This window comes from Lampris incognitus, chromosome 11 (genome assembly GCF_029633865.1).
Source record: "Lampris incognitus isolate fLamInc1 chromosome 11, fLamInc1.hap2, whole genome shotgun sequence".
Classification (NCBI taxonomy): Eukaryota; Metazoa; Chordata; class Actinopteri; order Lampriformes; family Lampridae; genus Lampris; species Lampris incognitus.
The window spans coordinates 10459891-10586444 of NC_079221.1; the positions used below are offsets into that span (position 1 = coordinate 10459891).

Consider the following 126554-nt stretch of genomic DNA (forward strand, 5'->3'; position numbering starts at 1 on the left):
GCATATTTATGAATATGCATTGAAATAGGGTGTCCACCTGTGATGACGGCAGTGTGTTCTCCCCCACACGAGATCTGCACTGGACGGTCATTCTTCAGCCAGAATTTACAAGGCATGTTACCAGCAAAATTGCTTTTCCCGAACGTGAATACGGCTCCTGTTTCTGATGAGAAATTATTTATTCATTTGCGTAGCCTGGAGGATTAATCATCGCCTCTGTTATAAGAGTTGCGGGGCAAAGATACGTCTCAATGTTTTAGAGGGAATAGACACCGACTAAATGTCCTTTCAGCTGCGCCTACTGACTTAATCCCAGTCCAGCCTGGTAGTAGATCACATCTCTACATAGCCATTTAAGTCGCAGCAGCATGCCGGAAATAGCAACGGGTTTAACACACACACACACACACACACACACACACACACACACACACACACACACACACACACACACACACACACACACACACACACACGCACACACACACGCACACACACATGTGCAGAATGATACCCGCGTGTCGTTATGGAGGTAACACCTTTACCAAAACAGAAGTCTGGAGGTTATCTGGTCCGCAGGGGATGGTCTCACCTGGTATGTCAGTCTCGGTCTGGCCTGTCATCCCTCCTCCGGTGTCGCTCCTTCACATTTCACCAGAGAAACTCCGGGGCTGCAGGTGAGGCGACTCAGAACCGACTCAGCCGTAATAACACTGTAATAACGGTGTACTGTATACCTTATAGATGTGCTGAATGGGCTAAAGTGCCCGCTGCTGGCGTAAGGAACTGTCGGCGTTTCGTTGGCATGGTTTATTTACACAACTATAAGATTTTAATTGACGAACAGTTATCAGGATTTATAAGCCACGCCCCCTCCTCTGCACGCACTCGGTTAAAGGATCATTCCGGTATTTCAGCATCACGGTCGGGTTTTTTTCTCCGTACAATGGGCCTCGTTCATGTACCCAAAACAATTGTTCTTACACACCCATGGATGTTTTCTTTAAGCCCTGAAGTTTGTCTCAGAGACCAGTGTAGCATTACCAAATAAAATAAATATAAAAAAGGCAATACCATTTTCAACTGTCACGTTTTTAAAATTCAGAGAGAAATTCATGTAAAATACTGTAATATCTTTTTCAGGGTGATCTGCATTAAAGCAAAATTATAGATTATATTATATAAATATAAATGCTAAATGTAAATGTTAAATATAAATGTTAACCCTAAATGTGAATATTGTAACGTGCATGGATAAGAGGACACGCTGGCCGCTGGCTCGCGGGCTTGACCCGTTAGTTGAGCGGTTAGCGATGCCTCCTGCGGAGCGGGTGACAAGGGTTCGCTTCCCGGCCGAGGCAGTTCTCGTGGTTGCGTTTTCCCCCCGAATTCGCTACAATATTAATGTAAATATTTAACAGCGGTTCCCGGGGTGCCCCTCGAATTCGCTACCCTGTTGTCAGAAGTGGGATGGTGAGACCCTGAGGCCAAGCGCGTGCGCCCAGAGAGCTGATATGTAGCGACTCCGGGGAGCAGCCCGGGAACCGCCGCAGCCAGGACGCGAACCCGGATCTCCCGCACCACCACAACGTTAACCAGTCGACCAAAGGGTCCGACCCGTTAGCCAAGGGCTAGCGAGTCTATTTATCCGTTACACCCCCCCTCCTTCGGGACGCGCGTCCCCGCGCTTCAGCCTATCTCCCACACGCCTCATATCTCCCTCACGCCTCTGGGCGCACGCGATTCCGATGGCCTCACGGTCTCGCCATCCCACTTCTGACACCAGTGGAGCGAATTCAGGTGGCAGCGATCCGGGTTCGCGTCCTGGCTGCGGCACTTCCCTGGCTGCCCCCCCCCCCCCGAATTCGCTACAATATCAATAAAGGTAGGCTGCTGAAGGAAGGAGATGTGCGAGAGGAAGAAGAAGAAGAGAAAGCTATGCCAATTAAGTGGTGTCATATTTGTGAGAAACAAGATGATGTGGAGATACTGGAGCATCTTGAGGTTAGGTGGCTCAGAGTAACTCACTGTTGAACACAAGTTATTATAATTAGAGTTACAGTCTGACCGTGCATTAGCCATTTTTATACTGAGATGATTTTATAAGGAAAAGAAAGGACATTTCTCTCAGGTACATGGGACTAGACTCATAGGACTGAATTGACTATGTATACACTCTACTTTGTTCTACTAAAATAGACAGCTATTCAAAGCTGGTAAAATAGACAGTTATTATAAATAGTTCATTCTAAAGTTGTGTAAGGACAGGATTACATTTTTAAATAATGTTGATTTACTAAAATTATATTTAATCTGTTTAAACAGCAACTTTTCCCTGAGGAGTACGAACACAATGTGTGCTCTCATGAGCCACTGGAGGGGGGGGGGGTGTTCAGGGCCTCCTTGAAACTACAATTAAGCACTAGGGAGGAGGTCCGCAGATGGCTGGATGCCTTTGAACGGTCATCCCAGATTACCTGGAGGGTGGCAAAAACCTATCCTGCTACTGAGGACTCTGCTCGCCACAACGAGTACAGAGTAAGAGGATTCATGATAAATGAATGTTCTTTGTTTTATGATTGTTTAAATAGTCAAAAATGTAATGAAGCATTTCTATCTTCTAAGGTTGACTGAAGATGCCAGCACAACACACGGCATTCGTCATCTCCAGAAAAGAACACATTCAACATAGTAATAACAACATCATAATACCATATCAATCATTTTGAGATTGCATACTGTTTAATCAAGGTAGCATGCTCTTGTTTCAGTTCCATTCGTTGTAGATCTGATGACCGCCACAGTCAACAGGGGTTTTTGTTCCATGTGACCATTAAAAACCAGCATCACCACCGCTTCACTTGTGCTGAGGCCTTGCAGCACCCGGATGTGTCAAAAGATCTTCAGCACTGAACCCTCTCAAATACGACCTTCAGGAGGAGCAGGGTGATTCTTCTGTGTATGCCTCCGCAGATCGCTCCACCTGCCCCGATGTGAAGTTTTGTTACAGGTCAGTTTGATGAATATTGCTCCTAACGTATTGCTCATTCAAATACAGCCCCAAAATTTACCATGTGCTTGAAGTGTATCAGTGGCATTCACATTTCCCCGTTCTTTTCCCCTTTAAAATACCCCTGACACAATTCTGTTTCATTGCCAGCTGTCAATACAACTAGTAGTGATCATCTTATGGACATCAATTATTTACACTAAGCGATCCTAGTGGAGATTAACCCATTTTTTGAAGAAAAAATGAAATCTAAAGAAGCCCAACCTGCAAAATTCAACCCGAAAATTATGTCTTTGTTTTACTTAAAAGGGTGTCAAAAAGAGTCCCAGCATGTGTTCTTATTGTCATTAGAGATTATACTACACCGTTTTTGAGAGGGCTTATGGAGCATCTTCTGGGGGTGGCATGTTGTGCGACCTGCAGGAACGTCTCGATGCCTGCAGCAACACGCACAAGGCGAGACACGTGCTGAGATGCGCACAGACGAGGGTCAACCCGTCACTGCTGTCTGCAGGCGTCATGAAAAGAAAGCACAAACAAGAAAAGATGACGTTCGCTGATTCGTCAGGAAACTACATTAATATATAGAGATAGGACAAGTAGTTGTTTTGATAAATATGTGTAATATACCGATGTAATGGGCGAAGATCGGTTATAACTTGTGCTAGCTGACGTAGCTGACTAGCCAAGCATTGTCAGGGCAACGAAGGAATCACGTGCTTTGACAGGAGCAACGCGAACGTCAGAGCGGCAACGTTTCACCGGCCAATCAGGTAGCGCTTTTTTGTGAATATTAATTAACCTTCCCCTGCCTTCACCGGCCAATCAGGTAGCGCTTTTTTGTGAATATCAATTAAACTTCCCCCACACCCTGCATTTCGGAAATTCGCAGGCGGGGAGTCACCCTGGACACGAATTTCCGAAATGCAGGATGGAAGGGGAAGGTTCATTAATATTCATAAAAGAAGCGCTGCCTGATTGGCCGGTGAGGGGCGCGGGAAGAAGCGCTGCCTGATTGGCCGGTGAGGGGCGCGGGAAGAAGCGCTGCCTGATTGGCCGGGGAAACGTTGCTGCTCGCTCTTGTCAAGACATCCTGAGGAGAGGAGCGTATGGTAAGCAAGCTTTAATACATTAACTTTTGTTAACGTATAGTTATACGAATACGAATTTTGCAAGCGTTAAGACCTTAATGTTTATGATTTGATAACGTTATATGAATATGTTTTTCAGCTGTTCCCAACACAGTCAATTCTAGCTCCTGTCGGCACTGTAGTCACGCCAACATCGATGGACGAGCTATGCTAGCTATGCTAGCCCTCGTGAATGCTCGTCCAGCGATGTTGTTGTGACTGCAGTGCCAATAGGCGCTAAGTCAGTTCATACTTTACCTTCATTCATACGTTGGTATAGAGAGTTTGGACCAACTGATACCATGTCTAACATTTATACTTTCATATCAATAAAGGTAGACTACTGAAGGAGAGGTGAGAGAGGAAGAAGACGAGAGAGAGGAGGAAGCTATGCCATTTAAGTGGTGTCATATTTGCGAGAAACAAGATGATTTGGAGATACTGGAGCATCTTGAGGTTGGATGGCTGAGTAACTCACTGTTAAACACAAGTTATTATAATCATAGTTACAGTCTGACCGTGCATTAGCCGTTTTTGTATTGAGGTATGATTTTATAAGGGAAAAAAAATACATTTCTCTCAGGTACATGGGACTAGACTCATAGGACTGAATTTGCTATGTATACACTCTACTTTGTTCTACTAAAATAGACAGCTATTCAAAGCTAGTAAGATAGACAGTTATTATAAATAGTTCATTGTAAATTTGTGTTAAGACAGTTGGGTTTACATTTTGAAATAATGTTGATTTACTAAAATTATATTTAATCTGTTTAAACAGCAACTTTTCCCTGAGGGGTACGAACACAATGTGTGTTCTCATGAGCCACTGGAGGGCGGGGGAATTTCAGGGCCTCCTTGAAACTACAATTAAGCACTAGGGAGGAGGTACAGAGATGGCTGGAGGCCTTTGAACGGCCATCCCAGATTACCTGGACGGTGGCAAAAACCTATACTGCTACTGAGGATTCTGCTCGCCACAAGTACAGAGTAAGAGCATTCATGATAAATGACTGATAGTGTGTCCCTTGGTGGCAACATAGTAGCAAATAAATTGTATTATATGAAAAAAACACTTCACTTGAGACAACTCCTCCCCAACCCGGAGGGAGCAATCCACCATTTTCCGGTAGAGAACCGTGGCCTCAGACTTGGAGGTGCTGACTCTCATCCCAGCCATTTCACACTCAGCTGCAACTTCTCCAGTGTGCGCTGGAGGTCACGTTCTGATGAAGCCAACAAAACCACATCATCTGCGAAGAGCAGAGATGCAGTTCTGAGGTTCCAAAACGGACACACTCCTCACCTTGGCTGCGCCTTGAGATCCTGTCCATGAATATCACAAACAGAATTGGAGACAAGTTACAACCTTGGCGGAGTCTGACACCCACCGAAAATGTGTTTGACTTTTTGCCAAGAATGAGGACACAGCTCTCACTTTGGTTATACAAGGACTGGATGGCTTGTAGCAACTGCCCCAGTACCCCATACTCCCGCAGTACCCCCCACAGAATGCCCTGGGGTACATGGTCGTAAGCCTTCTCCAAGTCCACAAAACACATGTAGACTGGCTGGTCAAACTCTCATGCCCCACTCAGCACTTCCACAAGGGTAAAGAGTTGTTCCAATGTTCCATGGCCAGGACGGAATCCGCATTGTTCCTCCTGGATCCGAGGTTAGACAGTCGGTCAGAGACTCCTTTCGAGCACCCTAGAGTACACCTTCCCAGCGAGGCTGAGCAATGTGATGCCCCGATAATTGGAGCACACCCTCCGGTCCCCCTTTTTGAATATGGGAACCATCACCCCAGTCTGCCACTCCACAGGTACCCGACCTCCACGCAACACTGAAGAGGCGTGTCAACCAAGACAGCCCAACAATGTCCAGAGCCTTTAGCAACTCAGGGCAAATCTCATCCACACTTGGCACCTTGCCACCTAGGAGCTTTTTAACTACCTCAGAGACCTCTGCCAGGGATATGGGTGGGGCTTCCCCTGTGTCTTATGACTCTACCTCCTCCACTCAGGATGTGTTAGTTGGGTTTAGGAGCTCCTCAAAGTGTTCTTTCCACTGCTCGACAACATTCCCAGTCCGGGTCAACAGTTCTCCTCCCTGGCTGAACACAGCCTGAGTCAAGCCCTGCTTCCCCTTCCTGAGTCGCCGGATGGTTTTCCAGAACTTCCTTGAGGCCAACCAAAAGTCCTCTATAGCCTCACCGAACTCCACCCACAACCGAGTTTTTACTTCTGCAACCGCCGAAGTGGCAGCCCTTCTGGCCTCCCGGTACCTGTCTGCTGCTTCAGGAGACCCCTGGGGCCAACCAAGTCCGAAAGGCCTCCTTCTTCAGCCTGACAACTTCCCTTGACGCTGGTGTCCACCAGCGGGTTCTTAGGTTGCTGCCTCGACGGGCACGATGACCTTATGACCACAGCTCCTGCCTGCCACATCCACAATAGAGGCTTTGAACATGGCCCACTCAGACTCTATTTCCCCAGCCTCCCTCAGGATACACGAGAACTTCTTCCAGAGGTGGGAGTGGAAGACCTCACGGACAGGGGCCTCTGCCAGATGTTCCCAGTTCACCCTCACTACACGTTTGGGTTTGCCAGGTCTGTCCAGCAGCCTTCCTCGCCATCTGATCTAACTCACCACCAGGTGGTGATCAGTTGACAGCTCTGCTCCTCTCTTCACCCTAGTTTCCAAAACATACGGCCGCAGATCTGATGATACGACACAAAATCTATCATCGATCTTCGGCCTAAGGTGTTCTGGTACCAAGTACACTTATGAACTACCTTATGTTTGAACATGGTGTTTGTTATTGCCAGTCCATGACTCACACAGAAGTCCAATAACAAGGCACTGCTTGGGTTCAGATCGAGGAGGCTGTACCTCCCAATCACATCCCTCCAGGTTTCTCCATCATTGCCCACGTGAGCGTTGAAGTCCCCCAGCAGAACTATAGAGTCCTGAAGCGGAGCCCTATCCAGGACACCACCCAGAGACTCTAAGAAGGCTGGATACTCCAAACTGCTATTCGGTGCATAAGCACACACAACAGTCAGAGCCTTTCCCCCAGTCGTATAGAGGTAACCCTCTCATTCCCTGGGTAGAACTCCAACACGGCGGCGCTCAACTGGGGACTTGTGAGTATCCCCACACCTGCCCTGCGCCTGTCACCTTGGCCAACACCAGAAAAGTCATGAGTCCAGCCCCTCTCCAAGTGTTTGGTACCAGAGCCCATGCTATGTGTGGAGGTGAGCCCAACTCTATCTAGTTGATACCGCTCCACTTCCCACACCAGCTCAGGCTCCTTCCCTGCCAGAGAGGTAACATTACACATCCCGAGGACCAATCTGCGATGCCGGAAGTTGGCACACCCCTGTCCCTGCCTTTGCCTGCCATCCGGCTCTCATTGCGCCCTACCCCAATGCTCATCCCCACGTGTGATGGGTCCAGGGGGTGGTGGCTCCATGTTTTTTTTTGGGCTGGGCCCAACCGGGCCCCATGGGCCAAGGCCCGGCCACCAGGCGCTCACCGGAGGGGAGCAGTGCCTCAAGTGAAGGAGTTCAAGTATCTCGGGTACTGACCGAAAGGGTGAGATCGCAGATACAAGCGGCTGAAATGAGTTTCCTCCGTAGGTTGTCTGGGCTCAGCCTTAGAGATAGGGTGAGGAGCTCGAACATCTGGAGGGAGCTTGGAGTAGAGCCGCTGCTCCTTTGCGTCAAAAGGGGCTAGTTGAGGTGGTTCAGGCATCTGATTAGGATGCCTCCTGGGTGCCTTCCTTTGGAGGTTTACCAGGCACGGCCAACTGGGAGGAGATCCCGGGGTAAACTCAGAACTCGCTGGAGGAACTACATGTCCAATCTGGCCTGGGAACTCCTTGGGATCCCCCAGGAGGAGCTGGAGGGTGTTGCTGGGGAGAGGGACATCTGGAGTGCCCTACTTAGCTTGCTGCCATCGCGACCCGACCCTGGAGAAGCGGCTGATGATGAATGAATGAATGTATTTTTTAAAAAAAAGCATGTTTATATAGGCCTAAGTATTCTGATTTAAAGGACAAAAAAATTCTCAAACAAATCAGACTATGCCTTTAAAAAAAAAGTAAATATATACATACAAGTTCTGAAAAATGAATTCACAGGTCATGTAAATATTGTGATTAAAACGTCAAACACACACACACACAAACACACAGGTTTCCCCTGATTAAATTAATATTAATTACATAATTTATGTGTTGGCATATTTCTTTATTATAAACTTGCAGCAACTTTGCTAGAGGTTTGCCACAAGTGTTTGCCAGAAGGCATTTTTGTAAGGGAATGTATTATAATGTTACACATATTTCACACATATTTGTGTTACACATATTTCACAATTATTGTAGGTTGAGCCCCCTTAAGGGTCAGATCCTCAAAATGCGGCTACTTCTCTCCCTCCAGAATTCCTAACGTTACTGAAGCTGATGTATACTCTTTCTCGCCAGTACTAGTCTGGTGTCCATTGGGTGGAAAAGAGTGTCAGGAGTGATTTGCGACAGAAGGGTATCAGCAAGAGTTAAAGGGAAAGTTTACAAGATGGTTGTGAGACCAGCTATGTTATATGGTTTGGAGACAGTGGCACTGACGAAAAGACAGGAGGCGGAGCTGGAGGTGGCAGAGTTGAAGATGCTAAGATTTTCACTGGGAGTAACGAAGAAGGACAGGATTAGGAACGATTATATTAGAGGGACCGCTCAGGTTGGACGGTTTGGAGACAAAGCAAGAGAGGCAAGATTGAGATGGCTTGGACATGTGTGGAGGAGAGATGCTGAGTATATTGGGAGAAGGATGCTGAATATGGAGCTGCCAGGGAAGAGGAGAAGAGGAAGGCCAAAGAGGAGGTTTATGGATGTAGTGAGGGAAGACATGCAGGTGGCTGGTGTGACAGAGGAAGACGCAGAAGACAGGAAGAAATGGAAACGGATGATCCGCTGTGGCGACCCCTAACGGGAGCAGCCGAAAGTAGTAGTAGACTAGTCTGGTGTGCATTACTGCGCCTATGAAAATAATGGAGAAAATAATGAAGACATGTTTTCAGTATATCTGTGGTAGCGATAGGATTACATTAATATACAGAGATAGGACAAGTAGTTGTTTTGATAAATATGTATAATATTGTATTTTTCATAACTTCTACGTTCACCACAATATATTGATGTAATACTAGCTAACATAGCTGACTAGCCATGCATTGTCAGGGCAATGAAGGAATCACGTGCTTTGACAGGAGCAACGCGAACGTCAGAGCGGCAACGTTTCACCGGCCAATCAGGTAGCGCTTTTATGAATATTGATGAGCCTTCCCCTGCCACCCTGCGATTTGGAAATTCGCGGCCGCAAGGCCATCGCATGGCTTACACACACACACACACACACAGTCACACCTAGGGACAATTTAGTACGGCCGATTCACCTGACCTACATGTCTTTGGACTGTGGGAGGAAACCGGAGCACCTGGAGGAAACCCAAACAGACACGGGGAGAACATACAAACTCCACACAGAGGACGACCTTATTTAATTAGCCTTCATTTGGGTTAAATAGTGTGTGCAGGAGAGCTCTTTCGCTGTGAGCAAATGCAACATGCATTGTGTGTGTTTGTGTGTGTATGTGTGTGTGTGTACGTGGTGTCATGTGAGTCTCTCTTGCGTGCATGTGCAGTCGGTTCTCCTCCCAGGTCTCCGTGGTGATGGTGGTCGTCATTTGGATGCTGCCTGCCCTTCCTCTCCTCACATAAGTTTTTTCTTTTTTTACATGATGATGCTGATTGCGTGGCTTGGGTCCTGGACTGTTCCGTTGGCATGTGGACACTGCTTGGCATCCTGTGCATCATGTTCTTCATAAATTTTATGTCCATTATAATTCTGTTGTTCTCTTTCAATGTTGTATTATGTAAATTGCGTGAACACAACATCCATTGCACGCTGTCCGTCTTGGGAGAGAGATCCCTCCTCTGTTGCTCTCCCTGAGGTTTCTTCCTATTTTTTCTCCCTGTTAAAGGGGTTTTTAAGGGAGTTGTTCCTTATCCGATGAGAGGGTCTAAGGACAGGATGTTGTGTTGCTGTTAAGCCCACTGAGGCAAATTTGTAATTTGTGATATTGGGCTATACAAATAAAATTGATTTGATTTGATTTGATTTAGCCCCTATGAGATGGAATAGTGCATTAATGGTTTTCTTTTGTATAACCTGATATTGGTTGGTGTGTTCAAATAATTGGTTAAGTCTGTGTATAAAATAGATTGATAACTAACACGTGTTTATGATCGAATTATCACATTGGAAAAATTAGAGATTTGGTTAGATTTTGATTGGCATATGCTGATTGCATCCTTTTTATGACCAGGACAGGAGAGAGAAGAGCGCAAGAGGGGAGAGCAGAGGCGACGAGGAGTGCAACAGACAGATGAGACACCGAAAGAGCTACTAGAGAAGTGAAGAAGAGGAGAGTATCAGATAGACAGATATTGAGCCCTCATCACACAATAGAAGCAGATGCTATGAGACAAGGGTTGGTCAATTTTGAATATTGAAGAAAGCATTGGCAACATACAATATGACTGCTTCGTTGATGTCAAGGCTATAATTTTATCAGGGTTTAACTCCTGCTGCTGAAAATAGAAATGATATCAAATTGAGTGAGAACTCAGGTTGCACTCATTTTAGTTTGACGAAGGCCCGCCTACGCGCCTGACCGCAACCTTTTGGTAGAGCACGCCGTCCCAGTCTCTGAAATAACTTCAATGTGGTGCAATTATCAAATGAAAATCTAAAGACTTCTGGGGTGGGCTTAAGCCCCCAATGTTTTAAGATCCTAACAACGCCTCTGGATAATAGTAACACTAAATTGCAACGTCGGGAATATTTGGAGCTGCCGTCTTCGTGTTTCAGGAGATGATAGTTCTTGCAAGTCCCGGCACCACACCGCTTCGCCATAGCTACGCACTGACGCTAAAAAAAGCTATATCAGATTTATGAACAAACGATCATGCCGCCCCAACGCCGATAGCCTGTCCGCTTGCGCCTCCAGCACGCTGACAGATTGGGCCCCGCCCCCAAATACCCGTATGTTCGTGTGGTCTTTTAAACGTGACGTCCACGTTGCGGCCGCTCACGCCTCTCGGAGTGAAGGACTTTCTGACGAAATAAGAAGACGACGTTGCAAACAACAGCTGCAAACCCAAAGCTGCGATGTCAAACAAATTGTTGGCTGCAAACAATCCCCTTTTCAGATGTTTGAAAACTCTGCGAGTCTTTCGGGGGATCAGGTAAGAGACTGCAGCCGGCAACCGCTCGCGTAACATGCAGACGGAGGACAGGTCTTCCCTTTTCTTGTCTGTCCAGTCACATGTTGAAGAGGTTATGAGGAGTCAGGAGAAATTGTTAAGTTGTCTTTTGAAATGTATTTTTCAGTACCGGGGCAGCGTGCCTAAATTCAGTGAATTTAAAGGGCCGCAGTTTTCTCACACTGAAAGACTTCAATTCACATGAAATCAAGAGTCTCCTGTGGGCTTCAGCGGATCTGAAACATCGGATCAAGTATGAAAAGCAGGTAGAAAAGTCAGATGTGTTCAATTGGCCTGTTAACACGGGGGGGGGGTATTTAATTGTCTCTGATCTGGGATCAGTTGAGATAACTGTCATTTCTATTTTCAGTACCTTCCTCTTCTTCAAGGGAAGTCGATTGCCATGATATTTGAGAAGAGGAGCACCAGAACCAGAATGTCCACCGAAACAGGTCTGTACACGTTGGCTCTGCATGCATGTAGTCTATCTATCTATCTATCTATCTATCTATCTATCTATCTATCTATCTATCTATCTATCTATCTGTCTATCTGTCTGTCTGTCTGTCTGTCAGTGATGAGGATGTTTGATTAGATGGATAGATAGATAGATAGATTATTGTCCTCAGAAAGGAAATTCTCTTTCACAGTTGGTTCAAGTATTGTATATATAGAAACTGACAGACGCACGACCCGGTAAGTCAGACATGACGCTGTAATACAGTAATACATATGAATTAAGAGAGACATTACACAGTACAGACTGACATTACACCGAAATAAGGTGGTGTTGGTTTGGTATTACTGAGGGGTGGATGTGCTTGTCGAGGTCATGGATAGCAGAGAGGACAAAGCTATATCTTCAGTTTAGATCACTCACTGGTGTCCGGCTGTTATCAAAGTCCTTGTCAGTATTGAATCATTCAAGTCTGCGGAGCATATGAGCTGCACATTGATGCGTTAAGTATTCTGATGTACATGCATAAGTGTAAGTACTTCGGATGAGTGTGCTTTATGTCGTGGAAATGGACAGTGCCTCTGTGTTCACCGGCCAAAAGGTCAGTGTTGAACAGGACACAATTAAAGTGCTGAAAGGCCACTTTTACTGTCTCTCTGAAAAGGACTGCTCTGCCTATGGATATCCCTCTCCTCTCTCCGTTTTCTGCTTAATTTTCCACATCAACACCTACAATAATAATAATAATAATCATTACATTTATATACGTATATAACTGCTGATAATTACCCAGTCATGTAATTATTTTGTTAGCTGTGAAGGTTTTTCACATTTGTCAAGGAAAATGTGGTTATTTGCATGTGTGGCTTTCCTTGCAGGTTTTGCTCTGCTGGGTGGGCACCCATGTTTCCTCACACCCCAGGACATCCACCTAGGTGTTAATGAGAGCTATAAAGACACAGCCAGGTGAGATTACGTTTACTTTTACTTGTCTCTTATACAGTGCCCATTGGGAGTTGGCCTCATGTTGTGTTGTAAAGATCAAGTCAGTAGCTAATGGCTTTTTGGCTGTTTGCTTTTAAATTTATTTTAAATGTTTACGCATGCAGGAAAAGTTGAATGAGGGTTTATGATAATTTTCATAGAGACAGCATGCTTCTCACTCACACTGTTCTCCACATTCACACCTGGAAGCTTCTCCCTAACTACAACCACACTCTTAAGTCCCTATTGACACCTGATAGGATCAAATCAGTGTCAGGATATGATATCTAGATAATCGACAATTCAGTCTTGCCAATTGCATCGTGGTGAGGACTGGGGAAAAAGTGTGTGGATGTGTTTTGGGGGGGTGAGGTACAGGAGGCATTTTTGTAGTCGAGTCACTAAACCTCAAGGTCGAGTCTCGAGTCCCCAGTGTTCGAATCCGAGTCCCCAAAGAAGAGTCCAAGTCGAGTCCGAGTCAAGTCCCCATTACCTGAGTCAATCCGAGTCATCAAGGTTGAGTTTGAGTCGAGTTCCAAGATGGGCTCCAGTGCTCCACTCTGGCACCGTAAAAAAGCTGACATACAAGCGGGTCCGCAGGGGTGTGGCAGTCTAAGCATCGGCTTTGTGTCGATGCAGTTGCCCACTGGGGACCGGGGTTCGTGCCTCGGTCTCATCAGATCCGACTATGGCCGGACTCGATGAAGCAGCGATCATTGGTAACACTGTCTTCGGGAGGGGGGCGGAGTCGGCTTGTGTTCATCACATGAATGCGTCTCTGGGTGTGTCGGAAAAAGCAGCGGTTCGGCCCGGAGTCGCCTTGTCACGAAAGTGGGGAGGCGTCTCCTTCCAGACTGCCGGCTGGAGAGATGCAGTTGGCGAACACATGCAGTACGAGAGTGGGTGTTTGAATTAAAATAGGGAGCGATTGGCCACTAAATTGGGAGAAAAAGGGAAAAATCAGAAATAAATTTAAAGAAAAAAGCTGACATACAAATAAAAAAGGTCTACAATAAACAAACGTGACACAGCTGTCACCATTTCAAAGGGAGTTTATTTACTTTGTGACACAATAACCAAACAAATGCACTCACATGTGTGTGCGCGCGCACACACACACACACACACAAACTAACAAAAACAAAAAAACAGTCTTTATCAATTAACAAGTCCGAGTCCTCATCTCCAACTTCCGAGTCCGAATGCAGTCAGTGCTCGAGTCCAAGTCCGAGTCATCAGTGCTCAAGTCCAAGTCGAGTCACGAGTCCTGAAAATCAGGACTCTAGTCAGACTCGAGTCCGAGTCCTGGACTCGAGTACAACAACACTGGCAGGAGGCAGTGGACCAGTAGATTCTCGGCTACATCACAGCATGCTGGTGGGAGCAGTGGCATGTGGATGAGCAGGGCTTGGTAGATTTCCATCATCCCGCTATGACAAAGCCCAGGGTAAAGACAGGCGCTGACTGGTCCAAGAGGAGGCGAGAGCTGGGATCGAGGAGCTGCATTCAAGTCAGATGGTGGGGATGCGACAGTAAGGCGCATGGATAAGATGTGAACAGGTGACATATTGCAATATCTCTTGGTCCGAGCTGTGGCAGGCTGAGCCTTTCTGTATCAAGTTCCTGATTCATTCAGTTTATGACATCCTACCCAGCCCATCCAGTCTCTTCTGCTGGGGCAAGGTTGACACATCAGCATGTCCCTTGTGCCTCAGAAAAATAACACTTCAGCCCATCTTTAGCTGTTGCCCAAAAGCAGTGGGTGAAGGTTGCTATCGCTCGTGCCATGACCAAGTGCTAAAGGTGATAGCTGAGACCGTCTGTAATGCCATGGACCAGAGCAACTGTCTCCGGTCGGCAAGGCAGGCAGTCACCTATGCCAAAGCTGGAGAGAAGCCCTAGTCAAAGGTGTCTGCAGGATTCTTTGGAACAGCACCCGACTGGCAAATGAAGGCAGACCTGAAGAAACAGCTCCAATTCCCGGAAATCATCATGGAGACCACCTTGAGACCAAACATTGTGCTGTTCTCTGAGACATGAAAACAGGTGGTCATGCTGGAGCTCACAGTTCCCTGGGAGGAGCGCATGGAGGACGCCAATGTGAGGAAGCATGCTAAGTAAAAAAGGAAAGCCGTCAGAACCACTACAGAGGCAGCAGAGAAGGCCTCTAGATGGCTGTGGATAAAAAGGAGCAGTCCGTGGTCACATGCTACTTGGACACAACCCAGGACTTGATCACTTCCAGCTTACATGAGTGAGGGTGTCCCGAAACACCTGATGACCACAGGTTCCATCACTGTCCAAGTCCATCAGTAGATGTACGTTGCAACCATATGCATTCTTATTGTGTGCACTGTATCTGCTTTGTGTTTGCATCTCATTCTTTGTGTGCACTATGCACACTATGGAAAATGCCAACTATGTTTACTGTTCAAAAACAGGTAAAAAAAACGGACCCCATTATACCTGGTGTAAATGGGGTCTTGTAGGCCAATGAGCAGAGATACAGAAGCGGCTGGAGTTACCGCTGCATTGTGGGTGTTTCTCATTGTCGTGGTAATACTATACAAGACTACTCATTTGTCTAAACACAGAGGATTCTGAGATAAAGTTCCTCGCAGTACTATCAAACTTTATTCATGCTTGCAAGCATGGCACACATAAGCATATTAAAAGAGTGTGCATCCTTCCCTGAGAGCGCCCCTACTCTATAGTAAGCAGGTGCACCCCCCCCCCCCGTGAGTGGTGACTCTAAGGCTGTTGTTCTTTCTTTTCCTCCTTATCTAAGTCTCCATCTATACATTCAGTGTGGATGCAGTTGCACAGCTTCCCTTCTCTCTACTTTTGCTCTATTTTGAACTCCTGCTTCCAGCTGTTATCTGCTCGGCAGCCGCTTGCAGCGATTGTCTGTGGTTGTCTGCCCCCCCCCCCCCACTGCTGAGGTGTTGCTATCTGATAAAGCACAGAGAGTCCTTCCTGTTGACCTGGTCACATCATGTCAAGGCAATGTTGTGTTTTTCCAATGATCTTTCCCCCCTTTGAGCTTTTTGTGCTCACTTTCTGTAAGAAAAATACATTAAAAGACATCCAAACATATCAAATCCTGCACAGAAAGGACATTAGTTTCCTGTCATCTGCACATTTGACAATTTGCCAGTGTTTAAGGTGAAGGGCAGTGGATGAGAATGTAATGGGGTTGTTACAGTATTGTCATCTTGTGGAAAATCAAATACCCATAAAATGGGACCAACAATCACAATAGTCATCATTGCAAGCCAACACATCGTTCCCCTGAGACCACACCCCATTCTCCTAAAAGGATGCCAGGGCCTGCTCTCAGACGATGGCCTCATTACTACAATGACTTTAATTTGATTCCTCCTTTTCCATTGTTGCTACTGCCTGCGGACAGCGTTGAGCCTTGCCACTGCCACTACCTGCTGCTGGCATCAATCCTATTCCTGGGATCGTTTACCTCTTGTCCTCTGTGGGTGGAGTGGGTCTTGCACCACTGTCCTCCATCCTTAGACCCTCAGTGTCTTCCTGGAGGCTTGGAGCCCATCTGCAATGGTTGGTGTGGATCAACATGGCCCTCTCAGCGATCTTTACCACTGTTGGAGTTGTTAGGAGCACCTGGTATGGTCTGGTCCTTAACCGAGATCCAGTCCTCCAGTTGCAGATCATGGTGCTGACCCTCCTGAGGTTGTGGTAATTCTGCTGCTGCCCTTGGGTGAACTGAGCGCATCACTTTGTTTAATTGTACCTAGTATGTAATCATGGTGTCATCCAAGAGATCAGCATTCGGCATCTCCTTTGCAGGTGGAGGCCTGTTATCATGGGTCTCCCTGTGAGGATCTCGTACAGAGATAACCCAGATTTTGATCTTACCCTGGTTCTCATAGCCATTAACACTAACGGTAACACCTCCACCCAACCCTCTCTCTGCACAACATTTCAAAAGTTTATTTTTCAGAGACCATCCTCCCTCTGGGTCCTCAGGTGGGCGTAGAGGCCGATCCTGGATCTGCATAGTGGGACGATGCCATGACAGCTTTTTACATGGAGTGGCTGATGTGCCTGCAGCCACCACACGGTCCTTGGCAGGGGGTGGATACCAAGCAGTGTCCAGGTCACAATGTCACATGATGCTATCACTGCCTTCTTTGCTGCTGCTACAGCATGTAGACAAAGTGGTTGACCTTGTGCCACCTCATCTAGCTTTGCTGAGAAATATGCCACCAGCCTCTGCATCTCTCCATGCCCCTGTAGTAACACTGAAGTCAGGTAGCCCAGCTTTTCATCCTCAGTCTACGTGAATGAGCTGGTTACGTCTGGTAGCCCTAATGTCAGAGCAATGGTCAGCTGTTGTTTTAATTCAACGAAGGTTTCTTCAGCCTGTGGTGTCCAGTGAACCTCATCCTGTGGTTTCAAATTATGGCCAAGTGTGATATTCGGCAATGGTCCCTCATAGTAGGCATAGCCTAGTATCCATGGTCTGCTATACCCAGTCGTGCCTAAGAATGACATGTCTGTCTCTTAGTTTGGGTTTTGGAATATCCAATGTTGCTTTCATGCGATTTGTGCTCAGGCGCTTACCATTCTGGGATTTTACATGACTCAAGAATGTCATCTGTTTCTGCACAAACTGTAATTTGGATAGGCTAGCCTTGTGGCCTTGTTCTGCAAGAAATTTTAGCAGTGCCACCATGTCGTTTTTGCATGCGTGCATCCTCATTCGGTGAACAAGTCATCAGATCATCTACATACTGAACCAATTAACCTCATCCTGTGGTTTCAAATTATGGCCATGTTTTATATTCAGTAATGGTACCTTTATAGTAGGCATAGTCTGGTATCCATGTCTGCAATAGCCAGTCATGCCTAAGAATGACATCATCTGTCGCTTAGTTTTGGGTTTTGGAATATCCAATGTTGTTTTCACTTGATTTGTACTCAGGCGCTTACCATTCTGGGATTTTACATGACCCAAGAATGTCATCTCTGTCTGCACAAACTGTAATTTGGATAGGCTAGCCTTGTGGTCTTGTTCTATAAGGAATTTCAGCTGTGGTACCATGTCGTTTTTGCATGCTTCCTCATCTGGTGAACAAATCATCATACTGAACCAATTAACCTCATCCTGGGGTTGCCAATTATGGCCATGTTTGATATTCAGCAGTGGTACCTCATAATAGGCATAGTCTGGTATCCATGTTTTCAATAATACCCAGTCATGCCTAAGAATGACATCATCTGTTGCTTAGTTTTGGGTTTTGGAATATCCAATATCGCTGTCGTGCGATTTTTACTCAGGTGCTTACCATTCTGGGATATTACATGACCCTAGAATGTCATCTCTGTCTGCACAAACTGTAAGTTGGATAGGGTAGCTTCATGGCCTTGTTCTGCGAGGACTTTTAGCAGTGCCACCGTGTCCTTTTTGCATACATCAGGGGTCCCCAATTACTGTTCATAGCGGGCCACTTTTAGGGCCACTTTTAAAACCACGGGCCACTCAACCTCCAGCAGCATGTTGTTCGTTAGTTTGTTTCGGTGTCGATACGTTGCAGGTATTATAATTTAAACAGAGATTTTTCATCTATTTTTCGATATATTACCAGTCTTACTTTTACTAAGAAATTAATATTTTTTTTTGGGGGGGGGGTAGGGAAATAAAAAAATTCTTCTGGCATTTCTCCAAAAATTCTCGGGGACCATAAATCAACCCGTCATGGGCCGGACGTGGCCCCGCGGGCCGCCTATTGGGGACCCCTGGCATACATCCTCATTTGGTGAACAAAATCATCAGATCATCTACATACTGAACCAATGTACTTCCTTCAGGCAAAACTGTCTTTTCCTGCTATCCTGCTGAGTACACTGATGGTGAGTCAACAAACCCCCGAGTCATTATTGTGAATGTGTAAGATTTCCCTTGAAATGAAAATGCAAACCAGAACTGAGAGTCTGGTTGTAAGAGTACACTGAAAAATGCAATAGCAACATCAACCACGGAGAAGGAACCTGAGTCAAAATTGTGTGTGGGTTTGCTACATTTGGAGCCCTAATGCACACCAAATGCTTGCAGGTCCTGTGCAAAATGCCACTCCATGGTCTGTCCCTCTGTCTGACCTTCTTGCTGTGAGGCAGCAGTGCTAACCTGTGAGCCACTGGTATGTGGGGTTCTGAGCCATAAACACATCAGTACCTGGCAGTAACCTCAGATGATAGACGTAATGCCAATGTGCACCTTTCTTTGTCCCAATACATCACCTTACTTGTCACTTTCCTGTGCTCTCTTGAACCATATTTCCTCAAACTCTTCATCTGTCTCTGATGCCACATGCACTGCACAATGTAGATCTGCTGGTGACATGAACGAGCCTGCTAATAGCGCTAGCTGAGCTTCCTTCACTAATTCCCTGGAGATTGAACAGGGACCATGCGCAGATAAGTCAGTCCCATTGATATATGTATAGAGTTGGGTCTGTCCATAATTTGATCATTTGCATTGCTTTGGTGTTTTCCTGCTCTATAGCAACCCCCTTATTAGAACAGGTCAGCTTCAATCCCAATGCACACATCAGATCTCCTCTCCCTAGTAGATTCACTGGACACATGTCTGATAGTGTGAAAGAGTGCTTGAATTTCTGGCCAAATGGTGACATTATTGTCACCCCCGCCCCAAGGGTGCTGATGTATCTGCCACTCATTTTTACTGGCTCAGTGAATTCTTCCTTTCTCAGCATTGAAAGTGTTGCACCTGAATCAACCAGGAAGGAGCAATCTTTTCCCTGTATTGTTAGTTAGCTTTGGGAGGTGCTCTGTTATCTCATTTGATACCTGATTGACTTGTGTGTTCACTAGATCGTCTGTTGCCGTCCACCTCTGCCGCCCAGCATGCCTTATCCCCCGCCCAGTGGTGATAGTCTGCTGCCATTGGTGCGCCACCTCTGTCACGTCCTCCCTGCTTGGCCCCTCTGGAGCTGGGTGCTCCCGGTAGACAGTCTCTGTGCCAACGGTCTGTCGCCCCGCAGTTCCAGCATCCCTCTGTCACTTGTATGCTGACACCACCTCTTGTCATTTGCCCTCTGTCCCTGCCTCTTCCTTGGCTATGTCCTCAGCCAGTGCCTTGAGCCTGGAATACTTGGAGCTGGGCCATCTGGAGTTTTGCAGCTCACTTTTCTTGTTTGGCTCTGTTCTTTTCAACAGAGCTGGTTGCCACCTTTTCTGCATGAACGGCGTAATCTCTTATTTGGTCCAACCTGCTGGTTTCCCAGCCAACACCATGTTTCTTGACATAATGAATGATTTCTTCTTGGAAACCGTCAAGTGCACACACCCTCAGCTTTTGTTCACAATTTGAATCGTCATTTGGATTTTGTGGCCTCGTCATGCCAGAGTTTTCATGGGGCATCTTTTCTAGGTGCACCGGATGGTCTGCAACTGTCTCTCCGTGTTGTTGTTTACGGCTTCTTACCACATTTTTCATGACACTCGTTCACTTTCTGTGCCCAGATTTTTTTATCTTCAGCAAATCAGGGATTTGATCTGGTGTCCAACCCTTTTCCGGCATTTGCAGCCTCTGATAAAGTTTAGACCCCAGATTGCCCCTAAACATTCGAAGTGCATCTCTCTCAGCCTCAGAGCTGGTGAATTAGTCCCTGCTTTTACACTGCGTCTCATTTTATTGGCTTAGTTTTCTTGGTGTTTGAATGACTTTAATTATTTTGCATCGTGTCCATTTGTCATTGTGCATTTTGATTTTTCATTTTATTCAGTTTTTATGCGCCCTACATTGTTTTGCTGTGATGAAGATAGTGCTGTGACATTGAAAAGTGCTCTTTAAATTATTTTTGTTGGTGTTGTTGGTGTTGTTAATGTTGTTGTTGTTGTTATTGTGGTGGTGGTGGTATTGTCATACTACCACAGGGTTCTCTCAGGACTCTGTGACATTGTCTTGGCACGGGTGTATAGCCACTCCACGCAGGAGGAGCTGGATAAAGAGGCCTCCATCCCCATCATTAATGGCTTGTCTGATCTGTACCACCCAATCCAGATCCTGGCTGACTTCCTCACCTTACAGGTGAAGCTATCCCAGACAAAACATTCCCCAGGGCTACAGCTTTGCACCGTGATGCCCTCGAGTTTTTCATCAGTGCTTTTTGTGCATTGAATGAAATGAAGCCGTTTTCTAAATCTCTTTCCTTGCAGGAGCATTATGGATCGCTCAGCGGACTAACGGTGAGCTGGATCGGAGATGGGAACAACGTCCTCCACTCTTTCATGATGACCGCGGCCAAACTGGGGGTACACCTTAAGATCGCCACACCCAAGGTTTAGTTCTGTTTACAATATGCTTCACACTTGCCCGTTTTCATTTGTTTTGTGTCTGTCTGTATATCCACCCCTCACTGTCTCTCCCTTGCTGCCTCTTGCTAATACTTTCCAGAGTTTCCCAGTTTGCTGGTAGAAATGCGAATAGGTAATACTTTAGCGTTTGAGCTCCCTAGTTACCTCTTATGTGACCAGAGTTATTGGGGCAAAACAACTCGTGGTAATCTGTTGTGATGTAAGTCAATGATGATAACCCCATGTTCTCTCTTCATTCTCAGGGTTATGAGCCAAAAGATAGTGTAATTCAGGAGGCACAGAGACTCTCCAAACAGGTGAAATCCTCAACATATAAAGTCATTATGCACCAACTGCTTCTAATCTAATGGGCTCTCTACCAATAGATCAGAGCTTTTTTCTCTTTTTTTAAATTTTTTTTATAAAAACATTCTTGTGTTTTGCTTGGTTTGAAATCTTTGAATTGTTGGTAAGCAACTCTTTACACCCCAGGTGGATTTTTTCGCCCCTGAAAATCCCTCTTGCAACGAATCCTTGCATTTTAATTAATCCTATTTTCCTATGACCACCTTTGCAATGTCACCTAGTCTATTTTGATCTTGAAAAAAATCATGAGTAAAGGGTGTCCGGGTGGCGTGGCGGTCTATTCCGTTGGAAGCATGTGCACCCAGAGGCGTGAGGGAGTTGGTTTGCTGAAGCGCGGAGACATGCTTCCCGAAGGAGGGGAGTACTGTAACGATCACGGATGAATAGACTCGCTGGCCCTTGGCTAATGAGTCGGACCCTTTAGTCAACCGGTTAACGTTGTCGCCTGTGGCTGCGGTGGTTCCCGGGCTGCCCCCCCGAACTTGCTGCATTGGTCTATTCGTAACACGGGGATCGCCGGTTCGAATCCTCATGTTACCTCCTCTGGTCAGTCAAGACGCCTGTTCAGGGGGGGAGGGGGAACTGGGGGGAATAGCGTGATCCTCCCACGTGCTACGTCCCCCTGGCGAAACTCCTCACTGTCAGGTGAAAAGAAGTGGCTGGTGACTCCACATGTATTGGAGGAGATATGTGGTAGTCTGCAGCCCTCTCCAGATCGGCAGAGTGGGTGGAGCAGCGACCGAGACAGCTCGGAAGAGTGGGGTAATTGGCCAGATACAACTGGGGAGAAAAAGGGGAAAGAAAAAAAAAACAACTAAAAAATCACGAGTAGACCAGATTATTCTAATGTGTTGTTACTTCAGACATTGACAGTATTTACCCAACATGTAGTTGCTTTTTTGTTGTATCTGTTGCATCAGCTCCAAGGAAATGCTCATTTATTAAACTGCCTGTTATCGCTAATGTGTTGGTCATATTGCTTTGTCTCAGCATGGGACTCAGTTGCTTCTGACCTCTGACCCAATGGAGGCGGCCCGTGGCAGTGACGTCTTGGTCACAGATACCTGGGTCAGCATGGGCCAGGAGGAAGAGAAGAAGAAAAGGCTGAAGGACTTCCATGGTTACCAGATTACCATGAAGGTAAACACATTGACGACTGTGTTTTTCTACCATGGTCTAAAGAGGGTCTTAGCTAAAGTAAGCGTTGTTTTGATTCAAACATGGAATCCTGATGTTAGTCGGATTATTTAATGGCTAGACATGTAAACACCTTTAATCATATTGTCGCTGTCAATCAGTTTTTGCAACACTCAAACACTTCCTGTCGTCTACTGAGTGACAGCATGACGACAACTGGATGGACGTGCACTCGTCTGGCGTTGGCCAAGTTATTGTTAAGAAGAATGAGCCAAAAGATAGAATTCTCTTTTTTAAGGGGCAAACTGGAAGACTGTTGTCATGCTTTATAGTTTGTCCCCCATCGTGACTTCCTGTGTGTCCACAACAGACAGGAAGTGTGGCCAACCCAGACTGGACCTTCCTGCACTGTCTTCCCCGGAAACAGGAAGAGGTGGATGACGAGGTGTTCTACTCTAACCGTTCCCTCGTCTTCCCCGAGGCCGAGAACAGAAAGTGGACCATTATGGTGAGCCACCTATAGGCGACAAAATCATCATAGATGTACCTTTTGTATGCTAATAAAACTGGTTTCAATTCAATTCAAAATACTACTTGTTCCTCAAGAGGCAATTTGAAGCAAGCAAGTTTACAATCAAGTACACATATACAATTCATTCACACATATTTTAAAAAAAAGTGGTTTCTGATTTCTAACTCAGTCAGTTAATCTTTATTTATATAGCACATTTTGTACATGGAAATGCTATCTATCTATCTATCTATCCATCTATCTATCTATATAAAACTTTGTTAAAAAAACACTCAACGGTAGGGAAAGTGCTCAACAAATGAGCAAAATAATCCAGTGAGTCAAGTAAATTCTTTATGAAACAATTGCCATAAGCAATCATCAGCTGTCAGTGAAGCTACTCAGGTTCTTCCCCGAGTAACTTTATTGACAGCTGATGATTGCTTATGGCATGAAACAGGCTTTTACTGTCTCATAAAGAATTTACTTGACTCACTGGATTATATATATATATATGATGCAATGATAATAGATAAAAATTCAAAATACATAAAGATATATGTAGACTAAAAAAGCTTTCTTGAGTAGCCATATAAAGCATAAAATATATACATAAAAGGGTGACTATGAACTCTGGTTAGGGGAATGAGGGAATGAGGTTAGGGGATTGGAGTTTGGGTTGACCTAGGTTGGATATGAGCCCTGTTTAAGTTAGCGGCTATTTGTGGGGGTGAGGTAAGGGGCCGTGCGAACAACAGAAAAGAAAAACATTTGGAAATGTATATAGAAAAAGTAATAATAAAAGAATATACATTAACAATATACAATATTTACAATAAATTAATTATGGGTGAAAGCAAACCCTAGTTTTTCACAACTCTGCAGTTTTATTCGATGTGTTTATGTGCTACATAAGCACAACTCTTTTTTTGTGTCCGTAGGGTCTGATGGTTTCTCTGCTGACTGACTTCACTCCACAGATTCCAATGCTGAAGTTTTGACTGTGAAATCTTACCCTCGCTTTTAAGTGCCAAGTGCTTTGTGACCTTCTTGAGCAAATGTATAGTGTTTTCTAGGACGAATGATCCTTCTGTGTGGGTGAAATAAATGTTTTGTCCAAAATTGTAAATTTTAAGTGTACTTGCAATCTCATTTTACTCGGCACATCCTGGACTCGATGCTGGATTCGATGATGCTGCTCGGCTGATGCTACCCTTATATCACATGCATTGTTTTCAAGTTTTTTTTGCCAAAACAGATAAAAACCAATCATCTCGTCACAATCCAGAATGACTACTAAATTCTATTTGACCATATAGACAAAATGAGAAATGATCATATGTATAAATATTATATAATAAAATAATTACATATGTCTGCGTGAGTCATTTATGATTACATATATATACATGAATCACAGTGGTCCCGATTTTCTAATCTCCGAAATTAATAGTTTAGTTTTTCTTTGCAATGCTGGGAACGACAGTATTCATTGCTGAGGCGGAAGTGCTGTGGGAAGTGCGCCACCAAGTGGACGGAGACTATCCCCGCCCCCCTTTTCTCTGAATGGCTGTATGGAAGTGACGTCATTGTGCGCGAAGCTTTAATCTCCTTGGGTGGTCCGGAGGCTGCAAGCGACACCGCTTCATTCATAACGCACACCAATCCTAGTCTGGAAATATAAATAAAAAGAAAGTATTAAATATCATAACAAGTGACCGCCACACGTATTACCCGAACCATGACGGCACACTGAGCGTGTATTAGAAACATCACCGGGCTGCTTTTGAATTATTTCAGTGTTTCAATCAAATCTATTGCACGCGTCACGCAATGCAACGCGCTTTACGTTAAGCGAAGGTGGCGAGAGAAGAAACGAGACAGAATGAAAACACCTGGCCGCCCAGTGGGTAACGAGACGTCTCCTCCACCTGGGTTCAGAGATCGTGATTAGATGTGTTATAGTCAGACGTTACAGTGAAAATGCACAGGATACAAACCACAACACAGACCTGCCAGGGAGCTAACTACCTGCCGCGAAGACGGAAAGTAATGCCGAAACTAATCCAGACCACACACGCATACACACGCACGCATACACACGCACGCACACGCACGCACGCACGCACGCACACACACGCATACACACGCAGGGGGAGAGTTAAAGTTGGGGTGGGAGGACGCCATTGCACCCAAAGTCTGGTCCGTCCGCATTTTCTACCCAAGATGGCAAAAAGGGTTAACGGAGTTGTTGGAAGATCGCCGCGTTGTTTTCCGCACTTCACCGAATAAGTAAAATGTAAAAAAAAAAAAAACCCACATTTCGAGGGAAGAATGTGGAGAAACAACGCAGCTGCAGCGCCGGTAAGAATACAGGATTATTTTATTATTATTTTTTTGGTGGGTTTTTTTTTTAAGGACAATGGAGAAAGTTCATGCTAAGCTATGCTAAGCTAACTAGCGAGTTGACCCGACGTACTTTTTTTTTTTTTTTTTACGCTTTCAGGTTCTTATAAGAACGTACAGCGTTTAGCTCCGCCGCTGAACTGACTGGGGGCAAGTGTAGAATATAACTTAGATAACGTGTCTCTTATCCCAGACACACTTTGGTGCTGTTTTCTACTCGCTGCACTTTGCGTCCCCGCGGATGCTGGGCACGTCTCCGCCGCTGCCAGTCAAACTAGCGTCAACTGGGGCGGCGGATGGATGTTCGGACGCGGCGGTCTGTGATGGAAGGCAGTTTTCAAACCCCGCTGCCCTGCACAAGGCAGCGGCAGATCGGCTTCCACCGGGTCCGTGTGAGCTGTGATTTCCATGAAGCAGCCAATAACAAACCCGAGTCATCATGTCATATAGGTGTCTATGAAGCGCACTTAATAAATGTACTGTGTATAGAGTAGTTAATAATAACAGCATTATATAATCCCCAGTGCTTTGAGTGGATTCCCAGTTCCTGTGTTCCTGTGCAGCTGGTGATATTGTCAAAAGCAAATATCACCATATTCTGGATAGGACATCTTATCAGTACTGTAACAATATGTTGAGGTTAAGTAATGGCGCTTTTGTAAGATATTTTTTATGCACAAGGTTGAATTGATCATTCCTGATGTGACTATGATGTTGATACATTGCCCAGCTGTGCTTCAGCATGGCACTGATACTCGCAAACGTTAGTTCGATTCCCTCTGGGGCCAGTCAGACTGTAGTGTCACGCAGGTGTTCCATAGTACAGCACTTTGTGTCCTCAAACTAGAAAAGTGCTGTAAAAATCAGTCATGTAACGTGGGTGTAACACCCCAGTAAAACATTGTTTTTCCAGCTATATGTCCTGTTTCTCTTTCCTCCCCATCAGTCTCCCACAATGCATTCGCCCCACCGGAGACCCCATATCTCACCATGAATAGCAGCCGTAACTGCACGGCCCTGGGCCATGGCGAGGGTCCGGCAGTTTTGGAGTCCGTCTCGATTGTGACCATCACGCTCCTGGCCTGCCTCGGGAACCTCTTGATTGTGGTAACCCTTTATCGGAGGCCTTACCTGCTAACACCCAGCAACAAGTTTGTGTTCAGCCTCACACTGTCCAACCTGCTGCTGTCCGTATTGGTGTTGCCTTTTGTGGCCGTGAGCTCAGCAAAGAGGGAGTGGGTGTTCGGCGTGGTGTGGTGTAACTTCACTGCCTTGCTCTATCTGCTCATCAGCTCTGCAAGCATGCTCACTCTGGGGGCTATTGCCATCGACAGGTCAGTACCACACTGCACAGGTAATAATTATAGTCATATGCATTGGACTTAACCTTTTCAAGGAAGAGGGGATCAGCTAAGTGCACGTTTAATGTCACTAAAGTGGAAATATACACTAAAATTGAATAACATGTTTGATTTAACCCTAAAATTTAATTCTGAAAATGGCCTTTTTTTGTTTTTGTTTTGGTATTCCTGTTATTTTACACAGTTCAACCTTGACATACTCTCTGCAAATTATAAAGACAAGGAAGCCTGCAAGCTGCACCATAAACCAACAACCCATAAAATGACTGTGCTTGCAGTATTTGAGCCTGTGAAGTGTTCTGGTTTTTTTTTTTTTTTCAGAGTAATGCTTGTAACCATGAAATAACAATGTGCTCATATGCCTGTAAAATCACACTGGACACTGTCCAGTTTCTGTGATATATGATATTCATATTGCTAATAGAGTTGATCTAGAATTACTCTCTATCCTTTTATTAGAGCCTAGAGACCCAAAAGATAGACTGTTTGAATCCCTGGACCAATTTAGCTCAAACTCCCTTTCCTTGTGCCTTTTGAGCAATGCATTTATCCCCCAGCTGCCTCTGCAGACCTGCATGCTTGTAACCATGAAATAACAATGTGCTCGTATGCCAGTAAAATCATCCTGGATACAATACATGATATTCATTTTGCTAATAGAGTCGATCTAGAATTACTCTATCTCTCCTTTCATTAGAGCCTAGAGAAACGACGCTTGACCCAAAAGATACTGTTTGAATCCCTGGACCAGTTTAGATCAAACTCCCTTTCCTTGTGCCTTTTCAGCAAGGCATTTATCCCCCAGCTGCCTCTGCAGACCTGCTCTGTAGTCACTAGTATGCTGCTGTACATCGGGCAGTTCACAAGTGTTGAATGTGTGTTACCCCTCCTTCCCACTACAGCTACCTTCCCCCAGCTGCTGCTGTGAATACGTGTTTGTAGTCAACTTTACTGGTTAAAAAGGGGTTGGAGGTTCTTGTTTTGAGCTTAGAGCTGTGCTCACAAATCGCTGCTTAATTGTCTGGATTCTGTTTTTTTTTCAGTTGAATTTCAGGTTGTTTTTTTTTTAAATAATCCACATGCTCCAGTGATTTGGAGATTTACCCAATTCACGGGACAAGCATGATATTGGTTTACTAGCACTGAATGTCAACAAAAATGATTGCACCTTTCATTCAGTCATTACTTTGCTCATGTTGTTTGCAGGAAGTAAAAAAATGCTCACGGTTTGCACATAATCAGCTTATCTGATTATGAGTTGGCCTGTAATTCCCAAGTTTGAAAACTTGGGAATTACAGGCCAACTCCATAGCTTGTGTACTGTGCCATGAAAGAGCAACATTTACAGAGTTTATGGAGGGGTTGTTATAGGGTGGTTGGAAGTAACGTTGAATGCTACTTTTGTTTTAGTTGTTATCCCCTGCGAGAGGGATCACAAGCGGCTATGAAACGTACTCTCTAAGTCCATATGTCACCATGCAGCACACAGTATTTACTGTTCTACCACTAGTGTCATAATTTTTTTATACCTACCTCTGGGGGTACAAGATTACAGAGCTTGCTTTTCCTCTACTCCAACACAGTGCTTTGTTTTCACTCCAACAGGTATTATGCAGTTCTCTACCCTATGATCTACCCAATGAAGATCACAGGAAACCGGGCGGTTGTGGTCATCGCCTATGTTTGGCTGCACTCCCTGGTGGGCTGCCTGCCCCCTCTGTTTGGCTGGTCCTCCTTTGAGTTTGATTGCTTCAAGTGGACCTGTGTTGCGTCCTGGCACCGTGAACCGGGGTATACGGCTTTCTGGGTCACCTGGTGCAGCCTCCCGCCGTTCATCGCCATGCTGGCCTGTTACGGCGTCATTTTCCGCGTGGCTCGCATGAAAGCCCGGAAGGTTCACTGCGGGACGGTGGTGGTGGCTCAGGATGACTCCGGGGCTGCCCAGAGGAACGGACGCAAGAACTCCAGCACCTCCACATCCTCTAACAGCAGCCGACGGAGCCTGGTGTATGCGGGGAGCCAGTGCAAGGCCTTCATCACCATACTGGTGGTGATTGGCACCTTCCTCGTGACCTGGGGGCCATACGTGTGGGTGGTGTGCACCGAGGCATTGCGGGGCCGGGGGGGTGTGTCTCAGGGGGTGGAGACTCTGGTGGCCTGGCTGTCCTTCTGCAGTGCGGTGTGCCATCCGCTCATCTATGGTCTGTGGAATAAGACAGTTAGGAAGGAGCTACTGGGGATATGCTTTGGAGATCGCTACTACAGAGAGTCCTTCGCCACACGCCAAAGGACGTCCCGGCTCTTCAGCATCTCCAACAGAATAACAGGTGAGGCATGTCATTTTGTGTGAGACTCAAGTTTGTATTGGAATGGACGCATTTCTTTTTATCTGTCTCAGTGTTTATAATGGGATTATGAACGAAGGACAGTTTGCTGTAAAATGGTCATCGATGAACCTGTTGTGTCCCTGCAGATTTGGGTATGTCCCCACACCTGACAGCCATGCTGGCTGGTGGAGGGCAGCTGGTGGCCTCTGGGAGCAGTACTGGAGACACTGGCTTCAGTTTCACTCAGGACTCATGTAAGTGTTGCACACAAGGCTTGCTTGGAGAAAAATGGCACCCAACCTTGCAGTTTTAACAGTCTAATCTGTTGTGAAATTATAAATAACATGGGAATAATTGTATTAACAGTTAAATACTTGGTCTTAATTGGAGATAAGCTGATTCACACTGAAACCTGTGAGGGTGTCTTTGCTGGTATTTGGTGTTAAATATTCTCTTGCATCATACCCTTACCGCTTTAGTAGAGTCAACCTCACATTCCAATTATATAGCTTATGTCTTTGTTGCTGGACAGGTATAAGGGCATGTAATAATGCCCTTATGTGTAATACCATCAAATGACTGATAGTGAATGCCACTGGTGTATTCTGTTGATGGACTCAAAAAAAAAAAAAAAAACGAACAACATGGAGATATTTCGTAGCCGTTTTGTTCTGCAAATGTTCTCTATAAACTGCTCCTACCGTTTTATTTTCATTAACTAACCCACCTTTCTGGTTTGTGTTCCTCACAGGTACAGATGTGATGCTGCTGGAGAACTTCTCCACTGACAGCTCCTCCCATCCCCACTGCCATGGCAATGCAGCCGGCAAGAGGCGGAGCTCTGTTACCTTTGAAGACCAGGTGGAGCAAGCCAAAGGTATGTGTTACTTCCTGACAGAGGGTAGCGCTGTCTCTGACCCTGGGTTATCAGCACCTGGTCAGCAGGGTGATAGGTGTGCTGTGAACATTTACAGATGTTATTGATAATTTAGGATAAAAACTATGGAATAGAATTTAAATGAGAGTAATGTTCACTGTTATGTGTTGAACTGTGGTGTTTCTACAACTGATGACACATTTATAGAGCTGAAGCAATCATTGAGCAACACAAAATTAATTATAATTTGGTAATCAATTAATAAATTATCAAGTAAAAATAAAAACCATTTGTAGGTTTCAAGTCATAAATGCTAGTATTGCCTTTCTCCAATCAGTATCCTTATAAAATGAATACTTTTGGGGTGTTTTGGCTTCTGGTCGGACACTTCCTGTCACAATTCGTGTTCCTCCGTACTTACACCTGCTATTTTGAGTGCAGAAGTGCGTTCACACTGACAATCATGGCAACATGCAGTGCACTATGAGTACCCGGATGATGCACTCATAATGGTCAAAAAGTTGAGTGTGAAACGCCGGACACTTCTCACCCTTAATGGTCGCCATCTCAGCTACATAGCGGAAGCGCGGGGGACTGTCCTATTTTCAAACTTGTGAAAATGGCGGCTGAGGAAGCCGCAGCCGTTGCAGTTTTTTTTCCCTCAATTGTTTCCGACCTTTTTTTCCCCGATTTATTTATTGCAAAATAGAACAATGATAAACATCAATAGACATATACGCCAAGGGTTAAGAGTTTTTGAGTCTCTGTGGTTTGTAGAGTGCTGAATAGTTAAGCAGTTATGATTGCTATGGTGAACACCACACTACACAAATATGTTACACTTTTTTATTTTTCACAATTGTAACCGGGCGGAGCATTACCGCCAGTATTTAACCACGATTGTCACCCCCCCGTGTATTTTCCGTGTCGCGTGAAATGGGGCACGCACAAACAAGTAAAAGCACGTTCATTTTTAATAAAATTGATTTGAATAGAAGTCAAGTGAGCAAACAAGCCGGCAGATATTTTGGCAGGTGACAGTTGCGGTAAAATGTTGGTGATAATGTTCTGCCCGATTGCAATTCGCCATTAAAAAGAAAAGAAGAAGCAGTCAAATGCTGCGGTCATCATTTCTGGTAAGTGCACAATGGCCCTGTTGAAATTCACACACTATACAAGTACGTATCAGAATACTTGACTCATCCCTGAGGGGAAATTGGGTAATTGGATATATAGTGTACACATTGTACTACATGGAAGTGTACTAACAGAAGTATCCGAAATGAGACAGTGCAAGTAAACAGTCAAGACCTCACTTTGGGCTCTAATTGCAAAAAATAATAATCAATAGATAAATCAATGATGAAAATAATTAATTGCGGCCCTAATTATTCCTCATGTACTTTTTCCTCCTTGGCAGAAGGCACCTCCCAATCCACTGTCCAAGTGCAAGCAGAGATACATAAGTCTCTGGACTCATTTGCCTCCTGCCTAGCGAAGGCTATAGAGAATGATGCCAAGCTCACCCTCTTTGGGGACGGGATGGCCTTGCCGGGGGGGACGTTTACGACCAGGGCAACTCCAAGACCCAGATACCTGGATGGGCAGAGACTGAGGCTGGAGAGTATCGATGAAGGGATAGTCAAAGACGACAGATATGAAGAGGACCATGTTACAGAGGACGTAAAACCCTGAATGCGGGAGGTTGGTCAAGATATTGGGCATTGTGTAGACGTCCTTACAAACCGCTTTCTAAAAACTCCCATGCCATACACCCGCTAAAACAACACTTTACTACAGTTAACTTCTTCGAGCCACCAGTCTGCCGTGTCTGTGTGGTTTCTCATCAGATCAGTATTCCATACTTGAAAAAGGTCGTTTCTTTGAAATGGCAAAAGGTTCATTTTCATTCTACCAAGTCGGACCAAGCGTACGCCTTAAGAGTGCTTTGCTGGCAGTTGTATGTATTAATGTAATCCAATAGGAAGCCTTAACTACTGTAATTTATACAGTCCAATGTTTAAACAATCGCTGTTTACGCCTATACGTGTATCGTGATTTTTGTCCTCAGAATTAGTGTGAACATGTGCCTCATCTTAACAGAATCTGTTAGCCAATACTTGTAAGCATTAGTCAGGTACTTGCAGTAATTATGTATCAGCTGGATAAGAGCTTTAATCTGTAAATACCTTTTTATATATCAGAAGTATTAGAACAAGGCACTAAAGAGGTTCCTAACGTTTCATGTAATTATATTCAAGTTTTGATCGTGGACGTGTGATTGCACTTGGACATGCAGTATGAACTGAAATAATGGTGTGATCATCCTCGTCAGTCTTGTTGATTTACATTGTAAAGTGAATCTTACAATGTAAATTTTACTTTGTCCTTAACGGAGGAAGTATCTGGGCAGTGTTGTAGTCCAGTTAAGAGTCAGACTAAGTTGGGTAGGACTGTGTCTTCTGGAGTAAGAGATTAAATAGGTGTTTAAAACCCTCTAAATTACCATAATGGCATAAGCCCACGGTTTTTTGTTTTTTTTCTCATTTAAATTATGTACACGCTTGAAATACCAGTTTATCTTTGGGAATGATTTTAGGTGATTGCTGAGGACCAAAGATGAGGACAAGTTGGGTGTATTGTCAAGACTCGGGACAGGTCTTTAACTACAACACTGCCCATTACTTTCCCTGGACCAATTCTGTCCACCACTAAGTCTATAAATACCAGTACCACTGTTATGGAAGAAACACTGAACATACATTTTGCTCTTGTTATGCATTTATATATAGCTGTGTGTGTGTGTGTGTGTGTAGACACACTGATAAGCCAAAACATTATGACCACTTACAGGTGACCAGAATAACGATAATCTCGGAACAATCAGTTCTCGTAGTCAATGTGTTGGATGCAGGAGAAATGGGCAGGAGTAAAGACCTGAGCGACTTTGATAAGGGCCAAATTGTTACGGCTAGACAACTGGGTCAGAGCATCTCTGAGATGGCAAGGCTTGTGGGGTGCTCCCGGTCAGCAGTGGTGAATACCTAGTGGTCCGAGGATGGACAAACCAAAACCTGGCAACAGGGTGTTGGGCGCCCAAGGCTCATCGATGCGCGAAGGCAACAAAGGCTATCCCATCTGGTCCGAACCGACAGAAGGACTACTTTGGCACAAGTCACAGAGAATTTTAATGATGGTTATGGGAGGAAGATGTCACAACACACAGTGCATCGCACCCTGATGGGTATGAGGCTGCATAGCCACAGACCAGTCAGAGTGCCCATGATGACCCCTGCTCACCGTTGGAAGTGCCTACAATGGGCACGCGAGTGTTGGAACTGGACTTTGGAGCAGTGGAAGAAGATCGCCTGGTCCGATGAGTCCCGTTTTCTTTTAGATCATGTGGCTGGCCATGTACATTGTTTACCTGGGGAAGTGATCGCACCAGGATGCACTGTGGGAAGATGACAAGCCAGTGGAGGGAGTGTGATACTCTGGGCAATGCTCTGCTGGTATCACACTGGACCAATTCTGTCCACCACATTATACTTTTCCTAAACTGCTCGTTCCCTGCTTTCTTCTTTCTCCTGGGATGTGAATCACTTGGTGGGAAAGTGGGCAGGTAGTAGTAGTAGGACATTGTGATAGCACCAGGATGCTATCACAAGTGATAGCACCAGGATGCACTGTGGGAAGACGACAAGCCGGTGGAGGGAGTGTGATACCCTGGGTCTGGCCATAAATGTGGACGTCCATTTGACACGTGCCACCTACCTAAACATCGTGCAGACCAGATACACCCCTTCATGGCATTGGCATTCCCTGATGGCAGTGGCCTCTTTCAGCAGGCTCACACTGCACACATTGTTCAGGAATGGTTTGAGGAACATGATGAAGTGTTCAAGGTGTTGCCCTGGCATCCAAATTCTCCACGTCTCAATCTGATTGAGCATCTGTGGGATGTGCTGGACTGACAAGTCCGATCCACAGCGGATCCGCCTCGCAACTTACAGGACTTGAAGGATATGCTGCTAATGTTTTGGTGCCAGATACCACAGGACACCTTCAGGGGTCTTGTAGAGTCCATGGGTCGGAGGGTCAGCGTTGTTTTGACGGCACACCGAGAACCAACAGCATATTAGGCGGGTGGTCATAATGTTTTGGCTCATAAGTGCGTATTTATGTGTGTGTGGGTGTGCGTGTGTCTTATCGACTTTTAGCTGATTATGGTGACTTGGTCTTACCTCATTGTTGAATTTTCATATGATGTGTGTTTTTGTATGGTACTACTTTGTAGGAGGAGCAGTACGCCACCTGAATGGTTTTATACACATTTGATTCCCCTTACAACTTTGAATACAAATGTTTTTATTAAGGATTTTATATTAAAGCTTTATTAGTTTTTTTTTTTACATATCGAATAATATTGGGTGAGAGCTCTTTATTCCTTCCTTCCTCAGCAGACTTCTGAAAACTGGCAGTTTGTTGAAAGTCTGAATTATACTTTTCCTAAACTGCTGGTTTCCTGCTTCTTTCTCCTGGGACGTGAATCACTTGGTGGGAAGGTGGGCAGGGAGTAGTAATTGGACATTGTGTTAAAGAGGACATTGCTGCTTTTTGGGGTTTTCCCTTTCCTTTACGGTCTGTGAATGTTCTCATTCATCCAGGTCATGGTTATCCAAAGGAGTTGAATCAAGTGCAACTGGACTTGGTATATATCCGTGAAGACGTTTCGCCTCTCATCCAAGAGGCTTCCTCAGTTCGTGCCTTTCTGACTAGACCAAGCTAATCTGACTGCCTGGTGATGAGACTCAGAATTGATCCTCTTTGGAGTCGTTGTCAGAGCTATAGATGTCCATGGCTCTTTGTGTTCCGATGTTTACCAACGCCCGTCGCTAACAGAGCCATAGAGATGAGTGGCTCTTTTGTGTATCCTCCAAAGAGGATAAATTCTGAGTCTCAACACCAGCCAGTCAGACTAGCTTGATCTAGTAAGAAAGGCACGAACTGAGGAAGCCTCTTGGATGAGAGGCGAAACGTCTTCACGGATATATACCAAGTCCGGCTGCACTTGATTCAACTCCTTTGGATGGATCCCTTTCCTTTAGTGTGTTATACCGCCAAGAGGTGCATGTAAAACATCTGCAGTATCAGAGGAGGCATGTGGTAGTCTGCAGCCCTCCCAGATCGGCACAAGGGGTGGAGCAGCAACTGGGACGGCTCAGAAGGGTGGGGTAATTGGCCAAGTACAATAGGGGAGAAAAAGGGCAGAAAAAAAATCCAAAAATTACTTTTACCCCTATTCGGCAGCAGTACAATCCCAACCTTTTATTGTGGCCCTTTCATTTTACAGAGGACCGCTTCCTGAATCAGGCACAGTTCGATGCTTGATTTCCAATTTGTTTACATTTCCTAAAGAAGAAAGCACCAGACAACATTGCTTACAGGGCGGCATGGTGGCGCAGTGGTTAGCGCGGTCGCCTCACAGCAAGAAGGTCCTGGGTTCGAGCCCCGGGGTAGTCCAACCTTGGTGGGTCATCCCGGGTCGTCCTCTGTGTGGAGTTTGCATGTTCTCTCCGTGTCTGCGTGGGTTTCCTCTGGGGGCTCCGGTTTCCTCCCACAGTCCAAAGACATGTAGGTCAGGTGAATCGGCCGTACTTGTACAGATTGTCCCTAGGTATGAATGTGTGTGTGTTGGCCCTGTGATGGTCTGGCGGCCTGTCCAGGGTGTCTCCCCGCCTGCCGCCCAATGACTGCTGGGATAGGCTCTAGCATCCCCGCGACCCTGAGAGCAGGACAAGAGGTTCAGCTAACGGATGGATGGATGGATGGATGGAACATTGCGTACAGTTTCTTTTTTTCCGGCCATATGCCAACATGTTTGTTTGTTCACACCACTTCACAGAGGACTCTTTTCCTCAACAGAGCCCAGTATGAAGCCGGATTTTCCGCTAGGCTAGCACTAAAAGACGGGGCTGTTCCACCTGTACAGGGCCGTGTTGAGAAGTCGGAAGCGCGAGCTGTAAGTAACATATCACTGAAGTGTTTGTCTTGAGAATCAGACCAAATGGCTTGTGAACACAGTGTCAGTGCAGACAATGGTCGTATACAGTGAAGTTATTTAGGGCGCTAACTGTGACCGACTGCACCGAGCAGTCAGATTACTTGGCTTTATTCCAAACATAATCGCTCAAAATCACGGCGTTATTTTCATAACCGCTGTGGACGTCACCATCCCCCAAACACTAATTTTTTCCCAAGAAAAATAAAGTTAAAAAAAAGTTCACCCTTCTGAATCCAGAAGGACAAGGGGAGAGATACAGTCAAGAAGTGGAACATCAGGGAAGCAGCAGGGCCAGATGGGATGAGTCCTGCTTTGCTTAGTCACTGTGCAGGTCAACTGGCCCCGGTATTTACCACCATATTGAACACTTCTCTAGGTCAGTGTACAGTACCACAGTGCTTGAACCCCTACCATCACTCCTGTGCCAAAGTCCTCAAAGATCACTTGCTTCAATGACCTAACAGAAAGAGACAGCTAAAACAAGCTGAGACGGCTTTTTTCAGACAGGACGAACTGAGGGGCTGCATGAAGAGCCAGTATGAGATAAATAAGGATTTTTTTTTTTTTAACGGTGGTTCATGCAAAGCTACCCGCTGGAGCTCCAGAATAAAAATATGGAGCTGGAATGTGCATGATATGGCCACTTTAATGGACTAACTGATAGCGATCAAAACAATGACCGTGTGTGTGCGTGCATGTGTGCCTTTGCAGGCTGTGTATTATCTATATAGCGGGAATCAAGATTCAAAGATAACATTCTTATTTATTTTTACGGGGAATTTTTCCATTCAGTGCATTTGTTTGAGTTCCGGCTGATGTAGATACGGGCACACGAGACACACCATTTCATTAAGGACCAATCCACTGACTTGACCCTTAGGAGACAAGAAGCACAGCTTAGTTTATTTCTGTTTCAATAACAAAATTAAAGCATACTCTAAGTATGGTTGACTTAAATCAGAGTTCTCGTTTACATGCATAACTGCCGGCGCAGTACATGAACATCTGAGTTCTTTGCCTTTTGCTACAAATGAGAAAGGTCAAACCCAAACACTGATCAGAGCTCACTTCCTCCAAAATAATATTGCACTTTACACACCAGTCCTCTCATATTACATACATACATACACATATATATATATGTATGTGTGTGTGTGTGTGTGTGTGTGTATATATTGCCCTTTCATTCACACACATTTTTGTCTCAGCTGTAGTAGTATATTTTTTTCTCATACAGAAACATCAGTAAGAAAGTCATCTTAAAAAACAGAGGGGGACTAGAAATCGAACTGCTTCCCGTAATGAAGTATTCTACAATATGCTCGTACAAATCTCAGATTTTCAAGTGCTTTAGAGCAACAAAAAAACAACAAAAAAACAAATGAATGGTGCTTTCTTTAAAATAAAACACCAGCCTGCGACTGCTAATCCTCGTTCTCCTGCCCAGAACCTTCGGAGCGATCGCCTTCCACCCGATCTAAGAAGACAGACATTACAACGGTGAGATGTGCAGACAGAATGACAGGAGGCAAACAAACAACCACAAAACACCAGTGCATAAACCCGTCACCTATTTGAAGGATTAATTCTGCTTGGCTTCAGTGCTAATTTTTGTGAAAGGGTTGTTGTCAAGGCAGTAAGAGGCTTACGGTACGTGGGACATGATTCCCACGCACAAACACTTAGTGGCTGGCACAAAGCTCGGGTCAGAATTTGAATAAATGACAACAAACACGTGTGTGTGTGTGTGTACCTGATCTAATGTGATTGAGGGAAGCAAGCATTCGAAGCATGAAGGAGGCCGGGACGGTGATAGTGTTTCTCGTCTCCTCCAGCATCAGTTCATTCCGAGTTATGACCTTGAAATAGGAAAAGAAGAGTTTCACATTTAGCAAACATTACGTTGACATAAAGCTCCAGTCTGTTCCTGTCTTCCGTTTGAGGGTTGGCTTATTCACTTCTACGGCTGTGCAAATCGGCGGTGTTGTTTGCTACAGCCGCTGGCTGATGCAGGCTGCAGTCCGAAATTGAACTCCGCTCTATTCGTTCCTGAATGCGGTCATCTTAGAGACTTGGCGGTGCGGATGTAATGACCACCACTGCCCCTGCTGCTGACGCTGGTCATGTGACGGGGTCGTGCCCAACCTGGTGTTAACGCTCACCCATTGTGTGGATCGTGTGAAAGCTGCTTTACTTTAAGCCATAATATGAACTAAACAGATGACTTATATTCACCCCCCCCCCCGTTCAGTTATCACGGTGGGGGAAATTAGCTATAGAGACCAAAACTGTTTTTTGAACCAGGCTGTAAATATGTTTACTTCTGCTGCAAATATGCATTTTAACATGGGAGTCTATGGAGCCGGGGTTCTTTCTGCAACCAGTGGAGTCGCCGCCCTGCTGGACAATAGAAATAATGCAGGTTTAGGGCACTTCCGCATTGACTTCACTTTTGAGACCCGGAGGTTGCCCCTTGACTACAGCACTTCCACGTGGCAATGAGTCGCGCATGCACACAGTTGACTCACATCGGGCAGCGACAGGAAGCAGTGTTGATCGAGTGAGCCAGAGAGTGAATGGAGGGAGGGGGAGAGCAGCGATAGCAAGAACAAACATCTTTTCAAGGTTCTTCATCATACACTCATTAACGTGGACAAAAATTTTGAGGCTGATCGGTCCAGTGGTTTGTGAGATTAGACGCAGACACACACACACACACACACACAAAGACCAAACACATAATCCCCGTCAGGCTACTGCCTGGTGGAGATAAAAATATTTTCTCTGCTGAGCTGTACCTACAGTCCTGTTAGACACGGAGGACAGAGTCTAAACTCAGTTTACTTTTCAGTCATACCTCGTCTGCCAGGACCCTGTTGAACGACGGCGACTCTTCCAGAGGCGACCAAATCTTGATATCGTAGTCTATCCCTGATGAGGCCAGAACTGAAACAGACCGATGGTATGAGTGTTAACGCGCCAACAAAACAGTTACTGCGTTATACCAAACACCGTCACACAGCGATACCGCAGCTGTCCAGCATGGAGCGTAAACTCACTGGGGTCGTATGGGTGAGGCTGCAAGCAGTTGACCACATGGTTGTCGGCCTCGAGCAACATGAGGTGCTCCCCCGTGTGTCTGTCCCAGATGAAGATGTGACCGCAGTCTGAACCGCTCATCACAAAGTTGTTGCCCCAGAAACAGGACTCCTTGATCTAGAAATGAATAAAACCAAATCCAGGTTGCAAGAATGTATGGATAACTTTTTTTTTTTTTTAAGTGAAATGGTAAATTCTACAGAGGCCTCTTAATAGCCCTACTTAATTTAATATAGTATGATGTGTGTGTATGTACCATTGTCCTGGAGTTACGGTGACCCTTGTAGACCATTTTGACCGAGGGTCTTCTGATATTCTGGGTTTCACTCTCTTCCATCTCCCTTCTTTCCTTCCTCCGTCGAAACAGCTCCTGGATACGGGCAGCTGCCGAGCGTCTGTCCGCCACAAGCAAGCCAACATATATAAATACTTATTAGACATTGAGTGACATTTATCACTCAGCCGAGTCCTATAAACTTTTCTGCGGCGACCTCTAATTATGCAATAAATCATCTTAACTTTACCAAAATGGGTAGAACCAAACAAAGCATCATATTATGCGGCAGCCTTAGTGTTAAAATATTGGTTTGCTCTGCCAAATCCGACACCAAACCAACTATATTGTGGTCATAGATCTCCCTCGCCATTAACCAAGACACTTCCAGTCAGACTTTCACTGGGTTGTTTTGTATCAGTTTAATCTTTTTCTAAGAAAAAAACCCCCCAAAAACATGAAAAACTGATCTAATTTTGGAAACAGGCAAAATCAATTCATTTTTGGCTCTATCTATAATGGGACCATGCAGGCAAGGTTCTCTGGCTCCCCCTACTGTTCTAACAAGTTGTAAGCAGCTCACACCGGTGACGGTATGCACACGCGCAGCATGCTTTACAGCTACACTACAGTTAGTCATGTGGAGTTGCTGTTTGCAACTGTGCCGGACAAGTCACCACAGAAATCACTGGGTTTCAAACACCAGATTCACTTTGTGCTCCGGTTTTAAGCTCACACACGGCTTGCAGGTTAGATGCTTTAGCTGTCGGGTCGAAGACTTTACCTGATCATTCTATCTCCTACCGCAGATCCCCTGGAACTAAACGTACATACATACGTAATGCAGTGATCAGTGGAAGAGTCACAATAAGAGAAAACAGACTGACCAACCGCTTACACGGACATGACCTGCAACTACTGAAGAACGTTCGAATCCTTGAGGTTAACATGTAAGTAAATGTGTCTTTTGACATGTAAGACAACAGCTAGTCCGTGAATATGCAGCTCATGAGCTCTTATGTGGTTTCTCATTGGACTGGTTTGCCATCAGCGGGAATTTCTTGGGAGAAATATGTCGAACAACCTGCAGCGAAGCCACTGGTGAATAAACGTGCGTGTGCGTTGTAATTGTCACTAGATGTGAGCAGATCCGTGTGTATGGTGTATGTGCAGCAGAACACCCCCCCCCCCCGTCAGAAAAAGTTGGGACGTTATGTTGAATTAAAATCAAAACCGAAAAGTGATTTGTAAATTGTTTGACCTGTATTACACCGAAAACAATACAACAGCACATTATTTGACGTTCCACCCCGTGAATTGTACTGTGTTTTCAAAGTAAACACATATTCCAAGTTTGATTCTTGCAACGTATTTCAAAAAGAAGGTTGGGGCAGTAAAGCATTTACCACTCTGTAATGTTTTCATTCCTTTCACAACACTGAAGAGATGTTTAGGGACTGAAGACACCAAGCGATGAAGGTTTCAGGTGTAATGTTGTCCCATTCTTCCTGCAAACAGGTCTTAAGGTGTGCAACACTACGGAGTCTTCACTGTTGCATTTCAACATATGGCAAACGTTCTCTGTTGGGGACAGGCCAGTCCAGCACCCACACCCTCTTCTTCTGCAGCCATGCCTTCGCAATATGTGCAGAATGTGGTTTTGTGTTGTTTTGTTGAAATATGCACAGGCGTCACTGGTAAAGATGTCATCTTAAAGGCGGCATATGTCGCTCCAAAATCTTCATGTACTTTTCAGCATTAACGGTGCCATCACAGAAGTGTGAGTTACCTTTGCCAAGGGCACTGACACAACCCCATACCATGACAGACCCCGGCTTTTGGACTTGTTGCCAGTAACAGTCTGGATGGTCCTTTCCTTCTTTGGTCCGGAGCAAACGGCATCCATTTCTTCCAAAAAACACCCGAAATACTGATTCATCTGACCGCAATACATGTTTCCACTGTGTGATGGTCCCTTCTAGATGCCTTCGAGCCCGGAGAAGTCCACAACGCTTCTGGACACTGTTAACAAAAGGCTTCCGTTTGGCACAGTAAAGTTTTAACTGGCATTTGCGGATGTAACCATGTGTTGTCGTGCTTGACAAAGGTTTGCCAAAGTAATCCTGAGCCCATGTGGTTATAACGCTTACCGACGAATGATGGTTCTTGAGACAGTGCTGTCTGAGGGCCCGGAGAGCACAGTTATTTGGGACCGGAGAGCATGGTTTATTTAGGCTTGCACCCTTGCCCTTTATGCCCTGAAATTCCTCCAGATTCTTTGAATCTTTTGTGTTATGCACCGCAGAGGGTGAAATATCCAAATCCCTTCCTGTCTTTTTTTGGGGGGGGGGATTCCCCCCCTTTTTCTCCCCAGTTGTACCCCAGGCAATTACCCCACTCTTCCGAGCCGTCTGGGTCGCTGCCCCACGCCCTTTGCTGATCCGGGGAGGGCTGCAGACTACCACATGCCTCCTCCGATACATGTGGAGTCGCCAGCCGCTTCTTTTCACCCGACAGTGAGGAGTTTCACCAGGGGGATGTAGCACATGGGAGGATCACGCTATTCCCCCAAGTTCCCCCTCCCCCCTGAACAAACACCCGGACCGACCGGAGTAGGCGCTAGTGCAACGACCAGGACACATACCCACACCCGGCTTCCCACTAACAGACAAGGCCAATTGTGTCTGTACAGACACCCGACCAAGCCGGAGGTAACACAGGGATTCGAACCAGCGATCGCCGTGTTGGTAGGCAACAGAATAGACCGCTACGCTACCTGGATGCCCTCCCTTCCTATCTCTCTTTGAGGAATATTGTTTCTAAACATTTCAATAATTTTCTCATGCATTTGTTGGCAAACTGGCGATCCTCAGCTCATCTTTGCTCCTAAAGGACCAGGCCTTTACTGGATGCTGCTTTGCACCAAATCATGGTCACAATCACACTGACATCACCTGTTTCAAATTACATCATTATTTATCATTAGCCCTAAATTGCCCCCGTTCCAACTTTTTTTTTGGAATGTGTTGCAAGCCTGAATGGCAGGAATGGATATATATTTACAAATGAAATGAACAGAAGATATTTCACGTTTTGTCTGGTGTTCATACTGTCTGCAATGAAATACAAGTCGAAGTAAATTCAGAAATCACTGCTTTCTTTTTTATTTGCATTTTCCATAATGTCCCAACTTTTTCCAAGCTGGGTTTGTATAATATATGCACTGTGCTGTGGTCCGTACCTCTGCCCTTGTCCTCCTCTGTACCTCGGTGAGGGAATGAGAATGGGGTCGTCGTCGCTGTCATCTGACTCTTGGTTGCCACATGAAGGCTGACGGGGACCCCCTGCTCCCTGCTCTCCTGTGGTCTCCCCCCTCCTGCAGCCCTCCGCCATGCCCTCCATTCCCTCTGGCTGGCTTCTCGCCAGTGAAAAAGAAGTCCCGCTTTCTGCCTCAGAGGAGGCTCCTGCTAGGGCCCGTGCTGACGCATTGCCCTGGTTGCTGGAGGAGGAGGAGGCCTCACACGCCAGGTCTGGGCAGGTGGGCTTGGTCTGCCCTGAGGGCTCTGACACGGGGCCAGCAGTGGGACCTGGGACAAGCAAAAGAGCGGGAATTGTATATTGGACTCAGAAATACTTGGAGAAGTATTTGACTGAAGTGAGCCTTCAAGAAATATGCTTTGCGTGTATGCACATGGGGATCATCACTTGGAAATACTTTGCAGTAATTTTCAAACTCTGTCCAGAATGATATTCTGAGTTGTGGTTTGGCTTTGGGTTACCGACCTTGCTCTGCTGTGGATCTCTCGGCAAACAGGATCTCTCTGCTCTGTGAGGCCAGGGTGTCGGACGTTTTGGGTCCGCCGGTGCCTCTGGAGCCAGTTGTCCTGCTGCTCCTACAGGGGGGGGAAGGAGAAGAGTGAGTTAGCTGGGCCTCGAATGTCACAATCTCCCTCAATCCAGATCCTGTATTTATGGTTCTGATAAAGCGCACCGAGAGCCGAGACCATTTTAGCGAGTTTGCTGACATCTACAGGTTAAAAACCACGTAAAGGTTAAAAACAGGGCAGACTGGTCTTGGTACTCTGTGATGTAAACATAGCAGGATAAAGATAAAAACAAAGATAAAGACTTGACAATTGTTAGTGCTGGCTCTGTCTGACTGTCCATCTGTCAATGCTGATAGGTGTGCTGGTACACCTAAATCAAACAGTACCATTATTAACGTTATTAGTTGCAGCTATGTTTATCCTACTATGCTAAAATCACAGAGTACCAAGATCAAGCCTGCCACGTTTTTAACCTTTACATGGTTTTCAACCTGTTGATATCAGCAAACTCACTAAAATAGTCTTGGATTTAGTTGCTCTTTAAATATGCAAAGTCATAGTCTGGGATCCTTTGGATCAAATGTACCTCTTAAAGTCACTGAACCTGTTCATGAAGATGGTACGCAGTGCAAATTATTCAGTCAGTGCAAATCTGATTCGGTGCTGAAATATTTTATCCTCAAAACATCACAGATTCAAATAAGGAGTACAATACTGTTTGATTAAAAAAAAAGAGTCTATAATTAATGAATAAATGGGACTACTTCTTTTCATGTGAAAAAGGGATCCCAATGTTAAGCATCTGCAATGGAATAATACGACAGGCAGCTGATAAGCTCATCAGAAATGAACTGATTTCCATGCTTTGATATTTTTTTTAATTTCCTGTGATTAAGTAATACAAACAGACTATTCTCCGCAACACAACCACAGAAAAGTGACGTTTTATCATACAAAAGACATGTAAATTTGGACTGATCGCTGGACTTTTACCATCCCACCAAGAACTCACCACTCATCCGTGAAGTCCAGTTTGATAGTGCTGGTGGTGGTTCCCTCTGAGCTGTAGTGAAGGCTCAGGACGGGCTCGGCTCCCTCAGGCCGACCGGTGCTGGAACCGCCAGTGGTTGGAGTGCCGCTGCTGGTCACCCCCGACCCACCAGCTGGTACAGACCCAGGCTCTGCGGGGACCAAACCCACAGCCTCCGATCCTCCTGAGAGGGCGAGAAAGATGGTGTGAGCGAGAGAGAAAGACAGAGACAGAGTGAGAGAGAGAGAATAGAATCACAGAGAGGCACAGATAAAGAATCATCACTCTTCATATATATAACAATACGAGTGAGTGACTTCTACAGTAATTCTCACATTGGCCAACAGGTTCATGTACAACGCAATGGAAAACCTGCAACCTTCTGTTACATGGCTTCCCACTGGGTGATGACACGTAGCAGTGATGGGAACATGCAGCTGACAGTGACAAGGTGAACAGACGTAAGCACACTATAAGACCGAAAACCATTGCCGACGATGCAGTAGAGGTGAGACAGATGACGGCACACACCTGAAGACACAATATACACAAGTGCAAGTCACTGGAGGAATCGCTGAACCCCACAGTGGTCTAACACAGTCATAACCTAGAAGTGGGCATCGGTGGCTTTTCCTATAGAGTGTTTCCTTTGGAGACATTATGACAGCCATTTTGGATCTGAGACCCAGGTTCACTCTGGGGTTCATTCCAGGATCAGTTCTAGTAGTGTTAGTTTAGTTAGCAATGGATGTACTGTTCGCCACTGACGTTGACCCAAGCCTCCGTTGGATTTCATAGCAATACAACTGAAACATTTATTTAAAAATATCCAATATAATAATAATAGTAACAATAATCATCATCATCATCATCATCATCATTACATTTAAATAGCACTTTTCTAGACACCCAAAGTGCTTCACAGTGAAGGGGGAAACTCACTTTCACCCACCACCAATGTGTAGCACCCACCTGGGTGATGCACAGCACCATTTTTCGCCAGAACACTCAACCACACATCAGCTTGAGGTGGAGAGAGAGGACTCATTGAGCCAATTACATGGGGGGATAATTAGGTTGCCAGATGGAGAGAGCCAGGTTGGGAATTTTGCCAGGACACTGGGGAACCCCTACTCTTTGCGATAAGTGCCATGGGATCTTTAATGACCACAGTGGGTCAGGACCTCAGTTTAATGTCTCATCCGAAGGACGGCATCTCCTACAGCACAGTCTCCCCATCACTGCACTGGAACATTGGGATTTGATATTTATTGTTTTTATTAGGATCACAGGGAAGACTGCCCCCAACTGGCCCACCAACATCACTTCCAGCAGCAACTAATTTTCCCAGGTGGTCTCCCATCCAAGTATTAGCCAAGCCCACACCTGCTTAGCTTCCGTCATTTGGCAGAGCCAGGGTACATGTTGGTATGGCTGCTGACATACCAATATATCTTATCTTCATCTCAACTATTAATAATATTAATATTGAAGTTTAGTGGTTGTGATTTAAAATGGGTCGTATTGACCCGAACAGGACTCAGAGTTAAGAAGGGTTATTTATATGTGAAACTTTTTTTGATCTGGAGCAATGTTCCAGATGTGATGCGCTCTTGCAGCCAAATGGATGGGAAGGGGACACAGCAGTTATTTGTACAAACACAGGATTTTTTTTTTTTTGGATCTTAATACCGGTTAGAGTGTTGCAAAAAAAAAAAAAACCTGGGACAATGTTGTTGTTTAACAAGCCAAAGATTAACAAGTCTTTATATAGACAAGCAATACAATGTCTAATCTACCCACCATCTAAATAAATTAAATTAAATAAATAAATAAAAAGAGACAAAGAGTTTTTTTTTTTTTTTAAACAGAAACGGACAATGGTGGGCAAAGTTGGTTTCCCAAAAAATGAACAGGGTTGCATGTGCTGGATCAGATAGACACGTTGTGTCTGCCTATCCATCTGTCCGGGAATGTTGTTGAGGAAAACAGCAGCCCAAAGACGTCCCGTAACGAAGGAAGCATTACACACATGGAGGCAGAGGAGATAAAGAGAGGGAGGCAGGCTGGGATGGAGGAGGAGGAGGGAGGGGGAAGTGCAGAAGTGAGGAAGGAGGGGGTTAGGGGAGGGGTAAGACGCACCCTGCTGTTCATGGAGAGTCATGGATCCCAGCTGTTTGTTTACCACAGACGAGGGAGAATCTGGAACATAAAATGAGACTGACTAAGCATCGGACAGAGAGGTCAAATTTGGTGGGTTCAAACAGTCAGGGCACACACAGGTTCAAAGGTCAAGGTCATGTCAGAAAAAGGGGGGCCAAGGCCAAGCAGAGAGCAGCCAGAGGAAGAACGTCACTGCAGGTACTAATGCTGTGAAAACCAGGTGGGACAGCTGAACACAAGGGGCGCTCCTGTGTTTCTCAATGCCAAACAAGTGTCAAGAGACAACAGACTTTATTATTGCCAAATAGAAGAAAGGTTGACATGAATGTAGCCACACAAGCCTTAATGTAAAGAGTGTAGCCAAGGTCAGACTAAAAAGATACTGATGTAGTACATACTCTCAAATACTGTAAATACACAAGTCAAAATGTATGAGAGCATGACAACCACTCGGTAGTAGCACTTTTTTTTGGGGGGGGGGATTCCCCCCGATTGTACTCGGTCAATTACTCCACTCTTCCGAGCCGTCCCGGTCGCTGCTCCACCCCCTCTGCTAATCCGGGGAGGGCTGCAGACTACCACATGCCTCCTCCGATACATGTGGAGTCGCCAGCCGCTTCTTTTCACCTGACAGTGAGGAGTTTCCCCAGGGGGGATGTATCAGGTGGGAGGATCACACTATTCCTCCCAGTTCCCTCTCCCCCCTGAACAGGCGCCCCGACCGACCAGAGGAGGCGCTAGTGCGGTGGCCAGGACACATACCCACGTCAGGCTTCCCACCTGCAGACACGGCCAATTGTGTCTGTAGGGACACCCGACCAAGCCGGAGGTAACACGGGGATTCGAACCGCCGATCCCCATGCTGGCAGGCAACGGAATAGACCGGCATGCCACCCAGACACCCGGCAGTGGGAAACTTTAGTCAAATAAAGCACAATAGAAAATACAATTCACATATAACTCTGATAGAATCAGAGCCTAATGTGATGAATCCTGATTGCCTGCATTGTATTTTATCATCAACACATCCCATCACATTTACTGAGATGACGTTGTCATTACTTGCAAAAATGCCACTGTGAGGTTGAAGCTCCAGTCATCTGCTTTGTTTTTCACTCAGTCACATTTCCACATTTCCAAATTTGATTCCCTCCACATTGTAAGAATATTTGCCAACAAGCTACTGGGATGAAATATATTATCTGCCTGGTATTCTTGTATTTTATGTTAGCTATATCTGTTGCTCCAACATCATAAATTATGCACTAGATTTGCAGGGAAATAAATGAACTTAACCAAAAGGGAAAAAGGAGAAATCAAACAAGCCAGAAGGCAACTAGCAAGAATTGCTCTGATATGAAATATTAATGATATCTATATTATAATTGATTATATGAAATCCACCTTAAAGTCTTCCATGCTGTTTGTTTTAAACACATCAGTACCCGACAGATGTTTGCCGATACCCAACCTAAACAGTCTGTACTGAGATTAAACCCATCCAAATTCTCCTGTAAGTGATTTCTGCGGTTGCTCAAGTGGACAAATGAGAGACCTGGTTTTCACGTAAGGCTTTCGTTAGTCTTGGATGCATCACAGGCTGAATTTAAACGCAGACCTGTTGAAGGATCCGCACATCAGTGTGTTTTCCAACCAATGTGGATCTGTCTAGATCATGAAGAGGTTACGGTCACTGTTACTGCCGTATTATCTGGTTAGCTAGTTTTGTGAATGAAATAAAATTCTTGTTAAAAGAAACCTGTTGAACGTGCACCTACGGTATTATTATAAAAAAAAAAGAAAAGAAAAGATGGTTGATGACCACACAAGCCATTGGGAAGTCAAAGCAGTGCTCCATGTTGCTGGCTGGTGCCACTCCAAACAGGGGAGCTGATGGCTGGGGGAGGACCACAAGCAGCGGGGGGGGGGGGGAATATCTGGGGTCTAAGATGGAACAGGGGGAGGGGAGGGGGAGGTAGATCGATTGACCATTTGCAAAATTTCTCCCAGTCCCACCTCCCTTGGTTACTGTTGCCACGTCTGAGAAACTTTCCAAGATGAACTCCACTACTATTATGGGTTAGTTTAAAATCCGGTGTCATGTCGACACTGGAAATACAAGAAGCTCACGTGCAACCTCACCTTTGTGCAGATGTTACTGCCTGTTGATAGTCTCTTTATAAAGTGTGACGTTTTTATTTGATAGACGGCACTTACGAAGGTCAGATTTGGGTTTAGGTTAACGATTAAAGAAATGCTTGCCTTCCGGTAGCTTCTATGCACCCTATGTATTGCCTTTGTGCACTGCCTGTTGACACTTATGTTCTATCGGACTTGAACCTCATCTCATCTCATCATCAGCCGCTTCTCCAGGGTCGGGTTGCGGTGGCAGCGAGCTAAGTCAGGACTTGAACCGTTTTTTTTTGGGGGGAGGGAATCCCCCCCCCTTTTCTCCCCAATTGTAGCCGGCCAATTATCCCACTCTCTCAAGCCGTCCCGGTTGCTGCTCCACCCCCCTCTGCCAATCCGGGGAGGGCTGCAGACTACCACATGCCTCCTCTGATACATGTGGAGTTGCCAGCTGCTTCTTTTCACCTGACAGTGAGGAGTTTCGCCAGGGGGACGTAGCGCGTTGGAGGATCGCACAATTCTCCCCAGTTCCCCCTCCCCCCTGAACAGGCGCCCCGACCGACCAGAGGGGGTGCTAGTGCAGCGACCAGCACACATACCCACATCCGGCCTCCCACCCGCAGACACGGCCAACTGTGTCTGTAGGGATGCCCGATCAAGCCGGAGGTAACATGGGGGTTTGAACTGGCGATCCCTGTGTTGGTATGCAACAGAACAGACTGCTACGCTACCCGGACGCCCCTGAACCTGGTTTTTTTGGCACTTACTTGCGTTGTTCCTTGCTGACTAGGTCCTTGCTTGTGTTGTATTAACTCTCAGATGCACGTCGCTTTGGATAAAGGCGTCTGCTAAATGAAACGGTAACACTGTAACATTGTAACAGCAGGTTTGAATGACAGACAGCATTTTGATGTCTTTTCACTATTCTAACATTCTTGGGCTGTCATGTGCTGAAAGCAGTAGAGCCAATTGGTGGATTCATTTCATGAATTGTTCATTTTGGAAAAGCCTTTTTCACGACCCCTACATACTATAAGACATGTTATTCACCTATGCTTTTTCTTTTCCATTCCCCACTCCATTCCATTAGCCAAGCTGTTTATCCCAATTGGGGTCACGGGGATGCTGGAGCCTATCCCAGCAGTCATTGGGCGGCGGGCGGGGAGACACCCTGGACAGGCCGCCAGGCCATCACAGGGCCGACACATTCACACCTAGGGACAATTTAGTACGGCCGATTCAGCTGACCTACATGTCTTTGGACTGTGGGAGGAAACTGGAGCACCCGGAGAAAACCCACGCAGACACGGGGAGAACATACAAATTCCACACAGACGACGACCCCCAATGTTTGACAACCCTGGGGTTCAAACCCAGGACCCTCTTGCTGTGAGGCAACCACACTAACCACTGCGCCACCGTGCCGCCCTACATACTATAAGACATGTTATTCCTCGATGCTTTTTATTTTTTGATTTATCTACCTTTGGCGAAGTACTTCTCATGACTCCTGCATACGATAAGATTTGTGCTGTTTGTGTCGAAACTGTCTTCTGTAGTTACCATAAACTTGAACTCTGCGTCAATTGCTATTTTGCAAACGGTCAATTGTGGGAGGATACTGACTTCTGATTTGACCCCTGGCTGCCAGGCCTAAGAGAGGAGGGGGAAGAGTTGGGTGGCAGTGTGGGGGAGATCAGGTGAGCCACAGAGTGTGAGAGGGATGCACCAGCGGTGGGGTGGATGGGGTGGGGAGTGGGAGGGTAACCTGTGCGGGGGGGCGTCTCAGCGGCAGGGGCTCTCTGTGACCGTCTGTCAGGGGCCGTTCGCTCGCCCTGTCCCGGCGGGTCGGCCAGCAGCAGTAACCTCTGCAAGCGCCTACATACTAAACTGACCGGCAGCCGGTGAGAACTGTACTCTAACAGAGAGGCAGAGGGAGAGAAGGAGAGTAAATGAGGAGGAGGAGCGGAATGACCAGGGCAAGGATTGGGGATGAACAGAGAGAGGAAGGTCAGGGATGGTCAGAGATAGAGCGAGTCAGAGGGAAAAGGACGCTGAGGGAGAACAGAATGATGTTGAGGCTGCTGCTTGGGTGGAGTGGCTCCAAAACACACACACACGCACGCACACACACGCACACATACACACACACACACACACATCAAATCACAAAGGGGTCTTGCTTAACCTAAAATGAAACAGAAAAAGAAGACTGTGGACCCAGTAATGGAACTTTCTGGAACAGCGATATGTGAGTTTGTGTGAACATGAAAACACCTCTTCAAACTAACACTTAAGTCACCAATGTGTGTGTGTGTGTGTTTGTGTGTGTGTGTGTGTGTGTGTGTGTGTGTGTGTGTGTGTGTGTGTGTGTGTGTGTGTGTGTGTGTTTGTGTGTGCATTCCATTATAATTCTGTTATCCTCTTTCAATGTTGTATTGTGTGAATTGTGTAAACACAACATCCATTGCACGTTGTCCGTCTTGGGAGAGAGATCCCTCCTCTGTTGCTCTCCCTGAGGTTCCTTCCTATTTTTTCTCCCTGTTAAAGGGTTTCTTTTTAGGGAGTTGTTCCTTATCTGATTCGAGGGTCTAAGGACAGGATGTTGTGTTGCTGTAAAGCCCCTTGAGGCAAATTTGTGACATTGGGCTGGACAAATAAAATTGACTTGACTTGACTTGCACGCGCACAAGACAAAGCCTCCTACCTGACAGTGCGGCGTCTGAGGTGGGCGTAGCTGTGGGTGTAGACGTGGAGGCTGTGTCAGGCTGACTCCTCTGCTCCGAATCTGGGGAGGAGATGGGTGGTGAGGACGATGGCGCCGAGCTCTCCACTGACGAGGAGCTGGAGGGAGGCGGCACCGTGACCGTCGATGATGACCCTGAGGAAGAGGAGGAGAGGGATTGGGGCATTGGGGCGGAGGTGGCGGGACCGGCGGGTGCCTCAGCGTCTGTCTCCATGGGCCGTTCGGGAACACTGGACTCCGGGGCGGGGGCTTCTGGGGGGGCGGCTGGCCCCTCAGGACGGAGAGTTGTTCCTGGAGACAGGAAAAACAAAAAGGATAATTACAATTAGTGCTGAAAACAATCAGTCGATTAGTCAAGTTTCTATCAAGAGAAAATTAATCAATTAGTTTGGAACTCAATGGTTTTTTTGTCAATTATTTGCTGGTTACAGCTTCACAAATACTACGTCTTGTTTGTCTTTCTCCAGTTCGTCCATCCATCCATTATCCAAACCGCTGATCCTACTGAGGATCATGGAGATGCTGCAGCCTATCCCAGCAGTCATTGGGTGGCAGGCGGGGAGACACCCTGGACAGGCCGCCAGTCCATCACAGAGCCGACACACACACACACACACACACATTCACACCTAGGAACAATTTAGTATGGCCGATTCACCTGACCTACATGTCTTTGGACTGTGGGTGGAAACCAGAGCTCCTGGTGGAAACCCCCACAGACACGGGGAGAACATGCAAACTCCACACAGAGGACGACCCGGGACGACCCCCAAGGTTGGACTAATCCTAGGGCTCGAACCCAGGAACTTCTTGCTGCGAGTTCATATTATTCTAAAATGGATACTCTAGGGATTTCTTGGATTTAAGACATCCCTTTGAGCTCTGGGAACTTGTGCTCACCATTTGTCTTTATATTTGATATTTTATAGACAAAATTATTGATATATTAAAACCGATACTGAAAACAACAGTAACCATACAAATGAGCCTCCACAGCAGCCTTCATGGTTTGGATATTTGTGGATTACCTACTGTCTTTTCATATGCCAGTGATAGAAAGCATCAAAAACCATATTTGTGTGAATGGAAATCCTCAGGGTTGCAGTTTTACGATTAATTAGATTTAGTTCAAGATAGAAAGCAGGAGGCGTCACCTCTGGGCCGCGTCTGTAGCCGGGATCCTCTGCTGCTCTGAGCCTCGCTGGCCTCCTCGAACCAGCGGGACAACATGTCCGACATCCTCTGCATCAGAGACACGTTGGGGCTCTGCTCTCCTGGGAGAATGCCGAGTTCACAGTTTGAAAATCAAATTACTAGTGCAGCAGCAAGTACATTAACACATGTCTGTATGTTTTTCTTCATGTGTTCAGAATATGAGTCAACTAAAAGCTTTTTTCCTGCTTCTTTAAACAAGCGGGTACAACTCTACCAAGATGGCTGAATGCATAAATATGGAAAAATGGAACAACTCCTACGTCATTTCAGTGTCTCAGTCTGGATGAGGGAGGCCAGTGACAGGTGATGCTATGTGGATTGTGTGCATACAAGGTGAAGGGACATTGCAATTTCTTTAAACCAACAAAGCAACGCTGCATTGTGAAGTGTGTGTGTGTGTACACAGGAGTCTAGTTGTGACAACAAGTCATCGTCCTCTCACCATCTCTCTCTCTCTCGCTCTCAGGACGAGCCCGAGGCCCCGTGTCAGACCAGTCGCCTCGGAGACGGAGACGTTTCACAGGGGGCTGCCTGAGCTGTGGAGCCAAACACACACACACACACACACACGCTAAGATTATCAGTCCGTCAGTCAAGCAGGGTCCAAAAATAGCCTCACTACCAAAGCAAAACATTTCCTCTCTCTGCCAGTGTCCTCTTTCACCACCCCCCCCCCACCCCGCCACCCCCCAACCATCACCTTCTCCCTTCATCTAACTGCACCGCTGAGGCTGCCTTCGCTCTTCACCCGCACCTCCCTCCATGGGACAGCAGGCTGGCAGCCAGGTGATGCAGGGGTTTATGGTGTGGAGGTCTGGGAAGGGAGTGGGAGACCATACCAGCACTGAGGGTCTGGTTTATGGGTGAGAGGTGCTGAAAGGGGAAATGAGGGGCTGAGCGATGAGGGAATAAAATGGGGACAGAGAGGAGGAAAAGCGTTGCGGAGAGTGAGACAGAAAAGGCGAGGATAAGTGGGTTTACAGGTGTTGGGAAAAGGGGGTGGGCAGAGACCGATGCGGGGTCAAGATAGAGTAAAGATAGCTGGGTAATGAGACTCTCCTTGGCAGGGCTCCGTGACTCCGGCCCGGGGCTATTTTTGTGCGTGGCGGAACATTGCCTGCGTTGGTCACTGTATTTGGAATGGAATGTGTGCGGCGGTTTGAATCTCAACACAGCTGAACACACCACGGAGCAGTTCAAACACTGGCAGCATGATCCGGCGCAGGCTGACCCACACCCACCAACACACACTCACACAGGCTGACCCACACCCACCAACACACACTCACACAGGCTGACCCACTATCAGTCAATACGTCAACACTGCAATGTGTGTAGCATGGCAGTATGGGCTCCGTCCTCTCATTTACAATCCAAGACAAGGAAATGTACAGAAACTTATTGCCCCATGTGGTGATTCTACGTAGTCGATTGTACTGCACAGCCCCCGCTGTAACTTACTCTGAAGTCGACGTCATTTAAGGAAGGAAGGAAGGTCTGTGACTAACTAGATTGTGTAAACTTTTCCAAATCAAAACATCACAAATGTTTGCTGTAACGTAGGGCATGGCACTTCCCTCTATCTCTAAATTACTTCCTGTGGACACTGAAGTTACAACCCTGAAGATTTATATGCAAGAAAATGCCCTTTTTGATGCTGTCTGTTAACACAATAGCAGATGCAAAAAAAAAAAAAAAAAAAAAACCCAGATCATGAACAACACTTTACCACTGTATAATTAACCTGCAGGGGATGGAGATCAACATCTTCACTACAGGGTTAGGGGAAGCCAAACCTAACCCTACTGCCAAACGTAGAAGAAGAAGAAGAAGGCAGGAAGTCTTGAGTTTGAAGAGGAAGTGAAGTCGTTGTGTCCGACAAACACATATGACCTAACAAGATGGAAGAAGACCTTCACCACCAGACGGAACAGCATCAGTAAGTAAAACTCAGGTTCAGCCGAGTTTTGTTGTGTGACGGTGGGGACGGTGCGGACACAACAGCACCGCGGACTCTCATTCGTTCTGCACGGACCTCTGGCATTAAGATTGGTCAAACAAAAACACCTTTACCTTGTGTCACTACAGGTGTCAGTAAATAAAACAAAATGGTGATTTTGAGGGTTATAACTTTAAACTGTTTCTGATCAGGGATCCAACTCCTGATGGACAATATATTGCTCTTACTCTCACTATCTTGCTCACTGCTGCTTCTGCCTCCTCTTCATCTTTCATATCATATATTGCATTATGTTCTTCCTTCTCTCTCTCTCTCCTCTCCGTCCACATCCTGTCCCGACTTTCCAAGGTTATTCACTCCCCTCACTGCAATGCATCAACCAGCACAGATTTGGTCAAGATGCCTGAGGAGCACTTAGCCAGCCAAAACAAGCCTGCAGAGTGTGTCATCACGGGCAACAGAGAATCGACTCAGCTGCTCTGAGAAAAACACAGGCGGATGGTGCAAACATACAGTGCCATTCTGGCAAACTTCAGCCTCAACTTGACGCTAAAGGCTGTACGTAGAGTGTAAAGATGAAACGTTTGAGACCCTTTGTAAAACAGCCGAATGAGCTGAAACCCATGCGGTCAAAATGTGGCTTTCATTACAGCCCTAACTAAAAGACATACGCCACAGATGTTGGCCGTGAAACCTACAACAGTTGGCAGTAACAAAACTCACAACAGCCTCCACCGTCTCAATGGCAAAGCGAGGGATGTGTTCATAGGGAGATTTGAAACAACTTCTCATGCTATGGGATTTAATAATCACTCTGATAATGATTCAGCAGGCAAACACCAGTCACACATCTCATTTAACTGACAACTGTGTATCATAAAGACTTTAAATTGTGACAAAGATGAAGCCCTGACAACACCCGCCTCTAGACTCATGGAAACGTTGGTCAAAACATCTTAGTCAGCATGCTGGCTCACCTCCTCCCTCCTCTCTTCCGACGGGCCTTTCAGCTCTCGTGCCTGATCATCTTTAGGGTCAAACAGGTAGATGTAGTCGGACGAGTAGCTGACCAGCACCTCCTGGCCGTCCGCGCTGTAGCACAGAGACGTCACTCGGCAAGACTTGTTGGACAGGTGAGCAGGAACGAACCTCACGCACATGCCCGTTGTCCCACGGCCCATGTAGTTACCTGAGGATTTAGGGGTAGAAGAACACAAACAGTTCAGCCATGTTGACATCATTCACATAGTTTTCCAAGCTTCTTGAGTTTTTCATCTGTAATTAAAGGAAGCATTCATGAGGAACATGGTATAATCAATCTACTGATGGGAAATTCTAGAGTTGCATGTTCTCCCCGTGTCTGCGGTGGGTTTTCTCCAGGTGCTTCGGTTTCACCCCCACCATCAAAAAGACATGCATGGTAGGGTTAATACTCCTGTCTGTGCCCCTGACCGAGGCATGGCAAGACCAACCGGAGTTGGTCCCCAGGCGCTGCACGTCAGCTGCCCGTTGTTCCTAGCTACACAGCTAGGATGGGTTAAATGCAAAGAAAGAATTGCCCCATGGGGATAAATAAAAGTAGCAAAAAAAAAACAAACCCCATAAGTCAGCTGTGTACATAATGTTAAGACCGTATATTTATTTGAAAATATTGTAATATTTTGGCTTCTGGTGAGAATGTGGTGAGGAGCGGTTGCTTGCTGAAGAGGCAGAGACGCTTCAACGGTATTTGCTAAATAATATTCGCCAAACTTGTTTTTTTATAGTCACAAAGCTTTCTGAGAGCTAGAACTCATGAGCAAAACTAAAAACTCATGAACGAGAAACATTCCTGCTCCGAAAATCAACCGAGTGCTTTCGACACAGCCTCGAGCTAGCAAAGTAACCAACAACGACGCTAGCAGCAAAGATACAGCGAGCAGGATGGAGAGAGACAGTTCTGAGATACTGAACGAAATTCACAACATGAATCAAGATCTGCAACAGGAAATAAAGAAAATGGGAGATGACGTGACAGCGATCAAAGATAATCTAGACTCCATGAAATCAGACGTGGCTAAACTGGGCTCCAGAACCAGCAAGGCCAAGGGAAGAACCTCACAGCTGGAAGACGAGAATATGTGCCTGGTCAATCTAGCGCAGAGTGTAGCAAAATTGCACAGCTCAAAACTCGTCTCAAATATCAGTTAAACTACAGTAGAAGAAACAACGTTCAGATTAAAGGAGTACCACAGGGCACAGAAAATGGGCACATAGTAATGGACTGTGTGAAAGACTTGCTGAGGTGTCTCTTTAAGGATACTTCAGAAAACGTGGACAACATGGATCATCAAGAGGGCGCATCGGACACCCACAGCATCAAAACGTAACCCACAGGACCGACACATCACCAGCCCCCGTCACATACTGGTGAGATTTCTAGTTTACCAACAGAGGAAAAAGTACAACTCAGAGCCAAGGAGCTCGGCACATCTCAGTGGAAAGGTGCCAAAGTGGACTTCTTCCCAGATTTTACTAAGGATGTACAGAACAAGACAAACAAATTCATGGAGGTCAAACACATACGCATGAAACGGGGACTGCAGTATTTATTGCAATATCCGACAGTGTTCTGGGTTACAGTGGGGCATCGTTCTGAGGACGCAGCAGCAGCAGCAGCAAAGATGTGTGTTGATAACCACCATCTGGCTGAGGAAGCTGAATAGACCTGAGTTAACACAGACAGTATTGTATCACACCTTGTAGCCTATGCTACTCCATGAAACAAGGACAACTAGGTAGTCATGGGAACTAGTGTAATTAAGATTTCTTCTTGGCGGGCGTCCCTACAGACACGATTAGCCGTGTCTGCAGGTGGGAAGCCGGATGTGGGTATGTGTCCAGTTTGCTGCACTAGCCCCTCCTCTGGTCGGTCGGGGCGCCTGTTTGGGGGGGAGGGAGAACTGGGGGGAATAGCGTGATCCTCCCTCGCGCTACGTCCCCCTGGCGAAACCCCTCACCGTCAGGTGAAAAGAAGCAGCTGGTGACTCCACATGTATCAGAGGAGGCATGTGGTAGTCTGCAGCCCTCCCCGGATCGGCAGAGGGGGTGGAGCAGAGATCGGGACGGCTCAGAAGAGTGGGGTAATTAGCCGGGTACAATTGAGGGGAAAAGGGGGGGGAAATAAATAAATAAATAAATAAATCTTCTTGGAATGTAAATGTTTGGGCTCATATGCGAAAAGGCAAAAGGTGCTAAGCTACCTGAAACAAAGGAACTCAGATGTGGTGATGCTTCAGGAAACATCTCTTAGATTGCATTAGAATTCATGACGGATGGATTGGCTGAGCCTACCACAACACTTTTAACCAAAAAAACAAAAAAAACGGGGTATCTACACTATTTTCAAAAAAGGTTAAAATCAAGGTAGAGAAAGAAATTAGAGACAATGTGAGGCAACAGCGCTAACCACTGGGTCACCGTGCCGCCAAAGGGCTAGGATGAAGTTAACAAGACTACAGGCTAAAACAGAATGTGTGTGTGTGTGTGGGGGGGGGGGGGGGTTGAGTCTTCCTAATATGACACTGTACCAGGAATCTGTCTTGATGCATGCTCAATAAGCCAGGTAAGAAAATCAAAGAAGGTTGAATCAGTTCACCTGGATACAACGTTTATTGACAGATATGTTTCATCACTCAACTAAGTGACATCTTCAGTCTAAACTCGGTCTCCTCAGCCACAGCCATCAGCTGAGTGGTGGTGTTACCCTCCTCGCCCTTGACCACCATCAGCTGGTCACTGCTGCTGCCAGGATCCTTCTCATTAGCCACCTGCTCCACCACGGTCACAATGCCAGGAGCCATGGTGACTACGGATGTGATAGCGTCTTTGCTCTCTGAACTGAGCTCGATAACCTGCTGGAGAATATTCACCGCCCCATTGTTGGTGTCTGCAGGGCTGCTACAGCTGCCTCTGCTGGTTGCTCCTCATCTTCCATAGACACCAAATGTTCCTCTTCTGTCTCCACCACCTCCCAGGCATGATTTCCCTCCATCAGTTTCAGGTTGTGTTTGTTCATCAGGTGGCGATTCAGCTCCCACTTACTGCCATAAATAAACTCACATACAGGGCACTTCATACCGCCTTGCTGTTGTAGAGTGTCTGTGTTGGGCAGTCCTGGTCCGGCGTTCTGGTACGCTTGTTCAAGGTGTTTCCTGCTTTAGTTTAGACTGAAATGTCCCTTAGTTGAGTGATTAAATGTATCTGTCAATAAACATTGTAGCCAGATGAACTGATGCAACCTTCTCTGATTTACCAGGAATCATTTTTGGGGACTCAGATAGTCTCCCTTCTCTCAAGTAGAAATGACAGGCTTTTGTGGGTAGATTTAGAAGAAGAACTGAATGCCCCATTAATGGCAGCAGACTATTTGAGCCAATGTCCAAAAGCTGAAATCCAGAACCCAATAACCTCTCACACTAGGAATATCTGGCATCATATATACAAGAAAGCAGGATCATCCCCCTTCCTGACAGGCTCAGCTTCAATATAGAATAATTCAACATTGAAAATAGGAGGGAAGGTGTTCTTCTGGAGAGAGTGGCACACTAAGGGGGTCAACCACATTGAATGTCTCCACCACAATACTAAAAGAATGTTTGAAGAATTGACAGAACTCTACAATCTGCAGGGAAAAGACTTATGGAGATTTCTCCAGCTTAGAGACTGTCTAAGGTACACCCAACAGGCACCAGACTACCTACCCAAACTGAAATTAATTAGTGGTCTTCCACACCTGGCAGGTCAAATCTACAACTACCTCTTTGATGGATTTAATGGCATTACCTTAGGGCTAAAAGCTGTGTGGGGAAGGGATTTAAGAGTAACATATGAAGATGATTGGTGGAACAAACTAGTGAAGGAGATGCTAAATCCAATGAGAGATGCCAGATCTAAACTTATTCAATTCAAAATACTCAACAGACTACTGGACACCTGTGGAAATGAATAGGGCAGGACTGAGTAATTCAAACCTCTGCTGGCAATGCCAAACTGAACAAGGTGATATTGTCCATATGTTCCTCAATTGTCCTAGCCTAGCCACCTACTAGCAGAGGGTCATGGAGAGGATTGGTGACAGCCTGGGTATTGGTGTTGCTCTTGCCCCTGCTCTATGCCTCCTGAATAATAGCCTAAAAGGAAATGAGAGAATAGGTGGGAAGGCAGCCCAGTGGTTAAAGTGTGCTCTCACCACAGCTAAGAGGCACTGGACGGGGGGGGGGGGGGGGGGGATCCCTACCTACTCTGAATGGTTCACAGCCCTATCAGAAACGGCCTCTTATGAACGACTGATTTACAAAATAAACGGGAAGTGGGACACATATACAGAAATCTGGGAACCATTTCTAACACAGATCAGAGTAACGTAAAATAAGAAGTCTGATATGTACATAATTTAAAATCAAGCCTTCAGTGCACCATGTTCAACTGGCCGGGAGGGACCCACGGGATGCAAGAAAACAAGTATTCACTTAGCTAGTTTTATAAGTCTACGTGTGTGCATGTGTGTGTGTTTAGAGAGTATGTGTATGTGTATATATGTATAAACAGTACATATATACTGTACAAGTGTACATCTATGTATATAATTATTATTGTTTCTTTTGGTGTAATTTTAATTTTTAACTTTAATGTAGATTTTACAATTTATCTTTATACTATTTGTACCTGCTCTTATTGTTTTTTTTCTTTTTTCTTTTGTGAATACTTGTCTGTAAAACACATCGGATCGCCTTTTTGGATGTGTGTAAAGGAAATAATAAAAATCATAACTGGAAAAAAAAGGAAAAAATATTGTAATTTCATTCACTGCAATAGTTGATACTACTGTGTACAAGGATATTCTTTATTTATTTGCAAAAGGCAATTTCTTGCATAATATTTTTGCACACTCAAGAGATCCAAAATTTGGATATTCATATTAACTCCGTTATATAAATCTATATTAATTTTTACTCACGTATGAGCTGTGTTTAGGTTTTTTTCTCATATTGCCTTTACCTCCAACTTTCTTTTCTTATTCGTCACATTTAAAGGTTATAGTGAGCAATACACTGAGTCAAATTCCTGGTAATGTGAAAACTCACTCAGCAACAAAACAGATTCTGATTCAGATAATCTCATCCCCGCTACATGTCAGCACACAGACAACAGACGGACTTGATGGTTTGGGACTCTGTACCTGTGGCTCTGGTGCCCAGCATACGCCTGTCGTAGATGCGCACCGAGCTGTCCGAGCAGCCCACGGCCAGGTAGTAGGGCACCAGTGGAGAGATGGATATGGAGGTTGCTGCCCTTCGGCAGTTTATCAGGATATCCTGAAATCAAATAAAACAAAACGACGACTATGAAAAACTACTACGTAACACAACAAATTATAAGGATCCATAGATCTGGATGATTTCTGTCAGACGATTTACTGAGGGAAGTCAAACGTCATTGCTTAATTATCTAAACGAACTCTTGATGATTGTGGAAGCATCTCTTCTATCATCATGTATGTACCATCCGTTGTATCTTATCCTGAGATTTCCTGCATCCTATTACATATCAATTCAGAATGGTATTTCTTAAAAAAAACAAAACAAGGCCTGTCCAGGGTGTCTCCCTGCCTGCCGCTCAATGACTGCTGGGATAGGCTCCAGCATCCCCGCGACCCTGAGAGCAGGATAAGCAGTTTGGATAATGGGTGGATGGATGGAAAATTGAGACCCTTCCCGATCACCTTCAGCTCACAGATGCTGGTCTCAAATATGAGACGAGTAAGGACACTCACCTGAGAACCCACCTGAGAAATGAAAAGCTAAATCTCATAGGCATGAGGGCTTCTATACACACACACACACACACACACACACACACACACACACACACACACACACACACACACACACACACACACACACGCACGCACGCAAAACAGTCAGTCAAGCTAGTTTGATCCTATGGACGAAGGCTTCAAGCAAAGACAATTACCGTTTTGACCTTGCGGCCTCGCTCTACTGTTAAAGAGCTGAGCAAGCACAGGGCAGCAGGTTAGGATGAAGTCATGTAAGTAAAGCTTGGAAGGGCTTCATAATATTCAGAGGAAATCAGTACCAATGCTGCATTCACATGGAATCCGGTAAACAGTAGACGGCAAAAAGAGAGTCATTAATGCGAATGAGAGTGGGACGGTAAAATCAGAGGACACCAGCAAATTATACCAACGACAGCAATGGCACAGCCATCCTAAGTAAAAATATTTTAACTTTTTGCAGTCCTCCGTGACAGAATTTACAACCGGATGTTATGTAGCCTTCCGCCCAATGAATGTTGGGATAGGCTCCCGCGTCCCGCGACCCTGAGAGCAGGATAAGCGGTTTGGATAATGGATGGATGGATGAATTGATATGAAATACTGTATATTACTACTACTACTACTACTACTACTACTACTTTCGGCTGCTGCTGTTAGGGGTCGCTGTATATTATTAACAACGCTCAGCGTTTTCGGTTTTTACTGATTTTCACTGAAACATACCCAGGTTTTTAAACTGATTTTCACCCAGATTTTGTTTCTACGGATACAAAAGTTGTTCCTGTTCGTGTGAGGTTATGTAACAGTGTCCTCTTGTGGCGAAATTCAGCATGCTGGATGGCTTTGAAAAATAAAAACCGAAAACGCTGAGCCTTGATTATTAAATAAAACAAAACTTTTGTACATTTATATTTTTCTGAAAACAATACAAAATCACCATAGCAACCCATGTGTTTTTTTTTAAACTACTGTCCTGCCGTTCCATCGCAGAGTTTGTGGGTTTTTCCCATTCCGTTTTGCCAACTGCCGTTTACTGTCTCCCAGATTCCATGTGGACGCAGCATAAATCTTACAAGTTACAAAAAAAAAACTGCATGGATGTTAGGTAAATGAGTGCAGATATTATGAGTAGATTATCAGAAGCAACACAATACATATTACCTGCAATCCAAGTATTTTTGTGCCAATTATGGAGTATCAAATTTGAATGGCCTACAGGAAATGGCAAATTTCAAGGAAATTTCCTCATCAATGCAAAAAAGATTTTGCGCTCACTTGAGGTTAATTCACCCTGACATGCAACTGACAACAATGCAAACGTATGTGTCGAATAAACCGATGATGCATAAAGACTCTTTCCATTTGTATCGTGGATGTGTCTGATGTAGCTAGCTTCTACAGGAAGTCTACGTATTCGATTCAAACCAGTTCATGGAAAACACACCTGATTCAGATTTAATAGTTGTGACAATTTACACGCTTGCTTATAATTTGTTCAGCGTGCTTCACAAATCACTTAAGTGATAAGAGAGAAGGTTATAGCGGTTGTGGTCATACGTCTTTGCATTCTTCTTTAGTGCAGCTGGTCTTGGTGCGGAGGTCAAACCATCGGACGGTGCCATCCTCCCCGCATGACAGAAACGTATAAGGGTCATTGGGTACTGTCATAATCTGCCAACAAAACAAGGGTGATCACGAGTCATTAGATGGTAAAGGAAAAAAACAAAAACATAAGAGTCCCATTTTCACTGTCCTGATTTAGCAAAAATAGGCCAGTGGACAGGTTCTCTAGAACAGTGGTTTCAACGTGGGGTTCAAACCTGGTTGTACCAGTTGTGTGTAAGATTAGCAGTCACATAAGTATTTTCTAAGTTTGAATTTACACTAAATAAAAATGGGTTGCTTCACTCCAACTAATTACGAAGTTATGAGTAAGTTATTGACTAGTTATTACTGGTTAAAAATTTACTAGTCAGGGCGTCCGGGTAGTGTGGCGGTCTATTCCGTTGCCTACCAACACGGGGCTCTCTGGTTCAAATCTCCGTGTTACCTCCAGCTTGGTGGGGCATACCTACAGACACACTTGGCTGTGTCTGTGGGTATGAGTCCTGGTCGCTGCACTAGCACCTCCTCTGGTTGGTCACAGCACCTGTTCGGGGGGGAGGGTGAACTGGGGGGTTAGCGTGATCCTTCCACACGCTACGTCCCCATGGTAAACTGTTCACTGTCAGGTGAAAAGAAGCAGCTGGCAAGTCCACATGTATCAGAGGAGGCATGTGGTAGTCTGCAGCCCTCGCTGGATCGGCAGAGGGGGTTGAGCGGTGACCGGGACAGCTCGGAAGAGTGGGGTAATTGGCCAGGTACAATTGGGGAGAAAAACGGGGGGAAAAAAATCAAAAAAATCAAAATAAATAAAAGTTACTAGCTACTAAACCCCCCCCCTTTTTATCCCCAACTGTACTTGGCCAATTACCCTATTTTCCGAGCTGTCCCGGTCACTGCTCCACCCCCTCTGCCGATCCAGGGAGGGCTGCAGACTACCACATGCCTCCTCCGATACATGTGGAGTCGTCAGCCACTTCTTTTTACCTGACAGTGAAGAGTTTCACCAGGGGGACTTAGCGTGTGGGAGGATCACGCCCCCCCCCCCCCAAATAGGCGCCCTGACCGACCAGAGGAGGTGCTAATGCAGCGGCCAGGACACATATCCACATCCGGCTTCCCAACCGCAGACACGGCCAATTGTGTCTGTAGGGACACCCAACCAAGCCGGCGGTAACACGGGGATTTGAACTGGTGATCCCCGTGTTGCGAGGCAACGGAATAGACGGCTACGCCATCCGGACACCCGTAGTTACTAAACCCTTACATACACTAGGAGGTTTATTTATATAGTATGGGCGACAGCAAGCTAGTTCACGACCAACCACAAAACTAGCAAGCAATACCAACAACAACAAAAACACAAAGACATGGCTTGCTTACAGTTTTTGAAATGGCTATTATCATAAAATAGAAGAACAATTCACTGTCAACAGGTTCTAAGTGATCGGTTATTTCCGTTGGACATATACGATGACGTAGACATCTATACCCAAAATCTGCTCATGAGGCTGCTTTGCTGCTTCACATTTACATGTGTGAGTAGTTTTGATTGGGTGGCTGCTATGATGTTTGCCTAATAACCAATTTACACATTACTAGCTATGACATTCCTTACGTTTAAGTGGTGCAACCGAAATTAATAAATCGCCAGTTTAAAACTTACTAGTTAATACTATGTGTTTGGTAAGGACTTTACACATAAACTTAGAAAAAGGATTATGAATGACTGGTGCAACCCTGTCCTGGGACCACTGGGGGAGCCTTGACAGGTTATTACAGGTTTCCAGGTGATGTGACTCAATTAACAATATTACAAATCAAAATGAAATCAACAGCGGCAAAATATCTATTCTAATGGGCACAGACTATGGGGATGTATGTGGCCTAGGTGTGCTTATTTGGGGGTCCATAACACAAAAACGTCGACTAAGTCCCTGCACGAGAAGTCTGGGGATCCTTGCTATTGTTCGGTACCTCATAAGCTGTTCCATAATGGCAGGCGAACTGACACTGTCTGTTGTACTCTGGGCTCTTCTCAGTGTGGGTGTAGTAGATGATGCCGTCCCCCGAGCAAGAGATGATCTCCTGGTCGTTGGTATGGGGCATGAACTTAGCACTGAAGATATTCGCCCGATGACCTGACCGTATTGACTTCTTGACCTGAGGAATAGAATAGAAAACGCTTTATTAGTCATTTTGTACATACATACAAAGGAAATTTACTCTCTGCATTTAACCATTAGTTGTGTAGCTAGGAGCAGTGGGCAGCCGCCGAGCAGCGCCCGGGGACCACCTCTAGTTATTTCTACCTATTGCCTTGGTCAGGGGCAGAGACAAGAGTATTAACCCTGACATGCATGTCTTTTTTTTGATGGTGGGAGGAAACCGGAGTGCCCGGAGGAAACTCACGCAGACCCAGGGAGAACATGCAAACTCCACACAGAAAGGACCTGGGACGGCCTGGGGTTCGAACCCAGGACCTTCTTGCTGTGAGGCAATAGTGCTAACTACTGGGCCAACGTGCCGCCCGAAGAGGATAAGGATAAAGAATTGTAATAAGAGGCAGGTTGCTGAGCAGATATCAGTATTGTAGCAACTTGGCATCCATGTGTGGAGTTGTGTGCAGGTCCCTGCCTGTCTGTGTGTGGGTTGTTTTTTTTTTTTATTCAAAGTTACAATCCTGAAGATCAGGAATCAGGGACAATTGATTGTCATCTCATTCATGTACTTGCACACACAAAAGAGACGAAATTTCGTTTCTCTCAGCCCACAGCAGTGCAACACAAAAGACAAATACACATATCCAAAATCTCCCAAAAACGACACCATCAAAAGCGTACAAAACCGGCGAGAACTAGGCAAAAAAAAACAAAAAACATAAACAGTCAACACAGTCCACTCAGTAAATTTGCAACAAAATTCAAAAATTTTCCTGTCCAGGAGAACGACCGCCTGCCAGGATGACTGTCGGAACTGCCGGTCTACATGGGCTAGCAGTTAGCTTAGCCTGCCCAGCTTCCACGTACTGTCAGACCGCCCTCGGTATTTCCTCTACGGGCACAGCTCCAGTCAGGGCCGTGGTCTTTGGGCCTACAGGATGCAGCAGACCCAAGCTCCCTCAGCCGATCCAGCGCCAGCACTCCCAGCCAGACACCTTCCACACACCTCCCCCGCACTCCACACGACAACACAAATACAGACGCAGACAAAAACACTACACAATCGACGCTAGGTGAGGCCGCCGCCAGACCGCCCTCGGTATAATCTTGGTGTTATCGGAACTGCCGGTCTGCACGGGCTAGCAGTTAGCTTAGCCTGCCCTGCTCTGCCAGCCGATCCAACACCAGCTCTCCCAGCCACCAAACGAAATCGACAATCACAGACATAAATCCTCATACAAGTTCTTCACACGATGACACAAACTCAGATGTAGACGTGGACAAAGACACTGCATTGTCGGCACTGGGTGAGGCCGCCCTAAACATGAGTCCACGCCGCCATCTTCCCACACCGGATGATACATGCAAACAAGACGTTTTTAATACTTTCTATCCCTGGTGTTATTAAAACAACAGATAATCAACACATATCCAAAATCATGAATGATTTCATCATGAACACATAAGTGCTTTCAAGTCAGACTTTGCCAGGGAAAATGATACGGCACTTGCCATTTCACACCTTCAACACAGCCAAATGTAGAAGAAGGCAGACAGTGGTAAGTCTGAAGAACAAGCTGACATGACTGAACAAGCTGGTAGAAGACCTACACTAACAGATAGTACAACCCCAGTAAGTAAAACTAAACCATGTTTTTTATGTCCATCGGTTGGGGAAGGTGTTGACACAACAGCACTAATGACGAGCGCTCAAATACCACTGCAACTACCACTGATAACTTCAAATGACCACTGATAACCTCAAATAGAAATAGAAGTACAAGAAAAACATTTTTAACCTCCTTGAGAAAGGTTAAGGCACGAGAATGTCCTTACATTGTCCATCCGGAGCGGTGCATTTAACATGTCTGAATCTCGGGACATACATACCTTTCTGTTGTATGGGTTGGTGATGACCAGGAAGGTGTCGTCTGACCCTGATAGGATATACTCCCCCGTGTCATTCCAGGATATAGTGTTGACCTGTGGGACACGAAGGGTGGTAATGCTACAGATAAGACACACAGACTGCATGGCATGAAGGGAATGTATATAACAGCACTACAGACACTCATTTATTTCTGCCTCACAAGAATCGAGGTCTTTTGAAAGAACGAAACCTTTAAAATGTTGACATCGTGTTTTGAAATCCCAGACCAAACCTTGTGCAAAACATGGGATGTCCACAAAAGTTCGTTCCAAATAGGTCAGACGGCACAGTCACACTTTTGATGCCTATGCTATATATGCTCGCCAGCATCTTGATCGGGTCTCGCTTACACAGTGGAATCGTACCTAGTCACAAATCACTTTCATTGACTGCTTTTCTTTCAGCTACAGAACTTGAGTACCGCACCAGAGCCGCAACAGCGGAAGTTAAGTTTCACGGTTTGCCCTTACTCTGGATCAATAATTTATTAGGGAGCCTCTGCAGATGCTGCGAGACTTGGCTCAGTTCATTTGTGTGGCAGCCAGACTCAGTGTTGCACAAGTGACATCATCATCATCACCACCACCGGACCAGTCCCTCTCAGCTGCCACTGAATACGTCTGATGCAACTCCTTAAATGACAAACACCAAACGCAGGACATCATCCCCACATTTAGGGCTTGGCGACTCCATGTCATCATTTATCCTCTTTCAGTGGTACTGTATCAGGATGAGATTGGGATATTGTCATACACAATTTTGCTGTTTAAATTATTGATAATGAAAATTCATTGCTGTAATAAAAAAAAAGTTCTGAAATATTTGAGGCAGCATGATTTTAAAGCTAGTTTTGGTTTCATATTATAATTTACAATACCAAACAACTGTACGATGCATCACATCGAACTCAAGGTGATGAACCTCATTTGGATTCTTCAACATGATATTTTTGCATATGAAAGCAGATATTGTGATATTCATCGATATCATGTAAAATTACCTGTGGTTATTGTGATAATAATCTATTCTGTATCGCCCAGCATTATATTTGCCTACCATTTTTACATCTCCCCACTTCCCCATGATCCTCTTTTTAAGAAAACTCGGCTCAGTCATATTGAATTACCTCAAAAACGTCTTACTTTTTTATGAAAAAGCAGCACATCACCTGATGAAGTAGGTTGAAAGACGTATGAGGACTGGCACTGACTTACTTCTTGGTTTCTTTCCTTACCTACGTCTCTCTCTCTGGTGTGACTATGGATGAAAGACAGACATGGTAACAGGGAGGCGGGGACGTGTGTGGTCTAAATGTAGACTACAATGTACTGCAGTGGAAACTTCAGCTTGTTCCCTGATAGAGAATGGCTGTCAACCCTGCGAGGAGACGGCCTGCTCTGCTTTTTGTTTCCACCCTGTTAGCACTGCATTCAGAGTTCAGACAGCAATCAGCTGGACACGATACAGGAATGCAAATCTTCATATCTTCAGATACCAGTCCACATTCACTATAAATGCCCTTTTTCCCCTTTCCTTTTAAACCTCAACTCAATAGACTTAATGTGAGGTCATTATGGACGGAGAGCAAGGTGGATATACAGCTAGAGAAGTAATTCAACAGCCTCCAAGTGCCACCAGATTTTCAATAACCCGAGGAATTAGATTCGTGATTTGAATGCTGCGTCCTAATGGCGTTTCATCCCCCAGAATGAGTGAGGTCCTCCAACATCCTCACTAGCCTATCCTGGGATGCCTAACAACATCCTGTCCTAGGATAAGATGTTGTTAGGCATCCTATCCTAGGTTAACCTATTTAACCTAGGATAGGATAGGTTATCCAATCCTAGGTTATCCTAGGATAAATCCTAGCTAGGGATTTATCCTAGGATACCTAACAACATCTTATCCTAGGATATGATGTTGTTAAGCATCCTAGGATTTATCCTAGGAAAATCCTAGGATGCATAACAACATCAGGCAAAGGGACCGCCGATGGAAAGTAGCCTATTAGCTAACTCAGGTACATTTACATTTGTTTCGAATGTTGATTAATGTACATCGTCCCTTCCCAAATAAGCATTTAAATCAGCAGCGTCACAGTCTCCCATACACAATGACGCCTGTGCTGTCCCAGAGGGACAGGAGGATACTGTGGTGTCCTCCGGTACAATATTAACAGGCAACAGCTAACACCGGCACAGATGCTACTGGTCCCTTTTTATTCGTGTTAGAATTTCAACGACATTAGTTCGCACCAGTTTACTGGCTGTTGACAGCAAGGTCAGGCAAATATGGAGAGCGGGCAAGTCCAAACAACTCTAGTATTCTTATTCTTTTTTTAGACAGTAGGAGGAAAGAGAGGTAAGACACAATAGGGGGTGCCAACATAGACAGAAAACTTTGTAGAGCAATCAGAGCGAGGACTTTTGAATGTTGCATTACATTAAATCTGTATTTCAATTCTTTACTCTTATCTCTACTTTCTTTTTTTCTTTAACTTTCTCCCCAATTGTACCTGGCCGATTACCCCACTCTTCCGAGCCGTCCCAATCTCTGCTCCACTCCCTCTGCTGATCCGGGGAGGGCTGCAGACTCCCACACGCCTCCTCCGATACATGCGGAGTTGCCAGCCGCTTCTTTTCACCTGACAGTGAGGGGTTTCACCAGGGGGACGTAGCCCATGGGAGGATCACGCTACCCCCCCCCCCATTTCCCCCTCCCCCCCAACCAGGCGCCCCAACCGACCAGAGGAGGCGCTAGTACAGCGACCAGGACACATACCCACCTCTGGCTTCCCAACCACAGACACGGCCAATTGTGTCTGTAGGGATGCCGGACCAAGTCGGAGGCAACACAGGGATTCGAACCAGCGATTCCTGTGTTGGTAGGCAAAACGAAATAGACCGCTACGCCTCCCAGATGCCAACTCTTGTCTTTACTTAATTTACATCTATTCAACACTTTTTCTAGGAATTCACAAAAACTGGTTTTATTTTTATTTCTAGAAGAATAATTTTTTCCTCTCCCTGACAAATACAACAGTTTTTAGTAACATCATCTAACAGTAATCTTTATCGCCTTCTTATTTCACCTGTATAAGTCAATCCTTGTGTATAGTATATCTTTAGATTGTTGTGTTGTAGTGTTGTTATTCTATGTTAAGTACACTGAGAGAGCCACAAAATCGGAGTCAAATTCCATGTAGCGCAAACCTACATGGCCAATAAACATGATTCCGATCTTCTACCCCCAAACTGAAACTAGCCAATAGCATGTCAATGTCCACATTCTTCGTAAAAATCCCTGGCTGTTATTGGCTGATAATCAAATTAAAGTCCTGCCCCTCACAAAATCCCACCCACCCGTTCTGTTTTATTCGGATATACTTCAAACCGCGGAGGCTTGTGGTGCTCTAATCATGCATTCATGCCATTGGAATAATCAGAGAAATGAATTCCCGACTGGGAAAATTCGCACAAACGCCCCCTCAAATCGGACCAACAACTCGGAAATATAAAAGCAGAAACGTGGTGGATGAAAGTAAATGTTTGGATGATGGCAAGAAACTTTTTATTAATTAAAGTACTGCATATAAATTTTTTGCCCACATATAATTTGTAAAGTAAGCCATATAGTATTAGGTTGTAACTGTTAGTTGCTGTCCATGTAGAGTGACCGAGATTAGTTAGAAACGTTATTTATTAGCATCAACCCAGATAATGAGTTTAAAACCATATTTTAATGGTTTTAGGGAATGGTCACCACACCAGATCATCCATTTCCATCTCTTCCTGTCTTCTGCATCTCCCTCTGTCACAACAGCCACCTGCATGTCCTCCCTCACCACATCCATAAACCTCCTCTTTGGCCTTCCTCTTTTCCTCTTCCCTGGCAGCTTCATATTCATCATCTTTCCCCCAATATACCCAGCATCTCTCCTCCACACATGTCCAAACCATCTCAATCTTGTCTCTCTTGCTTTGTCTCCAAACCGTCCAACCTGAGCTGTCCCTCTAATATACTTGTTCCTAATCCTGTCCTTCTTCATCACTCCCAGTGAAACTCTAACCATTTTCAACTCTGCCACCTCCAGCTCCACCTCCTGTCTTTTCGTCAGTGCCACCGTCTCCAAACCATACAACATTGCTGGTCTCACTACCATCTTGTAAACCTTCCCTTTAACTCTTGCTGGAACCCTTCTGTTGCAAATCACTCCTGACACTTTTCTCCAACCACTCCATCCTGCCTGTACTGCACTCTCTTCCAATAGTAGTAGTAGTAGGGAATGTACTGGTGCAGCAACAAGTCTGAGCAATAAAATATGACACATCTTCTTTGTAGCGTCCATGTTGCTTCCACATTCCGACTTAAAAGCTGATGAACACACCGAAGTCGAAATAATTACTTCCCAACTTGGGAAATGGGACCATCCAAGGACCACGTGAATGCACTATAAATGCAGTTTCATGGGACTTTTAAAGTCTTAACCTCTGAGCAAAGACTGTGAAAGCTCAACACGATCACCATAATGTGACTCTGCAAACAGAGAAACTGGTGTTTTTGTTTTGATTTGTGTTGTCCCTATTTAGTCCTGTTTCTGTCTGTCTACTGCTACGTCTGAGAATTACAAAGATGGACATGTGTCAGCCACCAGCCCTGACACAGATGGACAGCCCTCAGACATTCCACATAAGGGACGAGTCAGAAGACCACTAGTGATGCATCTGGAGGGCAGGTCTTCCAGCTGACGTGAGACAAGGACTGACAGCTCGAAACAGGACACAAAAACTTTTGGGAAAACTAATTCAAGATGGGCCCTACGGAAAACAAACCCAGGTCTCAGTGTAATACATGTGGCTGTCCTGTCGGTTCTCTGTGTTCTCGGTGGAGGGGGCGAGGCACGTTGAGAATCAGCGAGTAAATAATCTCTCAATCTTGTCAAGATTATGACAGAAACGTCTGAAATAACAAGGCCCTCAAAGTAACAACTGTGGGCATCGTGTAAATTTATGTACAACTGAGTCCCAGATGCTGGAGGGGAGCCTCAAAAAGCCTTCATGAGAGATGTGATGAGACAGAATGATGGACAGTGAATGGTAGGAAAAAATGTTGGACGGACTGTCTGGGGAAAGTGACTTATTGAAGTTTAGGATGATTTGCGTCAACATATATCTCAGGGGAAAACAGACCGATCATATCGGTGTAGATCGTCAGAGTGTGGCGTAAACTAGAAACCCTTTAAAATACTGCGGTTAACATGCATGCATGCAATGCCAAACTGTAGAGCATTAATTTCCCATTTAACTGTACCACATCTTGTATTGCATAGTTGCCACTGTACAATGTTAAGATCATGAAAGTGAGAATAACAACTTAAGTAAAAAAAAACAACAAAACGATTATGGGCCCTCCAGTGTGTGTCTAAATGAGCCTACAACAAGAATCAGCCCTCCATCATTTTCACTGTGTGAACACAAAGCCCTCCAAGACGGCAACTGTGATTTAAGGTGATACAATTACAAAATAACTGACTTGTTAATTCCCCAATTTCCGCCCATCTGGACTAGCGTAGCATTTACCCACAACATTATGGTTATCCTGCACATTGTGCACGTACACGTTCCAATAAATTTATTTCTTCCATTTTGCCCCCCCCCCCTTTTTTTAGCTCCTTTTACCGTGACTGTAAGACAAAGTTGTCTACTGCTCAGACTTGGACGGTGGGGCTGTTTTGGTTCTGGTGTACCGGCCAGGGCGAGTGACAGAGTGATAGAGTGATAGGGTGTGTGACTGTTTGTCAGCTTCAGGTTTCTGGGATGGCATCAGTGGCCTGGCTGCAGGCCAAGGCACTGCTCTCTATCAGACCCGAGGTTTTGTACACTTGCTGACAGAAAAAAAAGAAAAGAGGAAAAGGATGTCGTGTTCTTATAGAAAGGGATTACGCTACGGCTGCACAAAAAAAATAAATCGATACAGCTCAGTATTGCAATTTTTTCATGATACTTTATCAATTTTTCCGCCCCTTGAATTGATTAAGCAAAGAAAAATCTTATTCACGTTTTCAACTGATTTCAGTTCAATGCGCTCAGTGACACAATAACAATACTTAATATGTACTTTATTTTATGACGTTACGGCATCGACATTCCTGTTGGGTTCACTGTGTTCTGTGACACAACAAGAATTCTTAATATGCACACTTCATTTTCATATGATATGGCATCTACACTTCAGCTCAATGTGTTCGGTGACACAATAACACATTAAGAATACTTAATATGCACACTTCATTTTTTTATGCTGTTATGGCATCTACATTCCAGTTCAGTTTGTTCAGTGATACAGTGTGCACTTTGCAATGCAAATACCATTCTAATAAATTGGAAAGCAAAATTTGAATTAAATAAGTTTCGACTCAATTTGTCTGCCAAGTTATCAAAATATAATGTGATGTAAATATTAGACTACCCAGGTGGTACACAGCAAGTTGTATTTTAAGCTATATTTTTTTATTGTCAGTAAATTATGTAGAGTAATGCAATGTAACGCAATATGTATCATATTGTAATGTATCATGATACATATCGCATCGTGGCCCATGTATTTTGATACATACTGTATCGTGACCAATGTATCGTGATACATATCGTATCGTGGCCCATGTATCGTGATACATATCATATTGTTGCCAACATATCGTGATACAAATCGTATTGTGGCCCATGTATCATGACACATATCATATCGTGGCCCATGCATCGGGATACATATTGTATCATGGCCCATGTGTCATGACATACATCGTATCGTGGCCCAACTATCATGATACATATTGTATCGTAGCCCATGTATCGTGATACATATTGTATCATGGCCTATGTATCGTGATACACACCGTATCGTAGCCATGTAATCACGATACACATCGTATCGTGACCATGTATCGTGATACATATCGTATCATGGCCCATGTATCGTGGTACATATTGTATTGCAGCCCATGTATCGTGATACACATCGTACCGTGGTCTGTGTATCATGATACATATCGTATCGTGAGGTCCTTGCTAATACTCAGCCCTAGATTACACACACACACACACACACACACACACACACACACACACACACACACACAATTTACGAAAATAAACCAGATTAAAAAGACTGGCATACAAACATGTCATGTAGAAACTTACACAGCCATCATGTACATTCAGAGAAGCTTCGAGTTTAAGGCGTTGGACAAATTCTCTCCTGCCTGTAAAAAAAAAAACAAACACAGAAAAGAAACATTAGAAAGGTCTGCCGAGTCAGTTAACTAGCTTGTATTTACTGTCTGTAGGTAACCCATGTGTTTGACGGTTTTCATAATTTAGCTGACTGCATCTGTGTGGGGTTGGATTAAGCCCACACAAAACACTTGCATTCAGTATTTCTGTCACATGTCATGTATTATTCATCCAAGAGAAGCCTCCCTCACATCGGCTCACACCATTAGAGGAAAGAAGACCATTAAAAAATAAAAGATAAATGCTGTATCCATACAACAATTATCTGTGTGATCAGGTTCTAAATTAAGAAAAACAGACTGGATTAGGCTATGCTCTCTGCTTGGTCATTTAATATTCTCGGTAACATAGTTGAGATGAATACCAAACAACAAGTTAATGTCATTGCTATAATACAATATAGCTTGGAGACAATTCACAATGTGTTCATGACCATTCAAAAGGAGTGGTTCTTGGGTTTTGGCCCTGTAAGAGCGCTATCCCTGCTCACAATTGTCTGTTAAAAAAACCCTTAAAGACAAGTGACATAAAAACAAAAAGCTCATTATTGTTCATTAAATACAAGACACAAGCCAGCATCGGCAGCAGAGCGAGTGCTGCTCTGGTGTAGTCTAGAGAGAAATCCTCCCATCAGAGGCAGACCAAGTCTTTTGTTCTCCACTTCACAAAGACAAATCCCCTTGAGGGTCCATAGCAAGGCAAACCTCAAATGCACTTTGCAGAAAGGCAATAAAAAAGAACTACAGAAACAATTCATTCGTGCCAAGATCTATGTGACCTAACTTGGGATAAAAAGGTTCCACCTGAAACAATGAGACTCACAGACTGGCTCCAATGAAAACATCAAATCCAAGTGTAAATTTCACTTCAGAGATGAAACCGTCAGTTCAGAGCCATCCATCCTTGATACAGGCTCGCCCTACTTCTGTAACTCTGTGCCAATGACACCCATGTCTATGAATGTTACTGGTGCCTATCAATGTTTGCGATCACTATATGCAAGGCACTGTTGTTGTCCCTCCCCCCATCCTGCATCCACTGTATGTATATATGGGTATTGAACCTGTGAAGTTGGGTTGAAGGGGGGTTGACCTTTGCAAGAGACTCATACTGGACATTTAAACTAGCTAATCATAGTTATCTCACCCACTGTTTAAGAAAGGACTTTGAATTATTCCCCGTTTATCCAACGATCTCTTCTCACCCCCAGCCATAAGAAACTGCTCCTTCCATGACTAAACAAACTTCTTATTTTTGTATATTAAAGTAACTGCCATGTCCACTCCACATAACTCTCCAAGTCACCAAGACTTGGTGTAATTTTTACTAAAACTGAGATGGTATCCAGTCTGATCGATAAGGAATGACACAACAGAGGAGAATATGGGGAAGTGGCAGAGAAGAGAGGACGATCAACCAGACTTATATCCGGGTAGGGAACAGTAAGACCTGCCAGGTTTTGGACCCTGGTTCAACTAGACCAGTTTCAGACTGATCAGTTTTGTTCTGGCTGCAGGCCATCAGCAAAGTCTTACTGCTGAACCCTGCCTTCTCACAGCAAAACTGCATTTGTAAAGATTATATGATCGCATGCAATCAGCAACAGGAAGTGCTGGGCAACATGAGTGCTCTACTTGGTCAATAAAGGACCATACATCGACATAAGGGTGAGATGGACATTTTATTCCACATTTCTTATCAAGACAAAACAATCATATAACAAATATCCATGTGTACAATTTTGTATTCTTTACAGGGCAAAATCAAAAGGTGGTGACAGACTGCTTGGTCAAAGACCAAAATAACAGTTTTCCTACATATCATAGCATTTTGTGCTTTTTCTGACCATCTGAACAAAATATTGAACCTAAAAATATTCCAAGCATTTAATTTCATAATAATTTCTGCTAATGTCACATCCCTGTATTATCCTGTCATTTTGTCTTCCAAACTTTTGTGCATTGTGCAATGGAGTTACTCAGTATTCATCATGCAAAACCTGCCCCACTAGTTCTTTTACCACTTCAAATCTTTCCAAAGGTCAGAGTTATTCCTTCTCGATGACAGTACTTTTTTCATCATCTCACATGAGACTGACAGTGAAAAAGAAGGTCCATTCTACTTCTCTGCAAGTGCCTTTACAGGGATTTAGCACAGATCCGTCCATGATACCCCCCACTCCACCCCACCCTTCCCTGCGCTAAATATATCCTATAACAAGTCTAACCCACAGGTCACTCTTTGGCTTCTCTGCCCATAGACAATGACAACTCTGACAACATCCCAGTCAAGCTAAATACAGCACAGGCTAAATCCCCATGCCACCTGCCCCATCTCCACAGGCTTGTAAATCTTCATTCAAATAGTTCTTTATTCAACCATTGTCAACTCTCACGGACCTAACATAAACCTTTAAGCCGAATAGTAGCTACACCTAATGATGCCTTCTTATTGCAGTGGTTCCTCTGTGCTGCTCTCTTTCAACCAACAGGTGGACAGGCAAGCATCAAATTGTTGTGCCATTAACCCCAGAAAAATGGCGTGCTCATTTTCCTGCTGAAAATGTGCTGACATCCATCCGCCCGGATAGCCGACTAATGAGTACCATTCCTGTGGGAATATACAGCAACTGATGCATTTTATGAATTTGTCCTGCTCCAGTCGACTACGGTTCATCAAGGTGATGTAAAACTTGAACACCAAAAGCAGGCGCTTTCAACCCACAAAAGCATGGCTACTTCCGATCATCCATAGTTTTCTTTTGTATTCCTGAAACTATACTGCAGTTTCTGGTCGGACCAAGCTTTGAGCCTGGACTTGCTCTGTAATCTGAGAAGTGGAATTACAGATCAGTCACATCGACAGTAGTTCCTGTAGTGTCAATGATTATGATCAAATATTGAATATTAATCCTATCAAATGGAAAATATTAATCCTATGCCATATATCTGGCAGCTCTGATTGGAAAGTGGAGCTAAACGAAGATACGTTATCACCATGAATTGCAACAACAGTCACTGCTCCTTAACCGAGTTGCTGTTTATTCAACTCGCTGATGCGATTCATGAGACATATAAAACAGCTGTAAACTAAAATACCTTGCTAGCAGATGTTATCTAAATTGGCTAAGATTGGTGTGGAAGGGTTGATTTCCTTTGTACTTCAGTGACTGGTTTTGTTTCTGGGACTGTACTGACTGTTTATTCTCCTGCCATCTCTCCCCTCTTGTGAAGCGGTTGTGATTTAGTTGTGTACAGCCTTGCTCCGCCTGCCTGCAGACAACAGATTCGTACCTTTGCATTACAGCACAAGAAGTAAGTATCATGCCGAGCACCCGGATTTCTATGAGTAGAAAAGACCATGTTTTCCTCCATACTGAAGTCCCCTCCGATAGAATCGTGCGTCATCTGTATACGCTGGCTCTCATATACACGAATATGACCAAATCCTCCTTTATGGTAACGCTTCCCTTACAAACGCACAGGCTACATACGACAAAACCTCTCCCGTGGCGAAACAACAGCAGCAACAGAGACGGGGGCTCAGTCTATTCCCTGGGCAGTAAAACGGAAAGCTAACGTTTGCTTTGTTGGACCTGGACCATGACTGACTTGATTCTTGTTTATAGAAAGAGGCTGGTTTTGTCCTTACCTAAATAGTTGGTCCTGATGATATTGGGGTCGTTGTATCCGATTGAACGTTTATTGACATCCCAAACCAAATTGCCGCAGCAGGACATTGTGACCGAAGGTAAACGTTTAACAATAACATTGAAATCGAGAGCCAAAACGCCTCCCCTCCGACTGTCGCCTTTATAGTCGTTTTGCTTTTGCCATCGCGATGAAAGATGAAGCACAGCTGCTTGAGGACTCGCTAGCCAGCTATAACATCCGACGCTAGCATCGCCGAAGCGAAAAGCCTCCCCCTGTTCTGCGTCCCCCTCCTTCCCCCTCTGCTGCCCCTCTCAAAGTCTCGAGTTTATGATGCGTATCCCCGCTGTTGTTTACTATTCGCCTCGCTGGTCTATCTTAGTTTACCTCCTCTTACAGATAGCAGCCAGATTGTAACCCATAATACGCTCCCGGACCAGACCCAACAACCCGAAACAACGCGAGATTCCGCGCGTTTTGGCCGAGACTTTGAGTGGGTGTGTTTTAAAACCCGGAATTGGCCGTTCGGGTGGAGCGAGAAACGACGAGGAAGGAAGCTGACAACGTCGGAAAACTCGCGAAAAGCAGTGCTCCAACCCCGACAAAGTCTTTAGAAATGGGGTGGCCGAACAGGGGCCAGTGAGTTTTTTTGGGCTGGCACTGAAATTGCACTTAAAATATGGAGCATATTTTTTATTTGGTATATTTAGCTTCAGGTAGAGTGGTGCTCACATCACTGAGGACCTAACATGGACACCACACACAGATACTGGTGAACAAGGCGAGGCAGCATCTTTATCCCCTAGGGCAACTGAGAAAGTTCAGTGTCTCCCCTCAGAGCCAGAAAACCTTTTTACTCGGGTGCCACTGAGAGAGCATCCTGGCAGGGTCCATCACTGCCTGGTATGGGAACTGTACCTCTCAAGACCAAAAAGCCCTTCAGATAATGGTGCAGTTGGCTGAGCATGCCACCGAGTCCACATTCACCCCCCCCCACCCCCCTTACAGGACTTATACACCAGGCGGTGGAGGACCAGGGCTAAAAGGATTATAATGGATCCCAATGATAACGGACTGTTTCAGTCGCTGCAGTCAGCCAGAGGCCTCCCCAGCCACAAGGCCAACGCAGAGAGACTCGGGAGTTTTTTCACCCAGGCCATAAGGACAATAAACACAACACAACAGTGTACCTTTGTAACTCATACTGTCTGTACTTTGTATGCAAATAAGAACCTGTCACTACTGACACTTGCCTCTGACACTTTCCACTTCACTCATACAGACTAGTTGCAGACTTGCAATTGTATAGTAACTGCACATTGTACACAGATATTTACTGGGATATACCTTCAGTATATTCCCGGATTATTTTTTTTTTGGTATACTATTTTATTCTAATTTTATTGTTGTCCCACTTCTCTTTTGTTGCAGTTTACGGAGTTGGCCAAAAAAAAAAATCCAACAGTCTCTTGTCTGCATACTGCAAGACAGGGGCATAAGGTACAAGACCCATCCCCAAAGTACAACACCTGCTCACATCAGTACAAGAAACGCCCATTTTCTAGTTCAAGAAACGCCCCCCACAACAAGAAAAGGCAACCCCCCTGCACTGTGGTTAAGGTTGGGAGGTTAAGGTTAGGGCAAGTGATGGGGGTCCTGCTACACGTTACGTCCCTATACGTCTCGCCCCTGTCGTGCAGTCCAGAGACAGACCCTTCGCTTGCTTGTTCGGTAAAATAATGCAAATGACCATTTGGATATAATAGAATGAGGAACCTGTTTGAAGTAATACAGAATCGAAAAGATTGTGCTGTAGCTATATTTGCCGTTTCCCTCCATACAGTATGGTAGTTATAGTATTTGTAGACAGCTTTGAAGGAGTCTAATGAAATATGTGGAAACTAGCTCAGGGCCAGTCATTTCAAGGTCTTCTGTAAGAATTGTAGGAAGGTTGATCTGAGATCAATAAGGTCAACATGAAGTATCGACCACTATCATAAAATCAGCATCTTTTTTTCAATAGATTGGTATTTTTTGAGGGAGGCCTTAGCCACCCCTTGGCAGTGGACCAGTTAAACGCCAAGGCTAATCACGATTCTTACATGCGGATAATTTTACCCTTAAAAAAACCCCAACAAACCAACTTTAACCTCAACTCAAATTCTATTTGTGTCTTCCTTGCGCGCACTCTCTCTCTCTCTCTCTCTTTCTCTGTCTCTCTCTGTCTGTCTCTGTCTGTCTGTCTGTCTCTGTCTCTCGTTCTCTCTCTCCCTCTCATTCAGTGCTGATATAAATTTAGTAAAAAATAAATAAATAAATAAAAACGCACAAAAACTTGCAAAAAACGGTCTGTTTACTTTACTCCAGTGACTGAGTTGACCTGCAGAGAGTGGTCCCTCCCCATCCTGCAGGACACTTACACCAGAAGGGTGAGGACGAGAGCCAAGAAGATCATGAGTGACACTTCCCACCCTAACAACGGACCGTTCAGGCTACTGGGGGTCTGGTAGACGCCTCTGTAGTCTTAGGGCCAAAACAGAGAGACTAAAGAGAAGCTTCTATCCACAGGTCAGAAGAACTCTCAACATAGACGACCTCTCACATACTGGAGACAGCTAGGTTTTTTATTTTCTATTTATTGTTTATTTTGACTTAAGAATGCACTGATCTTTTGTCTTTTATCTCTATATACTAGGCCTATGTCTTTTTTCACACAGGGACAGACGGGGTACCCCTCCCTTTATTTCACTGCATGTTTTACTTTGCAGTTCTGTGCATGTGACACATAAAGTGCTTGAACTTGAACTTGAACTTGAACAAGTCAATCCCATAAAAGCAACTCGTCGTTTTGTTTTGGTTTTTATGTCAAGAACTACAAACTGTAATTGTGATCTCATGACTGCCATTGCTGGTTAACTGACTTTCCCAACTCTTTTGGTCCTGTCATGGTTTCACATAGATCATAATCACAGCAGAGGACAAGCTGAGGTCCTTGAGCTATGTTTGAACTAGAATCAAGAGGCCCTTTCATCCAGGCTTTTGAGACAACGTTAGATGGTGGATTATTTCATTTAATCTTGTTTTAAGGTAGTCTCGCAATAATCATGTGACAGCGTTGCTTTAAAATCAGTTGAAGTTGAGTTTTTCCCCTTTACTTTTAAGTCTGCTGTATTAAAAGAACATTTTGTTTCATTTCACCTGTTTAATTTTTGTCATGGTGTTTAAAGTATAACCTGCTCTACATCATTATTCATCTGGATAAAGGATTCGTCATCAGAATTCAAATCCTAGCTGGAAAAACACCCCTTAATTCATGCACCCTAAGCGTTGCATCGTGAAATCTCCACCCACTCAGGCTCTCCCAGGCACTAAATGTAGTCAGCCAATGTAATCCAATCCGCAAACACCTTCAATCCAATGTGCCAATGAAAACGGCTGTCACTCGTTCACCAACCTAGAAGGGACAGACGCTTCGCCTCGTCTGATTCCGCAACCAATATTTGCCTTTCTGTTTCACTAACAGAGAGCTTCAATTATCCCTAACCCTAACCCTAACCCTAACCCCAGCCCTAAACATGACCCGACACACCACTACCTTGGTATGTTTAAGAGATATTTGTGTCAACTGTTCTTATAATATATATGTATCCATATTCAAATATGCGGATCATACATAAGATTATATTAATTTGCAATCAGAAGCAAATTTTCATTAATTTAACATTGCGCTCATGCTAGAATCTTTTGGAAGGACATTTCTACATTTAGAAATAGTAACAATGACTCTATTTGGGAAATATATTTTGTGGGTTTTTTTGCACAAATACTATAAACAAACTAAGAGAACAATATGTCATAAATCTAATTAACCAAATACCATATACTACTACTACTACTACTACTACTTTCGGCTGCTCCTGTTGGGGGTCGCCACAGCGGATCATCAGTTTCCATGTCTTCCTGTGTTCTGCAGCTTCCTCTGTCACACCAGCCACCTGCATGTCCTCCCTCACCACATCCATAAACCTCCTCTATGGCCTTCCTCTTCTCCTCTTCCCTGACAGCTCCATATTCAGCATCCTTCTCCCAACATACCCAGCATCTCTCCTCCACACACGTCCAAGCCATCTCAATCTTGCCTCTCTTGCTTTGTGTCCAAACCGTCCAATTTGAGCTGTCCCTCTAATATAATCACTCCTAACGCTGTCCTTCTTCGTCACTTTCACTGGGAGTGAAACGCTAAAATTTTCTTAGTGATTTTCCCTGGGAGTGAAAATCTTAGCAACCAAATGCCATATACATAAATTTAAATTTAACAACTCCAAACCTCGATGTTTGATATTAAAACAAAACAATGCATAGAAATATTTTAAAACAAATCTCTCTTCCAAGAAAAAGAAATAGCTGTGAAAGGGGAAGGGGGGTGCGGACAACCTTCCCTCCGGAGGTCACGTCGTGTCCAGATGAGCGGATTCAGTTTCCTGTGATTTCCTCACCTGGATTACTCGCTCGGAGAGGTTCGTTAGAGTTGGATCTGCCAATGAAAACGGCGGATTCGTGGGCCACGCCCCCTCATGACGACGGTAGGTAGGTTGCACTGTGAGGAAAGTCACCTCGGCGCGTCAATCCCCGACCGGTCTGTTGTCGGGTTAGCACTAGCATGGCGAGGGTGCAACCCAGGGAAGGTCGTCTTTAGGGCAGCATCATTTCAACTCATGTAAATCAGCTGACGTTTACTGATTTTTTTTTAACGTCTTCACTAAGAATCGGACGACGCGCAAAGCCCTACTTGTCGAACGTTTTAAAAGAACGATAGATAGCTTAGCCAGCTAGCTTCAGGTTCCGTTTGTAGTGTCTATACTGTGGCAGCTAGCCCGGCAGTCCTGACGTCAACCATCATGGCAGGGTTGAGAGCATCCTACCACAGGGTTTTGACTAAAATTGAGCATATGCTGCCAGAGAAACTCAGACCTGTTTACAATCACCCGGCAGGTAATGCAACTGATTTTTTAAAAAACTTTATCTGTAATGTGTTTGAGATGTTTCATACTTGATGATTTGGATGATCGGGCCTCAATATAGAGATGCCGTCTGTCAGTGACTGTATTGTAATATACCATCTCTCACCCCTGTGTTACAAGATCACAGGTGAGAAAACTTTATGTTATATTGGCGTCGTGCTTACTGACCTCTTGTTCTCAGTGAGCTGCAGTGCACTTGCAGACACTAATCTGCTGGAGTAACGCTAGTTAAGCTCCTCATTCACAGCAAGTCTGTCTGGGGAGGAGGGAAGCCTTGTTAAACTGGTTTGTAACACATATTTATAGCTCTGTCAGTCTTGCTCTAAGTCATAGATTGACATTCAATTACAGATTTGTCAAACAATGCAATTCTGATATGAAGAAGCCAGTTTCAGACAGATTTGCATTATGAAAACTAAGTCATGGTATATTTCATTAAAGAGACTTAGTAAAGATAGAGCAAGTCGCAGTTGGTGTGCTGTTTAACATTATTTAAAGTTTCGTAGCACTTACTCTTGAAGTGTGTGTGCAGGTTCTTTGCATTACTATGGGTAGATAAATAACAGCAGTTACTCAACCAGCTTTCTACACATGGCTGTGGATAGATGATTATCATTGATATCAGATATCACTCCTCATTGTAATTTTTTAGTTCTAAAATTCCTGCACCTGACCATCTGGTTTTCCGCTGCCAGGTCATATTGATGAGTACATACCCCTCTTTCTTTTAAACTAAATTCTGTTGAATGCTGCTCTATGCCATAATGTTTAGTAAATCAGCATGCCAGTTTAGGTGCTGACATTGACTTAATGCACCAAGGTTAAGGCTTGATATAGAGCACCACATCGTCGATTACACCAGCCTGGCTTTTGTTTAGTCTGTGCAAAGGTACTGGGCTATAGTTCACAGGCTGTCAAGGACAATTTCCTGACCACATGTTGAGGGGTGGGGGGCGGCACGAGGCACTTCCCTGAAACATGATTGGTTGAGACGGCCTTGTCCCCTTACCTCCTTTGTTTTGATAGCCTGAAGCAATGTCTTGATTTGATTAAGTGTGTTATTTGTCCATGCTCATTGTTGTTTGCACCTGAATATACCAATAAATTAGTCACATTTGGAGGGCCGTGTTCAGTTATTTTGTCACTCAAACAAAACAAAGCTTTAAGAGCTTATACATCCAATACTGTGTTTTTTACAACTCTGTCTTCTTCTGCTGAACTTTGACACACTGATGATGTGTCAAAGTTTATCATAGGACCTATCTATTAGTAGCCAGGTGTGGGTATGAGGCTGTCCACTCTGGTATTACATCTAATCCTGTAACCTAATGGAAAAGTCTAGCTGGAGGATAAAGCCGTCCAAGGGAGGATGCTTGTGTTATTATGAAATGTCATCATGCAGTAACGACTGGTGATATTTTTGTTGTTGCTATTATTTGTAGTTGTCAAATGCAATATTTCCTATCTTTTTTATGTAGGTCCAAAAACTGTTTTCTTCTGGGCGCCAGTGTTTAAATGGGTAAGGGCTTTTCTTTGTATAGATGTGAAATCATATAAAATATTATTTTTATTTTACTTTTATTAACTTAATTACCTTTGCGTGATAAAATACCTCAGTTCAAATGATTGATGCAGGTATTCCAGGTAATCCAGACCATGTTTGATGGATTTAAGGTCACCTGTTCTTGTCGTCACAACAGGGTCTGGTCATAGCTGGCCTGGCTGACTTGAATCGTCCAGCAGAGAAACTCAGTACCTCCCAGTCAGCAGTTCTGACTGCCACAGGTAAAATGGAAACCATTCTGTATTCAGGAGTGAGGAAGATAAGATGTGCTTGTGTTGTAGGTTGTAATACCATGGAGGGTCTCCGTGTGGAAAGCACACTTCTGTACTCTATAGTATGTCACAGTTTTGATTGTTCTGGTCAAAATGCCGATGATTCGAAATAAGAAATATACTTGTGTATCTTCCAGCAAAAATCACAGTAGTGGAAATGTTTATATTGAGTTATGCACACATGCAAATATATCCCAAGCCAAAGTAGATGATTCCAAATAATTTTGAAAGTCCTCTTCTTTTTTCTTTTTTTTAAACGAACACTCATATATGGGCTATGTTTCAAAACCCCTCTGGTTCAAAGTGCTTAAAGTACGTAGTTGTTTGTCCAAAGACTTCACAATTTTGACTTGTTCAAAGTTCATGAGAGCATGACAACGACTGCTTGGGTCTGTACAAACAAAACATATCTGTCACATTCCCGACCAAACGTCCACTGAACAAGTTTGTTGAATATTGAATGTTTCTGTTGTCAACCAGGGCTGATTTGGTCCAGGTACTCCTTGGTTATTATCCCCAAAAACTGGAACCTCTTTGCTGTCAACTTCTTTGTGGGTGGTGCAGGAAGCTCTCAGCTCTACCGGATTTGGAGGTGAGTGCGAGCTGTTGAGTAAAGACCGCCTGTCAAGTTTCAAGTTAATTTATCATGTTTTGCAGTTACACTCAGTGTAGCCTAGTGCAATGACATTTTGACTTGTGGTTTATCTCAAGAATCAAAGTAAAAAAATAGGGGGAGCCATCTTGATTGTATATCTAAAACTGGACAGGAACTCTGTTACCCAACTTCATTATCACTCTCAGAGCCTTCGTATTCGGTTAAAGGAAAATGCACTGTAGCTTGAAATGTATAACCCTCACTTAACCGATACAAAGTGATGGTAACAAGTTATTGTTTAACTGAGTTTAGCCAATACATTACCAGTAGTGGTAAAAATACAAAACACAACGCTTGCATGTGGCCATTATCAAGACTTTTAAGACATAGTTTCAACCCCAAGTCACAATTAGTGAAGTCCTCTGGGAAGATTGTCATTCATGTCTACCTGAAAGAGGAAACGTCTTGATGCTCTTTAGTCTTCAGAGGGAAAGGGGAACAAAAACTCCCTGCTCCTTCCCACTCTACATCTTTCTGTCGAGACACTTGTTCGAGCATTGTATTAAAAAGGTGGGCGGCATGGTGGCACAGTGGTTAGCATGGTCGCCTCACAACAAGAAGGTCCTGGGTTCAAGTCCTGGGGGGTCGTCCTGTGTGTGGAGTTTGCATGTTCTCCCAGTGTCTGCGTGGGTTTCCCCCGGGTGCTCCAGTTTCTTCCCACAGTCCAAAGACGTGTAGGTCAGGTGAATCGGCCGTACTAAATTGTCCCTCAGTGTATGTCCCTAGGTGTGAGTGTGTGTGTGTGTTTGGAGGGGGGGGTTGCCCTGTGATGGCCTGGCGGCCTGTCCAGGGTGTCTCCCCGCCTGCCGCCCAGTGATTGCTGGAATAGGCTCCAGCATCCCCGCGACCCTGAGAGCAGCATAAGCGGTTGGGATAATGGATGGATGTATTAAAAAGGGATGGTGCTGTCATTAATGCGACACAGATATAGTAATGTCTTTCCTCTTTTTCCTTTAAAAGGCATAAGCAAGATAAGAAGGCCAGTGCGAAGGAGTCTGCAGAGTCCTGAGTGTTTTCCTGGTTGCCAATTCCTCCACTACAGTGGGTTAAAAGGGAGACTCTCCACTGGGCACAGAGCTGGCCCTTCTCACCTCCTGTCCTCTCCATCCCACTGTCTCCTCTCTAATCATGCCATAACCATTATTTTACCACAGAAAGCCTGTTAGATCCAGTTTTGCTGAAGTTTCACATTTTTTCAGGGTGAAAGAAGGAAAAAAACTTTTTAAACATATTCAAACTCACTCGAGAATGGTTGTCATCGACTCAAGTTGTGGTATTATAATGGACTTGTTCCACAAATTTTGATTGTACATTCTTAACTCCATGCTTTATATATCATGCACTTATTGGGAAATTTAGCTTTTTCCATTGGTTCAGGTGTAACACTCAGTACCTCATGCATTCATTTCCTAAGAAAAAATGTGTTGAGTGTGGTTTTAGGCGTCACATTTTCACGTCTTGTCATTGCTTATTTATAATTGAGTGCGAATCCTGGAATTTGCTACTCAATAACGAAGTCATTCATTATTACCACCTAACATCCATTTTAATGGCTTTAACAGAAAAAAGCATCATGTCAGCAAATCATACTTCATGCATATTTTGTCTCCTCATAGTGTCAGCTCTACAGAGCCTTTTTTTTTCTTTCTCCGATTCCTGTAACGGTAATGCTTTTACACCAATGCCACACATTTAAATTGTACAGCTGTGTTATGGAGAACAGTTATCATGATACCGAGTCTGTTAAGAAACATTCGTATTGTTTTGTGGCTCATTGCTATCAACAAAAAAAAAATACTGTTAGTTGCCAACTTAACTAGAACTTTTTTGTTTTTAAAAGGAATTATTTCATTAAGTTCATTTCAGATTTTCCTAATTCTAGCAATAATTGCCGTCATCTATTTTCTGTATTTTAATCCAATCTGCTGAGTGAATTACAGGAACGACACCTTTAAGGGTGGCAATTATGGGTCTGTGGCTGTTTAATGGCTATGTAATGAATCTAATAAATCCTATTTAAAATCATTGATTGGTATACATATGCGAATATCATTTTCAATTCATTTTATTCGCCAAGACTAGATCACCTGGTTGTATTAAGGTTGGCACACAGACGTCTCATTTGTGCCATTGAGCAATGTTTAAATATGAGGTAGAGGCCATGTGTTGGAAAAATATCAGTTTTAATAATGACATCATAAAGGATTATGTAGATGTATAAGGGTATCTATACCATTTCAACATCAGTTTTACTAGAGATAGGCAAGTGTCTCAACCTTGCAGTGATAAATGAAGCAGTCGCCCCCCTCGGCTTCGAAACATCACAAACGCTGAAGCTCGGGGTAAAAATAAAAAACATACTGGGCAATCACAACAAACCTTTTTAACTCCAACTTGCTCATAGTGCAGTGGAAAGAACTAGCTCGTGAGTCTCACCCAAGCGGTTTTGCTGTGAGGACGTCTTGTGACCAAAGCAGCAAGACGTTGAGGTTTTCAGCTCGTTACAATTTGGCCTTTCCAAACCCAAAACCTCTTCGTATGCAAATACAATCTTGCCCTGCTCAATTTAAGACACTGATCAATCATTCACTATATTTTTATTTGATTAATTCAGTGTGTATGACGATGACTTTCAGGTTTTTGACCACGGTCTATTGTTTAAATTCTGCAACAAAGCCCATAAAAGCATTAGTAAATATAAATTGTGCCAATGGATAAGTGCGAAATGTTCATAGCTCCCTTGTTTAGTTGAAAAGGAAAATTAACTATGACACTTTATGAAGCCAAATTGTGTACATTTCATCCATGCCTTCCCATCAACTATACTTTAAGAGTAAATTATCCTTGAAATGAAAATGTTCTTAATATTTACCAGGGGAAAGATTGATATTCTATATCTCAGCAGTGTTAATGGCTAAAAAAAGCTGCTGCCATAACGTCACCTAAAGGCGCTTGCTACCAACGCCAGTTTGAAATCACCGCCACAGACAACACGGTTAACCAAGAACATTTTATTCACAACCAAAACACAAAGACGGCTTTAGCGTTTTCCTCCAACACGAGGTGCGTTGACCTTCATGGGCTTTGCTATCTTGGGTTTTGGCGCAGCCTTGGTAGGGGCCTGAAAACAAAAGACATTTTTAGTACAGAAACCCATAAACAACTTTTTGCTACTGCGCACCCATTTTCTAAGCGTTTTGTGCTTGGCTAGGCTACAAACCAGCCGCGAATTAAAGCTTCACCATAAATAGAAGGTAAACAGACAAGGCCAAATCGGTTCCCGTACTGAATACAATACGTCAAAAAGTCATTTTAGGGAAATTGCTGGCGGCGATTTTCTGAGCAGGACACAAACAAACTCTGCTTCACACAACAAGACCTGTTCCTTCTCTCCCCAGAGTCCCGCATGCAAGGCAGTTTGTTTACACGCACATCGACACCAATAACTACAGTCATCAGCTTAAGGCGATGTTTCTGATGCAAGTGTTTACATGGCTGATAACCATATTTTCTCCAACACCCAGGTAAACATTTGTTTTAATGATCAGTCCAAGGGTACACTGGTTATTACTGACATAATAACATGCCCTTCTAAAACTTCCTGTCACTGCCTGATGGTGACAGCAGCATTCCCCAAGCATGGTGGATGATTTTGTCCTGCCTGTCTGTATTTTTTTTTCGCTCTATAAGCGTTACTGCAGAAGAGATTTCTTGCCATTTGCCACCCTTTCAGTTCACCATTTTCATGTTTGCATTTTAGAAATGTGGTTCACAACATCTGGATACCCCCCTTTACATGCAGTTTCAAAAATCATAAACCAAACTAAGACATTCATTCAAAAATAAATCTAAAAAGACAATTGAAATCGAGGCGTCTTATGCTTACTGTTACCGTGCTATGCTTACTGATTTTATGTACCACAATAAACAATTAGTGTTAAATGTATTAACTCGTCCCTTATGTAATGCCTTTACCAGTTTATAAATATTATTAGTCAGCATGAAAACAGGACATGTGGAGGAGAGATGCTGGGTATATTGGGAGAAGGATGCTGAATATGGAGCTGCCAGGGAAGAGGAAAAGAGGAGGTTTATGGATGTGCTGAGGGAGGACATGCAGGTGGCTGGTGTGACAGAGGAAGATGCAGAAGACAGGAAGACATGGAAACAGATGAGCCACTGTGGCGACCCCTAACGGGAGCAGCCGAAAGTAGCAGTAGTGCATGTAAACAGTCATTAACAGAATGGTCTAACATTAACCATCTACCTGCTGGTCAAGGTAAAGGACACAACTAAGCTCAAAAAATGTGTCTCCAAGAATGGATCTCCACAGCACAATTGTAAAGCACCATGACTTCTTCGCTCCAAAAGAGGAACATTTTGGGTCATATCTCTCGAGACTCAAGTTGCTTTATAAAACTGCATTGTCCTCTGTAATTCACCACAGAAGCAGCTCAGGCCTGAGTGCCTTGCTCAAGGGCATCATGATGGTAAATGGTTGAGCAATGTGTGTTTCTTGAGCAATATGCGTTTCTTGCTGACCGCCAACCCCCCACATACTGTGGCCAAGATATCAGAGGATTCATACTATCACTTTCAACAAGCGAACACGTCACAGGATATGATTCTTATGTAAAACTTTATTACCTCAAATCTACTCATACATTATATATATTACATCTTCTACATCAAGACATTCTTACCTTTGCACTGGGGGCAGATGGCTTCTTGGTTGCCTGTTTTGCCTTTTTGGCCTCCTTGGCAGCCCTAGAAAATTAAAAGAAAGAAGTGGGCAAAAGGCAGCTACTCCTATATGGTGTAATCTGGAATGGTGTGGGGATTTAAGCAAATTGTGTCTCCTATACCAGTTGCCTTTATGTGTTGTCCATCGCTTGCGAAATTTTTTTTTTATAATCTCTCTTGTTCTTTTGCATGTTAACACACTGAGGATTCAAATTACACAGGTTTTCACACTACTGATATATCAATATCTTGAAAGACAATATGCACCAAGGTCCCTACGCAGTATTTTCATACATTTGTTTCATTATAACCATCACTAGAAAGCTGTTGAGGGGCAAGAGCAGGTCACAATAACTAGATTTAGCAATTCCTTGCAGTTCAAGTGTAAAATAAGTATTCAATCACTTCAGTGCTGATATTTCTCTATCAATATAGCTGTTTTGGTATCGGGCTTGATTTCACACTTAAAATGTACGCCTACATCAGATTCAGTATGACCATCAATGGGCAGGTTTCCACCACCGACATGCTGCTCATGCAGCACAACCAAAGAAGAGCGTGTATGAGTGACGCAGGTTGTCATATCTCCCAACTGTGTTTGCCAATATAACAACACATATGCCTCTCTTCATGTGTCATGTTACCTCAGAACCACAGAAACGCCCTTCATTCCACAGCAAACAGTGATTTTCTCTCATTACCCTAGTCAGAATTCTGGCCAAAATAACTTACTGACATTTCGAGTTTCCCCAATATCCTAGTATTATATAATAATGTAATGCAATGAAGACCAGTCTAGCATATTACATAGACTTCTGCACCTGGCATCTTGATTATAAAAGCATTTAATAAGCAATGGAGAAGAGAACAGGCCTTAAGACACCTTTTATTCAGAAAAGCTTTTAATCATGCAGTATTTTTGGTGTCTGTTTTTATTGTTTTAATGTACTGTCAAGCACTGAGATTGTCTTTGACAGTGAAAGGGGCTATACAAATAAAACGTATTATTATTATTATTATTATTAAGAGTACATGAGATTCTGTCCGGTGCATTGTAATTTGTTGTGTGGTTTGGAAACCCCTGGTGCGTAATGTGAGAATTTCAGAACTAACCCTGAAATTTCCACAGGCATGTCTCTGGGTTGATACGCTGCCCAAATAAATAACGTTTACCATTGTGCCGATAGGTTACGATATTGTTTTTACTCAGTGGATTCATTTTGGAGATGTTACGGGGTAACTCTACACGAGCCTTAAACCTGTCATTAAACTGAAACACAACTCCCTAGTGTCGCAGTTACGGCTTGAATATACTCCTGAGTGGATGTGTTCAGACAGCTGCAGACACCATGGACGCGTAGTATTTGTTTATGCTACTTTCTGTGGAGTCCACTTGGGAGACACGTTCCACACATGCGCAGTAGATTGATGTCTGTCATAATACGCAGCATCTGATGTGTTTCTGCGCATGCACTATGAATCATATCAAAATGGTGACATACAAGGAAGAAGAAGAAAAGCTGCTTTGTTTGTTATACTTAGCACAATCAAATAAAAAAAGCACGGAGAGCAAGAAAGTGGAGTGTGCAGCTGCTCAATCACTGTACTGTTTTAAAGACTAATTGTAGAGATACGGGCAGCGACGGACCTCTTCACACAGTCTCTCTTCAAATTCAACATCTATTTTGGTTTCCAGCCCATGCGCAGGTAGTCAGTCCCCTTGTAGCATATCTGACCTGCACACGGACAACTGGGTGCGGACATCCGCAGACTTAGGTAGTGACGAAATTTACAACATGCGGACCCGGAAAGTACAACACCTGCCTTAGACTGTGTCCATGATTGTCCATTATCTATGACTTCTCTATTGTGCTAGCCGGGTAATTTATGGTTACTACTACCTAGAGTAAGTATAGGCGGCTCATTCCTGCAAGTTGAACCAGTTAGCAGGTCAGCAATGCGATCAGATTTGACAGTTCAGGTAATAACTTACTTGCACTTGCCTGTTCACTTCTAAACATGTGGTTTGCATAATTGAGTTATATTGGACACTCGTATTTTATTGCCCCTCAAGACACCATTGTAAAGCTGAGCCCAGCAGTGGTCTCATATCCAAACTCTCCACAATGAAGCCAGTAGGTAAAAAGATAACCGATATGCATGATGGCAAAAACTACGAAGACCCACATTGTTAAAATAACAGAATGATCTTTTAAGCAGCACAAAATTCCTTCAGAAAGAATCCCTTGAGGCTACTTTTTTTTTGTACTGTGTATTGAGTACTTAAGTCTTTGAGAGTTCAGCAGAATATTATCAACTCATTATCATTAATATATTGATGAATCAAAGTTTAATGCTCTAAGGAAAAAGCTACGAGAAGAGGAACAGCTGTGAAAGGTTACCGCCTACTGAGGAGTGTGCTTACCTGATAGCCTGTTCCCGCTGGGCCTTGCGGACCTCAGGCTTCTGGTTCCTCTTGGCCATGATCTCAGCCAGGGAGGCCCCAGTAATGGCCCTCTGGAACTTCACTGCACGGCGTGTGCGCTTCTTTGTTACCTCTTCCTGTTGGGGAAAAATTACAAGCAGAGCAAGAGTTAAGGGTCAAGAGTAACGAATCGGGGAGAACATTAAGAATCGATGAATACACACACAAAAGGTAAAGGAAAGTGGGTTGGTATTATGACTACTCTTTGGTAGGGATGTAACGGTTACCGGTTTAATGATTAACCGCGGTAAAATTCCCGACGGTTAGTATTATCGTTTCAAATTTTAATTATCGTCAAAACCGTGTTTGATTACCGCGCTTTGAAAAACTCACGGTAAATACTGTCCAGCATAGTCTCTCAGACGCAGGCGCGCAGGCGCAGCATGCAACATGGGTTTGTTTTGCCTCAATTAAACATGGAAGGCACAGGCAGTGACGGCCATGGGAGATTTTTTCGCCTACTAAGAGGACTAAGTCTGAAGTGTGGTCGTATTTTGGTTTTTGTTAGAGTGCTGAGGGAAAACTGATCGAAGATGGTTACCCTGTCTGCAGAACATGCAGAAAGAAAATCGCTGCGAAAGGGGGCAACACTTCTAATCTTATGAGTCATCTCCGTGACCACCATCCACAACTTTACAGCGAATGCAAGATAAGTTAACTTTTAGCTGAATGCATGATGTGGGGACTTCGGAATGGGGGAAAATGTCATGGTTTGTATGTCTAACTTGCTAATAGCTTGTCAATAATGTAAACTTGAGCTTTCATGTTACCAAACGTTACTCTTTGTGAGGGCCGACAGTCCGTTCCACTGGCTTAGCTACTCGTGCGTAGTACGTTCTTAAGGAAAAGCAAGGAAAAAACCTCCACAGGACTCCGGTGTAAAAAGATAACAAAACGAACATTTATTCCGGTTCCACAGCGAAATCTTCATACAGGAGTAATCAAATAATAATTTCCTAAACTATAACTAAGGCTGGCTATTACTGCCACGTTATTACTATGGCTACGGTAAGAAAACTGTATAGCTTCAGTCTCCAAAATCACCGCCGACTCAACACTCACAAATCTAGACGCTTCCTGGTTCACGTACACAGAAATTTGCGATCTTCTTAAAGTGACAGTAGCCCTAATGTTCAACATGAGCACTGAGCTAAATAAAACTGTTTCATATGCTTATCTATACCAAAACAGCATTCCTAATGCAGATTATATCCAAAGCTTGTTAAAATGTGAAGCAATGTCTTTTTGGTTGCTGTTTTCTTATTTGTAATGTGCAAAAGTGCAGTTACCTCTCATGGCCACATGGTGACATCTTTAATGCACATTTGTATGGTTTTTTTCCATGTTTACATAAGGAATGTTATTATTTTATTTATTTTTATTATTTTAATGTTTATGCAAACAAAAAGTGCATAGTGCTGCTAATTTTATTTGTGGTTTTCAAAATAAAACTTAGTGAAATGATTTCCGCGTATCAGTACTTTTTGAACATTTTCAGCACATTTTAACAATACCGCGATAATACTGATAACCGTGATAATTTTGGTCACTATAATCGTGATATGAAATTTTCATACCGTTACATCTCTACTCTTTGGTATAAATATCTGGGTAACATACCAACTACACACTGTTTAACAGTTACTTGTGACGTTTTAGCAGGTAAACAGCCACTAAATGTAGGTGCTAACATGAAGAGGTGGGTGACTTTGCAAAATGTGATCAATTCAGGTTTCCTGCTTTCCATTATACCCTCTACCTATGGCATCACCAATAAATAGTCAAGCGATCAGCAGCAGCATGTTTCAAGGAAATGGATGCGACACGCACTCGAGTACTGCACAAGGCAACTGCTTATACACAATAACAGGGGAGCATAATTACAGCAAAAATTGCTGGTTATACTTACAAGAATCATCATAATTTTAACCTCAACAGACATACAGGCTTAACTCTTCAACTCTGATAAGAATGCGCTAAAGATGTAGGAGAGTATGGAGGCTGACCAATGGTGAAAAAGGTCAATGGCCAGTACTATGATCTCCAATTCATCTATGGCTGCAGGTGCGGAGTGAGCACTGCTGCATCACTGTAAAACACAGCAAGACAACAGCACATAACACAGACCAATTCTATGCACACCATCCACCTGCAGCCAAATAGCCAACCGTTTTTAAGGTTTCACGATTAAACAAATATAACAAGTTCAACTCGGAATTATACAATCACCATTCGTATAAAATCAACGCTTTTATTTGAGTGGCAGTAGACAACTTTTTTGCTTTAACTTATCATTATGAAGTAAATGTTGATTGCACAGTGTAATAGCTATAGAATAATGACACCATTGGTGTTTAGATTGGTTCCTTGGTTCCCCATAAGCCTCGCTTTCACTATGCAATTCTGTCTGCCACTGGGTAAGACCTCACGGGAAAATTAAGGCTTGATTTAGGGCACAAAGGAAGTGTGTAAACCATTGCGCAACCAAAATAGGAAGAGGATAGTGGTTTTGTTTTCATCGGTCACTATTGGTAGTTATCCCCAGTAGCAGAAATGGCAGATGGTGGAACAACCAACGTGACAGTGGAAACTCTACCAGCCAAGACAAAAAGAACCCTGTTGACAGAGGAGGCAAAGAAGGTAAAGAGGGAGAGTGATAGAAACTGAGGTAAAACAAGAGTGAACCTCAGATGGACACTGGCTTGATGGGGCAAGCTCTGGTGTTGTATCAAACTCCGTTTCCCCTTAGCTAGACGAAAGACTTCACATGGAAACAGGTTAGCTATCAGCTACGATTAGGTTAAGGTAAGCATGAGGTTATGCTTAAGTTAAGTTCAGTTGAAGTTAGGTAAAGGTTATAGTTAGGTTGAGGTTAGGCTAAGGTTAATCAAGTGTCCCGGTGCTGTACAAAAATCTAACTAGGGGCAAACAGATCTCGACGGGTAAACAGAGGTCGATACAACACCTGGGACTTTATAGAGGGTTCCAAACCGACATTCAGTTGGCATTCTTTCTACTGGACCAGTAACCCTTGTATTGTTTGGGTCAAAATGACACGTTTTAAATTACAAGTACTAACCATAAACGGCGTTACTATTAGTTATTATTAGTAATACGTGAGATAAGGATAAGACATATTGGGTAATTTTAGATGAATATTACTATTGTATCACTATAAAATACAAAAGTGGCTTGGGTCCATATGACCGGTGAACAACACATCTATTGCTAATTAGTGAACAGAACTTAAATAACACAACCTGCCTACTTATTAATACTACCGCATGTTTAACTCTGCCTTTATCATAGGACTGAGATCGGAGTTTCTAATTCAAATTGAGATTCTTATGGTGGTTTCTTGCTTTGAACAGTAGCCAGGCCGACAATGAACAGAAAGCGATCCGGTTGTCTTTGTAAACAATAAAAACACTTGGAAACCATGGGGAGTGGGAAGCTGTCTCCAGACACTTTAAGAAGAGACTCCTGGAGTATATATAAACTTAGCACAAAAAGTAAGGAAATTTGTGTTTGGTAGATTATTTCTTTGTTGTAACAATGCTTCTTGGCAATAAATCTTATATCAGGCACCTGATTGTCAGCACCTGGGGTACCAGAAGCTCAAAACAAGAGTCAATAGCAACAGCAAAATAAGCTGTTTGGCATTGGCTGAGAAGATTTGGCAAATTTTTCATGGGCGTAACCCACATACTCAGCTCTGCTGCTCATCCCACAAATGCATGTTCCTTACAAATGTAGCACCATTTAAAAGGGAAGTAAACAGCCCTTTCAACGGTATAAGATTTATTGCCAAGAAGCATTGTTACAACAAAGATATAATCTACCAAACACAAATTCCCTTACTTTTTGTGCTAAGCATAGATAAAAAAAAACCTTGTTACTTACAGACTGGCCCTTCTTATGCTTGCGCCTGTACAACACAGTCCAGTTGATCTGTCTAGGATTCCTCTTGGCCAGGAAGGCAGACTCACATTTGGCATTCAAAAACTGGAACACCTAAAGAGAATAAAATAATTAAGCTCAATGCTGCCAAATGAGTTCCGTTATCCATGGATACACTTTGTAGATTCCTGGAGGGAAAATGTTTTGCACCACAGCAGGACAATACACAGTAACCTAACAGAAACATGTGTTATAAAGTTTTGATCAACAGGCACTTGGTTGCATGGTGCATACAGATGGTACGCTGTAACACAAGCACAATTGAGCAAAAGGGCCATAAAAAATTGTGTCTAAAAGATGATCAAGCAGGCCATGTAAAAAACCTATCAGGTGACCCTTACCTAATTAACGCGGAATATTAGGTACACGTAGCTGAGCAAGCAAATGTACAGTTAGCTCCTGCACAGGGTTTTAAACGGCAGCCGGTTTTCTGTCGACATCTTAGGGTTAGACTGCTATCAATTCGCGCTACGGTAGCATTTTTTGACAATCACGGAAAGCTGAATAAGTTCATCTGGACAATAGGGTGGGTAAGACTGTAACTAGCAAAACTAAGCTGTCGCTAAGTGCGGGGATACCTGCAGTCAGTTGAGACGGAAGTGGTCACTACATAAGTGATGAAACGTTTCTGTCAATAAACGCCGTGTCCAGGTGAACCGATCCAACTTTCTGCGATTTCTTTTTTATTATCCTGGATTATTAAGCGTGCATGAATTAAGATATTCTCCCACAAGGTAGCAGCAGACACTGTCATAACACCGGCAAGGCCTAGTTCGAGGCCATTTCTAAAGTTTACTTCAGAAACACCAGCAAGGACCGGACGGACATGACATGTACAAGTTCTATTGTCTAATTATAACTTCTCCAGCATGATAAGACAACACAGAGAACCAGAGAGACAAAACGGCGACGAAAGACCCAAAGAATTACCTTTCCGTCTATCCTAGCGTAACGGCGGCCATGGCCGGGGTATATTTTATACCCGCTGAAACTGCACAACTCGATCCTAGAAATGACAAATGTAAACGGTCATTGTGAGCAAATGATAACAACGTAAACATGACTGCGACAACTTGGAAGTTCACTTTGTTTTAACACTCAGATGACAATAGATTAGATTCCGTGGACTCACTTCATGACGGCTACGAGCGGGCACAAAACCGGAAAGGAAGATAGCGGAACCGGAAACTGAATTTTGAGATCCGCATTATTTCTTAAGCTATCCGGTAATTATTCTCCGTCGGTATTGACAATTTTCAAATAAAACGCGCGTAAAAAATTCTGACATTTTGTTATAGAAAAACTTATGTTATAGATTGTATTGGCTGATATGGCTGATCAGCAGCTAGATACATGACGTCAGTTGGGGCGAGACTACAGTTGCCTGGTGTTCTGCACAAGCGGGTAGTAGCGACAACCACCGCTAACGCTGTTCAACAAATAGCAGGTTGAACAAAACGCGACGGTTTACGTTTAATTTTGGACAGAGGGGGTGCATGCCGGAATGCGAGAACTTTGGGATTCGCCGATCTTTAATTTCTCAATCAGAAGTTCGTGTGTTGTCGTTTACAAAACCTAGCGCGTACTCGGGAACGTTAGGTGAGCCGTCGTCGTCCGCTTTAACGCACTACATTTGTAGTCCTTCGAAGGGCCGAAGGACTCTGCGCTTAATGGGAGCAAGGGGCACTGAGAACTACAGTTCCCAGTAATATATGTCGCGGTATTTGAACCCTTTTTAGCTCTGCCATACTGCAGTTAACTGTCGGCGGCTGTCCGCAGCAGGTCCTGACCGGGGGTGAAAATGGGTGTCTCAGATCTGAAATTTGATAAAGATGCAGGTGAGTGTCCGACGGATCTTTTTGGCCAGTTAGTCAAGCTACCCAACGCAACGTGTTTATTTAACTAAGAAGATGCATTGCCACTGTAAGAAGGGGTTCGAGGCCCGCCGTCACCATAGTCAAGTGTTGGGGCGTTCGAGTTTACAGAACCGGATTCAGAGTCCCAGAACTGGGGCTTGCCAGAAAGAACTGGGTTCGAGTCGTAGAGATTGCAGAATCACAAATCCGATAAGCGATGCACCTAGATACTGAGAACAGCTGCTTAGCCAGATGTTTTCGTTTGGCCTTTTTTAACGTTACCTATTTATCCGTGCACCCTAATTCGCTGCGCAGCGCATTGAGCATTATATGGATTTACGTGCTATATAAATACAGTTTTTATTGATTTAGATCGCGTTCTATTTGATCACGTTCATCACTGATCCAAGGTACTGTTGACATCAGTCGTCATGTCTCATTTTCACTGATAAAGATGTCGTCGAAGGCTAGACTTAAGACGTCTCGTCCGTCCTTGTAGATCTACATGCGATGTTGCTTATATTAATAGATATATTATAGATACTGACTAATGTAATTTCAACAAAAATATTGTAGGTATTGTCAACTCCATTCTTTAAAAAAAACCTTCCTGCCGCAATCGTCCTCTGCCTACTGCAAAGTTGTTGGTGGCTTGTATTGCCTTATTTGCTTGTAATTTCACATTTGATAATACCTACAAGTATCCGACTTTATTTGTATAGTGTGTCTGTGTGAGCTGCTATATTCATGAGCTCTCCTACAAGTATGTCTCTCTTGTTCCTTCTAGGTCCTGTGATGGATCTGTCATCCCAAGGCCTTCAGAAGTTAGATCCCAGTTTCATCTGCACTGAGGACACCCACACTCTCCTCCTGGATCATAACCATATCATGAAACTGGACCATTTGGAAAGGAGCCCAGGCCTCCAGCAAGTAAGTCAGGTTCCTCATTACTAGAGGCTATGTGTACCTTCTGCCTGAATGTTAACCTCCTGTCATTCAGCGATGTGAATCAAAACAACAGATGAAAATAGACAAAACAAGCAAATTCAAATGTAAAAGAAGTGGCTACACAGTGCATTTGCTGACATCTGCTGTTAACAAATGTACAAATGTCTTCAAAAGATTAGTTTGCTGCATGCCATGTCTGATGTTTTTGTTCTCTCTGTTTTTGTATGTTTTTGGTGGTGTTTTTGTATGTTTTTTGATATGTGTTTTTGTGTTGCACTGCTGTGGGCTGGGGGACACAGAATTTTGTTTCTTTTGTGTACATAGTACATAATATGAAATGACAAATAAGTTGTTCCTGATTCCCGATACTGATATCTATATATTTAGAGTTTTGTCTATTTGACTTATTGAACTTCCGTCTCCTTCTCTCAAGCTATCCGTGGCCAGTAACCGTCTGGTACGAATGATGGGTGTTTGCCGCCTAACAGAGCTGAGAGTTCTGAATCTGCCCAATAATAGTATTGGCTACATTGAGGGCCTGAGAGACTTACCACACCTTGAATGGCTTAACCTGTCTGGTAATAATATCAAGGTAAGGAGAGAGGGCATCTTTTGAGAGAAGGAGACCTCTCATATTTGTTATTTATATATGGGTTAAGATTATGTTACACACATAGTAAAAGAATATCTTTGTACAGATAATGACATTTCTTCAGCCTATACATACAATAAGAGAATTATTCTTTGAAATTTCATTTAGGTCATTGAGCAGCTGAACAATTGCGTATCTCTTCAACACCTGGACCTGTCTGACAATAACATATCTAACATTGGTGATCTGAATAAGCTGTTAGCTTTAAAGGTGAGTGTTTCAAACTCTAGGGGTCAAAGGGCGTGCATGAGTGAGTGGATAAATAAATGAATCTGTTAAACATGAGGTTACAGAGTTATTTGCTTTGACCCCTGAACTTCTGAACTGAACTTCTGTCGTTTCTTTGCAGACCCTTTTGCTCCATGGGAACAGCATCACAACACTTTGTACTGTTCCTGTCCATTTACCTGCACACCTTTCCATTCTCTCCTTGGCTGAAAATGAGATTAGGGATCTCAACGAAGTAAAAGTCTTTTTCTCTCCCTCATTATGGCAATACAGTATAGCTGATAGGAAGTTATTACTGTTTGTTTGAGCCAGAAGAGTTTATTTTCTCCTTTCCTCTTGTTTCCTCTTATTTTGTTGTTTGTCTTCACTCCAAAAGGTGTCATATCTGGCACCCCTCCATGAATTGGAGCAGCTCTCCATAATGAGCAACCCTTGTGTCATGGCAACCCCCTCTTTGCCTGGATTTGACTACCGACCTTATATCATGAGCTGGTGTCTAAACCTAAAGGTTCTGGATGGATATGTCGTTTCACAAAAGGAAGGGTGTGTACAGTTTTTGGGTCAAAAAATTCTGTGCCAGTACAAAGATGCAGGAACGTTTTTGAAATATCCTAACTCCCATGCTTGATTTTCATGATTTCAGTTTAAAAGCGGAGTGGCTGTACAGTCAGGGTAAAGGTCGCTCGTACCGACTGGGCCAGCATGTCGAATTGGTCCACTACTTGACCTCTGTTTGCCCCCTGAGTTCTACCCCCGCCCTAGAGACGGCAGAGGATGCCAAGCTGGAGAAGATCCTTAGTAAGCAAAGGTATGAACTTGGGATGTCACAATATTGATTTTTTTATAACAATCATGATATTCAAAAAATGAAACAGTGATGCTAAACTTGCAGCAGACCTTTACCAACAATGTTTTCCCACTCCTGGTCAGAGGAAAAGCGCCTTGGTGTTTATCTTGGCCTGTTGTTTCCTCTTCCTCCGCCCTCCCTGACAAAATGGATGTGGTGTTCCACTGATGGTGAACATCCCTGGCTTTCCTGTCTATGCCCCTCCAGCACCTCGGCCAGCTTTATCAGGACCTGATCATGGCGGCATTTGTAGTGCCCCTGTGAAAGCACAGTCTTGCAACCTGACAAAATGTGCTGGAGGCTTGCGTTGTGAGCATTGCAGAGCAAGCAGCATTCCTCGTTCCAGAACTACTGGTGGAGGTTCTGAGGACAGGGAAAGTGTCATAGGTTGACCTGATTAGGAAGCTGAGTCTTGCCTGTGGGATCTTGCAGAAGTCTGACCAGCTGATTTTCCAGCCAACAACCCCATCTGAGGTTGTTCATCTTCCTTGTCGGCTCTGTGACACAGCCTTGATCTTGTAGCACTCTTCCTCCATCCTTGTCACCTCTGATACGACCATCTTCTTTCTCTCTTTCCGTTGACCTTAGACCAAATACATGGTGCTTTTCCCCACCCTCGGCCTGCCCTTCCTGCCTGCACCCTTCCAACATTTCTTGGTGCTGCAGCCTACCAACCACTTGGTCGACCTCAGTTTGAGCTTTCCGCTTCCAGCCAGTAGGGACCTTGCCATTTGTGTTCCTCGCTGACTGATCAGTGGACTCTCAGTTCGAGAACCAGCCTGGTCTGTTTCTGCTTACAGCCCAAACTGATGGATTGCAGTGGAAGCTGCAAGGTGTTCTTCCCAAAGATGCCCATTTCAGAGCGGCACCATGGCAGCCCCAGCCACTTTTGGATGAATGAGTTGGCTTTCCCATCCGTCTTACTTATTGTGGATGAGGGAGTTTCACGCATCTTCAGCAGCCACATTACCCTCTTGTAAACTGTGTGCTGGTAGCACCACACATTATACTTCCCCCGGAGTTGGCTTTGATCGATCCTTGCCAGGCCTTCTGAGAGCTGCTTCAACACAGTTCTCCCCATCTCTTTGTCAGAGAACTCTGATGTATACCATCTCCTCAGGCTTTTGATGGGTTGCTTGGACAGAAGTGGGATTTTCTTGCCCCCTATGACAAAGATGGTGTTTTCATTTCTGATTCCTCTTCTGAGAGACAGGCTGCGTGACTTGGGAGGGCTTGAGTCAATCCCTGTGTATATAACTGAAGATTGTTGTGTTGTAGTGTTGTTATTCTATGTTCAGTACACCATCACCCCATGAGAGCCATGAAACCGGATGAAAAGTCCATGTGTGTGCAAACATACAAGGCCAATAAATTCTGATTCTGATCTTCATTCTCATCTAGGACATGAGCTCATCCATGCTGCTGTCACAAATATAGAAGAAAATGCAAGAACAGCACAGGAAAAAACATAGGAATAGCAAAATACAAGTACACATTTAGAAGACCATATAAAAGAAACTTAAAAGTAAATCATCCAAAAGGTAGAATAAGTGAAAATATTGAAATAAACTTCAAATCAGGTGTTTGCACAACAGAGCTGTATTCATTCATCCATTATCCAAACCACTTATCCTGCTCACAGGGTCACGGTGATGCTGGAGCCTTTCCCAGCAGTCATTTGGCGGCAGGCGGGGAGACACCCTGGACAGGCTGCCAGACCATCACAGGGCTGTATTATGAAAACAAATAAGACTAGATGTAAGGCGAAAAGGCAAGTCTGTAATGTTTAAGACAGGATTTAAAGGTAGAAACCATGTCAGCAGATCGAATACTAACCGGAAGACTGTTCCAAAGCTGAGGTGCTAGTACAGCAAATGCTCGATCACCCTTTGACCTTAACCTGGACTCTGGAACCACCAGTAGGCCCAACCCAGCAGATCTAAGAGGTCTTTTTGAACAGTAAGGAGTTGAGAGTTCACTGATGTACTCTGGCGCCTGGCCATGTAAAGCCAGTATTTCTACTAAAAAGATTGGATGTGGTCTCATTGAATGTAGGCGTTCAGGGGTTTTGAGTTTTACTGCAGCTGAACAGATTAGTTGGACTGCCTCAGCCACCACAACTGGCTTGGGTTCAGAGTTCATCTGATGTTTTGGTCACTTTGTTCAACCATATTTTCTTGTTTGGTGTTGGGGAAAGTGATGACATAGCAGCACTGGTTTCTCCATTTCATGGATCTCTGGAATTTAGAGTAGTCAAACATCAGTGTAGTTGCTGGTACCATTGTATGTGTCGGTAAGTTAAACAAAAATGATAATCTTCAGGATTGTAGCTTTCATTATTTCCTGGGTTTTTTGTTTTGTTTTGTTTCTTTGACTGTCAGGTTTCACCAAAGGCAGCTGTTGCAGCAGAACCAGGGAGGCAGTCCAAGCCCTCCTCGCCCAACACAGCTAGACGTGGAGACACACAGTCCTCAACACACTGTTCGACCAGGAGGGGGCACCAGAGAAGGGATGAAAGCCACACCACCTTTGCCGGCCTCTGTGCCGTCAGACAGAGAGACAGGTAACAACCACAGCTGCTCTCCAGAGATATCAGGTCATGTCTTCACTATCCATCCATCCATTATCCAAACCGCTTATCCCAATTGGGGTCGCGGGGATGCTGGAGCCTATCCCAGCAGTCATTGGGCAGCGGGTGGGGAGACACCCTGGATGGGGAGACACCCTGTACAGGCCTCCAGGCCTTTACCGGCTCTCTTAATCCTTGATGTTTAGCAGTCTGGTTATTTATTTAAACTACATTGGGTACTTCACCGAAAGATATAACAGGAGAGACACAAGAGAAATGTTTTTGCTGTTTCCAACGCACGTGTTCAGCAGAGGTGTTAGACATGAACACTTATCCCACCCGAGTTTCTCATCATGTTTTTCTGTATCTGCTTCTCTTTTCCTCCCCCTGGCACAGAGCCAACAGTACACTTCAACACCTGGATGACCCCTGACCCCTCCCATCCATCTGCCCCCGTGATTCGCAGCCCGCGGGTTGTGGAGGAGCCTGTTCATTTGGAGGACGTGCAGACAGATGAGGACAAACTGAGTGGCAGCCTGCTTTCATCAGAGTCCACCTTTTTGCCTATCACACCAGATCAGGAGCCCCAACTGAGTCACTCCGACAGCGAGGACGAGACGGACACGTTTGAGCCCGACTCCCTGGCCCCAGAGCATCCGGCGCTGCCCAGGAAACCCCAAGCTGAAAAGACACATTATCCACCTTCAGAGAAAGACCCAAATGTGTACAAGGAAGCAGGTTACCACAGCGGTGCAACAGCTGGTACCCTGGGGGTCAGAGGTGACCCACCACAAGAAACACCCTCTGACTGTGGTAAAATGCAGGTGAGATCAGGGTCCAAGCAGTTAGAGCCAGTGAAGTGTGCCAATAAAGCATTTTCCCTGGAGAAAGACAGGGCAGCCGTTCGGATCCAGTCATGGTGGAGGGGGCTGTACACTCGCCACTGCCACCCTTTGGCTAAAGAGATCCGGAGTGAAATCTGCCTGCGCCGGATGCAAGATCACATCCTCTTCCTGTCTGGAGAGTTGCAGAGGTAACTCACATGCTGTTGTTAAGTTTCTCCTCAGGTTGTTTGTCAGAACCATCCAGAATTATTTTCTATTCATCGTGGGATTTTTAGTTTAAAGCTACAGTCCTGAAGCTTTTCATGCAAATAAATGTCTTCTTTGATACTTTGTTACTGATTCATTTAAGACAATAACCAATCTACAAACACTTGTGGAGTTGGTAATTTGAATGGCTACTGTAGAGTAGAACTTTCCATGGAAAAATGATCTGGTCTATTGCAGCTGAACGGGGACAGTAAAACAGAAGAGGTAGTGAAGTTGTCATGGCTAACAAGCTGATTAAGCTACCATTGCTCACACAAAGTACAACATTAAAAGTTAAAACCCAGGTACAACTATGTTTTATTTGTTTGAAGGTGGAGAAGGAGCTGACAACAGCACTGGCAGCTCGTTTCATTTTCAATGTGTTCTCTGGGATTTAGAGTCAAACACCATGTACCGTCAAAGGTGATCGTAAGTGGGGGGAAAAAAACAAAACAACTATCCTCAGGATTGTGGCTTTAAAAACCAAACGGTCATGTTTTGGATTTTTGACAAGTTTTGGAATTAAGTTTTGGAAATAATTTGCTCTTTGTCGTGATTTCAAAATGAATTATATATCCGCGCCACAATTTCTTTGATATATAATTGTAGCTTATATGCAGAAACAATGAAAAAAATGTTTCTTCCACAGGGTGCAGAAGCAATATGAGGAGGACAGGTTACAGAGACTGGTGCAGGAAGAGGCTGTGAAGTTTCTCTGGAAACAGGTCAGGGACTTAAATGATTTATCTAAAACCTTCCATACATAGTCACACGCACACTCACTCAAATAGAAATTCATCACCTCTCACAAGTTGTTAATTGCACTCTTAGGAAGATCTTGACCTCCCTGACAACGATGTTACTTCAATAGCTTTCTGATGATTCATGAATGATGCATCTTATAATGTGATGATGTGTGTCTCATCGATCTAGAATGTACAGTAACATTTAGTTTTCCAGATAACTTACTTGGTTAATTGCCAAGCAATAATAGATGCGTTTCCCCATTTGATGGTTGTTTTCCAGGTAGATTACGTCATCACTGATAACTTAATCATGTATCATTCTTCTTAATGGGTTGTTGGGAGACTGCATGTGTAACTTGACAGGATTACAAACTGATGTATTGAAAAATAACAATGACCCCTTTTTTGCTGCCAGCAGAGTCATCCAGCAGGGGTTTTACCGAGTTACTCGTCTGGAAAACAAATCCGATTTTGTAGCCATTCTCTAAACTGACATTAAACTGACAGCTGTTGCTCCTCAACGTAATCCTTTTTACCCAATTCCGTCTTCCTCACTTCAGGTCCAGTCCATGCAGCACTGGCAGCAGTCTGTTGATCAGCAGCTAGCCAGCATCAAACAAGCTGTGACCCCGGCTCAAGGCTCGACTCCCGGCATCTGTGGATCAGCTTTACCTGTTGCCTCCATTACCGCTGACCCATCTGGCACAGGCGTCTCCTTCCCAGACTCGGGCTTCCAGACGACCAGCGAGCAGCAGGCGGAGCAGGAGGACAGCTTCCTCAGCAGCGGGACAGTGGACTCCCTGGAGACAGTGCGAGCTCTGACTCTGGTAACTCCTGTCTGCGGCGGCAGCAGCAGACATAGTCCAGACAGCAGCCTTTTGGAGCAGTACCTCTCCTCCATACAGCAGAGGGAGGAGGAAGCCGATGAGGGAACGGCCAGTGATAGAACAGAAACGCCCCAGACGCCCTCACCCCTCTCTCCCAGCACACCTCAGTACGAAATGAAGAGTCAGAGCAACAGTGCAGCACACAACAAACCTCTCCAGGTCCCATCTGAACATCTGGAATAAGCTTTACAGGCATATCTACTGAGCCAAAATCTGCACTAAATACAAGCATCCAGATGTGTTGCTTCCTCTAAAAACTGCGCTCATCTTGATAATTGACACTTGATGTAAAAAAAACAATGCACTTAGTCTGTTTCTTCATTTTGCAGAACCCAAGGAGGAAAACCATTCGGAAGTCAGGACTGACTTTGAGGCCAAACACTAGCTACCTGTGAATGTAATCTGGTTTCTTTTATACTTTCTCTTCTGTGATACCCTCCCTCCCCCCTCTCTTTGGCTTTTATTGCACATTTTCAATTCATTCTGAAACTAAAATGATTTCAACTGTGCTCAATAGGGAAGTAGTGGCTTGGAAGGTTTTTTTTTTCTAACAATAGCTATGCTTGTATACCGATGACTGAAAAATGTATTGCCTATTTATTCTATTAGTTGACATCCAGTCCTTTTTAAATGTTTGTCAAAAATTGCATTCTCGGATTAGAAATGTCAGAGGTATTCTAGGCTTTTATCACTGGGAATTACATGTGTAAAGAGTGTGGCAGTTGAGCACTGACGTTGTTTTACACGATCAACAGCAGACATCACAATGTGTTAATGGCTGAACTTAAATTTTATTATATAGTGAGGTCATCGCCTCCTATTTTCGCCTCTGAAAACATTAAAGACAGAACAAACTGTAGCTGTGTAGCTTCTATAACTCCCTTCAAAAGTCAAAGAAGGTTGAATCACTTCATCTGGATACAACGTTTATTGACAGAATTCTGTCAATAAACATACTTAAGGCAGAACAGAACAGGCTGTCGTTACTTAAAGTAGTTACTTAAAAAGTGTGTGCTGCTGTTGACTGAATCACTAACGCTCTGAAGCTAATCCTACATTGTTTGAAAAATACTAAGATCGAGACTTCATCACAGAGTTCAGTTAGCAGTTGCATTCACCAGGTATGGAGTTGTTAGCTAGCTAGCATGAAGGTTTTAGCTCACCAAAAAGTCACATTTTGCCCAAACTAAGTGTCGGTTCATGATATTGGCCTGTCAGAATATCACAGACGAGCTCAGCTATAGGTTGGATGCTTTGGTTGTGTAGTGAGCAGTTATTGCTGTGCCTAGTGAGATGTAGTCGGAAGATAGTGTTGTGTTTTTTTCCCCCTCTCTCCTTTTAGTCGTGGCCTTGCCAAATGGCACAGGTCTCAAAGTCGAACTTGTTGGAGATACAGTCAAAGCATTCTACCAGTGTGTTTAAAAAAATCTAGTCCTGGTTTCCACTTTTGGGAAAGTGAAATATGCTTTCTTTGTTTACCTTCACGTTTGAAATCAATTGCATGTTTGTTTGTTCCAAGATGGGGAGATGGCAGTCCATTCTTCCTTTAGTACACTGGGAGATCAAGCGTGGAGATTTGGGAACGATAGTATCGGACATATGGAACACATCACCCAAGCTGAGTCAGAATTTTAAGAGCCGTAACTTAACAGGCTCATTAGCCAAAGCTCTCGTGGTCTCTCACGCAGGTTGATGTTGTCGATATTTGTACTGTCTTAGAAAAAGGCTTATTTTGAAGCTACAAAGTGATTTTCAAGGTTGTGAATAAAAGTAGTAAACTGCTCATTTTCTCTAGAAGACAAGGACATGGGACAAGATAAAATGGGTGGCACGGTGGCCCAGTGGTTAGCACTGTCGCCTCACAGCAAGAAGGTCCTAGGTTCGAATCCAGGGATTGTCCAACCTCGGGGGTCATCCCAGATTGTCCTCTGTGTGGAGTTTTCATGTTCTCCCCGTATCTGCGATGGGTTTTCTCCAAGTGCTCCAGGTTCCCCCTCCATCATAGAGACATGCATGTTAGGGTTAATACTCCTGTCTGTGCTCCTGACCGAGGCATGGCAAGACGAACTGGAGTTGGTGTCCGGGCACTGCACGGCAGCTGCCCACTGCTCCTAGCTACACTGCTAGGATGGGTTAAATGCAGAGCATAATTTCCCTACGGGGATCAATAAAGTATATCATATCAAATCAATAGTATCCAGATGAAATGGGTCAATCTTCCTTGACTTTCTTAGCTGGATTATTGAGCATGCATCAAGACATCCCCTTAAAAGGGAAATAAAGCTGAATTATTTTTTTCTCGTTTCGTAATATTACATGATTAACTTTTTTTTTTGATGTTGACTGACATGTTAATTATATAAGAAGAACAGTTTTGGTAAATTTCATTGACCATGTTTATGCATGTCAGTGATGTGACCGACTGTTCATCTTTTGTGACTTCGTCCTGTTTTTTATGTTACCAGACAGTATGTTGACAGAAAAACAGCTATAGCCCATGTGTCTGGTCAAACACGGCTGTTTTCAGGTGAAAGAAGACATGCAAGAAATAACAGTACAGGGTTTGACCTTACTATCTGATTGCGGCGATGACACTCTCTCACCCTAACCTATTAACATGGGCTCCAAAATTAATAGTAAGACTCGCCACGTCCTGCACAGTAAACTTGGCCTCAGATGTCAGTTTACTCTGAGACCGGATGACCCAACCGCAGACATGGCCAACTTTTTTTTTTATGCATTTATTCATGTAGTTATTACACTTTCTGATTCAAAGGCTCACAACTGGGTCAACGATTTAATAGCCAAAAATACTCTAGAACGTACGGTTAATTTCTTTATCGCCTTCAGTTCTCTTCATTTTTGCACCATCCTTCCTTAAAAATGCCACAAAACTTTGAAAAGTGCATTTTTGCGAATATCTCCAAAACTTCTCAAGTTGCCCCCCCCCAATAAAAATGATCCCCATCTTCAAGGCTTGAGAAGTCACAAATTAGCAACAAGAAACAACCAACAAATTTCCCCCAAAGGTTTTATAACCATCCTGTTCACACACAACCTTCTCCTTTTGTACACAGCCAGAGAAGAACAAAAAAAAGATTAAACTCCCAAACCTTTTGTACAGAGAAACCAAACTAAATGGAAAAAATGTCTCTTATATTAGTCAATTTTTATCTTCTGAATCCACTCTTGCACTTGCCATTAAATTGGGAAGGGAGACACAGTTGTGTCAACGTGAGGCTCTGTGTGTAGTAGGCAATTTCAATCAGTTCATTTTGCTTGCTGGTTTAATTGTTGTCTTTATATGGATTAGATACCAGTAAGTATAGGCCATTCAACAAGTAATCCAGTGATGTCTATGATGGTGGATACTGTGTGTGTGTGTGTGTGTCAGAGTTGTGACCAAGTCACTGTTATGCAAGTCGTAAGTCTCAAGTCTTAACCTTCAAGTCTCAAGTCAAGTCCCAAGTCATGAAGGGCAAGTCTCAAGTCAAGTCCCAAGTCACCGAGCTCAGGTCAAGTCAAGTCACAAGTCCCTAATTTCAGGTGTCAAGTCATCAAGTCTCAAATGTAGGGTGTTTTGTACCAATTTAACACATTTTTTTTTAAATTCAGGTAATATTAAATTGTTTCATTACAATAGTACATAAATAAACCACAGATGTTAGAAATAATTGTTATTTTATTTTATTGTGTTCAAATTTGGACAACAGTTGGATTTTGTTTTGCATTTAAGAAATAATAAAAGGCACACTCTAAATCACAAATGAGCGCACAACTCTTAATAACAATACAAAACATATTGATCATTCCAATACACAATAAACAAACACTCTCTGCTTGTCTAGTTCGACCTACAATTCATTGCACTTGCAAAATATCAAGTTGGCTAGGGCTTTATCGCCTCCCTCCAAAGCCACGCCTCCAAAACACGCGAACACGCGCTGCCTGACTAGCCTACTGCTGGAGGGAGATAGGTTGACAGGCAGTTAGGCCATCCAATCATTTTAACCGGACACCTTAAAATGATTGGATGGGTTTATAACGGTCCTGCGACTTCCACAGATTACTCTTTTTATTTTTTTAATTTAGTGTCAGAGCATTTTATGTATTGATTGCTGTCGGGATGTAAAGAGAATTGCAAAAAATATAACAAAAAGTGCTTCTGAAAAAAATCGCCTTCCCTACCTTTAATTATTTGACTCCCTAGATTGGTGGAATCAGGGGTGCTGTTGGTGTAATTCGATGAATACGTGGGCTGTGTGTGACGAGAGGCGCACCCTACTTATGTACGCTTATTAAGTACCGATGTACGTGACGATGTGTACTTAATAAGCGTACATTAAAATATATAGGGGTGCGTTTTTGGTCACAGCCACGGAGGTTTTAGAAGCACTGGACTAGACACAAGGGAGTATTTCACAAAGCTGGCAGACTGAGTATGATGCCTGACATCTGCGCAAAGTAAACCCTGGAAACCTTTCAGATCTGGAACATGGATTGAGGTAAAAAGAGCTGTTCCGGGTGTAGTAGACCAACAGCGCTACTTAGTGGTGGTTAAGCTAAGCTCTCATATACCCCGGATGTTGACTGCTGCGACAGTCGGAGAGTTACAATAAAGAGGACCAGACGTTGGGAATTGGTCTCCGGCTCAAATCACTGTTATGGATATATTAGCAGTATAAGATACATTCAGATAATATAGAGAATATATTACAGTGGCGACGAGGATGGGATACCTTTAATGTGAGAAGGTAAGCCCAGTAGTTAATAAAAGCGGACGAAGCAACGTGACGCTACAAGCTAGCTTACAGCCAGCTAGCAAGAAAAGACTAGCTAGCCAAGCCAAGCACAAGCATGGTGCATTTCATCGGCAATATTGCTGAATACAAGGAAGGTAAAGAGGACTTCGAGTCGCACCTTGAAAGATTGGAGCAATGGATGATCGTTAATGAAGTGGAGGACGGTAAAAAGGCCAATGTTTTCCTGTCTGTGATAGGCGCAGAAGCCTATGGCCTACTAAAGAACCTCTGCATACCAGAAAAACCGAGTAGCCTCACGTATGCAGTACTGAGCGGGAAACTAGCATCCCATTATAAACCCAAGCCACTAATCATAGCTGAATGTTTTAGATTTCAGAAAAGGAACCAACTAGAAAATGAGTCAGTGTCTGATTATGTGGTTGCTTTAAAGCACCTGTCCACACATTGTGAATTCGGTTAGCATTTAAATGAAGCACTGAGAGACCGATTTGTTAGTGGTTTAAAGGTAGAGGCTATTCAGAGAAAGTTGCTCGCAGAACACAATCTGACTTTTGCAAAAGCACGTAAGCTGGCCTTATCTATGGAAATGGCGTCAAGAATACGCTGGAGTTTGCCAGCAAACCAAGCGGAGCTGCAACTGTGAATAAGATAGACAAGAAGAGAACAAGCAAGGGTGCGTGGAGAAGCAAGTCGTCCACCAGCGAGTGGGAAAGCAAGCAACCTACCAGTGATAACTCTAGACCACAGAGGACAGAAACGCACCAACCCTGTTACCGATGTGGAGGTAACAACCATGCAGCTCAAGTATGTAGGTATAAAACCGAGACATGCCACAAGTGTTCCAAGGTAGGGCACATAGCAAGAATGTGTAAAACTAAAAATAGACAGGGACATACACAGTATGTGGCTGAAGACCACAGTCCAAGTGAGAGAGGAGATGGAAATGAGGATGAACTGTTTGGTGCGTATCCGATGAATACAGTTGGTAATGGAATAAAGGACATTAAGGTCAATATTAAGTTAGAAGGAAACCCTGTAGACATGCAGCTTGACACAGGAGCTGCCGTAACCCTGGTATCTGAGATAGTGTACAAGGAATATCTCTCACACCTGCCACTGAAAGAAAGTAAAGTGTGTCTGTCAACCTTTTCCGGTGAGAACATTCCCTTGATGGGCCAAGTGACTGTCAATGCGGAATATGACAACCAGAGTGGAGATTTACCTCTTGTGATTGTGAAAGGTGACAGACCAGCCCTCTTTGGCCGTAACTGGCTGGCCAATTTTAAACTAGACTGGGCAAGCATATTCTCAGTTACACCAGCAGGGGGCAGTGATAACACAGATGTAGAGGCAGTGTTACAGAGACACAAAGCAGTATTTGCTGAGGAGCCTGGCACTATTCGTGAATTTAAGGCAAATATCAAAGTGAATCCAGACACAAAACCTGTCTTCAGAAAGGCAAGACCAGTGCCATACGCACTAAAAGACGCAGTTGAAAAAGAGCTAGATAGGCTGGAAAAAGCTGGTATTATCTCAAAGATAGACCATAGTCAGTGGGCTGCCCCGATAGTAGTTGTACCCAAATCAGACAAGTCAATTCGTATCTGTGGACACTATAAAGTCACGGTTAATCAGAGTGTGGAAGAGGAGACCTATCCACTACCGAACGCCGAGGATCTCTTCACCACACTGGCCGGGGGCACTCTCTTTAGCAAATTAGATCTCTCACATGCCTACCAACAGCTTGAGTTAGAGAAGGACTCAGAGAAGTATTTAACAATAACAAGTATTTAACAATAAAGTCTGTTTATCACAGACTTTCATATGGAGTGTCGAGTGCACCTTCTATGTTCCAGAATGTGATGGACCAGATACTACAAGGCTTAGAGCATGTGACCTGCTTCCTCGATGACATACTAGTCACAGGCAGAACAAGAGAGGAGCACCTGAGGAACCTAGATGAGGTTTTGAGCCGACTGGAGAGCTACGGGGTAAGAGTGAAAAGAGCAAAATGTGACTTCATGCAGGAGAAAGTAGAGTACCTGGGGCATCTGATAGATAAAGAGGGACTTCACCCCACTGAGACAAATGTTGCCGCCATCGTAAATGCACCCCAGCCCACAAACGTCACAGAGCTACGGTCGTTTCTAGGACTGTTAAACTATTATGGCCGTTTCATGAAAGATCTGTCGACTGTATTGCAGCCACTACACCAACTCCTGAAGAAGGAAGTTGAATGGAAATGGACACCAGAGAGTGCAGCAGCATTCAAGGCTGCCAAAGAACAGTTAGTGAAAAGCTCGGTAGTAGTACACTACGACACGCAGAAACCACTGAGATTAGCTTGTGATGCATCCCCTTATGGGATAGGTGCGGTAATGTCGTACACAATGGAAAATGGGGACGAGAAACCAATCGCCTTTGCGTCACGTACGTTGACAGAGGCAGAGAGTAAATATAGTCAGATAGAGAAGGAGGCGTTGGCCATAATATTTGGTGTGACCAAATTTCATAAATATCTCTATGGCCGCAAATTCAGTTTAATAACTGACCACAAACCCCTCCTTGCCATCTTGGGACCCAAGTCAGAAATCCCTACACTAGCCGCTTTGCATATGCAGAAATGGGCACTGAGGCTTACGGCTTATGACTACAGTATAGAGTACAGAACGTCAGCGGACAATGCAAATGCGGATGCGTTATCTAGACTGCCGGGGAAAGAAAAGGACAACACAGCGGAGGAGAACAGCATCTTTTATTTCTCATTAGTAGATGAGCTACCCGTGCAGGCTACAGAGATTGCACAGAGCACTCTCAAGGACCCAGTCCTATGCAAGGTACTGGAACTGAGCCGGTCTGGATGGCCGAGTTACATCAACGATGACACACTGAAACCGTACTTCAACCGAAGGAATGAACTGTCTGTGGAACAAGGATGCATTCTGTGGGGAATTCGAATTATCATCCCACCAGCACACAGAGAACGACTACTGTACGACCTACACCAAGGGCACCCCGGAGGGTGCAGGATGAAAAGTTTGGCGAGGGGCTATTTATGGTGGCCTCAGTTGGACAGTGATATCGAACGTGCAGTGCAGCAATGTGATGCTTGTCAGAGTGTGAGGAAACTACCAGCAGTGGCACCACTACACTGCTGGCAGTGGCCTACGAGAGTGTGGCAGAGGCTACATATTGACTTTGCAGAGAAGGATCAGCAACACTTCCTAGTGTTAGTAGACAGTCATTCAAAATGGCTTGAGGTGATCGCCATGGCAACAACTACCGCCGCCAAAACGATCGAAGTGCTGCGGAGCATCTTTTCGCCCTACGGTCTTCCTGAGGAGATCGTCTCGGACAACGGTCCACAATTCACCTCGCTGGAGTACAAAACATTCCTGAAAAGCAACGGCATTAAGCAGACCTTGGTGCCAGCTTACCATCCTGCTTCTAATGGTGCCGCAGAGAGAGCAGTCCAGACGGTGAAAGCTTCACTTCTGAAACAGCTGCTCGATGAGAAGAAACAACACGTCACTATTACAGTGAAACACAGGCTCGCCAACTTCCTGTTGTCATACAGGACCACACTGCACAGCGTTACAGGTTGCACACCAGCAGAACTGTTCCTCAAACGTCAGCCTAGGACCAGGTTCAGCCTGCTGAAGCCAGACCTCGCTCGAGTGGTGGGGGCCAAACAACAAAAGCAGAAGGACTATCGTGACCAACCCGCCTCGAAGCTGAGACATCTGTCAGAGGGGGACTCAGTACTGATCCGTAACTTCCGTGGAGGAAAGGAGAGGTGGACGAAAGGGACAGTGGAAAAGAGACTCGGACCAGTCACCTACCTGGTGTGGAATGGAGTGAACCGACGTTCAGTCCACATTGACCATCTGCTGTTCGACCGACCCTCCAGACCTCCTGAGGCATTTCAGTTTCAGGATGACCAGATGGGCATCAGCAACACCTACCCTGCAGTTGTGGATTTGGGGGGGGGGGAGGCACACCTGGAGCCGTAGGTGCTAGCCCGTACTCACCTGAAGATACACCCGTTCCAAGGATGCAGGCTCCGGAGAAGCTTGCAACACCCTTACGAGGTTCGGTGGGCAAGGCCGTGTCGCCTTGCCCACCGAGAGGGCACCTCCAAAACGACTGTCTCTGTAAGATCAGCGAGTTCCTGAATAAAAGAGTTCCTGAGAGACTAAATTGTTCAACTCCTGTTCAGAAAAAAATGTGAAAAAGAGTTCCTGAGACTGATATGTAAATGAGCAAATGTGGGTCGAAGGGGGTTGTGTAACCAGTAATGACCAAGTAAAAGATGTTGAAAGTAATTTGCCATATCAGCATGTTTTAGAGTGATAATATTTTATTAGGGGAACTTCATAGTTTAAGGGGGAGGAGTGTAGTAGACCAACAGCGCTACCTAGTGGTGGTTAAGCTAGGCTCTCATATACCCCGGATGTTGACTGCTGCGACAGTCGGAGAGTTACAATAAAGAGGACCAGACGTTGGGAATTGGTCTCCGGCTGAAATCACTGTTATGGATATATTAGCAGTATAAGAGACATCCAGATAATATGGAGAATATATTACACCGGGGTTCACTCTGCGCAGAAGTGAGGCTTACTTAGTTAGCCAGCTTTGTGAAATAACGTACTACCCCATGGCTCTAATCTAAGCCTATGCTTAGTAGGCTATGTTTCATATTGGGTGCAGTGCACTGTGTGTCATGCTCTGAGCATTATTTCAATTGCCATTGTGCCATACAAAAAGTGTAATATAGGCAATTATATGTATTAATTTTGGTTTCATGAAACAAGTAGATGTATTTATAAATGTTTGTAATTCAATGGAGAAAAATCTTTCCAAAGACAGTATATAACTAGATTAATTTGAATCATGGAGATACTTTAATATTTTTTATTTATTTGTTTATTTGACAGGGACAATACACAGTAAATATATTGCACCAGAATTAGCTATAAGCTAATTTGCATCTGTAGTCCCTCGGCAGGAGTCGTCGGTAGCACATAATTTGGAGCATCGAGTCTAAATGCTCAATTAAAACAGTGTAAACATAATCCCGATTGAACACCACTAGTTCAGTGCCCGTTCGGAATGGGCTGATTTTCTCGAGAACCGCATTATATTACGCATATTTACAACTATATCATAATGTATTATAGTATGATACGTGAAACCATGCACTGAAACAGTGTTTGATTAGCTAATTATCAGGGGTAACAGGGGGTATGCTAATTCATTCCGGTGACTGCTACATCGGCCAGACATGGTTTGCCCACTGGGCCAACATGACTGGATATTCGCTGTTTGGTGTTCTGAGACGGAACAGTACGTTCAGTTGTATTGCTGAGGAGATTGGGACGATGTTGGGGCGATACAGCCTGGCTGGCGTATTCCGAACGGGCAGATTGGGTCTGTGTGCGTGTGTGTGACCACTCACACGCTACTGCACCTGTAGCCTAGCTAGCAAACAAACTTACTTCTCTTTGTGGCTTTTCAGATGACGCACAAAGTTTGACGTTGTTGAAATCCCATCCGATAATTTCGCTGCACATGTTTTACAAACAGCAGTCCTTATCTTCCCAGCAACTTCCAAGTTCTTACAGCCGTAAATCATTATTTGTGGAATCGTTCCAGCAGCAGCCGCGCTTGCCATGATTGCAAACTCTCCGCGCTCATGTTGAGTAGAGCTGAGGTTAGTTTTTGAGTAGCATGGTGGTGCCTCCAATTAGATTTGAGTATTTTTGTTTTCCCGCCCATCTAGATGTTTGATTGGCCCTACGCGATGCCTGTGCGTAGGTAATTGTGTGCGCGCTGGAAATGAAGAATGATTACAAAATAACATAAATAAAATACGAGAGAGGTGCATCCTGCATAAACATTGAGAAAACACTCCAACAATTCTCTCGAGTCATTCAGCTCAGGTCCAAGTCATAGATGTCAAGTCTCAAGTCAAGTCTCAAGTAATTTTCATTTTGGCAAGTCAAGTCGCAAGTCATCAAATTTGTGACTCGAGTCGCACTCGAGTCCAAGTCATGTGACTCGAGTCCACAACTCTGGGGTGTGGTGTGTGTATACACGTGTTTGCTTATGGTTCATCAGTATGAACGAGTCAGGAGTAGGCAAGTCTAAATTGTGTGTATGCATTTATGTATGTGTTAAGCAGTGTTGTAGTCGAGTCACTAAACCTCGAGTCCGAGTCAAGTCTCGAGTCCCCAGTGTTCGAGTCCGAGTCCAAGTCCGAGTCACCAAAGAAAAGTCGAGTCCGAGTCGAGTCCCCATTACCTGAGTCCGAGTCGAGTCCCTATTACCCTAGTCCGAGTCCGAGTCATCAAGGTTGAGTCTGAGTCGAGTTCCAAGATGGCTCCAGTGATCCACTCGGGCACAGTCAAAGATCTGACATACAAATAAAAAAGGTCTACATTAAACAAAAATGACACATCTGTCACCATTACAAAGGGAGTTTATTTACTTTGTGACACGATAGCCAAACAAATGCACACCCACACACTCGCACACATGCACGCGCAAGCATGCGCGCACACACACATTTTTAGAACAGTCTGAATTTCTTTGACATTTTGAACATTGGATGTGCTTCAAAACACATTGATAGCTGTAAATAGCATGATATTAGCAAATGGTGGAAACAGTATACAGAAGTAAGTTCCACAGCATACAATACATTCATAAAAACAAGTCAAAAGACATTGTCTCTCAGGAATAGTTAGGAACAAAAGGCTGGTGGCACTAGTTTTAAGCATACACATTGCATTTCAAAAACATAAGATCTGACAGCATGGAACTACTCAACCTTGCACGGTGAGGCCTCATCAAAATGCCTCCATGACTAAATACCCTTTCAATGGGCGCACTGGAGGCAGGGATAGAGAATACCTGTGTGGCAATCTGATAGAGGGTAGGGAATTTGGATTTGTTTTGCTGCCAAAACCTGAGGCACGGGACTGAGTCAGAGTCCTGCTCAGCAATCAAGTTGAGGTATGCAGTCAACTGAGCCTGGCCAGACGGCTTCTTCTCGGTGGAGGAGGGAGTCCTCCTATAGTGGGAGAACATTCTCAACAGCTTCTCAGGAGGAGACTCTGAAAGTTCACCTTCCCCTGGTCCTGTTGCTTCCGCTGCATCTGCTGTTGATACCGCTTGCTTGTCACCCTCTGCCTTTATATACTCTGAAATGAGAGGGGGGCATGGGGGACTCATTACAAATATGTTATTGACTAGGCCTTCATGACAAATGACACGTCTATGTGCTTTATTGTAACACCTTCAATGATATAAACATCACAACAATCAAATAGTTAATCACTTAACTAACATTAATCAAAACATTTCTCACCTTTGATCTCAGTCTTCAGCACATCTTTGATGTCACTGTCCAGCTGCACATCATGTTCTAGCCGCTGGAAGCCAAATGCTGGGTCCAACACAGATGCTATGAAGTAGGCATTGGTGAAAGGAAATTTGGTGGGGCCTCTTCCTTCAGCTGGCTCACATCCTGGTATCTTGACTGCACTGAAAACCTCTGCAAACCTTGTTTTCAAGGAGCTCTCCAGAGCTCTCACCAGAGGCCCACAGTATCTGGCTTTTCCTCTTATTTCCTGCAGGTGACAGCGCAGAGTGAGGACACAGGGCACAATCACACTGACGGTGACAGTAGTCTCACCCTGAGTTAGGTTGGTTGCCTCTAAGAACGGATCAAGAACTTTGATCAGTTCTTTAAGCTGAGCATACTCTCGCGGGGATAAGATAAGGCTTTTGTGCCCCTCTGATTCCAACACACTGGACAGCTTTTGCATGTCTAAATGCACATAAGCCTTCACCTGCTTCAGAGTGGAATTCCATCGTGTGGCATTCGCTGTTGGAATTGTTGCATCACCAAAACACGCTTCAAAGCAGTCTTTAAACGAGGTGCCACTGTGGAGGAGGTTGGCTGCACGGGATAGCTTTGCTAGGGTGCTTGACAGCCCACTGGTGTCTTTCAGACCATCTTTTATGACTAACTGCAGTGAATGTGTGAAGCATGATAGTCTCTGCATCTTACAGTTCTCAGCCAAAGTGTCATTGACTGTCTGTTGATCTTCTGGCATCAGGTCTTGCCATATTTCATCATCCTCCTCAAATGTGCTGGGATCATGAGCTTCAGCATCACAAGGATCCTCTAGGGGAAAGCTGGCCTGGAAAGCTTTTCTCATGTTGGATGCATTGTCAGTTATGACAAAGTTGATCTTGTCCTTAATCAGGTATTCTTCAGCACAGCATTCAAACATCATTGCAATCTTCTCTCCTGAGTGTTTCCCATGCACTCTTTTGCAGGAAAGAAGATATGACTGAAGGCTGAGTTCCTGTTTTTTTTTATCCATTGCCACTGTGTGTGCTGTCACTCCAAGGAATGACCGCATCTTTCGATCACTCCAAATGTCTGTGGTAACAGCAACACTCGATGCTTCTGCCAGCTGGTTCTTTATCTGTTCTTTCTTGACTTCCACCATTCCTGGAATGGTCACAGAGGAAATTGTGGATCTTGCTATGGGCCGGTACTGAGGGTCCAGGACATGCAGGAAGTGCTTGAAGTCCTCGTTGTCAACGATGGAGAGTGGCAAGCAGCACTTAATGATTAGATCTTTTACAAGGGCACCCCTTATAGCCTTCTGACGTGGATGTTTGAGGTCGTACATCCTTTGCTGTCCATCATTTAAAAATGATGTGATAGTCTTCTGACCTGAAGCAGCTGGCATCACATCTGAAGCAGTGGAGGCACGGTATTCTTGAAACCTAGGGGAAGATAGGATACACACTTTAGCTTGCTGATGCCAAACTGTTTCAAGTAATCTTTCTCACAGCAAAAAATGTGTAACGTTATAGCTATAACAATATGCAATAACAATACAAATGTTACACATTATACACATAGTTGTTTGAACCATATCCAGTTAAGTTACATATTTAGTTATCTATATAACTAACATTACCATATTAGTAGATTAACTAATGTAAGCTAGCTGGATAAATGAAAAGTATGAGAAAAGATACATAATTTATGAGACAAACAGGACAGGGATTAATTAGCAAAACCCAGTCATTTAATTATTGATTTAAGTATGTTACATGCTACCTAGCTGAGCTTTAACTCTCTATCCTCCGTGAGTCTGTATGTTTATTCTGTATGGGTCAGGGAGGGTGTGATTTTGTTAGAAGACAGAGCCAGTTCATAGTACTGTTCAAAAGCTACGTCGCGCGTTTCTATTTTTAGAATTTGGCACACCCAATGCTGCATATATGCAAAGAAAAATATCCCCATATTTACAGTAGCCTATGCCGTGTCACCAATCGTGATACGGTTCGGTAGTTTCCGGTACATCGGGGGGGGGGGTGCCACATCCGTCAAATCTCGTACCGTCTCCAGCTCTCAAGAAAAACAATGGCGGCATCCACATTAGCTTTCTTCAATTAGTCCATTTGGCGAGTAATAGCCTACAATTATTTTTATTTGCATTGTAAAGTTGTGCACATTTTATCAACATTATGTGTGGATGCATATAGGCTAGACTTCTTCCTTCTCCGCACGTGGAGAATATTCATGGCGGAGACCTGCCATGTGCAGATTTGTTATTGCTAGTTAAGATTAATGCTAACACGGTAGTTAAGAGTGGTGTGTTTTTTTCTGTTAAGTGTATGCTACTTGGTAATTAGCTAAATGATAAATAGGAAAAATCAGTTTTAATCTCCCTATAACACGAAGACGCTGCGTGTTACTTACCAACTCATCATTAGTGAGATGGATGGCACGCTCGTACCGAAAGCGAACCGTACTGTGACTTTTCTGTGCAATGTTGCATTAGCACTCTAACAGTAACGTTACTTAACTTACCTTACCCACTGTGTCTGCAGTGACGCCCGACCAAGCCTGGAGGTAACACGGGGATTCGAACCGGCCATATACCAGCACTTTTAAATAACTATAACAGGACATATCATAAACACTATTTTCTATTATTCTTAATTTCATTGACATTTTCGCGGCCAAAAGTGCATTGGTAATGGTCACATTGACGTCATTCCAGCAAATTTCAGTATATCCACGTAATTATAGACCATTTTAAAATGCCCTTTATCAAATATACAATTCAGCGTTTGCAGTGTGGAGCTGCCAGGGAAGAGCAAAAGAGGAAGGCCAAAGAGGAGGTTTATGGATGTGGTGAGAGAGGACATGCAGGTGGCTGGTGTGACCGAGGAAGATGCAGAAGACAGGAAGAAATGGAAACTGATGATCCGCTGTGGCGCCCCCTAACGGAGCAGCCGAAAGTAGTAGTGGTAGTGGTAGTGGTAGTGGTAGTACCCTATTAGGGAATAGCGGCTATAGGCTATGTGCTCTCATCCCATCATTGTAGAACCCTATAGGCTATCGTTTATTATTTAATGTTAATAAATGAAGATTCAAGATTTAGTTTGTTGTCACTTCATTATGTACCTGCGCACATAAATAAAAACGAAATGCCGTTTCTCCCAGCCCACAGCAGTGCAACAGAAAAGATAAAAATACACATCCAAAAATTCCCTCAAAACCATACCACCAAAACATAAAAACAGAGGGCCCCCCCCCCCACAGAATCAACTTCCGGGTGGCACTCGACTACGATGCACGCGCAGCTCAGTAGCTCGCCCTCAACAACTCCTGAACTCTTCAGTTACTCTTTCGACCAACTGTGACGTCTTGAGTTGATGCAGTTGGAGGACGGTAGGGGGAGCTAGCGGGCAAGATAGGAGGTAAGTGACTGTAAGAGGGGAGAAGGAGTGTGACGTGGCTGTTGAAGTGAAGAAGCGTACGCTAACAGACGTGTGTCTTGGAGTGGTCCCTTAGCAACACAACATATTGGCGGCGATGGCTGTGAATGTGAAGCCAGTGCCGCCTTTCCTCGTGTCTCCGGGTGAGCCTCGGATACGCTTTGCAAGCTGGCAGAGATTATTTTACACACCGACTTGCCAAGATGAATCCTATGATGCAACGGTATCTGCACTGACGACGTTTTCATTCCTGCCGTTAACGTGGTGGCTGAAAGATGCAAGTTTAGACACCGGGGTCAGCATCGCGGAGAATCAGTGGCACAGCACGTGAGAGAACTCGCTGCTACGTGCGACTTTAAAACGTTTGAGGATGACGTGCTACGGGACCAGATGGTGGAAAAGACGAACTCCAATCGGATAAGAGGGCGTTTGCTGCTGGAGGTTGCCCCTAGCTATGGAAAAGGCTGTGACTATTGCCGGACTAATTGAATCTGTCACATCTAATGCTAAAATCACGGGGGGAACTGCGGCTGCAGCGCCGCCCGCGGCAGCTGTGGGTGTGCAGCCGGTGGACACAACCAGGGGACCGCCGGCGTCCACGAGAGACAACGCCACGAGACAAGGGCTAACATGCTTCAGATGTGGAGCGCGCGACCATAAAGCTTCCTACCCATCTTGCCCCGCCAGGACGGCCCGCTGTAATAACTGCAGGAAACAGGGGCATTTTGCAAAGGTGTGTAGGGGGCCAAAGAGAGGAAGTGGAATTACAGATGATGTGGAACAAGTAGAGAGCACTGTGCCTGAAGTGACTATATTAAATGTAGATACTGTAGCTCGCACTGGGAATAATGTGCACAGTACAGATGGCTGTTGAGGGGCAGACAAGACAAAATGTGGAACTTATGCTGGACACGGGCTCTGCCCTTTCAATCCTTCCCAATGCAATGTTAATGCAACTTTTCCCAAACGCCCCACTGAGTACACCGACACTGAAACTTCTGAGTTACGGAGGCAATCCTATTCGTGTGAGTGGAACTGTACATGCCACTGTGTCATATGCCAGTAAAAGTATGAGGAGTGAGATATATGTTGCACACTTGGGCACGGCCATTCTAGGCAGAGACTTGTTTGCTGGACTTGATATGCAGTTAGTGAATGGTCAGGTTGCAAGTCCGACCTGCTCCCCAGTCACACGTCACCCAGCTGCTGTTTCATCCATTTCAGAACAGGGCAATGGGGAGACACTGAGCTATGCAAAAGGATTTGTTCACAAAATCAAAGTGCACACAGATGTGACCCCAATTCAGCAAAGACTGTGCTGCTGCCTACCTTTTGCGGTGAGAGGTGCAGTTACACAGGAGCTTGAGAAGCTTCAAAGACAGGACATTATAGAGCCTATCGAGTCATCAGAGTGGGTTTCCCCTATTGTAGTGACCGCAAAGAAAGAGGGAGCTATTAGGTTATGTGTGGAATTAAGGGAGCCTAATAAGGCTATAGACAGCATCAACCAGAGACTTTCTCCAGGTCTACAGGGCAACCAGGCATACCACCACTCAATGCTCCCCTGCAGAACTGTTGCACGGATGTCTGATGCACACCAAACTCCATGTGACAGGCCTCCACAAACCACATCCTGCCACATCTCTACAAGCACAAAACACAACACAAACAGTGAAAGAGAAGCAGAGGAAGATGAAGGAGTATGCAGACAAGAAGAGAAGGGCAAAACCAGTGCACTTTCCTCCTGGGTCTTGGGTCAGAGTTAGGAGACCAGGTATACTACGCAAGAGACAGTCAAAGTACTCTCGCCCTCTTCAGGTGTGTGAGCAAAGAGGCCAGTACACTTACAGACTGTCTGATGGGCGCACCTGGAATGCATCCTATCTCACGTCAGCCCTACCCCTTCAGGGTCACGCAGACCCTGGGCAGGCCCTTCCTCCTGAGGGGCCTGACATAGACTGTAGCCAAGTCCAGCCTGACCCATTACATGCTCAGCCCCCTCTGCGAGAGGTCAGGGTCAGGAGGCCGCCAGCTTGGGCACAGGACTATGTTATGTGAGGACGGTAAACTAAAACAAGAGTAGCCTATTGACCATTCAGGCCCAACGAGAAGATAACAAACACCTGAGGGGAGCTTTAAAAACCTGCGGCTACCCCAGTTGGACCTTTGTGAAAACTGCAACACGTTCCAAAAAGACCAACCAGGTGAGCGACGAGGAGAAAAGGAACAGAAGGAATAGCATAGTCATCCCGTGTCTTTCTGGGGTCTCCGAGAAACTCAGGAGAATTTTCAACAAACACCGCATCCCGGTATACTTCAAACCCAGCAACACACTCCGACCAAGACTGGTTCATCCCAAAGACCGTGTACCACACACCCGGAAAAGCAATCTGGTGTATGCTGTACAATGCAATGAGGATTGCACTGACCTGTACATAGGAGAAACCAAACAACCACTACACAAACGGATGGCCCAACACAGAAGGCCAAACTCGTCAGGACAAGACTCAGCAGTCTATCTACACCTAAAGGAGAAGACACACTCCTTCAAGGACAGCAACGTACACATTTTGGACAGGGAAGATAGATGGTTTGAAAGAGGGGTGAAGGAAGCCATCTATGTGAAACTGGAAAAACCATCCCTCAACAGAGGAGGAGGTCTGCGACACCACCTATCTCCCACTTACAATGCCGTCCTTTAATCTCTACCCAGGAGACTAAAGAAGCCTAGCCTCCAAGAACAACAGTCGGTCACTAACGGCCCCAACGACTCTCATGACCACTGAATAATGAAGTCGAAACTAACACCCCCAACGACCGTCGCTGCTAAACAAATGCAAATCAATAGCTCCAATAACGACGGGCGCGGCCATAACATTGGTATACAAAAGAGCCACTCATATCTATGGCTCCGTTAGCGACGGGCGTTGGTAAACATCGGGACACAAAGAGCCATGGACATCTATAGCTCTGACAACGACTTCAAAGAGGATAAATTCTGAGTCTCATCACCAGCCAGTCAGACTAGCTTGGTCTAGTCAGAAAGGCACGAACTGAGGAAGCCTCTTGGATGATTCAACTCCTTTGGATAACCATGACCTGGATGAATGAGAACATTCACAGACATGTATGCATACGATGTAACATTTTAAACTGAGTAGCTTTGGTTCGATTACAGATAGATATTTTCATAGCATGGGTCCACACTTCCTGCCAATGTGGGTCGTCAGTCGAGATGCCCAAGTCTCTCGCCCAGGCTTGCTTAATAGCTTGGGAAGTTAGAGATGAGTTGGAATTTAAGGCTTGATAAAACACACTAATGCGTTTCTTGGAAACTTGTGAAGTCGAGGCCCTTTCTACACGTGAGGTGGCACAAATGGTTGTTAATGTGGTATTTTTAGTGAAGAAGTGTCTGATTTGCAAGTATCTAAAAAAAATTCACCTTTCTGTAAGCCGTATCGCTGCTGCAGCTGCTGAAAGGATAGTAAAAGTCTGGCCATCGAATAAATCTCCTAGCTTTGTTAACCCCTGGCTGTACTATGCTTTAAAACCCCGGTCTTGGCAGCCTGGCAGAAAATCCGGGTCATCCAGAATAGGAGTAAGAAGGGATGTTAAATGAGCACAGTCCTTAATAGTACGAATGGACCTCCAGGCTCTGACTGCACGTAAAGTGATAGGGTTAGTAGAGGGGTCCTTGACAGACTTAAAGTTATTCACAAACGGCAAATTCCACAGCGGGCATTTGGACTGAGAGGATTCGAAGTCGAGCCAAATTGAGGCTGGGTCATATTTGAGCTGGATATGCTGCCAACTAATAGAATCTCACATTTGGTACATCCAAGCCCCTACCAGAGCCAGCCATTTGCAGTTTTGCCATCTTCAGTCAGGGCTTCCGTTTGCTCCAGATAAAGGAACTCAACTAGCCTTCGAGCACTTTGATAACCTTATTAGACAACAAAATATGGCTCATTTGCAGTGGGTAGAGTCATCTGGGCAGGGTGTTCATTTTAATGAGAGCAATCCTTCCAAGCCAGGAACCAGGGCCTGTTTAATGTGGGCTTTCTCCCCTTCCCTGGCTGCTGTGTCGGTGGGGACGTTGTCAGCTCGGTGGTTCAGCGTCCTGGTGATTCCTAGTTTGTGCTCCAGTGGATGATGAAATACAAACCTTAAGTACTGATCAGTATGTGTTGGTTTGCGGTAAACATCTACAATCAAATGT

General features: G+C 44.4%; 7 protein-coding genes and 1 non-coding gene across 9 annotated transcripts in view; 4 read left to right on the forward strand and 4 right to left on the reverse strand.

Annotated features, from left to right (window-relative positions):
- The window catches only part of LOC130121027 (calponin homology domain-containing protein DDB_G0272472-like), a 14048-nt gene extending 13425 nt beyond the window's left edge, over nt 1-623 (reverse strand). The window contains exons 1-2 of the mRNA XM_056289863.1: nt 593-623; nt 38-163 (exon numbers count right to left, since the gene is read on the reverse strand). Of these exons, the coding sequence (XP_056145838.1) occupies nt 38-163; nt 593-623 (157 nt within the window). The remainder of the gene's footprint in view (nt 1-37; nt 164-592) is intronic.
- Nucleotides 624-11315: 10692 nt separating this feature from the next.
- otc (ornithine transcarbamylase) lies at nt 11316-24637 on the forward strand. Its single transcript, XM_056289639.1, has 10 exons — nt 11316-11452; nt 11598-11736; nt 11841-11922; nt 12806-12893; nt 20844-20997; nt 21126-21248; nt 21527-21580; nt 22620-22769; nt 23137-23274; nt 24219-24637. Exons 1-10 carry the CDS (start codon nt 11376-11378, stop codon nt 24276-24278), a joined length of 1065 nt encoding a protein of 354 aa, XP_056145614.1. The 5' UTR covers nt 11316-11375; the 3' UTR covers nt 24279-24637.
- Nucleotides 24638-26673: 2036 nt separating this feature from the next.
- Nucleotides 26674-31943, forward strand: gpr161a (G protein-coupled receptor 161a). Its single transcript, XM_056289864.1, has 5 exons — nt 26674-27017; nt 28650-29371; nt 29518-29625; nt 30123-30248; nt 31672-31943. Exons 1-5 carry the CDS (start codon nt 26674-26676, stop codon nt 31941-31943), a joined length of 1572 nt encoding a protein of 523 aa, XP_056145839.1.
- Nucleotides 31944-37055: 5112 nt separating this feature from the next.
- dcaf6 (ddb1 and cul4 associated factor 6) lies at nt 37056-78606 on the reverse strand. Of its 2 annotated transcripts, XM_056289344.1 has the most exons (21): nt 78232-78606; nt 74488-74549; nt 67249-67341; nt 65174-65359; nt 63152-63265; nt 60977-61112; nt 55734-55945; nt 53239-53332; nt 52736-52855; nt 51543-51872; nt 50604-50753; nt 46685-46744; nt 44525-44726; nt 43469-43578; nt 42927-43272; nt 40470-40505; nt 39668-39806; nt 39372-39528; nt 39170-39258; nt 38066-38171; nt 37056-37789 (listed from the first exon to the last, which is right to left on the reverse strand). In XM_056289344.1, the coding sequence occupies exons 1-21, from the start codon at nt 78317-78319 to the stop codon at nt 37737-37739; spliced, it is 2883 nt and encodes a 960-aa protein (XP_056145319.1). In that variant the 5' UTR covers nt 78320-78606; the 3' UTR covers nt 37056-37736. The 2 variants fall into 2 exon arrangements, with proteins under 2 accessions (XP_056145319.1, XP_056145320.1); XM_056289345.1 differs by lacking the exons at nt 46685-46744; nt 50604-50753.
- Nucleotides 78607-83049: 4443 nt separating this feature from the next.
- Nucleotides 83050-88592, forward strand: mpc2b (mitochondrial pyruvate carrier 2b). Its single transcript, XM_056289289.1, has 5 exons — nt 83050-83222; nt 84730-84770; nt 84952-85036; nt 85568-85679; nt 86703-88592. Exons 1-5 carry the CDS (start codon nt 83129-83131, stop codon nt 86749-86751), a joined length of 381 nt encoding a protein of 126 aa, XP_056145264.1. The 5' UTR covers nt 83050-83128; the 3' UTR covers nt 86752-88592.
- A 146-nt stretch (nt 88593-88738) lies between these two features.
- On the reverse strand, nt 88739-98126 carry rpl24 (ribosomal protein L24). The gene is made up of 6 exons (XM_056289288.1): nt 98063-98126; nt 97861-97936; nt 96874-96984; nt 92911-93047; nt 90446-90509; nt 88739-88863 (listed from the first exon to the last, which is right to left on the reverse strand). Exons 1-6 carry the CDS (start codon nt 98065-98067, stop codon nt 88783-88785), a joined length of 474 nt encoding a protein of 157 aa, XP_056145263.1. The 5' UTR covers nt 98068-98126; the 3' UTR covers nt 88739-88782.
- On the reverse strand, nt 94951-95120 carry LOC130121356 (small nucleolar RNA SNORA23). The gene has a single exon (XR_008811063.1). It is a non-coding gene; the product is annotated as a small nucleolar RNA SNORA23 (small nucleolar RNA).
- Nucleotides 98127-98731: 605 nt separating the features above from the next.
- Nucleotides 98732-106948, forward strand: cep97 (centrosomal protein 97). The gene is made up of 11 exons (XM_056289976.1): nt 98732-98768; nt 99574-99716; nt 100168-100326; nt 100495-100596; nt 100736-100849; nt 100991-101157; nt 101258-101422; nt 103843-104024; nt 104427-105063; nt 105771-105846; nt 106428-106948. Exons 1-11 carry the CDS (start codon nt 98732-98734, stop codon nt 106935-106937), a joined length of 2292 nt encoding a protein of 763 aa, XP_056145951.1. The 3' UTR covers nt 106938-106948.
- The last annotated feature ends 19606 nt before the right edge of the window (nt 106949-126554 follow it).

Bases quoted from the DNA above. Each gene is read 5' to 3' on its own strand.
- otc (XM_056289639.1), top strand. From the start codon at position 11,376: ATGTCAAACAAATTGTTGGCTGCAAACAATCCCCTTTTCAGATGTTTG. The intron at 21,581-22,619 runs GTGAAATCCTCA...GCTTTGTCTCAG, and splicing joins CACAGAGACTCTCCAAACAG to CATGGGACTCAGTTGCTTCT. The intron at 22,770-23,136 runs GTAAACACATTG...TGTCCACAACAG, and splicing joins GTTACCAGATTACCATGAAG to ACAGGAAGTGTGGCCAACCC.
- gpr161a (XM_056289864.1), top strand. From the start codon at position 26,674: ATGAATAGCAGCCGTAACTGCACGGCCCTGGGCCATGGCGAGGGTCCG. The intron at 27,018-28,649 runs GTCAGTACCACA...TCACTCCAACAG, and splicing joins GGGGCTATTGCCATCGACAG to GTATTATGCAGTTCTCTACC. The intron at 30,249-31,671 runs GTATGTGTTACT...CCTTGGCAGAAG, and splicing joins CCAGGTGGAGCAAGCCAAAG to GCACCTCCCAATCCACTGTC.
- dcaf6 (XM_056289344.1), bottom strand. From the start codon at position 78,319: ATGTCCTGCTGCGGCAATTTGGTTTGGGATGTCAATAAACGTTCAATC. The intron at 43,579-44,524 runs GTGAGTTCTTGG...CCCCCCCTGTAG, and splicing joins CTGGACTTCACGGATGAGTG to GAGCAGCAGGACAACTGGCT. The intron at 38,172-39,169 runs GTATGACTGAAA...TCCTATTTCAAG, and splicing joins ACAGGGTCCTGGCAGACGAG to GTCATAACTCGGAATGAACT.
- mpc2b (XM_056289289.1), top strand. From the start codon at position 83,129: ATGGCAGGGTTGAGAGCATCCTACCACAGGGTTTTGACTAAAATTGAG. The intron at 83,223-84,729 runs GTAATGCAACTG...TTTTTTATGTAG, and splicing joins TGTTTACAATCACCCGGCAG to GTCCAAAAACTGTTTTCTTC. The intron at 84,771-84,951 runs GTAAGGGCTTTT...TCGTCACAACAG, and splicing joins GGGCGCCAGTGTTTAAATGG to GGTCTGGTCATAGCTGGCCT.
- rpl24 (XM_056289288.1), bottom strand. The intron at 93,048-96,873 runs GTAAGTAACAAG...TTTCCCCAACAG, and splicing joins AGCATAAGAAGGGCCAGTCT to GAAGAGGTAACAAAGAAGCG. The intron at 90,510-92,910 runs GTAAGCACACTC...TTAATTTTCTAG, and splicing joins CAGCGGGAACAGGCTATCAG to GGCTGCCAAGGAGGCCAAAA.
- cep97 (XM_056289976.1), top strand. From the start codon at position 98,732: ATGGGTGTCTCAGATCTGAAATTTGATAAAGATGCAG. The intron at 98,769-99,573 runs GTGAGTGTCCGA...TGTTCCTTCTAG, and splicing joins GAAATTTGATAAAGATGCAG to GTCCTGTGATGGATCTGTCA. The intron at 100,327-100,494 runs GTAAGGAGAGAG...AATTTCATTTAG, and splicing joins TGTCTGGTAATAATATCAAG to GTCATTGAGCAGCTGAACAA.